The sequence below is a fragment of the Schistocerca piceifrons genome, chromosome 2 (genome assembly GCF_021461385.2).
Source record: "Schistocerca piceifrons isolate TAMUIC-IGC-003096 chromosome 2, iqSchPice1.1, whole genome shotgun sequence".
Taxonomy (NCBI): domain Eukaryota; kingdom Metazoa; phylum Arthropoda; class Insecta; order Orthoptera; family Acrididae; genus Schistocerca; species Schistocerca piceifrons.
In genome coordinates, this window is record NC_060139.1 from 853,882,073 (window position 1) to 854,026,251 (window position 144,179).

Genomic DNA, 144,179 nt, shown 5'->3' on the forward strand with positions numbered 1-144,179 from the left:
CGTTGAATTGTCATTTTGTACTAAGAACAGAATCCAAGATTTGCACTTGGTTTTCCCCTGACGTCGCTCACTCACCTGTGACAAAGAATATCTGTTTCCCCTACGTGTCCAAGCCTACCTGTTAGACAAAAGATTATTTTATCTTGCTAGTCTGAAACTGTGGATATGTAAATATGCTTTTCAAGCTACAGGTAGTAGTCAGTATGGACTTGCCTGCTGACCTACTTAACATGTATTCTCCAAGCCATTATTCGCTTCCTGCAATCACTCACCTGAAACAAATGATGTTAATCTCCCCTATAGGTCCAAGCTGTCCTACATATAAATTGGCCGGAAATTAAAAATCCAATATGGAGCATTACCCTATTGGTGGAAGTAGGTCACTTGTGTTAAGTGTACAATAAAGATGTCCACTGGGTTTTTGTCCTCAGTTGAATTCAGTTCCTTGGCATCAGAATCAATTTTTCGTCAGCTATTTTCATTCCAACCTGTATGGGTCTCTTATAAAATTCAAGATGTGACGTCACACATGCTGCTCTTCCTAAAATGAAGTTCAGTTCCCCACTGACTTCACTCCAAGTATGAAGCCATCAAAAATTCATAAGTGCTGTATTTAAAAATGGCAAGAAATTCAAACTCCACTTACCCTAAATTTAAAATGATGTGAAACCTGCTGGCTGTTATAGCTAGAGCACCTGGCGTTACTTTACAACTGAACAGCCCACTGATGCAGCCTGTTTGGTGGTGAAATAGATTACACTTTTGTATATGAGAGGAGAGCAATAGGAGGGATATACACATGGCCTTTATTTAAACATGCCATGCCACACCATGGTGTAGGCGCGCCAACTCTGGCCACTACTGCTGCCACCCTATCGCGTGGCGTGACTTGCGATTCTGTAACCTGTGCCACCCTTCACGAGCCAAAGGCTCATAGCTCACTGTACACGCCACAAGCAACAACTTCAAGTTCCAGGAAGTCAGTCTTGGTAGCTGCATGGTCAGCACAGCTGGTTACTAACCTAAGGGACCTGGATTAGATTCCCGACTGGGTTAGAGGTTTTTTCCGCTTGGGGAGTGGGTGTTGTGTTGCCTTTACTTTCACATGTTCGTAATTGACAGCACACTATTAACATGAATGTATGTGCATGTCCCGAAAGACAGCAATTAAAAAAAGTTCTAAGACAGACTTGTCTTCCTACACTGCATAGTGCAACTTCATCACCTCGGAATGGAGGCAGATGTACGTCTGTCTGCTATTGTTTCATGTGAGTTGGATACTTCAGCACACCTTTATATATATATATATATATATATATATATATATATATATATATATATATATATATATATATATATATATGGTGGTCCATTGATCGTGACAGGGCCAAATATCTCACGAAATAAGCGTCAACCGAAAAAACTACAAACACCGAAACTCGTCTAGCTTGAAGAGGAAACCAGATGGCGCTATGGTTGGCCCACTAGATGGCGCTGCCATAGATCAAACGGATATCAACAACGTTCTTTTAAAAATAGGAACCCCCATTTCTATTACATATTCGTGTAGTACGTAAATAAATATGAATGTTTTAGTTGGCCCACTTTTTTCGCTTTGTGATAGATGGCGCTGTAATAGTCACAAACATATGGCTCACAATTTTAGCGTTAATAACAACATGCTATTTCCTAGGAACTCTTCATCTGTATCTACATGTACATGACTAATCTGCCATTCACACTGAAGTGCCTCACAGAGGGTGCCTCGAACAACTTTCACACTGTTTATCTACCGTACCATTGCTGACAGAAGCGCAGCAAAAACGAAAACTTATTTCTATCTGTGTGAACAGTGATTGTTCTTATTTTATTACAATGATCATTTCGCCCAACGTGGGTGAGGGTCAACAAAATATTTTCGCCTTCGGAGGAGAAAGTTGAAGATTGAAATTTCATGAAGCGGTCTCGCTTCAACGAAAAGCATCTTTGTCTTAATGATTGCCACCCCAACTCCCGTATCATATCAGTGACTCTGTGTCCCCTGTTGCATGATAATGCAAACCGATATACCCTTCTTGGCACTTTTTCGATGATCTCCGTCAGTTATATTTGGTAAGGAGCCATACTGCACAGCAATACTTTAGTACAGGACAGACAGGTGTAGTGTGTCTTTTGTAGATTTATAGCATCTTCTGAGTGTCCATCCAATAAAATGAAATACTTGCTTCGCCTTTCACACAACCTTATCTAATAGACCAATAGATGCCAAGAGGTATAAGTGACAAACTTTTAATTTTTGAGGGAAGTGCAGATTTCAGTAGTTAAAGCAGACACAAATCCGCATGGCCAATAGATGCAAGTAACTGGCAGTGTAGTGCTGACAGCTACTGGCTAAAACGAAAAATGCTAAGACAATTTAATTTTTTTTTTGGAAGTCAAATGGTATACATGCAGTTATATCCCTTGGCTACCAAGTGACTGCAAACAGCAAACAGCTCATTGTCTTCCTAGCTGAGTCTTTAACAGAATCTATTTATAAGTAATTTCAAATTATTTTATTTATTATTTCTGACTTATTGCTATTATTTTACTTCATACACAATTCACTGACGTTTTTAAACCATAAAAAACAAGTAGACATATATGGAAAATGATATGGGTTTTATCGTGTCTATTAAATACATTATCATGAATAAATTTATAAATAATTTATTATTGTATAAGTAAGGTACATACATTAACATCCAACACTCACTATTTTATAACTAAGTGATTGTGCTAGGATTACAGTGTACTGTCTGTACTGTACATATACGTCTTATGGCGTCAGAAAATTTTAGAGAAAGAGGATGCATAACACTGTTTACTTCAATTGCATTCACTGCTGTAGAATCTACTGTATCTATTGAAAGGGGTATGAGAAGGGGAATGAAGAGATTAAAAAGACAAGAGAATTAGAAAAGAAATAAATGGTCTAGATGTTCGAAATGAAGGAAAATATTATTCAGATCTGCAGGGGAAAGTTCATGAACATCAGTTGGTAAGGCCGTTTGTTCACAACTGCAAATTTAAATGTATTGAAAATATTAATGAAGATGAGAGACAACACGAATTTGATGAATACTGGAACCCAGAAAGCTGAGATCTCCGAACATCATACATTAATCCCTCAGTTTCAAGACACAAGAGGCAATGTGCCAAAAAAGGTGCCACGAATACAAAAAAAGTAAGCTGCACTTAACAATCTGGAAGGATTCAGAGTACGTAAACAGTTTTTCTTGCTGATGTTGGATGTAAGTAACAAACGTGTTACCAATGTCTTGTCTGAGAAATCTTCCAATGAAGTTGCCCCCAAAAGACTGTAGAGCACATAAAAAACAGGAAAAAAGATAATTGAAGAACATGTTCAGTTTGTTAAAGAGCACGTAAACTCATTTCCAAAACATAGGAATCATTCTAGTAGAAAGAAATTTCCTAACATGAAGTATTTGGATCCTATCCTAGATATAACCTAAATATATCAGCTCTACATAGAGTTTTATGCAGAAAATAATTTGCGGCCTTATAAAGAGAGATACTATAGATCGTGGTTCAATAAGGAATTCAATCTGGGTTTCCATACACCTTGTACTGGTACGTCTGTGATGTGTGGCAGGAAGTAGAATTGGATAGTTAATGGAAACACAAAAACTGATCAGACACTGGTTCTTGAAAAGAAATTACATTTGTGTAAGGCATAAGCAGCCAGAGAAGCAAAAGGCATGGGAAAATAATGTAAAAAATATGAAAGTTAACAAATAGCAATAGGTCTTGACTTACAGACGATATTCCGTACACCTGTGCTTCCTTGCAGCAGAGCATATTGTGCAAGACGGCTATGCACCTGCGACTTTTGTAGGCTATACAATGTACGTTTTGCACGAGAGTCAAACTGCTCGTAGATGCCAATGAATTGCCTCTTGTCTCTTACACTATGTAAGTAGATTACCCGCACCAGTTAAACACATTGCTGGTGTTAAAGAACGTGAAAGTAAATACACTGTAAAGCTCTGGCATTAAATTACCAAGAATTACAATGAAACTGCAAATCACAAATTCATAATTTTTGGTCATTCCTATATGGAAAGTGATCATGATTTTGGAATTACTGAGAAGGTTGGCAAAAAAATCCTTTCATTTTTGTACCTGATGAGTAGGAATTGCTCATTTCCAAGACAAGCAAAAAATTTAAGGTCCAGACGACCGACAGTGATTTCATCACACTAAGTGACTCAATTATTGTCTGAAGGACTCAATGAAAGGTTTGAGCAAAATGCTGTGGTTGCATTTTAAAAGAAGTCACCGTTGATCTCGTTTTACAAAGAATCTCTCAGTGAAGAGCTGGAACATTTTCAAAATGTTAATAACATCGTTGCTTCAGAAATTTCAGTGTTTTTTGTGCTACAGAAATAGATAATGAAAAACCGAGGTTAACCCTTAACCCAAAACAACGGTCTCTCAGACCTACAATTAATTGCAGTCATTCGGTGTGAAAGCACCGCAGAAAACCACCCTCTGTCTTTTTTCATTATCTTCCCTTTAATGCTTGCCGTGTGTAAAGCAACATTCAACAATCAGCTGGAGTTGATCAGTCTAACGATAAAGTATATTATTTAGAACTGAGCGCAAAATTGGGTGCCAGTTCGACCTCATGATTCGCATTACATGTAATAAGTAGGTAAGTCGAATGGTCCACACGTTTATAATTACTGCATATAAAATCACAAATCGAATTTTGGTGCAAACGTGTACCAAATCTCGAATATAGGAGAGTTATTTGATGAGGCAGTTTTAGAGGTACACCAACTGATAGGTTGGTGAAGAGGAAGACGTCTACGAAGTGTCCTGCGTCAAAGAAACCGAAAAGGGTTTATAAGCAGTGGTACAAGCGTTCCAAATGTGATTAGCTAATTTGCCTGAAATGTGATAGAAACATGTGCATCTAGTATGCAAAAATGCTGCGAATTAATATTTTAGTCCATTATATTTTTACCTTCCTTTACATTTTATGCAATCTTTTTAATTTACACTCATAAATGTCGTGACTGGTATAATAGTACTAACAGTAATTTCAAGATTCTTACTACATGACTACACATACTCACGATTTTTCGCGTTCGTTTTAAATAACGTAATTAACGAAGTCTGTAGAAGCGCTGGATAGTATTTCATCTGCTCGTAGTATGAGCTAATGGGAGTTACGTAAAAAAAAATATTAATAAGTCTATGGGAGAGCACGCTTCTAGTTACACATATTGAAGAAATGTTTCGGATTAAAAGCTAAAATATATGAAGCACAGAAACTTACAGACTCTACTTCCCTTTGTGCCATCAGTGCAACTGAATTGAACCAGAATCTTCCTCACTATAAAGGTGCAAGAACTCTGAATCCAGTTAAACAAAATCATGAAGAAGTTGATAGTTAGTCAGAAAATGAACAGGAGAAGATGTTAGAGATAGGCTGTGAGTAGACTCATAATCATGTGCAGCTCAAGTATTATGTTATTTTCTGCCATTAAAATGTTCCTATTAATAACACTGTGATCAATGATATGTATTATTAATAAAGAGTTACTAACTGACAAAATTCAGCATTGAATGTTCTGGAGAAAGTAGGCAATAAAGTTTCAAAAAAGTGCAAATAATTATTTTTTCTGTAAGTTGTTCATGGAATTTTCTGGAGTGTTTCAACTTTGAACATCATTCACCCAAAACTAACATTTTGTTATTTGTAACCTTTGGCTCCTAAGGGTTACGTTCCAGTTTAAGAAGTTCTTCAATTTAGTTATATATACGGCGTGATATTCCGATTTTGCTCATGTATCTGTCACTTTCCATTTTTTTTTCAATTCTGTTGACGTTTGTTTCTGTAGAGTCAAAGACTGTAATTATAAGTCATTGCTGAACACCATCATCTTATGCGAGAGGGCGGCTTTGTGCTGGGGGTCTAGGCTGACGTTAGGGACGACAGCATCACCGTAGCAAAGACCTCCACTTTGGGTGGAACGCATATGACCACATTTTAGAAAGCGACACCATTTCAGGCACTCTAAATTCAGATCTAAGTGAACGTTTCCCATTACAATGGAGACACATCTATAAAACTAACGGTTTTACACTTACTCATGCTTCACTTTTAGAACTGGATAGCAGCCTAATGTGTTGGAAGGAATGTGGTTTAACAGTAGTGAGAGCTATTTTCAGCAATGCATACACTGTTTGCTGTGTACAAACATTCCACTACCATTACTGCCTGAGCTCCTCTCGCGTTTGGAATACTTTCCGCTAGGAACGGTGGACGACGTTCCAGTAGAATAGAAGCACGAGCGGGTAAGCTCTATACAAGGCTGAAAAAATCTTAAGTTACACCCAAAAGCAAATGTCCTCCTCTGCACTGCGCGGAAGGAATTTCAGACATTTTACTTAAATCACATACCGAACCTTTGTGCTATCACTTTTGGTGTATTGTTCCAGTGTTTGGAGACTTATCAAGAAGGTTTGACAAACATCGAATCCAGAGACATGCTGCTACTGTATTAACTTCCGGAAGAATAGCGACATGGTTCTTGCGAACTCATGTTGGGTAAAAGGATGCAAACATCAAAACTTAAGAAAGATACCACCGGTAAGAATTACTGCAACATCCGCAAAAGAAATGCTTGTACATAGTATGGTGTATTCATACAACAAATTTTAAGATAAATAATTAAATTTAATAGTTTCGATTGTGTAACTGCAATGCTATCACACAGCGAAACGCAGAGGACTCGCAAAACTGGCTACTATGAATACGTACACTTACACGAAAAGTTAACCACACCGCGAAGAAGATGTTGTGACACACAAATGAATGTTGGTAGGTGTGTTTCTATATCTGAAAGATGATATCTACTCAAATTTCGAGACAGTCTTATAACAGTGGCGCTAATTACCTTTGAGATTGAACGTGGTGAGTTGATGTTAAGTAAGAATGCCTTTAATGCGACATTGTAAAAACCTCACTCAGTTTGAATGAAGTCGTGTAATATGATTCCTTCTGCGATACTGCAGAAAGACTTGGCAAGAATATAGCTACTGTACATGATTGCTGGCAGCGGTGGTCACGAAAATGTGGCTGTCGCAAGAAGACCAGACTCCAGACGCCCATGTGGTAGTGCGTAGGAGAAAGACCATCGTATTCGGAATAGGCTCTGCCGCATGGTACTGCATCTTCAGCAGCAATTTGAGCAGCAGTCGGCACCACAGTGACACAACGAACTGCTACAAATATGTTACTCCAAGAACGGCTCCTTGACAGAGACGCTGTAGCGTGCTTTCCACCGACCTCCATCTACGTGCTTCTGCATCTACTTGCTCACTCTGCTATTCTCAATAAAGTGTCTGGCAGAGGGTTCAATGAACCACCTTCAAGCTGTCTGTCTACCGTTCCACTCTCGAACGGCTCGCGGGAAAAACGAGCACTTAAATTTTTTTGTGCGAGCCCTAATTTCTCATATTTCTCCCTATATAGATGGGTGCCAACAGAATGTGTTCGCTATCGGAGGAGAAAACTGGTGATTGAAATTTCATGAGAAGATCCCGTCGCAACGAAAAACGCCTTTGTTTTAATGATTGCCTCTCCAATTCACGTATCATGTCTGTGGCACTATTTCCCCTATTTCGCGATAATACAAAACAAGCTGCCCTTCTTTGTACTTTATCGATGTCACCCGTCAGTACCACCTGATGCGGATCCCACACCGCACAGCAATACTCCAGAATAGGGCGGACAAGGGTGGTGTAAGCAGTCTCTTTAATAGACTTGTTGCATCTTCTAAGTGTTCTGCAAATGAATGACAGTCTTTGGTTTGTTCTACCCACAATATTACCTATGTGATAGTTCCAATTTAGGTTATTTGTGATTGTAATCCCTAAGTATTTAGTAGAAATTACAGCCCTCAGATTTGTGAGACTTATCACGTAATCGAAATTTAGCTGATTTCTTTTAGTAGTCATGTAAATAACTTCACACTTTTCCTTATTCAGGGTCAATTGCCACTTTTCGCACCATACAGATATCTTATCTAAATAATTTTGTAAGGCGTTTTGATCATCTGATGACTTTACAAGACGGTAAATGACAGCATCATCTGCAAACAGTCTAAGACGGTTACTCAGATTGTCTCTTATGTCGTTAATATAAATCAGGAACAATAGAGGGCCTATAACACTTCCCTGGGGAGCGCCGGATATTACTTCTGTTTTACCTCAAACCACCACCGACTGCGGCTTCATGGTGTCAAGAGAAAGCTCACTGGAGAGCAGGTTGTGTTTTCTGATGAAAGCTGGTTCTGTCTCGGAGTTAGTGACGGCCACGTGTTTATCAGAAGGAGACCAGTTGAGGGGCCACAGTGAACCTGCCTGTGTGCTGGACACATTTGATCTACAGCTGGAATGATGGTCTGGGCTGTGATTTCGTACGTTAGCAGGAGCACTCTCATGGTTATCCCACGCATCTTGACTACAAAATTACACGTCAGTCTGTTGATTCGACCTGTTGTGCTGTCGTCATGAACAGCATTCCAAGGCGTAAACGGTATGACAAGATTGCACTCCTACTACAGTAATGTTGAACCTAATCAAAGATGAACCAAGAGCTACTGCGAAATTCCAGACAATCCACCAGAACACATATTTTAACGTCAATCAGTTTCCCCTTTTATGGTACAGTCGTAGGGTTTCTAGAAGCTTCCTTGCCAATTTTTACCCTGTACTCCATCGGCTATCACACTGTTGTTCCCACGTAAGTGAAACTGTTTTGCCACTTTAACTCTTGCTCTCACAGAGATGAACTTGGAGAACTTACATAGATAGCTGTTAAATACATCACACACAGGTCCTTAGTTAACACGACAGACAACTCTCAATCCTTAGCCAAAATTAAATACTTGAGACAATATATGGAGTTACAAACCTGTACGGCAATTGGAAAAAGTTTTCCACTCTCTAAAAGGTTTTCCATCCACGTGCTGAAGGTCGCTCAACGGCGAGTGGCTCTGGAAACTGGATATTGGACGAACCAGTAGAAAAACGCGATTAACGGCAACAGGCACTCTAAGGAAATCTCAACGTTAACAGCGAATCACCAGTAATATCACTGTTCTCGTAACACATCAACAGCTACGTGTACACAAATTTGAACTTCAAATGACATGACCAACGTCGTCGTTCTGGACCCGGATTCAAACCCAGCTCCTATAGCCATTCCTAACCAAGCTAAGCTTTGTTTGTGCCTTATTGAGACTCGATCACTAGGCATATAGAGACGTGAAGTATAGACGTTTGCACCAGTAACAGTTATCAATTCAGATCCTGAAAATAAATGACGAAAATGTTTGTACTGAACTGGGAATCCTGTCATAACAGTTACCGTCCTGGGAACTACCCCCAACGACGTTTAATATGGTGTCATTCACAAGGAACAAGGTATGCTCATGTTTAAAATTGAAATGCCGTCATATTAAGCTTGCGACAGGGATGCGAACCCAGCACCTAATCGGATTGTTAACGAAGAACAGTCATGCTCAAAAGTATCCAAACGACCTGGATTGCATTTCGCCTCATTCCTATGCAACGCAGCTGTCTAGCAGGTCCTCTAATCGCTCCTTGATACAGTCGTTTGACTATTGAAAATGGTTCCAACAAGTCATCACTAGAAAACACTGCTCTGTATCGCAATAACTCAAGATGTAAAGTAATACCACGATACTACAAATATCAGGGAACACCTCATCACAGATACGACTGTCCTTAAGGCTTGTAAACTCGCATTTATTGCAATAACTTACATACCTGAAATGTAAGCACTCTCATTATTACGTCAGATAGGTAATGCACGTAGTAAGTTCGTCGTATTCATGATTTCCTCTTCAAAATAACATACCATGCTTATTATTTAACACAAAAGGACATTAAAAACTTACGTTATTCATAAGCAGCTAGTTGAAAATATGTATGAACTTCAAATGACACGACAAACCGACTCGTTCTACGTATGGATTCAAACCCAGGTCATGCATACTAAGATTTCGTGACTGACGGAAATTAACAGCCATTCCCGACTAGGCATAAAGAGAGTGATATACCTCGATTTTAGACAGTATTAGTTAACAAATATCAACTCCAACCCGGCACGTATCGCTGTTATATTCTAGAGAAGGGGAACGTTAAGTATGAGTTTGTTACACCAGCACCGACATGTGAGCATGTTTGAACTAGAAATAATATGACGAAGAGTTCAGTGCTGACTGGGAATCGAACCCCACACATATCGGTGTTGACTACACACAAAGAGACGTCAGCTATCGAATTTTTCTCCACCAGCTGCTCGGAATAACATCCTTGAACTTACAGTGATCTCGCAAATAGTTCTGTGTCTCACTGGGAGTCAAAAACGTCAGATATCGTTAGTGTTGACAACGAATGAAAATGCATTAGAAATAAAAATTATTATCCACCAGCAGATAGGTGTTCTCATGCTAGACCTTGGTAATACATAGTGAAAAGTGTAGTGCTGGGCCAGGATTCCAACCCATTCACGCGCAATATGTGAAGATGTTGAGGAATCTGCAGTTTTGAACAAACAACAAGTTGTAGTCGAGCTGTATTGTCACGAAGGGATCAAATTCCGCGTTAAGGGCGGTCTGAGTTGCATTACCAGTTCAGAACCAATTTTATCGACATACAGAAGCTAAAATAAAAGATGGAATAAGTGTCCTGTGACCATAAACAGGGTTTGTTTCGTCATTAGCAATAAATAACTAGTATAAGAAAGGTCACTGGCGATAGAGTTTCTACATGTCGCCACTCCTTACTTTATTGTCGTTCCATCTAACGTCTACTTGGTAGAGAAGGAATATCAAGTTTAATATGATTTTCAGACCACAATGCCATTATACCTCCTTCATTTGGCGTAGCCAGAAGAAAATAGAATCTGCCTCTCCCTATCCAAAAAAAAAAAAAAAAAATAAAAAATAAAAATCTGCAGAAGTTGGAATCGAACCAAGACCAGCATCATACGAAACGATCATCAGTCCAACAGACCACCAAACCCTCTTCGCTACGACTCATTTCTCTATCACAGCACCGTTGCGGCACACGAGATGAGAATTCTGACACACAGGCTCCCTGTAGTGGTTTGCAGGATGTTCAGTACATTCATTTACTTGGTTGACCGAATCGCCATGAACTAGCTGCCTTGGCAACCCAGTGCATACATTCGACTCTATTTTGTAGTCACCGAAATAAAATAACGCAACTGCCACCTACACAGAACTGCCAACAGTGTAGGATGCAGAAATTTAAATAGGAAGTGTTCCTTTCCATTTGAGCTACTCTATTGCGCTATCTGTTTGTTGAAACCATCGTGCAGTGCAAAAGAAATGCTGTAACAGTCTGTCTCTCAGAAGTCTAGATCCGGCCATATGCATTATCTCACACCACTGTGGAATGCCGAAGTTCTGGAGGAACTGTTGTTCACTTCCAGAGGAGCTGTAGGTACGTCACAGCTAGTAGCGTAACGGTAAGCGTCGCGCACTGTTGATAAGACGTCGCGTGTTCTGTTACATTCGCTATTACATTTTTAAACGCAATTCGGCTGTCTGCTGAAGTTATCAATTTAATGGAACTTTGAACATAATCCTCTTCACTACTCAACCCAAATAGTCGCATGTGGAAAAAAAGCTAACTTCTGTGTCATTTTGTTCTTTTCATGTTTAATGGACGGCCAGGCAGCAGATGCGTCTCGAAACTTTTGTATTATGTATGGGGAGAGCGCATCGTGCCAAAATAGTCAGAAAAGTATTTTCTGCATTATCTGTCGTCTGGTTGTGGCATTTTATTCTTCTTCAAACCTTGTTTGACAGCTTTAACTCAGAACAAGTTTTCTACATGCATGTAATCAATAAACTGCATGTGCATTGTCAGGCTGTTATAGATAACATCAGAGAATTCGCATATATCGTTGATGATTAATTTCTCTCTCATGTTTAGCATTGTTCTAACAACACTAAAAGAAACCTTACGAAAACTGTGCACCGTATTATAAGAAACGAAAAAAAATTACCCACGGTAGCCTTACGAAGAAAGTCTGTTTTAACAAAACTGAGCATCTGTACACAAGCGTGCCTCTATCTGCACGAATTAGTAAAATACTTCTCACTTAAATTTCGATTGGGTCAGTGTTTAAATGGTATGCTGTGTCATACTCAACAGGTATGCAAACGTGGCATTTCATAAATAAAGTTACTTATTCCTAGAAACCCAAAATTTGCTTGTCAGCAGCGGAAAGAGGCGTTACCTGTTGTGCAGCATTGTAAGGTTTTCACCATTGCACTATGAGCTGAAAGTATTTTCTTACGATTTGCTTATCGATGTTTGATCTGACTGCTTGCAGCTCTTACACAGAAGGGATAAAAAAGTTACACTCTGCGAGACTGGAACCGCGAACCGTAACAGTCGCGTTTCCAGAGGTCAGCACGCCAACACACAGCGAGCGGATAGATATGGTTTGCGCTTTCCTCTTACGAGGCCAATAGTGGCTAGAACTCGTAAACCGCTATTTACAGGACGAGATTAGTTGTGATTGCCAAGTTCAATGACTTTGCTGGGCTGAAAACAGTAAATTTACAATCTTTTGTTACACCTCAAGCGATAATAACTCAGATTATTCAATAGAAAAGACAGGTAAAATCAAGTGAACTTTGAGGCTTAATTCCGTTCACACCAGGAAGTAACTCGTCGATAACAGAGTTGCCAAACATACCTTGCGTTGCTGCCAAATCTCAGTTACATTACCAGCACGAAGAAGACGAACCGACGTGATCCTACAGCGGCCTGGGGAGTGACCATAGCTGGCGCCTCAAAGACGCGGCTGCTACGGCCTGGAATACGTAATGCGTCTGATTCGCATTTCTGTAACTAGGTTTAGGGACTGGAGCTTAGTTACTAGTAATACTCAGAACTGACTGCTACCAAGCATCATAAATCAGTTGTTTTTATATTTCTTTCGTAACTGTACTCAAAACTAAGAAACTCATTCACGGACGTTTTCGTGCCTCGCCGATAGTCGAGCACAATAAACAAATAAAAATAAAAAGAGAATGTGGTTGTGTGTCTGTGTGTGTGGGAGAGAGAGAGAGAGAGAGAGAGAGAGAGAGAGAGAGAGAGAGAGAGAGAGTGAGAGAGAGGGGGGTGTAAAAAATTGTTGTAACGAAATTGAATACTGGTATGTAAAGAAATCTTTCATTAAAATGACTCGTTCCACATCATTACGAAATGTCGTATTCATGATCTATGGAACAAGTATTAATCTAATATAATCTAATCATATCATATTGATGACTATCCATGAAGAGTCATGACGTACCGAAATTTTCGCCTATATCAGTAACCAAATCTAAACTTGAAAATAAAAGACGACAATTTTTGTAATAAACCGGGACTCCTATCAAGACCTTTTCATCCCTGTTAACTAACCATGAAAGATGTCTGATGTACCTCAATTCAGAAGTAACGAAGTGTGTATGCATTTAAAGATGAAGCGCATGATGTGAAGTTCTGCGACGGAGATACGAACCCAAGACGTAATCGGATTGTTAACTAAGTAAAATCAAATGTTACGTATCGGTTTTTCTTGCCAGCTGCTAGGTGTTTGAATCTACAATAAGGACACAAATTTTTGTGCCTGAGCGACAATCGAACCGCACTCCTATCGTTTATCTTTATTGTTCACGAATATTGCTTAAGTATCAATTGCTTACGTACCAACAGTAAGATGTGTTTGCTTTTGTCCAGAAATTGTTGGCAACATGATCAGACATTAAAAATGCACATTAATTTTCACTAGCAGGCCGGTGTGCACGTGATAGGGCTTGAAATGAAATTATGAATATTTTTGTACTGGATCAGGATTCGGAACTACATATTTACCTGTGGAGGAGACCTAGAGAAAACTGCAGTCTTGCGAAAAGGAATGAAATGATTGAACTATACTGTTCCGAGAGATTCAGATCCTCGAAAGAGGAGATACGAATTCGAATTACAGTCCAGCAACAAATTTTTCAACGTCTCTAGTTCAATCAAGTACAAGTAAAATAAGAGCCCTGTTCCTTTAGATGGCTATCAGTTCATCAAATAAAATAAAATTTTCTAATGTAAGTAAGTTTACTGGTGACAGTATTTCTGTTTACCCTGACCTCCACCTATGTCATTTTCCAACGTAAACCGGCTCTGCCCAGTTTGGAATGAAGGAACGTGATGTTTAATGCGGATTCTGGATTATAACAGCTTTATCTTGAGGTTACCAGAGGTGAAGTAAATCTGTTTGTGCCTCTTAAAAGTAAATGCGTGAACCCACGCATTGCACTTGTGATAGTTCGTTCCACCAGACCATTGTGGCCACATTTCCCAGCCCCAGGAGTGTGCTATAATGGATGATGTGCTTAGCTTACTAAACTAGTCACGGTGGGAAAAAACGCGAGTCTATTAAATGGTTAAGTAGAAGCAAGCTTCTGACGTGGAGATTATGCTATTCTCATGTCAGCAGGATGTAAAGAGTCTTATAGGCGTCATAGCCTCGATTTGAAGCCATTTTGAAATTTACACTAATTCAGGAAATTTCTTAGTTCGAGAAAATCCACTGTGAAGTGTGAAGTTACCGGATAATTCGATTATCACCGTCATTATTACTATCATTTTCTTCATACCGCTGCTGGAACACATGAGCTTGAAGATCATTTAAGTCCTTTTGGTCAGTATAGAAGTAGTTGTCCAAGAACAGGTTCTTTCCCTGTCTACGGACTTCTTTTCATGTTAATATCAAACATCAACAATTACTCGTAGATTACATTAAAACTGAAGTAATTGATGAAGATGTCACTGGAACACAAAAACGCACTGTCTTTCTTCATTTACCTGCGCCTAGAAATGGCTGTCGAATACTGCCAAACCAAAAGCCAAGGGATCTTACTGCCTTCCGATATACGTCGCTGTCAGTTCTTCCATATGATTTGGTCGACGTGACCTGTTTCAAGTTGTGCATGACAGAGAATGTTTTAGAAAACTAATTGTTTTCCTTTGCTATAAACAGAAAGATCTTCATTCGAAGGTAACCAAGTTCAAAATTTTCGCAGTATTAGTTCACATTTAATACCCGACCCATTGACAGTACGCTGACCATAAATTCTAGCTCAGAGTGACACCAGTTTAAGTAACCTAATGTAGCGAATATTGTTTGCCAGTTCTCTTTCTCACCGGAAAATACGCTATTAACCCATTGGGCTCCACAAGTACACTGTAACAGTTATTTCTGTGTGTGTGCAATGCATACGGATTGTTGAATATCGTGATGCTCTCTCTTTCATTTCTGTATACATTTTGCCTGATTTAAGCGGGCCACATATCATTATAGACCCTGGGGAGTGCAACATCATACTGACAACAGTAATGTGCTTTTACTGACAACCTCACTGTTCGTTTTACCTGGTTTTGTAATCATTTAAACAAAGTAACACGATCTTCCATTGGGTGACATTTCGTCCCCATTTTCCTTCTGTGAAATTTGTCAGTAAGCTTTTTGCCTTCGAACCAGCGAAATGCGGCAGAGTACGGCTGGTAAACGATTTACAAACCACGATTTAGTGCCGTTAACACGATTTCTTTAAACATTGGCGCAGCTGAAGGAATTTAGTTTCTTCTTAAATCGTCTTATGCAGCAACGTTTCACAGATATCTCAAATAGGAAAAGCTCTTTATCCAGGTACGAAGGTTGTAAAACAAACTTCCCAGAGTTTGTGTCAGGTTGATCTTTTCGTCTGATAGCACTGCGTAAGTATTTTGTGTAAGAGGTATTAAAGTAGTGTTCCTGTAGCTGTGGGAATCATTGGTAGAAAACGAGTTTCACACCAATGGGTACAGTACTGATAAATATTCAAAATGATTATCAACCTGTCTGCGTTCATCCACAAACTGAGGCGTATTTGTAATATTGAAGCTAGAGTAGGTATCCTTGTCTTCCTTGACTGGGCATTGGAAGGCGTTTACACACGCTTATACGAGGGTAATCCCAAAGTTAAGGTCTCCTAAGGCACACGCAACTGCCAACGTAGGCACAAACGAGAGGTCCTTAATTTTAACGGCAAGCAGAATCCACAGTGTTGGCTACATGGTGGCAAGGTGATAGAGAGCAAGACTATGAATACGAAGGTCTCAGGTTCGATCCCTCACCAGTACCACGATTTTTATGTGCCATTTTACACATATTTCCACTGCGGCAGTGTTTGTTGATGTGAAAAATGCCGAGTTGCACTGTGGTACGAAAGCCACGTAAAACTGTAGGTTCCCCTATTAACTGGCTAGGTAAGTCAACTCAAAGGACGGTTGAAAGCAACAGCATACCACCTCCAACAAGACTGTGCCTATTAAAGCACTGTGGTATTCAAACCACTCTTGCGACTGATGACTGCTTTACTTTCTATGGGTTCCAAAACTAATGATCTTCGGGTTAGTAACAATTTTGTGTTTACATGCTGTAGCTTTGATACCAGTAAACGTAAGTAACCGGCCAAGCACTGTCACCGTTCGAGTTGTCAAGGTGGTAGACGACGATGCTGTCGACCTCAGTTACAATTTTGGTCATGGCTATGTTTCAGTCGAATACCTCTATGGGCCTTTTTGTGTATTTCAAGATATACTTTTATACACTTGGTACGCTTCCAAATTAATATCTGATAGAGCTGTATTTAGCAACATGAATCAGATATGTTTTCCGTGCAATATATCCGACAACACGTCAGTGCAGCGAGATTTCGTTTATGCGTTGCGCATGTTGCGAGAAATATTTGTGTTTTGCTTGCTTCTGTGATAGGTTTCACCCCACTGAATGCGAGCAAGCTCACGAATAGACTGTCAATAACTGGAATTACGCAATAACATACTTAAAGTTGTATTTTTGCATTATGTATCCCGATGAAAATAACTGTAAACAGGTTATATGCCTACTTGCTTATTATCGCGCTTCTCGATGCTTTCCTCAAAAAATTAAAATAAAAATAAAGAGAGAGAGAGAGAGAGAGAGACAGTGAGAGAAAGCAGAAATGTATTTCAAATATCAGCTCAGTGACGCCATGTTCGTCTCGTGATGTAAAGCAAGGATAATTGATAGGTAATATCTCGTTGTACTAGCGAAATGTATGGCTTCGGGGTTCTTTGTTTTCTCTCTGCAAACAACTAGAACAGAATTCAGTAACAAAGTTGTAAGAACACCTACTCAGTGCGCCAATTAAACACTCAGCCATTCTTGGTTATTTTGTTAATCGTCTGTAAAGCAGTAAACATCCTTGAGTATTGATTTGTAATTACTACCATTGTTATAGTTATTCGTCATCCCAAACAGCTTTCCTATCACTCATTGCCGCCGATGCACGTAACGAATGGATCAGGATGAATGGAATGTGGGATGTTTCGTCACGGAGAATATACACATTTATCTCGGCGTCTTGTGTCAGCGTAATATGAAAATCTCAATAAGAAAAGACGACAATAACACCAAACTATTTCTGTCCACTTAACACCATGGCTACAGACAAATTGGCGTCTCACTGTATTTTGATTATAATTCGTTAGCCTTTTTGCGACCTCATTTTAATACCTCGTGGGAGCAGGCATAATATTTTGCTTTTTGAACACCGAACAATAACACACAAACGTAGTAGATGGAAGGGTACAAAGAAAAAATCAGACTCATGGGTGTGGATCCAGTTCATCATAAGAAGACTAAACAAGAGGGAAACATTACGAAAGCAATGAATACACTGGTTAGTATACACTATTTGTATAGATCGAAGATGAAAAAGCGCAGATCTGCACAGTGCCCGCATCTGCACTTTAGTTTCTGTCTTAATGGGCATAATTTTTAGTTTCTTCTCTTCTGAATTAGCAAACTAACTGATTATTACGTGGTACAGAATAATTAGGTAACTGTGTTTCTTACAGCTTCCATTCGCACCAACATTTTTCTACATTCTCGTGCAATTCATGAAATTCTACTTGTATGATCACAAGACTGCACATAGATGCAATCGATTTCGAGGTGCAAAGTGTTTGTTATCTTACTTTTCGTGACAGGTTGGCAAAGCTGATTTCCAAAGCCTTTTTATTGTACTGAAATAATCTTTTGTAACAAAGTAACAAGGTAAGTGTTTTATTCGTATATATTTTGTGGGAAACTGTAATGGTGATGGAAGATTACACACCTGAATGTTTGACACAGCTGGTAGGAGAAAACGCTGCATATTAACCAAACCCCGCGCCTCCTCTCCGTATCCTCCAATGACCCGAGCACAGGATTCTCCTCCTATAACGTTAGAGAGCTATTCCTAGCACAGCTGAGAATTGGCAACATCGTCACAAACATTTGGCAACACTGTGACAGTGCAATCACTTCCGTGTATGGTACTGAACTGACTCGCTAAATTCACTTGATATTCCCTTTCCATTTGAATGACTCGTGGTATATAATCCTTCCGTAAACTAAGGCACTGAGATAGAAATTTCAATTTTTTGGCTAAAGAAATGCTATTCTTCACATAAGTGAAAACTTTTAATATCTTTCACGACGTGTTATGAGGCTGAGCGGCCAATACCAAGACGAGAGTGGCGTGCTGGCAGCAGTGTATCCGTAGCCCCGTGGTACCGCCCGCGTCTCGTGTTCCAATGGTTAAGAGAATCGTCAGTTCTAATCGTGGTACGGGCAGCGCGTGGGAGTTTTCTTTGTGTATTATTTCACGGAGCTGCGAATTCCCAGAAAAAATTCTGTAACAAAATCAGAAGAAAACCTTTACACATCAAATCCTCTTGGCAGCTCGACTCAGTAATTTGTGTTAATGGTCGTAGATCTCGGCTTTCTGACTGCCAAGCTGCTATACAATACAAGCGTCTCTGAAGAAATTCGAATCGGCCGTCAACGATAAGAAATTCATTAATGTTCTTCACTTACGACTCCCATGCCAGGGTGATAAGTATGAAGGAAATAAATTGATTAGCAAATCGCAAGAAAATTCTTCCAGCTCAAAGTGCAATGGTGGAAAATTTACAATGCTGCACAACAGGTAACGCATTTTTCGGCTGCTGACAAGCAAATTTTGGGTTTCTAGGAATACGTAACTTTATTTATGAAATGCCACGTTTGCATACCTGTTGAGTATGACACAGTACACCATTTAAGCACAGACCCAATCGAAATCTAAGTGAGTAGTATTTTACTAACTCATGCAGATAGAGTCACGCTTGTGTACAGATACTCAGTTTTGTTAAAACAGACTTTCGTCGTAAGATTATCGTGGGTAGTTTTATTTCATTTCTTACAATACAGTGCACAGTTTTAGTAAGGTTTCTATTAGTGTTGTTAGAACAATACTAAACATGAGAGAGAAATTAATCATCAACGATATATGCGAATTCTCTGATGTTATCTATAACAGCCTGACAATGCACATGCAGTTTATTGATTACATGCATGTAGAAAACTTGTTCTGAGTTAAAGCTGTCAAACAAGGTTTGAAGAAGAATAAAATGCCACTACCAGACGACAGCTAATGTAGAAAATACTTATCTAACTATTTTGGCACGATGCGCTCTGCCCATACATAATACAAAAGCTTCGAGACGCATCTACTGCTTGGCCGTCTATTAAACCTGAAAAAAAAAAACAAAATGACGCAGAAGGTAGCCTTTTTTCCACATGCGACTATTTTGGGTTGAGAAGTGAAGAGAATTATGTTCAAAGTAACATTAAATTGATAACTTCAGCAGACAGCCGAATTGCGTTAAAAAAAAAAATATAGTAGCGAATGTTATAGAACACGCGACGTCTTATCAACAGTGCGCGACGCTTACCGTTACGCTACTAGCTGTGACGTACCTACAGCTTCTCTGGAAGTGAACAACAGTTCCTCCAGAACTTCGGCATTCCACAGTGGTGTGAGACAATGCATATGGCCGGCTCTAGACTTCTGAGAGACAGACTGTTACAGCATTTCTTTTGCGCTGCACGATGGTTTCAACAAACAGATAGCGCAATAGAGTAGCTCAAATGGAAAGGAACACTTCCTATTTAAATTTCTGCATCCTACACTGTTGGCAGTTCTGTGTAGGTGGCAGTTACGTTATTTTATTTCGGTGACTACAAAATAGAGTCAAATGTATGCACTGGGTTGCCAAGGCAGCTAGTTCATGGTGATTCGGTCAACCAAGTAAATGAATATACTGAACATCCTGCAAACCACTACCAGACCGTTTTACTGGTGTCATTAGGATTTATGGGGCGCACAATCCTGGGTACAGGTTAATGGGCGTTTAGCAGGGCCCATTCAAATTCGACGATTCATTCGCCAGGGCTGCCCTCTTTCGATGCTCTGTTAATTGGGAGGCTAACAAATTTTCTTTCTGGGATGGAACTGCGGGGCTACACCTTCAAATGTCGTGCCTATGCGGACGACCTCCTGCTGCTCGTTCGTTCTGAGGAAGAGGTGAAGACGGTCCTTGAACTGTTGTTGGACCACAGTGTGACGGCGGGTAGTGCAGTGAACATGAACAAATCGGCAGAAATGCCGGTTGGAAGGGGCCTTACGCCGGAAGAAATCAGTCCGTTTCCTTATGTGCAACGATTCCGCTATCTCATCTGTAAAACATACTGCGGCAGTTAACTACCGACGTATTTTACAGACAACACGTACCATGGTCCCACAACATCTCCTACGCCGCCTTGATCCTTTGCAGCGAGTCGAATATCTGAACACTTATGTGGTTTCTCGAATGGCGCATATTTCGCAGATGCTGCCCCTACCACTCACGCTCGGACGTCGACTTCAATCAGCACTAGGCTATTTTGTGATGATTGGATCGCCCCTCAAGGTGCGATACGCAACGCTCACGCTCCCTACGGACAAGGGGGGACTCGGACTTACGAATGTTCACTGCCGAGCGACGGCGCTCCTTCTAGCGACGATGTACAAGCAATGGCGTAGCGGGCATGATTCCCTTACATCCCGCCTACTGGATCTCCTAGTTCCAGCGTCCCTTACACCTCCGGTGGCGGTGGGCAACATTACGCCACATTTTGCGCATGTATCAACATTTATCGTGGAACTTAGTTACATCAGAGACGAGCATCCGCGCACGAGACCGCCATGCGCGAAGGATTTTTATGTTTGGCTGCTACGACGGATAAGTCGTAATGTCATTGAACTCAAACACCCCAAGTTGCATTGGCCGAAGATTTGGAGACATGTGCACCAAAAGTTCCTTCCTACCTTCGTTCGGGCACTGTGGTTCTCTGTCGCCTGTGGCAAGTTCAACACCAACCAACGGCTTCATGCAATTGGACTAGTGGACACTCCAATATGCCCGAAATGTCGCCAAGTGGGTGACGACCATCACCGCTTAACTTGTATCGCGGTGGAGGACGTATGGCTCCTAGGAAGACAGATGGTGGCTTGCTACCTCCGTGTGACCCCGCAACATATTACACCTGCTTCCTTCTTACATCCGGAGAGTGACTACTTTCCGGTGACTAAATCACAGTCGATCATCAGGGTAAAAGGTTGGACGATCGCGTACCTCTATGGGGATGCTGCCAAGTCGCGACTTGACTTTTGGTATTTCTTGCAGCAAGCCCACAATGAGGTTCATAGATGGTCACACTATCGGAAAACCTTTGCCAACTATCTTCAGGCAGTCTTCCTCGACCCCCCACGCAGTTGGGATGTACCGGGTGAAGTCGGTGTGCACATTTGACAGCTGATAACGAACCTCACGCTTCTCTCACCGCTCAATATGTAATGCACATACTATACCATGAAATGATCTACGTGTTCCTTTTAACAGAGTGATCTTTATGGAAAATAAATAAATAAAAACAACATCCCTGTTCCTTTAAATTGTTTACATTGATTTTTTTTCTTTTTTCTTTTTTAATACTTTTTTATTTTTTATTTTATTTTATTTTTTTTGCAGAGGATGCATTTCATAAAAAAATAAAAAAATAGTCGTTAGCGCGACGGAATATCAACCTAACGGCCCGCTGAAATAAAAAAAATAAGTTGGTAGAGCACTTGCCCGCGAAGGCAAAGGTCCCGAGTTCGAGTTACGGTCCGGCACAAAATAAAAAAAATAAAAAAAGGGGTTTGTGGTCTGTTGGACTGATGATCGTTTCGTATGATGCTGGTCTCGGTTCGAATCCAACTTCTGCCGTTTTTTTTTTTTTTTTTTTTTTTTTTTGATAGGGAGAGGGAGATTCTATTCTCTTCTGGCTACGCCAAATGAAGAAGGTATAATGGCATTGTGGTATGAAAATCACATTAAACATGATAATCCTTCTCTACCAAGTAGACGTTAGGTGGAACGACAATAAAGTAAGGAGTGGCGGCATGTAGAAACTCTATCACCAGGAACCTTTCTTATACTAGTTATTTATTGCTAGTGACGAAACAAACCCTGTGTATGGTCACAGGACACTTATTCCATCTTTTATTTGAGCTTCTGTTCGTCGATAAAATTGGTTCTGAACTGGTAATGCAACTCAGACCGCCCTTAACGCGGAATTTGATCCCTTCGTGACAATACATCTCGACTACAACTTGTTGTTTGTTCAAAATTGCAGATTCCTCAACATCTCCACAGATTGCGCATGAATGGGTTGGAATCCTGGCCCAGCACTGAACTTTTAACTATGTATTATCAAGCTCTAGCATGAGAACACCTATCTGCTGGTGGATAATAATTTTTATTTCTAATGCATTTTCATTCGTTGTCAACACTAACGATATCTGACGTTTTTGACTCCCAGTGAGACGCAGAACTATTTGCGTGACCACTGTAAGTTCAAGACGTTATTCCGAGCCGCTGGTGGAGAAAAATTCGGTAGCTGACGTCTCTTTGTGTGTAGTCAACAACGATATGTGTGGGACTCTATTCCCAGTCAGCACTGAACTCTTCGACATATTATTTCTAGTTCAAACATGCTCACATGTCGGTGCTGGTGTAACAAACCCATACTTAACGTTCCCTTTCTCTAGAATATAACAGCGATACGTGCCAGGTTGAAGTCCTGAGAAGGAAAAATTAATGTTTCTTCTCGTCATTTCATTTAATACATCTAGCTACTGCCGAAAAAATCCGATATGTCAAAGTTGATTGTGCTTCGATAACAATCCGATTAGGTTCTGGGTTCGAATCCCTGTCCAACACAAAGCTTTACCTCACTGCATTTCAAGTAAGTTACTTGTGAAGAAGCAATATTTAACATCTCTCGTAGTTCGTTAACAGGGACAATAGATGCTGGGTAGGAATTCGCGACCGTTAAAAATGTTTACGTTATGTAATTTAAAGTTGATATTTGTTAACTGATACTGTCTAAAATCGAGGTATATCACTCTCTTTATGCCTAGTCAGGAATGACTGTTAATTTCCGTCAGCCACGAAATCTTAGCCTGCATGATTGGTTCAAATGGCTCTGAGCACTATGGGACTCAACATCTGAGGTCATCAGTCCCCTAAAACCTAGAACTACTTAAACCTAACTAACCTAAGGACATCACACACATCCATGGCCGAGGCAGGATTCGAACCTGCGACCTTAGCAGTCACGCATTTCCGGACTGAAGAGCCTAGAACCGCACGGCCACCGCGGCCTAGCCTGCATGACCTGGGTTTGAATCCATATGCAGAACGAGGCGGTTCGTCGTGTCATTTGAAGTTCATACGTATTCTCAACTAGCTACTCGTGAATAACGTAAATTTTTTATGACATTTTGTGTTAAATAACAAGTATGGCATGTTACTTTGAAGAGGAAATCATGAATACGACGAACGTACTACGTGCATTACCTATCTGATATAATAATGAGAGTGCTAACATTTCAGGTATGTCATTTATTGCAATAAATGCGAGCTTACAAGCCTTAAGGACAGTCTTATCTGTGATGAGGTGTTCCTTGATATTTGTAGTATCGTGGTATTACTTTACATCTTGAGTTATTGCGATACAGAGCTGTGTTTTCTAGTGGTAATTTGTTGGAACCATTTTCTATAGCCAAACGACTGTACCAAGGAGTGATTAGAGGACCTGCTAGACAGCTGCGTTATGCAGGTCGCATGGGAATCAGGTGAAATGCAATTCAAGTCGTTCGGATACTTTTGAGCACGACTGTACATAAAATCAGAAGTTAAATATCAAATGTTTTCATCAATAGCGAAATGCTGGAACCTTAATTGACGATAGAATTGTTTTTGCCTGACTGGGATTCGAACCCAGCATCTAGCACAGTCGTTTTCTAGCCATGAACAGCCGATAAATAGCTATTGTTGGTTCACCAGTAGCTAGATGGGCGCATGTTTAGCTAGACATCAGGCGACGAAAAGTTATGTGCTGAATGGAATTCAAACCCCGCACACGTGGTCTGACGAAACTTTAACTATCAAATTCTTTTCCAATAATAGCTAGGAATGGCATGTTTGTACTTTCAATGATGTGATGGAAAATACTCTGATGGCTAGAAGTTGAATCCACAGCATGTCGTCGTTGGTGATCACAACGAACACAACGTCAAACCCAAATCCGTTTTCACCAGTAGAATGGAGAAGAATGTTTGAACTTGAAAATATGTAAGGAAACGTTTAATCTTGTAATGTTGTTATAAATAGCTCAATATGTGGCTGTGAGTTGAAACGAACACGTTACAGCTGACAACGCATCAAGAGACGTTTAAAATGCAACTATTTTTCACCAGTAGTTCGGAGTGCACATACTAGGGCTTGAAATGAAATAATGAATACTTTCTACTGATCAGGATTCGAAACCAGATATATGACTTTCGAGGACGCTTAGAAGAGTTTGCAATCTTCGGGAACACAGTGAAATCGAATTCTAATCCCAGTCCAGCACCACAGTTTTCATCGTCTCAGTTTCAAATAAAGCAAGAGCCTTGTGAACTTACATGGCCATTGGTTCATTAAATGAAATACGTTTTCTAGTTTACGACGGCTTGCTGGTGACAGAGTCTCTGCCTTACGGGGTTTCTCCATCTGTCACTGCTCAAACGCCGGCCGGAGTGTCCGAGCGGTTAAAGGCGCTACAGTCTGGAACCGCACGACCGCTACGGTCGCAGGTTCGAATCCTGCCTCGGGCATGGATGTGTGTGATGTGCTTAGGTTAGTTAGGTTTAAGTAGTTCTAAGTTCTAGGGGACTTATGACCACAGCAGTTGAGTCCCATAGTGCTCAGAGCCATTTGAACCATTTTGAACTGCTCAAACGAATGCCACTCTGCTCCAGTCGGCAGCGAAGGGATGTTATCTTTACTGCGGATATTGAACTACGGAGCATACTGGCGTTCTGCACTTGGCGTTACTAGGGGTGAAGGAGAGCTACTTGTGTGTGTTAAAAATCTACGCCTGACGTGAGATGTGAACCCACACGTTTTACACATCAATACAAGATTAATCCATCAGACCACAGAACCCCCTGCCAAGCACATAATTATCAGTTGCAGAGTATTCATTTAGATGTAGATGCAGATGTCAAGAGACGCGTAACAGGAAGAAGGGCGGGATCTGGGAATGGATAGAAGTGCAGAAGTGCAAAATATAAGCGTGAAATGCTTGCAAAGTATTGCTTACTTATATGTGTGCCACAGTTCGTTTTATCTTAGGACCTAGAGATAAGGAAGGACTGTTCTCAGAACGAAGAATGGTTTATAGGGAAGAGGAGATCAAAGAATACGGATTCATAGGTGGTGAGAGGAACGATACAGAGTAAAGACAGCAGCAATTAAAAGAGAAAATGTAGCGTCATTGAAAACCTATAGATTTGTTCACAAAGTTTTGGGGGAGTGTAATAGAAGGGCACTTGCGGCGATAGTGTGAGAGAGAGAGAGAGAGTGTGAGAGAGAATAGAAGAGATATTAACAACGAGTAAACATAAGTGTTCAAATGTGTGTGAAATCTTATGGGACTTAACTGCTAAGGTCATCAGCCCCTAATCTTACATACTACTTAACCTAAATTATCCTAAGGACAAACATACACACCCATGCCCGATGGAGATCTCGAACCTCCGCCGGGACCAGCCTCACAGTCCATGACTGCAGCGCCTAAGACCGCTGGGCTAGTACCGCGCGGCGAGTAAACATAATATGAAATCGTTGGCGTATTGCGCGGAGGACGGAGGGTGTATTCATGGATGGAGGGGAAGAGAGATACGTATTTGAAATAACAAAAACTACTGTGACAGAGTCTATCTACGCTGATTAGTTTGTAAGTATGTAGACAGGGTATAAATGAAATCAAAATAGAATACTTAACAAACTGTATATTCAAAAGAAACCCACTTGAATTAAAAGGCCAACTCAGAGGAAAGCTGACCCATATTGTATCTTTTCTGTTGCCACGCGATCTTCCACTAGCTCTCAATGAGGAAAAATGACGAAAAAGAAGACATAACAAAACATTTTAAGAACTCTAATATTTTATCCAGAATCCTTCATTATTTTCTACTTCTATCACGCGTCTTGGCATAGAATGTATAGGCCGTCGGACGTAACAGCCTGAAGAAGCAACTTCCTCCCAGGCTTCCAGGACGCAGTCCCAAAGAGCGTCCGCAGTAGTTGGTTGGTTTCTGGCCAGTTCTCTGTTAATGTTCTGGCGACCTCAGCCCACATGTTTTCCATGGAGTTTATATCAGCCGCCCGTGGCGGCCAGTCCATGACGTTGACGCCAATCGTGGAGAGCCGCTGCTGAACAAATGCAGACTTGTGAATGGGAGAATGGTCCTCTTCCAATGTGACGTCCCCTTCTGCGTACAGCATTCGCACTGACGGAAGCATCACATTTTCCAATATGTCCAGAGTTCCTTCTATCCTGTGAAGAATTCCCGCCCCTCTCGCAGAAATCCAACCCCAGCAGGTAACAGATAGCCGGCCACTTCTTCTCGTCGTGGTTACATATTCGCGTCGATGGCGAGTCCGTTGCGGCCTGTAAACGATTCGTGGACCGTCGTTATTGGTGGAAAACACCTTCTCATCAGTGGCAATGACGTTGCCCCACGACGCCCTCAGATGGAGCTCCGCAAATGCTAGCCGGTATAAAACGTTGTCTTCGCCGAGCCCTTGTTTCACGGCGGATCGTCGTACATGCAGTCCAGCGTTCTCTTTCAAGGCAGATCCTCCACCATCTCGTTGCAGTGGTATGTGGTACGCCATACCGTCTGCCAGCTTCTCTGATGGAACATCCTCCCTCAATGAGAGCGACGACTCTACCTCGGCCAGCCGGAGTGGCCGAGCGGTTCTAGGCGCTTCAATCTGGAACCGCGTGACCGCTACGGTTGCAGGTTCTAATCCTGCCTCGGGCATGGATGTGTGTGATGTCCTTAGGTTAGTTAGGTTTAAGTAGTTCTAAGTTCTAGGGGACTGATGACCTCAGATGTTAAGTCCCATAGTGTTCAGAACTATTTGAACCATTTTTTGACTCTACCTCGAATAGACCTCTCCCAGTGAGCCATTACGGCAGACAGCCTGATGTGTATTTCTGCTTGCCGCTCTTATACTGATTCCAGGAGAGGAGCGGCAGAGCGGCAGAGACAGAGGCATGCGGCGCAGCCGTGCTGGCTCGTCCCAGGCTGTTGGCCCACCAACGCCACCGCCAGCTCGCTCACTTGCGTCTCGTCTCGGCCAGCCTGGCTGGCCCGTAGTTCGCGAGCCGCGGCTAGTACAGACCCGGGCCGCATGGCCACGATCACCGCTTGAAGGATCAAAAGTTACACCTAACCTACCTAAGTCTGTAGTACAAATTAACGCAGCTACAGCTATTATGCTATAAAATGTGCAGGCACGCCTACAGTTGACGATTTATTCAAATATTTGACGAACAATACTTCCAAAAATACATCCATTTTAAACATAGCTACCACAAAATATTTCACCCAGCTAGCAATAGCATGACGCAGGAAACTATACTTTCTTGTAAGCACTGTGCAGTAGATGTAGCCTTAAGAAAACCTGTATTCAACCACGACAACTAAGCGGAATGTAAAAGTAAACAGGTTTGGCGGCAGCTCCTCCAAATAATAGTATATACTTATTATATAATACACGTTTTGTGCACTTATAACATGTACTCAGTGTCTCTGAAACAATACGTGCTGCACGACGGAAATTACTTTCTGCTGAGGCACTTCATTTACATCTCAATGATACACGACTACTAGAGAACATTGCTCTTTACGGCAGTCAATCCACCTGTAAATTAACATCATGATATCGCAGATATTAGGCAACACGTTACTAGGGATGAGTAAGGCCTTAAGGTTTGCAGCTAAACATGCTACTCCTAGCTACTACTGAATATGAAGTTGATTATTAACGTGTCTTCATAAACATGTGTGCGGCGTTCGACTCTGTCAGCATAGACGTTTTCGTCACCTTATTTCTAGTTAAACATGTGCACATCTCGCTGATGGTGGACCAACATTGGACATTTCTCGTCTGTTCCTGGTTAGACAATGACGGCGGTAGGCGCTGGGTTCGAATCCCTGTCAGGCAATACAACTTCAGTCGTCATTTAAGGTTCCAACTTTACTACTGGTGAAAAACTGTGATGTCTACATCCTGATTTTACGTACTTATTCAACAATCCGATTAGGTGCTGGGTTCGCATCCTTGACCCCAGCATTACATGATGGCATTTCAATTTTAAACATGTGCATCCTTTATTCCTTGACAATGCAACACTATACAACGTCTTTCCAGGTTAATTACCAAGAAGGTAACTGTCATGTTAGGGTTCCTGCTTTCGTACAAAATTTATCGTCATTTACGTTCAAGTTGAGAATTGATAACTGATACTGGTGCAAACGTCAATATTTGACGTCTCTTTATGCCTAGTGATCGAGTCTCGATAAGGCACAAAGCTTTGCTTGGTTAACAATGGCTTTACGCTCTGGGTTTGCATCCGGATCTAGAACAAAGACGTTGGTCATGTCATTTAAAGTACAACTTCGTGCACAAGTAACTGTTGATGAGTAATGTGAACAATGATATTACTTGTGATTCGCTGTTAATGTTGAGATTTCCGTAGAGTGCTTGCCGCCGTTAATCACGTTTTCTTTTAACTGCTTAGTATTACATAAAGTTGATGCGAATCCACTCCCCATTGAACGTTGATCGACGTTCAGCATGTGTTGCGTAAACCTTTCAGACAGCAAAGAACTTGTTTCCAATTGCCATACAGCTTTATAAATCCATATACTGTCTCAAATATTTAATTGTGCCTAAGGATTACTGAACGATTTATGTGACAAGACTAGTTGTCCCATAACGTTTGAAATGTCACTTGTTGTAATTAAGTTTAGTTTACAAACGTTAAGGACTCTCTGATCTCCTCTGTACTATCGTGGTGTTACCTTACATCTGGACGAACTGTCATAAAGACCGGTGTTCTCTAGTAGTCTCTAGCGGTACCCATTGTGTATCTTACAACGACTGTACTGTGGACGGTTGCGACGACGTGCAACACAGATATGCAATGTTGGTTGCATACATTCAGGTGCAGCCTACACTTTGGAATTCAGGGGCGACCCACTTTTTTTTGTTGTCAAGTGTACATATGAATATTTAAATTCTCCTTACTGCTAAGGAAGACATCATTTTTGGTGTGATTTATGCTGTCATTGTCAGAGACAAGACTGACCACGTTCTTTAAGAATAATCGCAAATCAGAGAGCTCGTCAGTTGGATTCATGCTCCTACTACAAACTGTGTGCTATTAAGCACTTTAGATCAGGTATGAACAGATGGACGTACAAAGTGTCTGTCGGAGGAAGGGAGGTATAGAACTCCCAAACTCTGGCATACTCGGACATCCACTGCATAACAGCTGTAGAAGCATAACACCACATCCAGAGAAGGACTTGAAGTCGTTGCTATGTTGATAGGACTTAGGAAATTTTACATGAGATAAATCTTGCAGATGAATTGTTGCACTGTCAAAGACAGGCTTAACATTTCACGAACTTTCTGTTGTTGTCACCATGTTAGAGAGAAACATAGCAATTCACACATTTTCAGTTGTTGTCGAACATAACAATTCATCATTAGAAGATACAAAATTTGTGATGAGTATGGTTGCTCAAAAATTAGCGAATGTACAGATGAATAATGCAAGATGTCTGCTGGAGGGAGGGAGGGAGACTATCCCTTTACAGGCGCCATCCTGTTCCACACCACACAGGGTACTGCATGTGATGTGATGAATTCTAAGTTGATAATACGGCGCTGGTCCGTTCAGAGTCGTAACTAACAGGAGAAAGCGAAAGCGACTGGTCTGGGACTTGAAGTTGTTACTCATGTGGTACTATGTGTCGTTATGCGGCGAGCTGTGACTGATAATAGCGCTCAGTTGCATGTGATTAGTTAGCCTGGGCCGACGACTCTGGTTCATGAAGAGCAGTGTGGGCTAGAATTGCGAGTCATGATGTGGGATGAGGTAGTGATAGTAGCCGGGAGCCGGGAACCTGATGTGGAAACGAACATTCCTTTGTCTCAGGCGAGAGACGTCAGAGAAAAACCCAGTGCCCATCTTGGGTTCTACACTTACCGCAACTACCTACTTCTGCTAACTTGAAAATACATCTTGAGTTTTCTGCCAGTCTATTTTTATTACAATAGCCCTACTTCCACAGGGATGTCATAGCAGTGAGAAGGGAGAGGGGACCACTAGCATAACTGGGCCATTTTGGACTTCCTACTATTTTATACAGGGCAATTTTCCCTATTAGTAGAGGTCTCACAACAGTGCGTGATGTCATAGGGGAAGGGTGAATCTGATGTCATCAGTGATGTAATGGAGGAAGGGGGTGGTGGCATGCTTTGTTCCAGAACTTTCCTAGCCTACCTACTTCTTCCAAGAAGTCAAGAATTGCCATTCAATGGCCAAAGCGTTGTGTTCAGAGTTCAGGTTAACCTGGAGTATCTGTAGTAAGTTTTACTTTGCGATGAATCAGTTTCATTTCCTGTGAAGAAATGTGAGGAAGAAAGAAGGAGGCTCAAGAAAATAAAAACGATTACAGATGTAGCTCGGCTAGCTGCCAGGATCAGTGAGCTCCTCGTACAGCGTTTGTGACTCCAGCATATCGATAACAGAGAATGACTACTGTCTACATAGAATGTGCTTTCCTGTCATTAATAAATTTTCATTTGAGCATGCATATGTCATAATTTTGAATCTTATACAATACCGTAAGTATATCAGAACCTTAGACCGGAAAAATCGTTGCGACCTGAAGGAAAAGTCTGTTTTTGTAACATATAGTGATTGGTATATTACATGGCATGATTAAAATATTCCAATCAGTAGCAAACACTGAAACCATGCATGTAAATTTCCAGTGCCAGTTTCAAACTACTCAACTGTCCGTTAAGTTGGGACCATATATGGCCCTCATCTGCTGGTGAATTTCTTCTGCGTTATAGCCCTAACCTGAATAAAAAATTCGAAGTTCATACTAGCTTGCTATGAGCTTTTTCCGTAATAAAAATCTCTATGGGAGTCAGCTGGGATTTCACAGACAGAGATCTTGTGAGAATCAGGTGCCGGCTGCTGTGGCCGAGCGGTTATGGGCGCTTCAGTCCGGAATCGCGCTGCTGCTACGGTCGCAGGTTCGAATCCTGCCTCGGGCATGGATGTGTGTGATGTCCTTAGGTTAGTTAGGTTTAAGTAGTTCTAAGTCTAGGGGACTGATGACCTCAGATGTTAAGTACCATAGTGCTTAGAGCCATTTGAACCAGTTTGAGAATCAGGTAGCTATGTTTGTCCATAAGGTCAAGAGAGTTGTAAGTAACAGTGCCATGTTATCTGGCTTTGCGAAAGTGAGCTGTAAGATTCCATCCTGTTGCTTAGACAACAAAACCTTAGCGAGTACTGGCCAGCTTCGTGAATACATTAATAAATGTCCATCAGATGTAACGTGGAAACATCTTTCCAATGGGACAAAACCGTCAGATGCGACAGCTGCTCATTGTAACAGGGTTTACTGCAGGGTAGGAGTGGGCGAGTGTTTCTCCGCCGGAGGTTGGCGCTGGAATGTGTGCAGAAGGCAGCCAATCAATTGATAGAACATTTTTATTGGTGAACCCAAACAGACTGGGTTCAGCACATCTGAAACAGACTGCAGGCAGTGGGTGATGATCCTAAAACCTCAGCATTCACGTACTGGCCTGTCGATGCAGGTATCTCCCATGGACAGTAGCGGCGGCCTGGCTACCACAGTATTCTGTAGGATGGCGGCTGATGGCTATGGGGTGCCGAGGCAACGTCCGAGTGCATGGGCTGGACACTCTGACCAGCCACTCTGTCACAACACAGACGACCCAGCTGTGACGTTGACAGACTGGTCATGGTCGTTTAAATCCTTTTTCCACCTACTGATAGTCGTGGAAGGCTCCCTACAACTTGGTCAATTCAAAACATCTGAAGCGGGGTCGGTGTCCTAGTGTAGCGTAATCGATAAATCAGTCACTAATGAGGCGGAAATACGCGTGGCGTGCGTCACATGGTAGCGCCGATGCAGAATCTACACTACTGGCCTTAACGTTTGCTACACCACGAAGATGACGTGCTACAGACACGAAATTTAACCGACAGGAAGAAGATGCTGTGATATGCAAATGATTAGCTTTCCAGAGCATTCACACAAGGTTGGCGCCTGTGACGACACCTACAACGTGCTGACCTGAGGAAAGTTTCCAACGGATTTCTCATACACAAACAGCAGTTGACTGGTGTTGCCTGGTGTAATGTTGTCGTGATGCCTCGTGTAAGGGGAGAAATGCGTACCATCACGTATGCGACTTTGATACAGGCCAGATTGTAGCCTATCGCGATTGCGGTTTATCGTATCGCGACATTGCTGCTCGCGTTGGTCGAGATCCAATGACTGTTAGCAATATATGGAATCGGTGGGTTCAGGAGGGTAATACGCAACGCCGTGCTGGATCCCAGCGGCCTCGTATCACTAGCAGTCGAGATGACAGGCGTCTTATCCGCGTGGCTGTAACGGATCGTGTAGCCACGTCTCGATCCCCGATTCAATAGATTGGGACGTTTGCAAGACAACAACTATCTGCACGAACAGTGCCACAACGTTTGCAGCAACATGGACTATCAGCTCCAAGACCATGGCTGCGGTTACCCTTGGCGCTGCATCACAGACAGGAGCGCCTGCGATGGTGTACTCAATGACGACCCTGGGTGCACGAATGGCAAAACGTAATTTTTTCGTATGAATCCAGGTTCTGTTTACAGCATCATGATGGTCGCATCCGTGTTTGGTGACATCGCGGAGAACGCACGTTGGAAGCGTGTATTCGTCATCGCCATACTGGCGTATCACCTGGCGTGATGGTATGGGGTGCCATTGATTACACGTCTCGGCCACCTCTTGTTCTCATTGACGGCACTTTGAACAGTGGACGTTACATTTCAGATGTGTGGCTCTACCCTTCATTCGATCCCTGCGAAACCGTACATTTCAGCAGGATAATGCACGACCGCATGTTGTAGGTCCTGTACGGGCCTTTCTGGATACAGAAAATGTTCGACTGCTACCCTGGTCACCACATTCTTCCGGTCTCTCACCAATTGAAAACGTCTGGTCAACGGTGGGCGAGCAACTGGCTCGTCACAATACGCCACTCACTATTCTTGATGAACTGTGGTATCGTGTTTAAGCTGCATGGGCAGCTGTACCTGTACACGCCATCCAAGCTCTGTTTGACTCAATGCCCAGACGTATCAAGGCCGTTATTACGGCCAGAGGTGGTTGTTCTGGGTACTGATTTCTCAGGATCTATGCACCCAAATTGCCTGGAAATGTAATCGCATGTCAATTCTAGTATAATATATTTGTCCAATGAATACCCGTTCATTATCTGCATTTCTTCTTGGTGTAACAATTTCAATGTTCAGTAGTGTATGTTCTCCACCGACAGATTGTTCAATGTTCTTCAGAAATATGTCCTGAATTTTTGTATAGGGATGTGTGGTCTGCTGAGACCCCTGACAGAGTAATAAGGGAACTGCTATCAAAATTAACATTTTTTCTAGCAAAATAATATTCACAATAGTGTAGAAAAACTGTAATATATAATCATCAGAACCTACAACACCAAACACTCATTTATGCAGCAAATCACACATGAAACAAGAGTACAGCAATGTGGTTGTCGTTGCTATGAGAACACTCGGCATAGTGATGTGCTGTGTCAAGTGACACCTTTGTTTTGCCTGTGGCCAGAGAGTTTTGGCGTCTTTTCATGGCAGTGCGCCTTCAGAAGGCAGGCTGTTCTCTCAGATATTTATGTGAGAGCTGCTGGGGTCGAGGTGCAAAGACGGAAGAGTCAATGTATTAGCTGAGTGGGCGGCGAAGGGGCACAGAGACTGCTGCAGAACTGGTGTACCGAGAGCCTGGACTGGGAATCCAATAACGGTTGACGTGAGGTGTGTTACAGAGCTTGGACAGGAGGGCAGTTGGTGTCCTTCCAAAGTCAGTCATTCCTGAGCGTACTCGAACAAGGGCTCCCATATTACAAGAGGAGCATTAGCGATGCCATTTGGTGACTGACAGTAGAATATTGCTCGAATGAGATGATTCAAACGGTGTTTAGTGCACAATAAAGGGCACAAGCGGTGTGAACTGAGTGTAACAATTTACCAGCCATATTCCACACAGATCGACTGTGTTCTAATTGTGGTGTTGAGGTCACTGTGCTTTCATGGTGGATGTAATTTTGTTTCCTTAAATGAGAACTATGTTCATCTCGTCTGTTATTATTACACTGAGAGGGTAACCAGAGTTGTATATGCTATTGTACGGAAAATGATTTGCTAGTTTTGTGTAAGTAGTGTTTAAGCTGGTGGGCAATAGTGTTGCTAGTAGTAAGTAGCTGGTGAAGGGAGTGGTTAGTAGAGTTAGTACTTAGTTTAAATGTAAATATATAAAAGCCGAGTTGAACTTGAAAGCTGCCTTCTTGCTTTAGTATTTATATTAAGTGGTTTTGTTTGCCAACTATTTTTATTTTATTGTTATTGTATATTGTTTGTCAAGAGGCTGAATATTGTGAGTTGTTTGTATTCTTGCTGTTGTCCCATATTTAAGTGTTACTGAGGTGGTGTTAATATCGAATGGTTTTATTACTTTGTTGAAGAAATCTTAATTCACTTATTATGTTGTTCCATGCTCATATTTCAGGGCCTATATGTGGACTACATATTTAAATCGAGTTTGTCAAATTGCTTTTTTGTTGCTTGTCAAGGGCTTTTTTGGGGATAATGAATATTATTAGTCAAATTAACTCCACACTTGAGCATTTGCCAGCCCGAACACCAATCTGCCAGAATCCTACACTACGGTTTGTGGGAGAGCAGGGGTGGTCACTGTGTGGTGTGGTGCCAGAGGCTCATAGTATTAAACTGTGAACTAGAGGTAGTGACCTGTTGTCAGTAGTTGATGGATGAACTAGGTATGTGTTGAAAGATTTACAAGTGAGAAAGGCAAGCATAGTAATTATAACTAGCAATTTGTTACCGGCACGTTCTATGTACGGTAACCAGATGAATTTAAACTTAGTTGTTAGAGACTAATTTGAACCCACTGATAAGACACGGATATCAGAACAGCTGGGTAGCATGTGGAAAATGCAGTTTGGCAGGGTACTCCACTCATTCGCAGGTGTTTTGAATATCAAGGAATTTTCAGTAGATTCAACACCTGCTACAGACAATTGTTTGTTTAATATGGTATTATTGATGGAACAGAAGCAGGTTTTGCATTAAGAGATGTGTAATTCTTGCGGAGAATTTATCTTCTTGCTAGAGGTAGCTTCGAATGTGGCATGGTGACGACCATAAAGGAAGGGGATAGTTGAAAGGGATACCTTAGAAACTTTCCACTAACGTTTATATAAAAGTGGACCTCTACAAGGCCAGTTTGGGAATTGACTGATCTATATTATGGACGAGAGAAATGAATAAATGAGGCATCCAGAGAGTATGCTAGCTGGGTTCATACAACCACGTACACAATTTATCTTCACGACACTGAGAGCAAGGTGGTAACTAATATGATGGGCTGATATCACGGAAAGCTTTAGCCCAGCTGTTTTCGATCAGCCCCCATACACCTTCAACGATTCAGAAGATCTAGCATATCATACTGAAGCGTCTAGTTTGTACTTATGTGGGCCAAGACAGGGATTGTGAACAGGGTGTGAGAAGGAGATTCAAAACTTAACGACTGATTTCGATGTGGTTTGGTAGGACATATCCAAAGAGATTACCCACAGCATAAGAAGGCGTTGGGTACTAGCTGTTGACCGCATCCTAAGAGTGCAGCGAAAGGTGTCGATTCGACCGCTGTACTTGGAGAACATAAAGCATGGTTTGTGCACCAGTGACATAGGATACCATTTGTTTCCTCTGAAATTAATAATGAACCAATATGTAGTGTGCCTGACACTGGTAGATTAGTGACAGTAGTGAGAAGTAGTGTCAAACCCACCAGGGAGTGTGTGCTAGCCAAAGTTGGATACTGATATCTTGTATGTGGCAGCCAATTCTAGTGCAGTGTGGATGTTGCGGTAGGTTTTTGCGTAGTTGAGAATCTGGAAGTTCACTTATAAATTCAAGCTAAGAGTAGAGAAGGGGCTATTCACATAACTGATTCTGTTGTCTGATGTAACTCGTAGGATGGGACATTCCAAATTGTGCTCAAGATCACTTCACCTTACAGTTTTAAAACAATCTAACATTCTCATTTAGCCTTCAGTTTTAATCTCCTGTAGTGGCATTACGACAGTGGGAAGGAGGAAGTGATGTAGTGCAATTACGTCACCTATTCCTGAGTCAGACAGAACAAATGCAGCAACTGTGCAATTAATTTTATGTGCTAACTGATAAATTAGATCTTACTAATGTAATTAAATAGTGGCGTGAATTAATTGATACTTTGTTAGTGACATGGCTACCATATTACTGTGAAAGTGCGCGAAAGAATTAAAAGGTTTATTACAAGAGATGTTGCAGCAAGGAATTATTCACCCTTAAAGTTGCCATATTCTGCACCCATTTTTCTGGTGTCAAATCCATCTGGCAAATCTCAGCTGGTAGCAGATTACTGTAAACTTAAGTAGGTGTTGCTACCACACTAACATAAGAGATTTGGCTCGTTGAACAGCTCATGTGTTTTTCACTACCTTAGATCTGAACCACGTGTGTTATAAAATCTCTTTGCATGAGGAATCGAAGCACGTCACGGTGTTTTCCACTGATGGGAATTTGTTTGAGCTTAATAGGATGCCATTTGGGCTCACAACTTGTGTAGCAGTGTTAGGCAAGCTCTCGGATATGTAGATTTTAGGATATCAGGTACCGTTTTGTGTGCTTTTTAGTAAAAATTGGTGGGAACGTATGAAACAATGGACCACTTAAGGAAAGCGTTCACGCACATTAGGAAGGCAACACTGGCAGTCCGACCGGTAAAGGCACGGGTTGGCTTCCCCGACATGTCATTTCTAGGGCATAGTGTGTCGTCAGTGGAGCTAGACATTGATCTGGAATGTCCCCTGCCGAGAAATGTCAAGGAAATAGCAAGATCTCTGAGAATGGTTAATTTAAAAAAAAAAATTGTACCGAATTTCGTTCAAATGTTTATGCCTGTAAGTAAGTTATGAAAATTGGGTTGCAAGTTCGAGTGGGGTGAGTGAAACAAAGTGGGTTTTGAGGAATTGACTTAGGTCTGGTGGGTGCTCCTCTTTTAGCTATATCAGACTGATAAGAGTTCACCAAGCAAATTACTGTCTCGGTGGCCGATGTAGCAGCCGTATTGCTTTAAGAATATTCCGAGGGTAGAAGACTAGTACTGTATGCCTCCAGAGGACGAACGCTATTGGAAAAAAAATACCGTGTTTACAAGGTCGAGGCTTTGGCAGCTATGATCGCCCTGGACAAATTTAGGTTCTATCTAGAGCGTAAACCCTTCCAGTTACGCTTTGAGTTGGGTGTAGGCGCCGCTGAGGCACACAAGACGCATCACTAGGTGGACTACTGAACTTCGGATTTTAAATATGAGATAAGACACGTAAGGAGGTACATAAAATATTAATGTGGACAGGCTGAGTTGCATGTTTAAACAAGATTAAGAAGAAATGAAGTGAGTGGACCAGATCAGGATAATAAGCCACAGGGTGTGAAGCACATTTTGTGTGATTTCATAGCATTGCTGAAGGATATCACCCAGTATCAGGAAAAGGATGTGTTCTTAAGGGAAAATAAACAGAGAATAGATGAGGGGAAGTGATTAGGCCACATTCAGTCAGGAATGGTATAATGTAATGTAATACTGCGGGTTGCTAAAATGTAGACTTTCATGGCCGAAAATGTCATGTCCATTATAATTATCTGGGCTGTTATGCCATGGTCGGTTGATGAATTCTGTGTCAATTCCCAGGAGATCAGAGAAAGGTGTTGTAGGGCCTTGACACAGAATTCATCAATCGACCACGGCATAACAGCCCGGCATAATGGACAATACTGGGGGTTGTAATCATCATCACAGGATAGTGGTGCCCACAGAAGTTACACCCAGTCTATTCACCAGTTCTCAGCAGTCACCTGGGGACATACGGGGATTTGTGAAAGGTGTACCAGGATCCACAAGGGGTGCGTATTAAAGGGTATGGAAGGACATATTATGACAATAGTGTGAGTATGCAAAAAATGTTCCACTAGTCAACCCTAGAAGATACTAAGCACTGCTTCTAAAGCAGTAGAAACTCCGATGGAGCAATTCTATTCCGATTTTATGGGTCCGTTTCTCAGGTCAAGGGCAGAAGACTCGTGGATACTGGCTGAAGAGAGTTTCCGGTACCTTTTGTCGTTGCAGAGTGTTGGTTTCTGATAATGCCGCATTTACCTCCGGAGTTTTCAAGGAGTCTGTTATTGGATTGAGAATCAAGTATTCTATAGCATGGCTTATTAACTGCGCTTTTCGTTTGTGGAAAGAGTCAACTGGAGGGCTATCTTGATTGCTTATTATTATTCTGACCACACACATTGGAATAAAACTCTGCTTAATTTTTACCTTTAACAGAACCAGGCATGAGACGCAGAAGGACCACTGGCGGGATTAATGTCTCCATTTAGAATTAACTCCCCATTGTCTATGTTGTGGTCGATTGAGGATTTCTCGCTCTGTAAGGTATCACCTAAGGAGATCAGAGAAAGGTGGTGTAGGGCCTGAAGAAATATATTGGGGGCCATGAACAAGGGGCTAAGTATTACAATCGCCCTAATCCAGGGCTTAACAACTGGCCGGTTTTGAGCGCGAGTACTCGCATCTGCTCAGGCACGTGCTCGTGAGCAGGTGCAAGGTCGCGGAGTAGGGTGGGAGGGGAGGGAGGGGAAATGCGCGCGCACGTTTGAATAGGGCCGCAGCGTGCCTATTGAATTCGCGCCGACTGTGTAACGTTTAAAGTACTACGATCAGCTCTAACAGTCACTTCGCTGGTTAAGAATCATGTCAAGTCGCCGTTGTGTAACCCCAACCATGCTTTCGCAGTTCAACCCCCATTGGGAGGAATAGTATCTGTTTACAGAAAAAGATGGTGTTGCAAAATGTTTAGTATGTCACAAAACGCTGAATTCTTTTAGGAAATTTAATTTGCAGCGACATTATATGTCGTACTACGCGAAAGACTACGGAAGTGGAAAATGTGATGGACCAGATCGTGCACAGGAAGAAGATCTGGACGACGAAGAAAAATCAACTGAGGCAGCTCTCAGAGTGAGTTACAAAATTGCTTTGCTTTTAGCAAAATCCCTGCTCCCCTTCACTGATAGCGATTTAACAAAAGAATGTTTGGTAGTTGCAGCGGAACATTTGTGTCCATCTCAAGTTGAACAGTTTCGGATTGTGCCATTATCTAACATGACCATTATGCGTCGCATACAGGACATGGAAGATGACGTCCAGAGCCAGATGGCAAATATCTGTAAAGATTTTATGGAGTATTCTCTAGCTCTGGACGAAAGTGTTGATATATCTGGAACAGCGCAGCTTGGCATATTTATTACAGGTGTTAATGGAGATCTTCAGGTGAGGCACGAGCTCCTCGATGTAGTAGCCATGAAGAACACTACAACCGGAGGTGATATTTTAAGTAGCGTTGAAGAAAGTGTTGCAAATATAGGATTGTCGTGGAATTCTTTTGTTTCAGTGTCTACAGACGGTGCACCAGCGATGACAGGGAAAAAATCAGGTTTCGTTGCGCTGTTGAAGGAGAAAATGCAAAAACTGACCGTGCCGAATGAAATAAGAGGCGTTCACCGTGTGATCCACCAGGAAAACTTATGTGCAAAGTGTATCACTCTAAAAAATGTGATGAGTGTTGTTGTTCGTACAACCAATTATATAAGGAAGCATGGGCTACAACACAGGCAATTTAAAAGCTTTCTTGAGGATGTAGAAAGCCAGTATGGTAGCCTGCCTTGTTACAGCGAGGTCCGCTGGCTTAGTCGTGGCGAATTATTAAATCGATTTTTTTGCCTATTAGATGAGATAATTATGTTCATGGAAATAACTAACATGTGTGTTCGTGAATTGAAAGAGCCTTCATGGAAATGTGATCTCGCGTTCTTAGCAGATTTAACTAGCCATCTTAATGCTTTGAGCATTTCACTACAAGGTAAAGATCTGCTGATTACTCATTTCATAGATCGAATACGAGCTTTTAAAATGAAATTCACACTTTGGGTGAGTCAGCTGGAAACAGGAAATCTAGCTCATTTTCCTAAATTATCATCCATGCAAGATGTTCACAAAGACTGTGAACGTTATTCACATAGTTCAGTTGCCCTTAAGGAAGAATTTGATCAACGCTTTCAAGATCTGACAGCACTAGACAGTGATTTTGATCTGTTCTCCTCTCCATATTCAGCGAATATTGAAGAGATTCGTCCTGAGCTGCAACTAGAAATTATTGGCCTGCAGTGTGACAGAGAATACAGAGACAAATTTCAGAACAAGAAAAATATTTTGGAATTCTACAGACACTTCTCTCAGGATAGATTTCCTCGTTTGCACAAACTGGCAGCTACAATAATATCAATGTTCGGTTCCACGTACGTTTGGAACAACTGTTCTCTGCAATGAAATGTAACAAGATGCGCCTGAGAAACGCATTGTCTGATCGAAATTTAAACTGCACGCTGCGCCTACAATGCACAAGAACAATTACTCCGAACATAGACGCAATTGTAAAGGGCAAAAAGTACAAGATAACCGAGAATCCCACACTTCAGTGACACCTTTTATTGTGTAACAGTTCACAAATTAATGCGAATGTAGAGGCGTACACTAAGCTAATAAAATTTTGTGGCACGTGTACATTCTCCTTTATTTGTTTAATTTGTCGCAGTAATAGTTCGTGAGTGATATCCCTGCAGGTGGCCGCGGATTTACATTGACTGGCGGCAGCTGTGGTGTGCCCCACGTGACTCTCCCCACTCTCCGCTCTGGTCCGGTAGTGGGGGTAGCGTGCTCGCGCTGCTCCGTGCTCGCGCCTTGCTGCTCACAGCTTGCTCCACGAGCACTTATGTTGTGAAGCCCTGCCCTAATCGATTTACAGTGTGAGGAACAGGTGCATGTGAGGAAGGTACAGCTGATGAGAAAGCTCCTTTCGAAATTATTCAGTTTGTGACTCCAGTTTGTTTTAATTAAGGACATTTCTATGGGTGGTAATGTAGGGCTCAGATCTCACAACTTAAATCGACATATAATCAATAATTGACGTTGTAATTTGTGCAGCCTTGTGATATTACTGCAACTTGTTTATGCCAGAGGGTGGCATGCTTGTACAGGTACCGACACAAGAACCACATGGGCAAAACTATGAGCATGGAGAAATCAGCGTGGTCAGCCAGTGCACAACAAGTGAACACGAAGCCTACTGAGGATTTGTTGTGCCGAGGAGCTGGGTTAGGGACTCCCCTTATGGTCGACGTGGGCCGTGGCCGCAGGGTGTGGACACAGACAGGACAGGAGGGCGGTTAAAGTCTCCTGGGAGGGCGAGAGAATGACGATTCCTTGGTATACGTGGATAAGGGCTTCTGTATTACGAGGGGAGCACTAATGGCGTGCTTTAGTGGCTGTCTGTGGTATGTTGATTCAATGCTGTTCGTATGCTATTTAGTGCACGGTGAAAGGCACAAGCGATGGGCACTGAGTGTAACGACTTCTCAGACGTTTGACACACAGAAGGACAGTGTGCCCAATGTGTTGTTGAAGTTACTAAATTTACTTACAGACTGGGCGAACGTTTCTCTCGAAGGTAAAGCTATGTTAATCTCGTCTGTCATTATTATTACTGTAGCTATTGTACCGAGAGTACTATTGTAATTTTGTGCAGATAGTATTTTAGTTGGTTGGTAGTAGTGTCGCTAGTACTAAGGAGCTGGTGAAGGTAGCTGTTGGTAAATCCAGTATTTAGTTGAAATGTAAAAGTACGAAACTCTAATTAAATCTGAGAGCTGATTTTCTGATTTATGTTTGTATTGAGGGGTTCTGTTGGCAAGCTATTTTCATTTTGCAACTATTGCATATTGTGAAGTGTTTGTGTTGTTTTTCTTACCCCTCAGATTTAATGTTACTGGGTGCTGTCATTTTCAGTTTTTATTTTTGTACTGAGAAAAGTCTTAATTCATTTATTGCGTTTTTCTAATTCCCATATTTCAGGAACTATAACTGGGTCTGTCTGCCAAACTGGTATTTTGTTAATTGTTGTGGATGATGTTTTTGGTTTAATAAAAATTATTTGCCACTGTAAGCGCATGTCTGCGCAACCCCCAATCCGAATCCCACTGACCCTTACCCTCAAAACCTACGCTGCACTGGCACTGTGTCGCTCTTCCATTGCATTCAATAAATACATACACGAGGTGCTTATTGGTCAACTCCTAATCAGTAACCCTAAACACAGCGTTAAATGCGTAACTAACATTGACGGGAAAACAAAACCGAGACGGAAACGTGTTGTACTGAACGCAGGTACGGGGCGAAGAATAAAGTGGGAGTCATTGTTGTCAACAGTAAACACCGCGAGTGAACTGATTTGGTGCCTTTCGTAGTTACTCTTCCATATTACAAAAATTTGAAGTTTAAGTGCTGCACCACATTAAAGATCCTCCAAAAATTCCTCAGTCTTAGCGTGCATTGCTGTCCTAAACGTCACAAAATGTGATGTTGGCGTCTCACATCATTAGATCTTCGTATTATTCAATATTTGATTGCGATAGGGAAAGGCCATGCAGTCTGCAAACTTTTTAGAGAGCAGACCTTAGAACTACAGTTTCGATCAGTGAATGTCTCATCCTTCGTATCTCTGCATCACCAGTAACGTCACCTAAGTAGGCCTAAGATCCAAAGTAATAAAAATCTATGTTTGTCAGTCAGTAAGGTCCGTTACATAATATACAGAGGGGTCCAAAAAAATGGATCCACTGTTTAAAAGTCCTAACTTGCAAACTAATTGACGGAGTTGTCTCATTTTTGGTGAATGTGTAGCTTAAAGTCCAAAAGATATCACTGTAGGCGTTCGAAATGATCACCATTAACATCCACACAGAAACGATGCCGCCAAACTGCAGCACCAACTACTGACTGTAACAAGTTCAGTTGGATATTTGCCCATGAGTGTACGATGGATTCTCGAAGTTCATCCAATGTGCGTGGCTTTTGTCGATAAACGACGTCCTTTAATGTTCCCCACAGGTAAAAGTCCTGAGGAGTTAGGTCTGGGGAACGTGGTGGATACTCCAAAGCACCTCTACGGCCTATCCATCTTCCTCTACGGCCTATCAAGATACGCCCTAATACAATTTTGATAATGGGCTGGGGCACCATCTTGTTGAAAGTAAACTCTTCCGTCTCCATACAAGTCTCGGATGGCAGGTAAAATGGATGTCTGAAGCTTCTGAAGGTACCTCACCGGTAACTGTGCCGTCAAAGAAGAATGGCCCAATCAAGCCCCAGCAAGACAAACCACATCACACATTTAGTCCTGGCAAATTCACGGCTTTGTCTACATGGACGTTCAGGTTTTCGACGGCCCAGTAGATGCAATTGTGGTGATTTACTGTACCATTGAGTTTGAACTGTGCCTCATCAGTCCACACAGTCATCTGTGAAAACTCTTCATCGTTGCGCACCATGTTAGTAAACTACTCGCAGTACTCCATTCGCGCGACTCACTTCAGTTTCACGGGCACACTGTTTCACAGACTTCTGTCGTGAGCGAGTGAATTGCTGTAACACACGACGGGAATTAGATGGACTTGTTACTGTTACAGGTCGTCCAGATCGTTGTTTGTGTACATCTTTAACACAGCCTTTGGCTTCATATTTGTCTCGAATGCGACGAATCGTTAAACGTGTCGGTGGCTCTGTTTGATACTCATTTCGCCATTGCCGTTGAACCTCATTAATGTTTTCGTACTTAAAATACCACTTCAAAACTGACTTCCTTTAATCGAATGTAAGCCTTGCGCCAGCCATGTTTACTCGAGTAACTAGGTGCAGCTAAGAACAAAACACTGACTAGAATCTAAGCCTTGCGCCAGCCATGTTTAGTCGAGTAACTAGGTGCAACTAAGAACAAAACACTGACTATCTGGCGACTGTCATCTGACAAAACAAAACAACGCAGTACAACGCTTGTGTGGCGATTGCCGGAACTACAAACTATTACACTATCAAAGATGAAACAACTCCGTCAGTTAGTTTGGCAGTTATGGACTTTTAAACAGTGGATACATTTTTTTGGACCCGCCGAGGCTGCCGGCCGGTCTGTTTATCGTGAAACAACGCCTTATCGTACTTTCCTTCCTACGAGGGTGCAACAGAACCAAAAACATACGAGATTCTCTCCCAAGCTGCCAACCTAAACAGTTTAGGCACAGGCTACCCAAAAGAGCAACTTTTACAAAGTGTAACGTGTGGCAAGGTGACATGTCCGATTCTGCGTCCGTATCCTTTTCAGCGGTCATTATTCCTTAGGATTTGACCTCTTCTGCAACCGATTAGGATTTGCTCGGTGTTGCAAGCGAACGCGTTGAAGACATAACCATCTTTGGATCCGCGCACTATTTTTCCACCTCATTTTAAACTTCTTAGTGTCATTTTTGCAGCCTGACGGGTACAGCAGTGGATAGCCAACAAGAAACCGTACAAGAGGGCTGCTCTCAGTTTTTGTTTTCTGGTCACACAGCCTCGTTTGCACCTGGGGCACTCACATGATGCCTGATAATGGCTGCTAGCTGAAACATATTATGTGCTTAGGAGTGAATTAAAGATAAGTGTAATGATGAGCCCTTCTTATGATTGCTATTGCATCAGCCGACTAGTCCAACTTCATAATAACTGATTATTCAAATTAAACCTTTGCTTCACGTGACAGTGTACACAGATAACAACAGGATGAGTAGAAAAACAAATAAGATAGTATGTAAAAGATAAAGAAGATACTGCCTCAATCGTGTTCTAGATAAAGCCGCTTACATCAAGAAACTACAAAATATTGTGCAACGTACTGTGTGTAACACCAATGTCTCATACATTACAGTCATCGTCTTTGTAAAATGTAGTAAGCTAAACTTGACTCTGATCGCTTTTCCGGGACTGGGCCAAGTGAACAAAGTCTTGCGAAGAAAAGTGCATGAATTCACTGTTCTACTGGCCTCAAAGGATAAACTTAAAAAGGAAAATGAACATCTGGATAAAGCGAGAAGTACGCTAAATAAAAATTCGATGGAGGTTAGTGAAGTGAAACGGAAGACACTAAACGTTTCTGTTCGTGAAAGTGAATGATCACGCCATCAACTAAAGATAAAAAGGAGTGAAAAGTCGAAAGAAATACAAAGGGAGTTAGTATAAGGTACTTTGTAACACAGCCATTCTCTTGGGAGCCATCATTGCTCAATGTCGGATGTTTAAGATAATGTTGATAAAGGTAGAGAAAATGTATCGGTATGGAGGAATCGAAGAACAATTAAAATTATGTAAAACTGGTTTCTTGGGAAAGCGGGTTTGATATTGTTTTTTCGATCTACAATGGTAAGATTGGTAGAATACAGATCTCTGTAGCCATTGGTGCTCAGTTAGCTGTCTTCTTCATTTTAATATAACTGCTGAATCATCGCACGTCACCAATCTGCCTTATACTGTGTGTTTAAACAAAGGCGTCCGATTGTCATATGGAGATAGTGTGGGTCAAAATTGGAAAGAAGTATAAGCGGAGAATATATCCGGAAACAATGCTTGCTGAGATATAAGACACACTACTTGTGTCGAGAGCGCCCCGTGCTCATGACGCGCCATTCTGTTTTCTTATACGATTTGAAGGTCAGTCAGTGTCCGGATATCTACTTCACAAAGGAGTGCGAAGCAATTCTCAAAAAGCATGTAAAATTTGCGTTTGCAGTTTACAAGATATCCGACCGCTATTTGAAATTCCGTATTTACTGAAATAGTTGCTAATAGCTGAATGAGTTCGCGAGTCTCTTATAACGTAAAACCGTCGGCACGACCACACCATAAATGATAACAAATATAAATGTTAATTAATGAATACTGAGTCGCAATTTTTCACAAAAATAACATCTGTTGATTTTTAGTTAGCTACTAATCATGAAATGGTAGGGAGCTTGGATGAGGGAGTGGTACGATGCTGAGTCAAAATTAAAAATGAGTTTAATAATATATAATTGCCGCAACAGCATTTTAAAAATGACGAAAAACAAGTCACTAGAACCATTGTAACAGCCACTATAAAATCTTTAATAATTACGACAATGAAAATGGCTCCATTTACAATTATCTTTAAAGTTTGTAGACGAGATCTTCATGCAAGGGAATCAGTGTTAGCGAGCTCACAGGTTTCCAAACAATAACTCACAGAGGAGCTGAAAACAAATGGTGCGATAATATAAGGCAACAAGCTTGAGCTTGCTCAGACATAACTCCGTCCCTTCAAATTTAAAACCGCACAGAGTAACATTAAAACCAGAGAACCGCAAATTGCATCCCAGAAGATCTTCTAAGGCAGTTACAATGTTCACTAAACAATTCAAATTTGCATAACTCTTGAATTAAAGGAACTACTGTAGCATTTAAAGGAAAACGAACGTTGCAAAATGGTTGGCGGTTTTAACTCTTGAGGTGTACAACAAAAGCACTTTAATTCAAAAAATAAATTTCTTGTAAATGGATGAGTACAGAAATGACATTTCAACAGAACGATCAGTATTAAAATACAAAATTCTGTTTTTCCTTTACAAATAGGGTCATAATTTTTACGAAGAGACTCAAAATAGCTCTGGAATGAACTATTAACATGGAAGGCTGATCCACATACAAATCTATGGCAAATTTAACCCTGAACGGAGAAAGGTAAGCAGAGAGAACCCAAACTGAATTCCGTCCAAGGAACATGGCATTTCACGAATGGCAACAGCCGTTTTCGTCTTTTAGCTACACAGAAGTGCTCACCGTTACCTCGGTACGCCTTTGTTTGGCTGTAAGTTAATTCCAAGAGCACAGCATCCACAATAAAGGCAGTAAAAATAAAAAAATATAAACTTGCCGACTCGGAAGAGACAAACGCGGGTCATGTAGGCACAGGAAAGCAATGATTCTTCAGCTGTCGTATTCATGCAGTTTCCTTTGTAAGCCCATCCTTAGCTGCATGTAAATACTGGTACCACAACATCTACGAGCAAGGGAGCCAAAATGAGAAACGGGCCGTCTTCGAAGACGTGAACTCGCGATTATAGAAGCTGAAGGAGGCAATAATCCTCCAATTGTTGTATGCACTCTGTTTCCGCAGCCACCGATAACACGACGATTTGGACCTCCGTATTCGATGAGCTACCACAGTTTGTAAACAGAATGCCCGACTGACATAGAGCAGGAAGGAGTGCCCATGTTGTTAAGTGAGATCGGCGAGCGATTCCTTACCCTCTCGTGAGACACTGAACAAACTGTCGGTTGGAAACGTCCAGCAAAGAAGTTCCATGACCGGGAAGAATCGATTCCAACTTGCGCAATATATATGTAAATTAGTGAGATGAGAAAAATGAAGTAATCAAGTTACTTCAGTAACACTTAACAGTCTCTGAAAATAAGTGTTTTATTTGCCTCGTGGTACCCGTGGTCTAGGGGTAGCGTCTATGATTCATAATCAAAACGTCTTCGATCCCGGGTTCGATCCCCGCCACTGCCAAATTTGTGATAAATAATCAGCATTGGTGGCCGAAGACTTCCGGCATAAGAAGTCAGTCTCATTCTGCCAACGGCCTTGTCAAAGAGGGCCGACGAGCGGATAGTGGTTCAGGGCACTCTCTTGTCCTAGGGGTGGGAAATTGCCCCTAAAGGCGGAAGAATCAGCAATGATCAACGACATGAGGATGCAGAAGGCAATGGAAACCACTGCATTAAAGACACGTAACGTGTATCAACAGGACATGTGGCCTGTAATTGAAGAAGTCTCATGATGATCTCTCCATTGGTAAAAGATTCCGGAATAGTCCCCCATTCGGATCTCCGGGAGGGGACTGCCAAGGGGGAGGTTACCATGAGAAAAAGATTGAATAATCAAAGGAAGGATAACGTTCTACGAGTCGGGGCGTGGAATGTCAGAAGCTTGAACGTGGTAGGGAAACTAGAAAATCTGAAAAGGGAAATGCAAAGGCTCAATCTAGATATAGTAGGGGTCAGTGAAGTGAAGTGGAAGGAAGACAAGGATTTCTGGTCAGATGAGTATCGGGTAATATCAACAGCAGCAGAAAATGGTATAACAGGTGTAGGACTCGTTGTGAATAGGAAGGTAGGGCAGAGTGTGTTTTACTGTGAACAGTTCAGTGACCGGGTTGTTCTAATCAGAATCGACAGCAGACCAACACCGACAACGATAGTTAAGGTATACATGCCGACGTCGCAAGCTGAAGATGATCAGATAGAGAAAGTGTATGAGGATATTGAAAGGGTAATGCAGTATGTAAAGGTGGACGAAAATCTAATAGTCATGGGCGACTGGAATGCAGTTGTAGGGGAAGGAGTAGAAGAAAAGGTTACAGGAGAATATGGGCTTGGGACAAGGAATGAAAGAGGAGAAAGACTAATTGAGTTCTGTAACAAGCTTCAGCTAGTAATAGCGAATACCCTGTTCAAGAACCATAAGAGGAGGAGGTATACTTGGAAAAGGCCGGGAGATACGGGAAGACAAAGATTCCGAAATCAGATACTGGATTGTAAGGCGTACCCAGGAGCAGATATAGACTCAGATCACAATATAGTAGTGATGAAGAGTAGGCTGAAGTTCAAGACATTAGTCAGGAAGAATCAATACGCAATGAAGTGGGATACGGAAGTACTAAGGAATTACGAGATACGTTTGAAGTTCTCTAACGCTATAGATACAGCAATAAGGAATAGCGCAGTAGGCAGTACAGTTGAAGAAGAATGGACATCTCTAAAAAGGGCCATCACAGAAGTTGGGAAGGAAAACATAGGTACAAAGAAGGTAGCTGCGAAGAAACCACGGGTAACAGAAGAAATACTTCAGTTGATTGATGAAAGGAGGAAGTACAAACATGTTCCGGGAAAATCAGGAATACAGAAATACAAGTTGCTGAGGAATGAAATAAATAGGAGGTGCAGGGAAGCTAAGACGAAATGGCTGCAGGAACAATGTGAAGACATCGAAAAAGACATGGTTGTCGGAAGGACAGACTCAGCATACAGGAAAGTCAAAACAACCTTTGGTGACATTAAAAGCAACGGTGGTAACATTAAGAGTGCAACGGGAATTCCACTGTTAAATGCAGAGGACAGAGCAGATAGGTGGAAAGAATACATTGAAAGCCTCTATGAGGGTGAAGATTTGTCTGATGTGATAGAAGAAGAAACAGGATTCGATTTAGAAGAGATAGGGGATCCAGCATTAGAATCGGAATTTAAAAGAGGTTTGGAGGACTTACGGTCAAATAAGGCAGAAGGGATAGATAACATTCCATCAGAATTTTTAAAATCATTTGGGGAAGTGGCAACAAAACGACTATTCACGTTGGTGTGTAGAATATATGAGTCTGGCGATATACCATCTGACTTTCGGAAAAGCATCATCCACACAATTCCGAAGACGGCAAGAGCTGACAAGTGCGAGAATTAGCGCACAATCAGCTTAACAGCTCATGCATCGAAGCTGCTTACAAGAATAATATACAGAAGAATGGAAAAGAAAATTGAGAATGCGCTGGGTGACGATCAGTTTGGCTTTAGGAAAAGTAAAGGGACGAGAGAGGCAATTCTGACGTTACGCCTAATAATGGAAGCAAGGCTAAAGAAAATCAAGACACTTTCACAGGATTTGTAGACCTGGAAAAAGCGTTCGACAATATAAAATGGTGCAAGCTGTTCGAGATTCTGAAAAAAGTAGGGGTAAGCTATAGGGAGAGACGGGTCATATATAATATGTACGACAACCAAGAGGGAATAATAAGAGTGGACGATCAAGAACGAAGTGCTCGTATTAAGAAGGGTGTAAGACAAGGCTGTAGCCTTTCGCCCCTACTCTTCAATCTGTATATCAAGGAAGCAATGATGGAAATAAAAGAAAGGTTCAGGAGTGGAATTAAAATACAAGGTGAAAGGATATCAATGATACGATTCGCTGATGACATTGCTATCCTGAGTGAAAGTGAAGAAGAATTAAATGGTCTGCTGAGCGGAATGAACAGTCTAATGAGTACACAGTATGGTTTCAGAGTAAATCGGAGAAAGACGAAGGTAATGAGATGTAGTAGAAATGAGAACAGCGAGAAACTTAACATCAGGATTGATGGTCACGAAGTCAATGAAGTTAAGGAATTCTGCTACCTAGGCAGTAAAATAACCAATGACGGACGGAGCAAGGAGGACATCGAAAGCAGACTCGCTATGGCAAAAAAGGCATTTCTGGTCAAGAGAAGTCTACTAATATCAAATACCGGCCTTAATTTGAGGAAGAAATTTCTGAGGATGTTCGTCTGGAGTACAGCATTGTATGGTAGTGAGACATGGACTGTGGGAAAACCGGAACAAAAGAGAATCGAAGCATTTGAGATGTGGTGCTATAGACGAATGTTGAAAATTAGGTAGACTGATAAGGTAAGGAATGAGGAGGTTCTATGCAGAATCGGAGAGGAAAGGAATATGTGGAAAACACTGATAAGGAGAAGGGACAGGATGATAGGACATCTGCTAAGACGTGAGGGAATGACTTCCATGGTACTAGAGGGAGCTGTGGAGGGCAAAAACTGTAGAGGAAGACAGAGATTGGAATACGTCAAGCAAATAATTGAGGACGTAGGTTGCAAGTGCTACTCTGAGATGAAGAGGTTAGCACAGGAAGGGAATTCGTGGCGGGCCGCATCAAACCAGTCAGTAGACTGATGACCAAAAAAAGTCAAAAATGGTTCAAACGGTTCTGAGCACTATGGGACCCAACTTCTGAGGTCATTAGTCCCCTAGAACTTAGAACTACTTAAACCTAACTAACCTAAGCACATCACACACATCCATGCCCGAGGCAGGATTCGAACCTGCGACCGTTGCGTCCTCGCGGTTCCAGACTGCAGCGCCTAGAACCTCACGGCACTTCGGCCGGCGGCCTCGTAGTCAACAACTTTTTTGTTGTTTTCACTGTCTACCCATATTAGTGATTCCACGTACTATGAACATTAAGGAGGGGTTTTGTCCACCCTTCACCTTTATGAAGTCTTGAATCCACTGGTGCCGGCCGGGGTGGCCGAGCGATTCTAGGCGCTACAGTCTGGAACCGCGGGACCGCTACGGTCGCAGGTTCGAATCCTGCCTCGGGCGTAGATGTGTGTGATGTTCTTAGGTTAGTTAGGTTTAAGTAGTTCTAAGTTCTAGGGGACTGATGACCACAGAAGTTAAGTTCCATAGTGCTCAGAGCCATTTGAACCATTTGAACAATCCGCTGGTATCAATTTCATTAATGTGTCCGAATGACTATTTGTCGAATGGTAGCCCATTGTTCCTCAAAAGCCGAATTCAAAAAAGTAATGATGTTGGACATTGGGGTCTGGTGTGAAGTGAGTCTTCTAATTCAACCGAAACATATTCCATTACGTTCAAGTCGGGACTCTGGACACGTCACTCCATTCCAGGAATGTTATTGTCCACAATCCATTGCCTCACAGATGCAGTCTTATGATAGGGTACATCGATTGCCTCCGAACTTTTCTGTGCTTACGCAATACACAATGCTGGGACTTATGTTCACATCCATATAGCATAACCACCTCCGGACTTTGCTGTCGACACTGTTGGCATGATAGCAGGTAACGTTTTCTATGCATTCGCCAAACCCGAACCCTTCCACCGGATTACCACTGAGTAGAGCGTGATTCATCGCTCCAAATCACTAGTTTCTGGTCACTGTCCAGTGGCGTCGTTCTTTAGAATACCGCAAGTGGCACTTGACACTGATACACAAATGTGTGGCTTACGCGGAGCTTGTCTGCCACTGTGCCTCCATTCTTTATAGCTGTCTATGGACCGACATTGTGATAGCTGTGCTGATGGTAGCGTTTGAACCCACGAAAGACTTCTTCCGCTGATTTCACCCAATTTTTTTACAACCACCCTCTATAAACCTCGACGGTCCCTGTCCGTCCGAACACGAGGTTTTACCTGATATTAGTTTAGCTGTGGCTGTTCTTTCGCGTTACCATTTAACAACAACATCACCAACGGCTTACTTGGGCAGCTTTAGAAGGGTTGAACAGCCTCTGATGGGTTGTTACTAATGTGAAATCCAGTGACTAATTCACTTTAGAAGTGAATCCATTCTGCTGTCACTTCTTCACTACTGACAGCACAACACTCCCGGTCTTCTTTTATATGGCGGGTCAGCCTCTCGAGACATCTAGTGGTCAGTTTTTCGTTAATGGTGACGTCCGTATTCCTTTTATCAAGTAGTGTAGTATTCTGCTCCACGGCGTTAATCGCCTGCACGCCGGGTGACCTCCTCAGCGCCGCATTTCACATGAAAATGTGTGCAGAGGTTGAACCAGCGACTTGCTGATCTGGTACTCCTCGAATAGTTCGGAAGGCTGCGAAGCGACTGTCGCAACAGGCTGAAGATGATCTTGAAGAAGAAGAAGCGATGGACATCCGAAATCCATAGCCAACATTTTATGCATAAAGTGGGTTTCACACAGTGCGACAACACTGGGTGTAAATTTTAAGTTGACAAACAAGAATAACTCGAAAAATAAGCTTCACACGAAAAAATGTGTAGAATCCAAAGTTGATTATTTTCGAGGGGGACATCTGCTGGTGCTAAAATTATCCCGCCGTCCCAGCCCCCTGGGGGTGGGGCGAGAGGCAACTTTAAAATTTCAAATGGGAACCCTCGTTTTTTATTGCAGAATCAGATTCTACATAAAAAACTACGTACATTTTGTCTTAAACATTTGTTTTAATTCTTGTAGTTGGCACTGTAATTTAAGAAAATCCATGTTCTCATTTTTGCGTGGAAAATGGTTATGGATAAATAAAAAATACTTATTCAGTTCGTAAATTTTGATTCGCTAAAACTAAAATTCTCCCTCTCTCCCCATAGGGTGGGGTTTGAGAGAGAGGAATTAGAGTTTTACAAATGTTGACCCAAATATTAATTTCTTCCGCAGATTCGGATGTTTTGTTTGTTTCGTGGTCATGAGGCCACACTACTTTTAATTATCAAATAGATCATCTGACTAGCTAACTAACTAACCGAACATACTACTTACTAACGAGTGAACTCATTAACTAAATGAGAACATGGATTTTCTTTAATTACAGCGCCTACTACCAAGAATCAAAACAAATGTTTAAGACAAGATGTACGTAGTTTTATGTAGAATCTGATTCTGCAATAAAAATGGGGGTTTCCATCTGAAACTTTAACGTTGCCTCCCGCCGCCCCACCCCCAGGGGGCTGAGGTGGCGGGCTAATTTTAGCATCAGCAGATGTCCCCCTCAAAAATAATCAACTTTGGATTCTACACACTTTTTTCGCGTGAAGCTTATTTTTCGAGTTATCCTGGTTTGTTAACTTAAAATTTACACTCTGTATACTACCACAAAAGCTGCCTATAGGCACACGATAATCCCCTTGCGATCATGGAAGCAAGATATCAGCTTCGCTTTAGTATCAATGTGTGTACAGTAATTGTGGGCAATAGACTTATAGGGCCGTAAACTTCACAGATTAAATTAACAATTTCTGTTCGACAAATTACACATCTTGCCTTTGCAGAAAGAGAAGTTGCGAGGTATGTGCACGACTGGGTACCACCTCAATTAATACGCCTCGTAGACGGTACCCACAATAAACGTTTAGTGAATTACAGATAGGTCGATAATGTCCAGTAGCATGACTTTCCGACACATCCGACCTTAACCAGATTTAGGGCTAAGGCTTTAATATCACTGACGTATTCCATTCTCAGCGATAACTTGTACACGTTACCGGAGAGTGGTGTTCCATGTGTGTTGGAGAAAATCTGAGAGCAGCCAGGATGTAAACTTTGTATTTACTTTATGTATAATTGAAGTACTGAATATTCTTTTCCAAAAACTTTCTCCTCGGGTACCGTGTCCTTGAGATATCGTATTCAAATGCTGAGCAACAGTGACTGTTGTTTTTCCATGTTCTCCGCTTGTGAACAGGTTCGAGAAACAAAACTTTAATTGTAATGACATGCTGAATGTGAAATAATGAAAACGAATGTAATTAAATCTCAAAAGAAGCTATCTGTGTGCTCAGTGAAAACTACGCTCCTGGAAATTGAAATAAGAACACCGTGAATTCATTGTCCTAGGAAGGGGAAACTTTATTGACACATTCCTGGGGTCAGATACATCACATGATCACACTGACAGAACCACAGGCACATAGACACAGGCAACAGAGCATGCACAATGTCGGCACTAGTACAGTGTATATCCACCTTTCGCAGCAATGCAGGCTGCTATTCTCCCGTGGAGACGATCGTAGAGATGCTGGATGTAGTCCTGTGGAACGGCTTGCCATGCCATTTCCACCTGGCGCCTCAGTTGGACCAGCGTTCGTGCTGGACGTGCAGACCGCGTGAGACGACGCTTCATCCAGTCCCAAACATGCTCAATGGGGGACAGATCCGGAGATCTTGCTGGCCAGGGTAGTTGACTTACACCTTCTAGAGCACGTTGGGTGGCACGGGATGCATGCGGACGTGCATTGTCCTTTTGGAACAGCAAGTTCCCTTGCCGGTCTAGGAATGGTAGAACGATGGGTTCGATGACGGTTTGGATGTACCGTGCACTATTCAGTGTCCCCTCGACGATCACCAGTGGTGTACGGCCAGTGTAGGGGATCGCTCCCCACACCATGATGCCGGGTGTTGGCCCTGTGTGCCTCGGTCGTATGCAGTCCTGATTGTGGCGCTCACCTGCACGGCGCCAAACACGCATACGACCATCATTGGCACCAAGGCAGAAGCGACTCTCATCGCTGAAGACGACACGTCTCCATTCGTCCCTCCATTTACGCCTGTCGCGACACCACTGGAGGCGGGCTGCACGATGTTGGGGCGTGAGCGGAAGACGGCCTAACGGTGTGCGGGACCGTAGCCCAGCTTCATGGAGACGGTTGCGAATGGTCCTCGCCGATACCCCAGGAGCAACAGTGTCCCTAATTTGCTGGGAAGTGGCGGTGCGGTCCCCTACGGCACTGCGTAGGATCCTACGGTCTTGGCGTGCATCCGTGTGTCGCTGCAGTCCGGTCCCAGGTCGACGGGCACGTGCACGTTCCGCCGACCACTGGCGACAACATCGATGTACTGTGGAGACCTCACGCCCCACGTGTTGAGCAATTCGGCGGTATGTCCACCCGGCCTCCCGCATGCCCACTATACGCCCTCGCTCAAAGTCCGTCAACTGCACATACGGTTCACGTCCACGCTGTCGCGGCATGCTACCAGTGTTAAAGACTGCGATGGAGCTCCGTATGCCACGGCAAACTGGCTGACACTGACGGCGGCGGTGCACAAATGCTGCGCAGCTAGCGCCATCCGACGGCCAACACCGCGGTTCCTGATGTGTCCGCTGTGCCGTGCGTGTGATCATTGCTTGTACAGCCCTCTCGCAGTGTCCGGAGCAAGTATGGTGGGTCTGACACACCGGTGTCAATGTGTTCTTTTTTCCATTTCCAGGAATGTATTTAACTGAAACTTAATACTGAAGTACGTTATGGAAGTTACATAAAAGAAGTGCAGTGTCTAACTTGAAATATACTCAAAATAAAATACTGCTCAACTCTGAAGAAAATAACTCTTCAAGATCATCTACGTTGTTCAATGTAAATTAATCTGCTTACTTAGCACAACACCTGAAAATTCTGACTACGTACTGTTTCCTCACAAGAGTGCAAAGTGGGATCTAATAAGAAAAAAAAGTGACATGCCTCATGATCAGCTTGCTGTTTTGTGTCTGGTGTACTGACGTTCTCGAAAGCAAACTGAAATAAGCATATGCAGCAGCTAAAGAAAAATATTCTGCTCATTAGTAAACTATTCTTTGCTTGACAGATACAACCTATGCTGCGTGTAAAGCAAGGTGCAATGCACACACTACAGGATGTTGAAAGCTTTACTGAAAATGATAAGTAGGGTTTTCCTTTAAATGAAGCGTCGTGAAAAATAAAACACTGATTATTGTCAGAAATGTCTGCGAAACATAAGAAGAATAACAATTACGAAAGTAACCCATTACAAAAATTACAGACATTTAAACAGTTCATCCTTGCACGTGCATTGATTACCTTGAAATATTCCCCCAAAATCTTCTCCAAACATACTGCCAAAAAATAGCTTTACAAACACGTTTCTCCCAGATTCACAAATCTCAGATCTTTTTTTCTAAAACTCAGCTTCTCGGCACTATGCCTCTAATACGTTAGGTCTAAGGCTGTAAAACTGACTCGCGACCATGTGCACCACAGAGTACATTAAACGCAGAGACAAGGATCTTGTCCACTACCTGTGCAGCGCGCTCATGCATGTTAGTCCCAGTACCGTAAAGGGGAAATATTTATAATGACAGAAAACATATGAAAGCCTTAAAAGGTGTTTTCATGCGAATTCGAGGTTCTTTTATAAAGAGAGCTGCACGATGTCTACTCCACCAGTAGTGTCATCAATGGTTGTTACAGGACATAATGGCTCATTCATCAACGAGTACTCCTTTCGAGTCACACTTTTAGAGTACTTTTATTCTTATTTTCAACCACTATTATCTCTAGGAAGAATATGCGACTTTCTTTTCAGTAACACCTTGTACACCGGTACCAGACAAGTTAGATAAGCGGCCCGCCAAGAATTCCCCTTCATCCTAGAGTAGCACTTGCAGCCAGAGTCATCTTTTCTTTTCTTTTCTTTTCTTTTCTTTTCTTTTCTTTTCTTTTCTTTTCTTTTCTTTTCTTTTTTTTTTAATTGAGAGAAATTTCCGACATTTGACTATTAGTTGTCCAGTTATTTTACACAATCATGATTTCGGCTTTGTAACTATTCTCAAGTGCATGTTGAAAAGTTCAAATACGTCTGCTCTGTTTGTTGGATATATTCCAATTTGTATCTTCCGTTAAAGTTTTTCCACTTTACAGCCTCCTATACTGCCCTGAAAGGTATCCCATCATGTTTTAACACATGTTCTACAATACTAATGATTCAAATGGCTCTGAGCACTATGGGACTCAACTTATGAGGTCATCAGTCCCCTAGAACTTAGAACTACTTAAACCTAACTAACCTAAGGACATCACACACATCCATGCCCGAGGCAGGATTCGAACCTGCGACCGTAGCGGTCTCGCGGTTCCAGACTGTAGCGCCTAGAACCGCACAGCCACTCCGGCCGGCCTCTACAATACTGTCCCACTTTCTTATCAGTATTTACGATATGTTCCTTTTTTTACCGAATATGCGGAGAATCTCCTCATCCCATATCTCATCAGTCCACCTAATTTTCAATATTGTTGTGTAGCACCCCTTCTGAAACGCATCGGTTCTCTTCTTTTGCGGTGTTCCCGACAGGATAGTTTAGAATGTGACCATCTAAAGGGAGTTTTTTTTTTTTCAATGAAAAGAAACCAGATCAAAACATTCTCCGATTCGGAATAATACATTTGGGTGCACCCTAGTCACCATGAGAGGTCGTTAGCTCCGAGGTGGTCATAGAAAGATGTAATTTTGCTGTCGTAAACAAGTCAGCACGAACATGAGAGAGAGGAGATGGTTCACATCGTAGCCATCTGACAGCCGGAGGCAGTGAGAGCGTCCAGTCACTCTCTGACGCTCCGCCAACGGCTGGCAGACGACACGGCCTTCCTCTCCGTCGCTCCCTGTTAGCTGCTGACAGCGGTGCATAGTAGCCTGCTGGTCAGCACGTTCCACGGGAGCAGACAGCCTCTGCTGAAGCGGCACTCCTGTTCGTTATATTGGCCACAACGAATTATATTCGAACATTACGTATGGGAACTTAAGTGAGAAAACGTTTAGAAATAACAACAAAAACACGTAACACCCCCTAGATTGTTTAGGCGACCTGCACACTACCATAAAATCCTGCACTCAGATAGTAAACGCACGCTCTCAGAAATCTCTTCCTAAAATTAAAACCTGTCTTTGATATTAGTAGACTTATTTAGGCATGAATGCCTCCTTTTCCTATGCCAGTCTGATTTTATGTTCTTCTCGATTAGTCCTTCATGTGCTTCTTCCAAGGGACGAGAATATCCTCAGTCAATTTTGATGTTTATATGGTTCAAATGGCTCTGAGCACTATGGGACTCAACTGCTGAGGTCATTAGTCCCCTAGAACTTAGAACTAGTTAAACCTAACTAACCTAAGGACATCACAAACATCCATGCCCGAGGCAGGATTCGAACCTGCGACCGTAGAGGTCTTGCGGTTCCAGACTGCAGCGCCTTTAACCGCACGGCCACTTCGGCCGGCTTGATGTTTATAGCTTACCCCATTTCTGCTCCTCCTCACTACTTCCGTCTTTCTTACTTTCGTGTACCAGCTGACAAAACGTTAGAGATTGTTCAGGAATATTTATCTTGAGAAAAGGTGGCCTCTGGCGTTTCGTTACAGATAACCGCAATTCGTTTCATTTCTTGTCGTCGTCCATCTGTATTGTACAGAAAGTATGTGCGTAACTGTGGACATGTCTTATAGATATATCCAACATGTCCAACAGAACGGACACAGCTCGTATCCATATCTCTATGGGTGCGACGGCTGTTTGACGAAAAAGCTTCAGTCCGGATACACAACCAACGTTCTAACATCTACGGAAGTGATAAATCTGTTGGGGGGGGGGGGGGGGGGGGGGGGGGGGAGGGGTCGATACGGTGCAGCGAGCGGGAAACTGGGAATTTGGGTGTGACGGATGGCCGAGGCAGTTAAGACAATGATTCAAGAGAATCAGAGCGTTCGGGTACGAGTTCCGGTCTGGCACAAACGTCCATTCTCGCTTTTGCATTGCCGCGATGCGCTCTGCGGCTAGAAGTAATTATTTCTTTCCTATCTCTTTCCCAGCCCGTCAAATAAATAAATAAATAAAATAAAATAAAAAAAGGTTCAAATGGTTCTGATCACTATGGGACTTAACTTCTGAGGTCATCAGTCCACTAGAACTTAGAACTAGTTAAACCTAAGTAACTTAAGGACATCACACACATCCATGCCCGAGACAGGATTCGAACCTGCGACCGTAGCAGCAGCGCGGTTCCAGATTGTAGCACCTAGAACCGCTCGGCCAGCCCAGCCGGCTTCTTTCCATTCATTTCACCATAAATATTCAAGTGCACATGTCGACGGCATGCGCTGTGTGTCTTTCTTAGGAACATACATGTACCATTCATTCGTCGTATTTGCTCTTGATAACATCAATTCGCATTTTACTCTTCGCTCTTAAGTATGCGTTCAGTACGGTTTTGTCTCGTATTTGTTTCTCCGATATGTTAGCTACATGTTAACAGTTATGCACGGATATATGGATAGGGTTACTGATGAGGAGTTACCGGATACACACTTCGTGTAGGGATTAACTAACTGCGTTGGAAGAGTGGCACAACGGGTATAATGCTGTTAACCGCAGCGATGACAACCAAATCATATTTCTTTTGCATCTGAGAGCTGTTACAATATTCTTGTGTTGTACGTTTGGTGATGGTATTTTTCAGGCATTTTAACGCTAAATATAATTTCACACAAACGAAGGCAATTTCGCTAACGCCCGCATCTCGTGGTCGTGCGGTAGTGTTCTCGCTTCCCACGCCCGAGTTCCCGGGTTCGATTCCCGGCGGGGTCAGGGATTTTCTCTGCCTCGTGATGGCTGGGTGTTGTGTGCTGTCCTTAGGTTAGTTAGGTTTAAGTAGTTCTAAGTTCTAGGGGACTGATGACCATAGATGTTAAGTCCCATAGTGCTCAGAGCCATTTGAACCAATTTCGCTAACAATCCAAACAAATCATAACAACGTTATCTCTCTGTAATACGCCACAGGAGACCATGGAATCACATGCACCAAATTACTGAAAAATTTGGTGATTTGGAAATGAGAGGATGTTTATCTGTCGAAATACCGAAAGTTGTCTAAGACGTCACATGGTTGTACTCCTGCAAGTTGACATTTTATACGCCGGGACGAAGTCATATTTGACGGTCGGTGAGGCGTGCGCGGTTCGCGTTCATGCCGTTTATTGCTCGTCATCTTGTTTTTATGATTCTGTCGGCTCGTTCTATCTTTTAATTCGATTTACTGGCGTCACTAGGTTGCCGGTGTGCTTGACCGAGAGTGGCAGCAGCAGCGCTTATCGATAAGTGCACCGTCGTTCTATCTCTGGAGCGACCGCTAGTATTTCCGGGTCGTCGTGTGCCTGGAGTTCAGTTAGGAGTTCAGTCCGGACGCAGTGAAGTTGTCGCCGGAGCGCCAGTGAGTTGCGGACGGGGCCTCGTCACTTGGTCATCTTGTGCGGAGATGTCGGGTGCCCAATGGGCAGGTGTTTCTCCCTGCATGGTTGGGTCCGAGTCAGTGTGCCCAGGTCGCCGTGTTTCCGAATTCCGAACGGACATCGAGTTGAGTCGGTTTGGAGCTGCAGTCAGCTTCGGACAGCCAAGACTCGCCCAACAGTTGCCGACACACGTAACTTCAGTGGGAACGACCTGGGTTGGTCGGTCGGTCGGTCGTCTCATCGGACGACGTGTATTTGGTCGCCGACCGCTTGTGGAAACTCTCTGTGCGTCGAATTCATTCGTCCTTGTTGTTCCACAGTGATTGCTTTTACGATTGTTCGAGTTCTTGTGCAAGTGTGTTTACGTGGAAACGTGTGTAGCTTCTGTGATTTCCACTAAGCAGATGAATGCTGTCTGCGTTCTAGAGTAAGTCTGTCGGTTGAAATAGTGCAGCCAGCGTATCGGGTGGAAGGGAATTGATTAGGCTGTTGGTTGGTTCTTCAGGCGTCCCTAGGTCGTGTTGTCACCCGATTGTTTAGTGTTACGCTTGGCTGTCTGTCTCACCTAAACTGTGCTTGGAGTTTCCTCCCCAGGCCGACCCTTGGAACACTCCTGAGCACTACCGTTTGTTGTTTGTGATTGTCAAAATGGCTCTGAGCACTATGGGACTTAACATCTGTGGTCATCAGTCCCCTATAACTTAGAACTACTTAAACCTAACTAACCTAAGGACATCACACACATCCATGCCCGAGGCAGGATTCGAACCTGCGACCGTAGCAGTCGCGCGGTTCCGGACTGGGCGCCTGAACCGCTAGACCACCGCGGCCGGCTGTGATTGTCATTTTATGTGGTCGCAGGTACTGTGCCAGGCCTTTAGCCGTGTATTAATATTGTCTGTTTTATGTTTACTATATGGCCTTCAGCCGAACTTCATAACAACTATTTTAAGCTTAGCCCTTCAACCGCATTTTATTTAAAATTCTTGTTGCTCTGTATATAGGCTTGCAGCCGCGTTTGTTTCTGAATCTGTGGCCATAATATGTTACTCCTTGTCCATAGGTTTCTCTTTAATTATCTTGGATTCTTGAAATTGCCTTCAGTCGTGTTCGGTAAATGTTTATCTTAAGGTTGTCTTTTTAACACTCCACCCATCACTTATCTGGTTGTGGCGTGTGTTCACCCCAACCAATTGACTAACAGATCAACAGAGAGTGCAAAACTGCCGCAATATCGGATAACGCAAAGAAAGTAATAAGGCCCTGTGACTCCTGATTGAACTGTGGTGGCAGTGTTGACATTAACTGATTCAGAATTGATCCCTTTTAATTAAAAAGGGTAGCACATTGATATTATATTCAGCTATTGAACACCAGATGCAAATGTTGAACATAAAATTAATTGAAAAAGTGACTTGGGATTTCAACTACTTGACTGAAAACAGATGAAGTCGATTAGTACTAATTTATTCTAACTCACGACCTTCAATCATCACATTACATGACTCTCCTAACAGGCATTGGGAATAAATTGCGTTTACGTTGAGTAAAACGCGCTAAATCAAAATATATTCCTATCGACTGACCCAGGCATAATGCGAAGTGCGAGAAGAATTCTGCAATACACTGCTCATGAAATTCTCATGCAAACTTTGCCGGCGTGGTCCAACAAATTGATCAGTGGCCTAAATCAAGCCGGAGCGGGCGTAATATCACTGAATTCAGCGTGGCGGGGTGGCGTCTTTGTGCGGGCATCGGGCGGCCTCGTGGTGCTGCAAGGCTGCACTCATCTACTCACTCCTAGCTATTTTGCTCAGTACATGGCTGAATGAAAACTTTCTATCTCCAAGATCAATTGTTCCGTTTGCTAAGTCATAAACTGCAAGAGATGCTCACTCTCTCTCAGGCAAGCCGAGCAAAGAACGCCACATCCGTACTCTAGGCAAGCTGGGAACGGAAGACCTCAACGGAGACTTCTGCCAGTCCGCTCTTCGCCTCAGTTTCCCTCTAGCAAAATCACTAACGCCAATTGCAGAGCAAGTCGCGTTAATTATGCGTCACTTTCCAGCACCGACCAATGCCTGCTCTGGGAAGTGAACAAATTCCCACAAAATTTCCCTTCCTCTCAACTTCTGCTATTTAGCTCCTCCCAGGCCACCCGTCAAGGTTGGCATCCGCATAAAACACCAATTTTTCCGAAATTCTGACTCCCAGGAGTGTACTTCAAATTCCTTGGTCCTACGTTCCCATCGGACACTGGCGTATTTCATTCTGTCGCTCTTCACCTGATTTACTTCAGACTCTGAATACTTCCCTGGGATAAACTAGGCTCCAGTAAATCGACGCATTTCCACAAAGTTTTCATATGGCATGAATTACTTTAAAACCATCACCCAATATTAATTATTCCAATACGTCCATACTATACCCTCTACAAGATGCATTGTGCCTTGTCAGTCATTTTTGTTCAGCTCTACTGTTCGCTCAACGTGAGTTTGGTGATGTTTAATTACTTCATATAAGGGGCATAGTTCTTGCCATCTTACACTTTAATTATTCTTGAGTAATTATTTGGGCCTTCAGCCGACAAGATACTTCAAGTTTTATTAAGATGCTCCGACATCTGGTACAGCAAAACATCCTGCTACTCTCTTGAGCCCATTAGTAGTAGCTCAGCATTTACATTTTATCAGGAACTCAATGGATTTTGTACCTCAATTACAGGGCTGCGTCCTGAATCCTTTTTTGTAGTTGACAGATGGAGGGATAGTAACTGGATAGTTTAGTGGCTGATGGGTATCGTCGTCACTCGTGCCGCTGTCGTCATCCGGTGTGGTGGTTGGGGGGGGGGCTCTTCCATGCGGGTCGCGCATATTGTCAGCCATGAAAATAAAGTCATGGCGGAAAGGGGTCCCCGACTTAAACCCTATCGAGCACGTCTGGGGTGCGTAGGGGAGACGTATTTTGCAGCACGTCCACACACACAAACAACCGTTTAGCAGTTGTTCACTGCGCTCTTGGGGGAATGGAACGACCCATCACAAGAAAGGCCAGTATGGGAGACCTTGCAGAGCGTGCGTTGCCTTCCCTGGTAATCACGCATCCCTTTAAGAACCATGTTCTGCCTTTTGTAATGTCAAGGAACCATAATAAATTGATGTGGATGCAGTTAATTAGTGTCTTACTCAAAATTCCATCCTGCTATGCTAGTTGGCGGTAGCGTGTCATGGGAAAGCCACTTCCCTCCTTAAGTTTTTCACACCACTGTACTTGGAAACTAAACGTGTTGAATGTCTGACTAAAAGTAATAACTGATTGCAGAGCAATCTGTAGATACTATAAAAATGCATGCATGTATGTATGTCTATACGTGTGTTATGTTCCACATTACCTCCTAAACCACTGGACCGATTTGAATCAAATTTGGTACACGTATCACTTACTGTCAGGTAACAATTTCTGTGGAGTTGAGAACTGCCTACCTAACATGGTTCAGAAGATATGATGTCATAAAAATGAGATTCGCGAGAAACTACCGCGTTGTGCATGACGTTTAACATTATTACTTGTTTGCTGCTTTCTCTGTTCACAACATATCTGCCAGACAGTATCCACATATGCCACTGAACATTCACAGCACAGAAATATATCATCGCACGACACATACTTCAAGAGACGTGACGTCTTAAACACTGAGCTGTGCGATAGAATTGGAGCAGCATGCGTGAAGTTTTAAAACGTTTATTCTCTACTTTTAAGACACTGCTACCGTCTAGCCGACTTAACTAAATGCTAGACACATGACAGAGGTTTTGACAGCTTTCAGCTACGGAGGGCAAGGGTTGTAGGCTAAAACAATAGCCGTCTATAGAGCTATGAAGAGGTGTCGCTATAGAGACGTTTACAAAACCGCATTGAAGACACGAGAAGCAGCTGTGCTCAAGGGACAGAAAGTGTCCGGGATCATCTCACACCGAGTCTACTGCACAATTTCAAACATGTTTTCACGAATACATGGAAACGGATTTTTTTCGATACTACACTACAAACACTGTCCATTTCTTGTTTTCGTTTCTAATATAAAATTGGCTAAATGAATACTAGAGCAATGCCGGGTTTGTCAGTTTGTGTGATTCGTAGGCTTAGCACAAATTTAATTTATGAAGTAACTATTCATTCCACGCAAGTAGCTTGCTGACTTGTGCAACTAACTGAACATCGTAACACGCTCACTTTTAGAGATCAATTACTTTGTCGATAAACAGAGTGACGCATAACAGAAATCACAAAGATCAGCTCTTCTGTCAGGCAGCGGTATGAATGGACTTCGCGCTTGTCTTATCTAACGACGTTCTCACGTGACGCTGACGGCGTAGTCTGCTGTAGTGTAGCCGTAGTATTGCGTAACGTGTGCGCTCCGCCGTCGGCACTACAAATATCTGGCGAAGAGTCTCAGCAGTAGGTAGTAGCAGCAGCAGCAGCAACAGGAACAGTCATGGGAATCGAGAAGTACGCGGGACGCGTGGCCGCGATCACTGGCGCCAGTTCCGGCATAGGCGCAGGTATCGCCCAGGAACTGCTCAAGCACGGCATTAACGTGGTGGGCCTCGCCAGGAGGGTGGAACAAGTCAAGGTCAGTCTGTGGAACATTCTTTACTACATTTAGGTAGTTCCTGAAGAATACGAGCGATACTTCAGTAATTCCTTTCGGAAGGCACTCTTACATATTTCTAAGCAGGAGGGGCTATAACTATGTACATATATTTCCGTAGCCGGCCAGTCTGGCCGAGCGGTTCTAGGCGCTTCCGTCCCGAACTGCGCGGTCGCTACGGTCGCAGGTTCGACTCCTGCCTCGGGCATGGATGTGTGTGATGTCCTTAGGTTAGTTAAGTTTAATAGTTCAAATGGCTCTCAGCACTATGGAACTTAACTTCTGTGGTCATCAGTCCCCTAGAACTTAGAACTACTTAAACCTAACTAACCTAAGGACATCACACACATCCATGCCCGAGGCAGGATTCGAACCTGCGACCGTAGCGGTCGCTCGGTTCCAGACTGTAGCGCCTAGAACCGCACGGCCACTCCGGTCGGCAGTTAAGTTTAAGTAGTTCTAAGTTCCAGGGGACTGATGACCTCAGATGTTAAGTCCCATAGTGCTCAGAGCCATTTGAACCATTTTTTAAATATATTTCCGTGTATTGTCACGACAATTCCATACATAACACATTAGGTATTCAGCAAGAGGCGCAACAGTTCATCATTCCCGAAAAGTATGTACCAAACTCTTCACACAGAGTCAGCGGTAATGGACGATCATCCACCGCAAGCTTTGTTAAAGGTTTTGACATGCTGCATGTCGTAGTTTTCTAGTTCCTCCAGAGAGACCCAATTAATGTTTACCCGTGGTCTAGGGGACGCTGGCACGGTAGTTCAGCGTGTTCGGTCAGAGTGTTAGCTGCCCTGTGTTAAAAAAAAAAAAAAAAAACTGAGTGAACGGATCAACGATGAACCTGAACAGGTGTCATGGGACGTCTGCCCCGCACAGATACAACAAATATTAACGAACAAAATGAGATCAGCAAAAAAAGTGTAGCGTTTTGTATTTGATTACTAATAAAAACTTTTGTCGGTCCAGGGTTCCAATCCCGACACCTTTTAAATTTTCATTAGTAACTGGCATTGGCGGCCGTACACTTCCGACATAAAAAGTCATCCTCATTCTGCCAACGGCCTTGTGAAAGGGGGCGGAGGAGCTTACAGAGTTTCAGGGCACTCTCTCGTCCTTGGAGTGGGAAACTGCCCCTAATGGCAGAAGAATCAGCGGTGATCAACGGCATGAGGATGCAGAAGGCAATGGAAACCACTGTATTAAAGACACATAATGTGTATCCACACGACATATGGCCTGTAATTTTGAAGTGTCGTGATGATCCCTCCATTGGCAAAAGATTCCGGAATAGTCCCCCATTCGGGTCTGCGGGAGCGTACTGCCAAAGTGGGGGTGACCATGAGAAAAATATTTTTAACCAACGAAATCATAACGTTCTACGAGTCTGGGCATGGAATGTCACAAGCTTGAATGTGCTAGGGAAGCTAGAAAATCTGGAAAGGGAAATGAAAAGGCTCAATCAAGATATAGTAGCGTCCAGTAAACTGAAATGGAAAGAAGACAAGGATTTACTGTCAGATGAGTATAGAATAACATCAACGGCAGCAGAAAATGGTATGCCGAAAGTACAATTCGTTATGAATAGGAAGGTAGGGCAGGGAGTGTCTTAACATGAATAGTTCAGTGGTAGGGTTGTTCTTATCAGAATCGACAGCAAACCCACACCGACAACGATAGTTCAGTTACACATGCCGACTTGACACACTGAAGATAAAGAGATAGAGAGGTATACGAGGATGTTGAAAGGATAACACAGTACGTAAAGGGAGATCAAAATCTAATAGTCATTGGGGAATGGAATGCAGTTGTAGGGGAATGAGCAGAAGAAATTGTTGCAGGAGAATATGGGCTTGGGTCAAGAAATGAGAGAGGAGAAAGACTAATTGAGTTCTGCCAAGAATTTCAGCTAGTAATTGCAAATAATCTGTTCAAGATCCACAAGACGAGGAGGTATACTTGGAAAAGGTCGCATGATACATGAAGATTTCATTTAGATTATGTAATGGTCAGACAGAGATTCCCAAAATCAGATACAGGATTGTAAGGAGTAACCAGGGACGTATACAGACTTAGACCACAATTTAGTAGTGATGAAGAGTGGGCTGAAGTTTAAGAGATAAGTTAGGAAGAATCAATGCGCATAGAACTGGGATACGGAAATAATAAGGAACGACGAGATACGCTTGAAGTTCGCTAAGGCTGTAGATACAGCAATAAGGAATACCTCAGTACGCAGTACAGTTGAAGCAGACATCTCTGAAAAGGGAATCACAGAAGTTTGCAAGAAAAGCATAGGTGCAAAGAAGGTAACAGCGAAGAAAACATGGGTAACAGAAGAAATACTTCAGTTGATCGATGAAAGGAGGAAGTACAAAAGTGTTCAGGAAAATTCAAAAATGAAATAAATAGGAAATGCTGGAAAGGTAAGACGAAACAGCTGCATGAAAAATGTGAAGGAATCGCGAAAGAAATGGTTGTAGGAAGGACTGACTCAGCATATAGGTAAGTCAAAACAACCTTTGGTGAAATTATGAGGGGGAGGATTTGTCTGATGTGTTGAAGAAGAAACAATAATTCATTTAGAAGAGACGGAGGATCCAGAATTAGAATCAGAATTTAACAGAGCTTTGGAGGACTTAGGATCAAGTAAGGCAGAAGGGATAGATAACGTTCTTTCAGAATTTCTAAAATCACTGGGGGAAGTAGCAACAAAACGAGTATTCACGTTGGTGCATAGACTGTATGAGTCTGGTGAAATATCATCTGATGGTCGGAAAAATATCCTCGTCACAATTTCGAAGAATGCAAGAGCTGAGAAGTGTGAGAATTATTGCACTATCAGCTTAACGGCCCATGCATCAAATTGCTAACAAGGATAATATACAGAAAGCTGGAAAAGAAAACTGAGGCTGTGTTAAATGACGATCAGTTTGGCTTTAGGAAAGGTAAAGGCAGCAGAGAAGCAATTCTGACGTTGCGGTTGATAATGCAAGCAAGACTAAAGAAAAATCAAAAAACGTTTATAGGATCTGTCGACCTGGAAAAAGCGTTCGACAATGTAAAATGGTGCAAGATGTTCGAAATTCTGAGGAAAGTAATGGTGAGCAATAGGGGGAGACCGGTAATGTACAATATGTACATGAGCCAAGAGAGAATAATAAGAGTGGACGACCAAGAACGAAGCGCTCGGACTGAAAAGCGTGTAAAACAGGGATGTAGTCTTTCGCCTCTACTGTTTAATCTCTACATCGAAGAAGCAGTGATGGAAATAAAAGAAAGGTTCAGGAGTGGTATTAAAGAGGAATTACATGATCTGCTGAACGGTACGAACAGTATTCTGAATACAGAATGTGAACTGAATGTAAATCGAAGAACGACGAAAGTAGTGAGAAGTAGCGGAAATGAGAAGTAGATGAGGTTTAGGAATCCTGCTACCTAGGGAGCAAAATAACCAATGACGGACGGAGACAGAAGGACATCAAAAGCAGACTAGCAATGGCGAAAATGGTGTTCCTGGCCAAGAGAAATCTACTAGTATCAAACAAAGGCCTTAATTTGAGAAAGAAGTTTCGGAGAATGTTCGCTTGGAGCACAGCATTGTATGGTAGTTAAACATGGACTGTGGGAAAATTGGAACAGAAGAGAATCGATGCATTTGAGATTGGTGCTACAGACGAATGTTCAGAATTGGGTGGACTGATAAAGTAAGGCATGAGAAGGTTCTCCACAGAATCACATAGGAAGGAGTATGTGGATAACACTGACAGGGAGAAGGGCCAGGATGATAGGACATCTGTTAAGACGTGAGGGAATCATTTACCTTGAAATATTCCTTCGAAGATCTTCTACATCCATACAGTCAAGAAAATATCTTTACAAACGAATTTTCATCTCCATAGTAAAGTATTCCAGATAATTTCTCCCAGATTCACGAATACCAGATCTCCTTCTCCAAAACTCCACTGCTCGCTACCATGCCTCTAATATGAATGTCCTAACGCTGCACAACTGACTGGCGACCAAGTGGACCACAGATTACATTAACCACAGAGTCAACGATCTTATCCACAACTCGTTCAGTGAGCTCATGCATATTTTTCCGAGTACAGTAAATGTGAAATATTTACAATGGCAGAAAAGATACGAAAACGTTATGGGCTGAGAACTTTGTCCAGCCACAACAACCATTTCTCTGCCGCATTCTGTAATAGCTCTCTATACCACGTTACATAGCATTATATGCACCAGCAGATGCAACTAAGAAGTTGCGAAACCAGTTGTGTGAGTGTCTAATCGAATGCGGACTGTTGATTTTTCCTTTGAGTTTTATATTTTAATAGCTTCAACCTCTGCTGCACTATGAATTGCCAATCAATTATGAATAATTACTTTAACTGTGACTGCCCCAGTTTTAAAAATCATCTGTAAACAAAACCTTTGCATATTACCATATTCGAGGAGTAACATTAGCGAATTTTCTTCTCACGTATCTGTCTACTGGGATTTCCTATCAGGCACTAGCATCATCATTCCGAATATGGCTGGCCATTGTATCATTGGTGATGAAAGAACTTTGAACAATCAGATGGGAATCACTTGGTCCAGTTGTCTCGATTTAAAGAGCTTTCCGACAAATGATAGCTCGTGAAGGAGGAAGTATTTTCCTACACAGCCAATAATTGTAATTTTCTGTGATTGAAATTTTAAAAAACGTCTCCTTTGTTTTAAAAATGCAAGCACGAAGTGTTTTCCACGCTTCTCGAAAGCTTTTGATGAAGTGGTTGCAATGATGGAAGTTGATTAACATTTTCTGTGACACTTCTCATGAAAACAGATCTGAGACGTCTGTTATGTTTACTGCACAAACTGAAGTGCACGTCCTCCGGCTTGCACCATACGCCGTCTTGCGACGGAAACGTCAAACATTCTGAACTTCGAAGCTTCCTGGCAGATTAAAACTGTGTGCCGGACAGAGACTCGAACTCGGGACCTTGCCTTTCGCGGGCAAGTACTCTAACCACTTGCCCGCGAAAGGCAAGGGCCCGAGTTCGAGTTTCGGTCCGGCACACAGCTTTAATTTGCCAGGAAGTTTCATATCAGCGCACACTCCGCTGCAGAGTGAAAAATCTCATTTTGGATTCTGAACTTCGCCGGCGCAGTCCAGCCGGGCTCTCGCTCTCCAGTAGCGGTTGAGCCCTCGGTGGGAACACCGAAATGAGGAACAATGACTTCTATATCATCGCGTGTCACGGCACGGCCAGTCCCAACAATGCTGCAGTTGTTAGCGTTGTTTGCAGGTGTGTTGTGGATCGTCATTTCAAATCCGACTACAAACAGTTGTTTGTAAATTATAATTTCTTAAAGTTGTGTATCCTGGAATATTCCCTGATTGTATAAGTAACTGAACTCTCGGTTCAGAAATTCAGTTCTGTATTGGCTGTAAGTTGGTGTTGATCGTACAAGCGTTTCCAGTAATAAGTAGTGTATTTCATTGTAACCATGCTTTCGGTATTGGACTTGATTCTGGTTACGATGTGAAAATACACTCTAAGCAGACAAACAAATGATTACAATTTCAGAAAAAATGAGTGATTTACTCAAACGGAAGACCTTCGCAAACCGAGAAAGTCAATAATCCGTTGGTACACCTCTTGTCCTTATGCAAGCAGTTATTCGGCTCGACATTGATTTAGTTGTTGGGTGTCCTCCTGAGGGATATCGCGTCAAATTCTGTCCATCTGAGACGTTAGATCGTCAAAATCCTAAGCAGACCTTAACTCGTGTTTGCCGGGCCGTATGGCGCGACAGTCTGGTTGGTATCCCACCACTGTCCGAGGCGTCTCCAGAAACGTCCTCGGGATGGAATCTCATTGGCTGAAGTAGAACTGTCTTCAATAATCAGTCCAGCTTAGAACTGAGCCCAGGTCTTGGATGCCATTTCTTTTCATAGCAGAACTCCTATGGTTGTCATCCGCGCCATCCTTACAGCACATCGGGACGTTGGTGATATTTTATGACCCGTTTTGTTGGCCTTAATGGGAAGCCACCTTGGGCTTACATTTCAGCAAGATAGTCCCCGCTTGCACACTGTGAGAGGTTCTGCTACTTGCGTTCGTGGTTGCCAAACTCTACCTTGTCCAGCAGGGTCGCCGGATGTCTCACCAGTTTAGAACATTACGGACAGGGCCCTCAAACTAGCTCGGGAGTTTGTCGATATAACGTACCAGTTGGACAGAATTCGGCACTTTATCTCTCAGGACGATATCCAGTAACTGAGTCAACGCCAAGCCGAATAACTGTTTGCATAAGGGCCAGAGCTGGACCGACGCGGTTATTGACTTGCTCAATTTTTGAAGCACTTTCACTTGAGTAAATCATACAATTTTTCCGAAATTGTAATCATTCGCTTGTCTGTACACTTGCATCACATCTACAGATAACCGGCGCGTTTGGATAATTCCTTGGTGGTCCGGCGTTTCTTTCTTTTGTGCCTGCGTCTAACTCACATAAATCTTCAACAACTTAAACGTATTTGACCTAAACACAGGTAGGCCTTGCAGCGGCCCTACTGACAGTAGTGAATAGGAAATCGCTGAAGCCTCCAACGGCTAGCTCAGACTGAAGGTGAATCACAACCAGAATATAAGTGACTGTATAGTTTATGTTTTCTTCAAATACCACAGGTGCGACACTTTTGTTGTGTACTGCTCCACAGCACACACCACGGAGATTGTCCACTTGTGTATAATAATACAGCCTGACCTGGAGCCAAGATGCCAATCACCGTTCTCCTGCTGTGAACAGGAAATCATTTCCACGCGTCGATAATAAGATTCGTTGGCCGCTAGCTCTGGCCCGGACTCCACAACCCCTCTCCATTGCTGACCACGCGAACTTGCAGCTCCACCCTTACAGCTCACGCCCATCTCAGTTGCTCCCTTGCTGTCCTTCCTCGGTAGCTCCTCACAGATTGCCTTCCTCTCCGGCCCAGGCTTCTAGCAGCTCCAGCGTGGCGGCGACATGTCGCTGACCACATGACCGGAAGACGCATCGCAACGGACGGGAATTCAGCCTGCCGTAACTCACAGCACACTTGTACTAAACGACACGTCCATTTTGTGTATTCAAACAAATTCTACATTAAAAAAAGTGTCTTTCGCTCCTACTGTTCAATATACACATTGAAGAAGCAGTGACAGAAATAAAAGGAAGGTTCAGAATGGAATTAAAACTCGAGGTCTAAAGACATGAATGATAAGATTCGCTGATGACATTGCTATCCTCAATGAAAGTTAAGAAGAATTACATGGTCTGTTGAGTGAAATGAACGATCTAATGAGTATCGAATATGGGACTGAGAGTAAATGGGAAGAAAGACAAAATTATTGAGAACTCTCGGGAATGAGAATAGCGAGAAACTTAACATCAGGACAGATAGTCTCGAAGTAAATGAAGTTAAGGCACTCTTCTACCTAGGCAGCAAAACAAGCCAAGAGGAAGGACGACAAAAAAGCCGCCGTCCAGGGAGTTCACATTGATCGGCGCAAGGGGAAAGAACACTTCTCTGATTTCCACGATGTAAAAACACTTACAGGTATATAGCACTATGCCTTATCGTTTTATGAACTTATTTTTTCATAATTCCTTTCATTTTCTTGTGAAAGAAGAAACTGGCTAATTTTCATTTCACGTATCGTTTTAGTTCTGTAACGTATCTAACTCGATTTTGAAGATAGTAAGCAGTTAAAGAAACATGATTCTTGTCTACGTGGCAGTGTAGCATACTACCTTTTAACAAACTATTTCTTTTCTTCTTCTTCTTCTTCTTCTTCTTCTGTCTATTTATTAATGGATGTTCGCGTCCACACGATGCATCTTTATTCAGTGAACCGCAACACATAAGTTACTTTGCACTTTGTAATCCCCTCCACTGCTTTATGTTACCTAATCAAGATAGCCTTCTTCTATGTTTTTCCTCTTTTACTCAGTCTTCTCTTCTGTTATCAACTCTAGGAGAATATATTTGCATTTCCTTGAAATACGTCCGAAGTATCATTGTGAAGTGACTCGATTTGACAAGCGTGTTCACTTGACTTAAAAATCTTGTACTGAAAAAGTGTAGTGGCTTTTAGCTTCCCGTTAACTACCTTTTCAGACGAAACATTTCGAGTGAAATGTGATTAAAAGTACAAAAGACTTTTTCAAATGGTAGTGATACTGATATTGCCATCAATTACAAGTGAATGCGGGTTATTAAATAACGTCATGGCCGCGATCATAAGCCGACGGAGTCCGCAAGGCTGGCCAATAGCGTCAAACGCTAAACGAAAGAAAAAACGAATTACTAGCGATCATTGCTGGTCTACTGTTGGAACTTCCTAAGTTTTATTCACCCATTTAGCGAAAACTCTAAATATGTACTTTGCGGCAACTGTTTAAACTGCACAATCACCTGCTATTTTTCCTACTGTACCTCACATTTTACACTATAAAAGGCAAGCAATTTATACTTCTTTATATTCTACAATTAAGTGTAGCGCATATTTTTTAAAATTTAAAACCAGAAGTAGAGCATACTCCGTGAATAAATTAATGTAAGATGATACTTCTCTACGGACGGGACATCATAAAACTTTATGACGTTCTGTTTAATTGCTTTCGAATTGAAGTTGAAAAACAGCTAACATACAAGGTCGAGATAACACAGTTGCCGCCAAAACGTGTTTACCGCCTACTAGTCTGAACCTCCTTACTGGACAGTGACTTCATTGCTTTATTGGTACTATTTTGACAGTGTAGTTACTTGGCGAGTTTTGAAACGCAGAAGAAACAGGTTGTTACGTACCCAACCTATGAAGATCGACTGAAATGAACTCTCATAGAGTTCTTATCTTTTCATGAACAGTTACTAAATTTCACTGAAAACTTTTATGTGGACGACAGAATGAAGGATAATATATTTCAGTATCTATTAAGGAACACTAAATAACAAATTTCAAAACAAAACGTTTTCGATGTGTGTTGTCTTTAATGATTAGATAACGAATTAGTGTATAACCGTTGTTGTGAATGAGACCTTTATACGAAACTCGTCGTCCAAATTCATGAAAGACTGAGATGTATAGTGAGAATCTTATGAAAATGTAGCTCATCCTCGAAGGAAGTCGCTTATAAGGCACTTCTTCGAACGAATATTGAATATTGTTCATCCATATAGGGTCCTTACCAGGAAGGACTGTTAGAAAAGACACAGATGACCCTGTAGGGAAGAAGCCTACTCACGCGTTATAAAATGCACATTAGTCTTTCCATTGTGTGCCAGCCAGTCCGCTGTAACTAGCTGTGACGTCATAAATGTTGCGCAATACTTTAAAAATGAAGTAAATAACCTGAAACTTTCCTATAATGTCAGGAGTAATACAAAATCAATATGTGTTGGATATCAGTTCAATAACTTTAACCATTTTCGAAATTTGGATGTTTTTCTGTAAAAATCATTGGCGCAACAGAAAAGAGCTAGAAACTTAAAAATTTATATTTAGATTCCTTTTGTATAATAATTTAGTAGAAACAGTATTCTGGATCTCACAAATTAAAATTTTAGTTGAAATTCATGATTTTCTGGTTTTTGTCTTAGAAATTAAGCAAGCAAGATAGATTAAGTAGGCGAATAAATAAAGCTAGGATGTTTAAATTTAAGTAGAATGGAGATCCGCTATAATCATAAAAAAGTGAGAAGTTTCAACAGAATAACTACAAAAGTATAGCTATAGCGTATCTCCAAAGAGCAAGTTCAGAGCTCGGCTACTGCGTGTAGTGTAATCAAATTAATTCTCTCACCCAAAATATTTGACTTAGCCACGTTAGACTTTTATTATGATTACTTACTTGTGTGCTGATTGCACAATTAAATTGAAAGCTTCATCGGCCATCAGCAAAGGAAGCAATGATTTATTCGATAACTTAAAGTGGTGCATTACTAGCCCAGCGGCTAGTCGGGAGAGCAGATTTGATCAGGCATTCCCTTAGCCATCCACACCGCGGCTTTATATGTAAGAACGCTGTGTGAGAGAAAGGTAGGCCCCAGTTCTCTCCAGACGCTGATTAGCGCACCACCTGTGCCGGGAGTCGCGTCGGTATCGTTGATATAAACAGCCTCGGATGCAGTAATAAGTTACTCGGGATACGCGTAACCATGAAATCGTTTTCGAGTGAAGTGTTAATTTTGGGATGACGTTAATGATCTATCTTTAGTTTGCGTATGTCGTATTTTCACGTGCCGCCGCAGGACAGACATTCTGCCATTATTAGCGTGGCGTTTGATGAACATTATCATCAAATTATGGCGAGCATTCACTTAAACATTTAATTTGAACAGTTATAGTTGCATCAGCGCATTAGACTCTGAACTGCTCTGGTAGTTGGATTGTGTGGATTCTTTTTGGTCTGTGACTTTCAGAATATAGTGAGCATTTTAGAGAGAATGGTTTTTGATTATGAATCCCAGACAATCTCCTAATTCCTCAGAGCTATAAGCTGTAGCCATAAACGTATTTCTCAGATGAAGTGGGTACTAGGAATTCTAATTACAGGCTTCACGTTTTGCTAATCACTTTCTGGTTGCCAATATTGTAGTTAGAGAGCCAGTGTTGAGAATGGCAAACAACAGCATTAAATAAATAATAGGAACATTAACAATTATTCCACCCGCCGCCCCACATATGGTGCATCGGCCGGGAAAGAAACTGAGTAAAAGTGAAAGTGATTTTTAAATATTCGGATTCGGGAGTGAAATGCAACACGCAACTGAGTAATAGAACAGTGATAGTGTTACGTGTGCATGTGGACGACGCAACTGGATTAACAACGCATCTAGATTGACGGAGCTGGCACTGAGTGTAGCGGCGCAGCCGGCATCGCGAGAAGCCAGTTTTGCCTCACCGCAGCAACCGGAGCCGCGCCTGCAGTTGCGGGCCACGCAAACACACAGCAGCCGTCGAAGTGCCGTCTGCAGTTCAACGCGCCGCGTCGCATCAGTAATCCTGGTACGCCGCGCCGGCAACGCCATACGTCGTGCAGAAGGAACTAAGTTAAGTGAAAAGCTGCACTAAAAGACTGTCAATGATGGAACCGCCAGAAGAAACTGAGGTTAAACTTAAATCAGAACCTATGTCTGTTGAGGGAACTGTAAATCCAGACAACAGTTCAAGTGTAAATATGCATGAAAATAGTAATGTTAAAGTGAAATATGAAGTATCGTCTCCTGACAGTAGTGTGAAAAGGGCAATGATTCAATAATAGAGACCCCTGTAGTAAAGCAGAAATCAGAAATTGTTAATTTATTGGATGATAGTTTATCTGATGAGTTAAAAACGAAACAGTCATCAGAGGTGGTAGAGTTTAAAAAGGATAAGTTAGATATGACTGATCAATCAGATGTTTCATTTCGTTTTAATGATTCTGGTATTGGAGCTAGTTTTTCGTCACCTGAGTTTGATAAAAAACCAGCTAGTGAGCAACCCAAAGATACTGGGGCTATTGATTTAGATGTTATATTACAAGCAATAGCTACCAGTAATGCTAAAATGACAGCTGAATTAAAGTCTGAAATAACTGAGGTCAAAACCAGTAATGCTGAATTAAAGTATGAGATTGTGGCCAGCCAAACTAATTTTAATAAACGATTGGAGGTAATGGATAATACCTTCAAGGCTGGTTGGAATAAGTTGAAAGAGGATCTGGACTGTTTGAATTACGAAATTGATTACAATCATGAGGATATTAAGAAAAAGTTGCTCAACAATTTTCCAAAATGTATAAAACAGTAAAATCCGAAGTTTCTGAGGTTCGCAGAGACTTCCAAATGGAAGATGCGAAGCTGGAGCAAAAGTTAACAGAAAAGATTGAGGTGGAACCTGAACTGTGCTCAGATAGCTTTAACGATGTTAGTATAAAAGTAAACATATGTCAATCAGAAGTAGATGCAATCAAAACTGATACTACTCATATTGTGCAAAGAGTAGATAATGTTGAAATGAGAGTAGAAGATATTGGTACTAACATTGCTAACATTGAGAGTAAAGTAGCTTCAGTAACTTCTGGTAATGGTGGTATACAACAAGTTGTAGCTGCAAACGCCGCATTTATCGGATGTCGGCAGTTCTTGCGGTTCGATCCAGATAAAAATATCCACCCGCTAGATTTCTGGAACGATTTTGAAGATGTGATTCCAACAACTTGGTCTGAACGAGAGAAAATCTCATTTATTAGAAGCTATTTAGCAGGTGACGCCATGCGTTGGTCAGCTGATGTTATGTTGAAGTGTAAAACATTAGCGGAATTTAAAACAGCTTTCATTAATGAGTATTGGTCTAGCAATAAGAAAAATGAAGTGTTGAGAGAATTTTGGAGTGGAAAACGCTTCAATGCAGGCAAGGAATCTATTAAAGAGTTTGCTAGGTCATGGATTTCACGTTAGTCACATTTGGCGGAAAAACTGAAACCTGAAATGATAATACTAGGTCTTGAAGCCAAACTGCCATGGTATTGGCAAACTAGAATTATATCTGCCCCTAGAGACAATCTTGATCGTTTCATTGAGTATTTGGAACGTGTAGAGCGCGTTGCTGCCAATGAGGGACAAGCACGTATAACAGAAATGGTAATAACACTAGTAGTAATTTTAAGAACGAGCAGAATGGCAATGTAATCATCAGAACAGTAGGTGTTCGCCATCCTAAGAGAGGTAGGAATTGGAGAAATAATTATCAGAACCAACAATGGCATGCAAATGATAGTAATTTTGTTCTGAACAAAATTATACAGGTAAACAACAGTGCGGAAAGCAATGCTGTGCCAGTTAACTATAATGGAAATAAAGGAAACAGTAGTAGGCCGAGGCAGGAAAACTAGTTCCCGTCTATGAGGACACTGGCGCTCACCAGGTGGTTACTTTTCCTAACCCAGTAATTTCAGTAATTGGTAAGACAGATCAGAATACTCAGACTGAACATGTGGATGAGGGGTCGGTAGCATCTAAGGATACAGCAGAAATATTAGATCACTCATAGTATTTAATAGATACCATGTTAGAGACACTTTCTAAGTGGGAAGAGAAAGAGAAGGCGCAGCAGTGTAACGGTAGGGAAGAGCTACAAAATACTGAATTGCCAGGTGAAGAAGCAGAAGAAATTCATGTTTATATTTACGATAAAGATGATGTGCTCTTATCTAAAGTGCCTGTGCAGGATGTCGATACTGTACTAATAGATTTAGGACAGGAGGTAAGTGAGAATGTAGAGGATAGCCTGTTGGGGGTCGATGAACCCACTAGCTGTGACCAGTTGTCACTGGAGAAGGAACCCGACGATAATAGTGAAAGTGGTTTAGCTGTAACTAGTGTTATGCCCGGTCTGGAGGCGAAGAATCGCTCAGACTACAGTAATTTTGGTCATGTTCAGCAAACTAAATGTAATGAAGTCGTGCGGTGTTCGGATTTGAAATTAATAGACCGACTGGAAAAGGCAGCTGAAAATGTAGTTCAGGAAACCCCTACACACTTTGACCTAAATGTAATGAAGACAGATGTCGGTCACTTTAGTTGGAGACAAATCCAAAAGGAACTATTGGATGAGTTTGAGGAACCACCTTTACAACCTACAATAAGCCACGCTATGATAATAGTGAATATGTTGGGTATCAATGTACGTTGTCTCTTAGACAGTGGAAGTGAGGTGAGAGCAATATCTCAGTCCTTCTTTGATGCATTACCTGGTAAAGACAAGCTTACAGTAATGAGGGTATCAGGACTAAGAATAATTGGTGCTACTGGCAAGGTGTCAAAAACGGTAAAGCAAGAAGCTTTCTGCCCTTTGATATTAATGATAATTTAATTGATCATCCGTGCTTAATTGTAAACAATCTCAGTATTGATGTTTTAATTGGCATAGATTTCTTGTCGAAATATCAGAGTGTTGTTGACTTTGAAAGAAGCCAGTTAAAATTGGTCTTTCCGATAACCGGAGTAATTACGGTACCTTTTATTGATAAACATGTAGTAACTAATGATGAAACTTGGGAGCTGCCTATACGAGTTCTGAAAAATAGGAGATATTGGGGCGAAGGTGTTAATCTTAGTAAAAGTAAGCTAAAGACAGAAGAAGAAGAAGAAATTATTTTGGACAAAATAGATGCTAAATTGCAGGAAATCGTTAAAATTTCAGCTAATCAGAAGGAAGAACTGAGACAGGTTTTAAAAAGGCATCATAAGGTATTTTCAAATCGACCTGGCGTGGTCAAAGGTTATGAATGTCAATTAAAGGTGAAACCTGGCCAAGTGTTTTTCAGGAAACCACATGCCAATGCATATAGGCTAGAGTACCGTAAGAGTAAAAAGCTATTCGGTCTCAGGAACGTGATCGACCTAAAGAAGTTCATAGGTAGTGAATGAATTCTGTAGGGAGGAGGTTGTTCAGTAACCTCTACACAGTGTGGCAACTGTGCAGTCCCAGCTCTGTCAGATCTTCTTTCCCATTTCAAATTTCACTCTCTCTTCATCTTTTCTATTCACCTAAAATTTCGACCTCTTCTTTCTGACACATTAAATTTTCCGTTATGGTTATCAAGCCAATAATAAACTAATGAATTCTGTAGGGAGGAGGTTGTTCAGTAACCTCTACACAGTGTGGCAGCTGTGCAGTCCCAGCTGTGTGAGATCTTCTTTCCCTTTTCAGGTCTCACTCATTCTTCATCTTTCCTATCCACCAAACTTTCGACCCCTTCTTTGCAATACAAAAATTTTCCGTCATGGCTATCGAGCCATGAGTTCTATAACTATTCTATCCACCGATTAGTGAAGAAAATACCTAATGTGATAAACCTAACAGTGACATAAACAACAGAGAAGCATGATGTAATTAAGATACAAAGGTATTTGAGTAACAAGTATGTATAGAACCCTGGTAGTATTATAAGTACAAAGTTGTTGTTTTATTGGAAATGGTCCACCAACAGTAATTTAAAAAGATATACAAATTCGTGTACAAGCAGGATCTGAAGTGGCAGTGAAACCTATTGTATGCTGTAGAGCTAACTAATTAATAGTAAAAGAGTTTTCTTAGTGTTATGAAAAATATGCAAATAAGTTGTAAGAATGAACTCACCTTGTGTAGCAAGGAATGGCAGTGTAATAGAATTGAACAGTGTTTGTGGTTGAGACGTGAAGGACACGTCCTTGATATATTTATCAGGTTGGAGCTGGCCGTTATTTGGTGTAGTGTGTGACAGCACACACCTACACGTATTGAGGTTATGAGTTGGAGGCGTGAATGCGACCACAGGTACCCTTATGTTAGATGAGACAGAGCAGCTCATGGTGTCCTATAGGTTTAAGGAATTCAGCATTACGCTCGTCCATAATTACTTAATGCACTTTAGTGGTAGGTCGAGAGAGACTACCTGTGGTTTCAGCGTCCGATCGAGTGGAAATGGGTTGGCACGTGAGCAAACTGATCAGCTGCAATACACTATAGATATGAAATAAATGTGCTATCCTATGCGTTAAATGTTAATAGAGTAAGTGTTAAATAAGTCCAGACTTAACATAATTGAGTAACATAATGGCAGATGTGAAACATTATTTATAGCTCAGCATAAATACACTTCGATGAAGTAAATACATAATTGCAGATGTGGAACTGACACAGCAGCAGAGGACCAATAAGTGGATTTAGTAGTCAACTAAACGTAGTGTGTTTTGAACTCTCAGAACTGTACTATTACCACAAGTTACTCACATGTACAAAGAGGCTGAGAAGACAACTGCTAATCAAATATACTCATATTATCTCTAAGAATAAGGTAATCGAAGATGAGTCAGTTAAGTAAATAAAATACAGATTTGTCAGGAATGTACCGAGCATTGGTTCAGTGTTCCAGCCCAGAAATAATAAATTGAGATTAAATAGGATTTATGATTGTATGCCTTGAGCATAAATTTTTTTTGGTACGTGACTAACGGTGTTATGAGCCATTTGTTTACCGATTTTATGACACTTGCGTAACCGCGAGAGTAAAATTGAAAATGTTTTGTTAACTTTGTTCCAGCAACATATTGAAAGATAAAATGTATATATATCCCCATTTCATTGTGACCCACCATTAGATTTTAAATGAACAGAGTCTGAGGCACTCTTTTTGTTTGTTCTACAGGACAAACCAGTTAATGGCAGCCTGGTAGTTGCGTGAAAACGTGGAGAGACTTGGATACCACTCACAGAGACCCCTCACCTTTCCCCATGTAAGTTAGAGTGGACGTGAAGGACGCACACCATAGCAACTTCCCCCCCCCCCCCCCCTCTACCCTTGTGAATGGAAGTGTAGAACGCCAGCCAAAGTGGCTACAACCACATGTGGAAAAATGAAATTGTCACGATTTGTGAAATTTCCTTTTAGGTTTAGAAAAGACTGCTAAGATATTATTATCTGTTTATATATCTTGAATAACCGTGTTATTTTCTTTGAATTTATGTATGAAAAAAAATATTTACAGACAATTTAATGAATTTAAGATTTTCATAATTTTACATATTTTTATGTGTTTGTCTGTCTAAGGCAATATGTATGCCAAAGTGTTTCATTGATTTTTGCTCAAATTGTGAGTGATAATGTTGCTTAAGAGGCAGTGAACATCCCAGCAATTTAAATAATTGAAGCAGGTAATAAATTTTCTTTTAATATTTCTATATGTTTAAATTTCAATTTTAATTTTTCATAGCGAGTTAAGCTGTACTCTTGCTTTCCTTTTTGTAATTAATTTTTTTATTTACATTCAAAAAAATTAAGTAGAGGGTGATGTAGGGAAGCAGCCTACTCACGCCTTATAAAATTCACATCAGTCTTTCCATTGTGTGCCAACCAGTCCGCTGTAACTAGCTGTGACGTCATAAATGTTGCGCAATACTTTAAAAATGAAGTAAATAACCTGAAACTTTCCTAGAATGTCAGGAGTAATACAAAATCAATATGTGTTGGATATCAGTTCAATAACTTTAACCATTTTCGAAATTTGGATGTTTTCTGTAAAAATCATTGGCGCAACAGAAAAGAGCTAGAAACTTAAAAATTTATATTTAGATTCCTTTTGCATAATAATTTAGTAGAAACAGTATTCTGGATCTCACAAATTAAAATTTTAGTTGAAATTCATGATTTTCTGGTTTTTGTCTTAGAAATCAAGAAAGCAAGATAGATTAAGTAGGCGAATAAATAAAGCTAAGATGTTTAAATTTAAGTAGAATGGAGATCCGCTATAATCATAAAAATGTGAGAAGTTTCAACAGAATAACTACAAAAGTATAGCTATAGCGTATCTCCAAAGGGCAAGTTCAGAGCTCGTCTACTGCGTGTAGTGTAATTAAATTAATTCTCTCACCCAAAATATTTGACTTAGCCACATCAGACTTTTATTATGATTACTTACTTGTGTGCTGATTGCACAATTAAATTGAAAGCTTCATCGGCCATCAGCAAAGGAAGCAATGATTTATTCGATAACTTAAAGTGGTGCATTACTAGCCTAGCGGCTAGTCGGAAGAGCAGATTTGATCAGGCGTTCCCTTAGCAGTCCGCACCGCGGCTTTATATGTAAGAACGCTGTGTGAGAGAAAGGTAGGCCCCAGTTCTCTCCAGACGCTGATTAGCGCACCACCTGTGCCGGGAGTCGCGTCGGTATCGTTGATATAAACAGCCTCGGATGCAGTAATAAGTTACTCGGGATACGCGTAACCATGAAATCGTTTTCGAGTGAAGTGTTAATTTTGGGATGACGTTAATGATCTATCTTTAGTTTGCGTATGTCGTATTTTCACGTGCCGCCGCAGGACAGACATTCTACCATTATTAGCGTGGCGTTTGATGAACATTATCATCAAATTATGGCGAGCATTCACTTAAACATTTAATTTGAACAGTTATAGCTGCATCAGCGCATTAGACTCTGAACTGCTCTGGTAGTTGGATTGTGTGGATTCTTTTTGGTCTGTGACTTTCAGAATATAGTGAGCATTTTAGAGAGAATGGTTTTTGATTATGAATCCCAGACAATCTCCTAATTCCTCAGAGCTATAAGCTGTAGCCATAAACGTATTTCTCAGATGAAGTGGGCACTAGGAATTCTAATTAGAGGCTTCACGTTTTGCTAATCACTTTCTGGTTGCCAATATTGTAGTTAGAGAGCCAGTGTTGAGAACGGCAAACAACAGCATTAAATAAATAATAGGAACATTAACAATTATTCCACCTGCCGCCCACAACCCGAGGAACTGCGTGTTTCGTCTTGGGATCGTTTAGTCGGCGTGAGAGCGTTACCGGGATGCTCAATAATTTTAATTACGACTAAGCCTATTTGTGGCACATCATGATCAGCATGTAAGTCGTAAAAAGTCTTCTGAAGACTTCTGAAATCTAGGTCAAGAGCTTTTGATTGCTACCTTCAGCAACAGGTGGCTGTTTTTGTTCCCTACATTACGTGGGCACAGTTGCTGCTGCAGCCACGCTTGAGATTCCATTGGAAACCGTTACAAGAGGGGCGTTGTGCATCACGGAGAGGTTTACGATCGAAATTTTGAGAAAGCACCTTCCGGGAAGAGTCGGACGACGAATGTATCTCGCTTGATGACCACGACGGGAAAATTCGAGAAATTAGAGCCAATGCAAAGGCGTACCTATAACCATTCTTCCCTCTCGCGGTAGCAGTATGTGAATTGGTCAATGGACACACTACCGTTACTTTGTCAGGTTTCTGTTTGAATTCGCGAACAGCGATGTTTGTAGCAGAGGTCACTGTCACAACAATATGACGAGTTGAACAACCCAACGAGTTTCCCTTTCTTCTTTCCGAGGCCGCTCGTACCTCATCTACTTGATTCTCAGGTACAATCGGTAGGCCACCTGCCAAAGTGTCTGTACAGAGGGTCGAAGCTGCAGACTGCACCACTGTAGGTGCTCATTCCCACACAACAGCGTGCGTGAAACAACCTGTCAAACCATTCCATGGTAGAGGAACATACCAGTGACGTGTTTCACATAGCTGTTGACTTCATTATCCTATGAAGGACTTAAAAGCATTCTTTCTGTTTTTCCTTAGGCTCTTGAAGTGAAGGGGTCGCCAGGCAAACTGTACGCTCTTCAGTGTGACGTGGGAAAAGAAGAAAGCATCCTCTCAGCTTTCAAATGGATTAGGGAGAATCTCAAAGGAGTCGACATCCTGATCAACAGCGCCGGTGTGGATCACGAAACTGATTTTATATGTAAGTATGCAAACGGAAAATCAGAGATTTCAAATTTTAATTCATTTACGTTGAATTAATGTATATTTGACCAGAAATGTGAAGGAATGCATTATCAAACTTCCTGGCAGATTAAAATCGTGTGCTGGACCGACACTCGAACTCGAGGCCTTTGCCTTTTGTGGGCAAGTACGCTACCACCTGAGCTACCGAAGTGCGACCAGCAACCCGCGACTCGTTGGGTAGCGCAGTTGGTAGAGATCTTGCTCACGCGAGGCAAAGGTCTGGATTTCGAGTCTCGCTCTGTCATACAGTTTTAATTCGCTAGGATGTTTCATATCAGCGCACACACCGCTGAAAATTCATTCTGAATGCATTATCACCTAGAGTAAAAATTTACTAATATTACAGCATATCCATACGTTTTAATGTCAACTAAGAAATACAACGATACACGTCAAGACAAGGAGACGAATCAGACGTGTGTCAGTACTGCGAACAGAATTAACGCCTACTGTTCCGGCACTCTGGCAACCTCAAGGTCTCTCGTCCACACTCGTGTGGCAAATGGCGGGCTGGCTTCCTGGTCTGTTGTTCCACAGAAACACGATAAATGTTTAAAACAATTTACACGATTCACAGAAAGATTATGGCTTGTGAAAACTGTGGTGATTAACGAATTCAGATATTGCCTGCCGAAAGAAGCAAAAAAAAAAAAAAAAAAAAAAAAATAGAGGAAAAGATAGCACTTAAAAGTGTGTTAGTGTGTTGATTGAAGTAGAGTTAATAATTGCAGCACATACAGTATTTTATCATGTTTTTTGAAAAGAGATACTAGCGTTGGCGATTTTATAAAAACTTTTCCCATATTCAAATCATGACCAGCTTTGGAAACCATTATGTAGTCCTATTCTCATGTCGTTATCGAAAACTGTTTTTTCGTCTTTACATATTCCATCGAGAACCAACATAAATCAGTGTTTTGGTAGCTGTATTCGGCTCCTGATATCAGCGTCCTCTATGCTTCGTTTAGTTCTATGCTTCTTCTCACAAACCTCTATCAAAGTTTTTCTATACAAAGAAAGAAAATGTGTTATGTGGACACGTGTCCGGAAACGCTTACTTTCCATGTTAGAGCTCATTTTATTACTTCTCTTCAAATCACATTAATCATGGAATGGAAACACACAGCAACAGAACGTACCAGCGTGACTTCAAACACTTTGTTACAGGAAATGTTCAAAATGTCGTCCGTTAGCGAGGATACATGCATCCACCCTCCGTCGCATGGAATCCCTGATGCGCTGATGCAACCCTGGAGAATGGCGTATTGTATCACAGCCGTCCACAATACGAGCACGAATAGTCTCTTCATTTGGTACCGGGATTGCGTAGACAAGAGCTTTCAAATGCCCCCATAAATGAAAGTCAAGAGGGTTGAGGTCAGGAGAGCGTGGAGGCCACAGAATTCGTCCGCCTCTACCAATCCATCGGTCACCGAATCTGTTGTTGAGAAGCGTACGAACACTTCGACTGAAATGTGCAGGAGCTGCATCGTGCAAGAACCACATGTTGTGTCGTACTTGTAAAGGCACATGCTCTAGCAGCAAAGGTAGAGTATCCCGTATGAAATCATGATAACGTGCTCCATTGAGCGTAGGTGGAAGAAACTAAAATGAGCTGTAACATGGAAATTAAGCGTTTCCGGACACATGTCCACATAACATCTTTTCTTTATTTGTGTGTGAGGAACGTTTCCTGAAAGTTTGGCCGTACCTTTTTGTAACACCCTGTATACGCTCTACTGCCAGTGGTGCTACAGGTCGTCTGTGAGCGGTTACTCCACGTTGACATCCAACATAGAAGGTAATCACATTAATGTGACGGGACCGTGTATATACGTTAAGTGTTTACCTTGTTTACAGTGTCATTTATTTTATGAATTCGTCATAAAAGAAAAATGTCGTAAGCTGTTAAATATCCTTGGCTAAAGCCATTTATTCTTCAATAACGATTATTCATCTATAGAGTCTCTTGTCTACAGCCGTGGTGTACAATATTTGGGGTGAATCAATTAGCATTTCCCCATGTAGTTTTCTTATAAATGAATATTACGTTTGCTTTCTTCCAGTTTTGAGCATATTCGGTGCGTCCAGCACAGCTTCAAACTGTGTGCCGGACCGAGACTCGAATTCGGGACCTTTGCCTTTCACGGGCAAGTGCTCTACCATCTGAGCTACGCAAAACGACTCACGACCCGTCCTCACAGCTTCAACTCTGCCAGTACCTCGTCCCCTACCTTCCAAACTTCACAGCTCTTCTGCGAACCTTGCAGAACTTCTACTAGGAAGTTTCATATCAGCGCACACTCCACTGCAGAGTGAAAATCTCGTTCTGGAAACGTTCCCCAGGCTGTGTCTCTTCAATATCCTTTCTTCCTTAAGCGCTAGTTCTGCAAGGTTTGCAGAAGAGCTTCTGTGAAGTCTGGAAGGTAGAAGACGAGGTACTAGTAGAATTAAAGCTGTGAGGACGGGTCGTGAGTCGTGCTTGGGTATCTCAGATGGTAGAGGACTTGTCCGCGAAAGGAAAAGGTCCCGAGTTCGAGTCTCGGTCCAGCACACAGTTTTAATCTGCCAGGAAGTTTCATGCTACAGTGGTTCGAGGAGCATAAGAATCAACTCACGTTGATGTCTTGGCCACCAAATTATGCTGATCTAAGCCCACTTTGGGGCACTCTGGGGTGCAAGCTGCCGGCCAAGAAACCAATGGCCTGTAATTTAAGTGATCTGTGCGACCTGTGTGTAGGTATCTGGTGCTTCGTTCTTCCAGATACGTATCGAGGACTTGCAGAATGCATTATATGTGGAATAGCTGCGATATTGTGTGCAAGACGTGGATCGACATGATATTAAGTCGATCGTCATAACATTTGGACTCATCTGTGTATAACATGTGAGCCAGTAGGCCGGCTGGGGCGGCCGATCGGTTCTAGGCGCTACAGTCTGGAACTGCACGACCGCTACGATCGCAGTTTCGAATCCTGCCTCGGGCATGGATGTGTGTGACGTCCTTAGGTTAGTTAGGTTTAAGTAGTTCTAAGTTCTTGGGGACTGATGACCTTAGCAGTTAAGTCCCATAGTGCTCAGAGCCATCTGAACCATTTTTTTGAGCCAGAAGTCTTCTGTGGTATTGCTTTACTGGAGTGTTCCCTTTTCTGCTTCTCTAGTGTATTAAGAGATGCTATTTGGCATCCGTTTTCTATGTTATTAATACCACCAAGCGTCCTTATAGACTCTTCTAAGGCGAGACACTGAGCAGAAAATAAACTTAGGAGCAATTCATTTGTTTCACCTTACTTACTAAGTTGGCCACACATGCCGCAGTCGGTCTTTGGCCTCGTCTGTCAGGCACCTCCATCTTCCCCATTCCATGTATTCTTCTCCAGCTAGACCCATCATACTTATGTCCCCTCTGATTCCGTTAGTCCACCTCAGCCGCGGTCTTTCCCTCGGTCTGCTGTCCTCTTCCACCACCTGCCTTGTGATCTGTCCTTCTTAAAGCATTACGTGCCAGTAACACTTCAGTCTCCACTCTGTAATCACAGCCACAATGTCCCACGATTTGTGCAGCCCCTGCAATTCGCGATTTATCCTTATCCTCCTGTCGTCTCCATCTTTCACTGGTACAAAAATCTGTCTCAGAATAGTGTTTTTAAACATCAGTTTTATCTCTATCTTTTAGGTCAGAGTCCAGTTCCCTGTTTCGTGTAAGAAGACCGGTTGTATTACCGTTCTGTGGATCCGAATGTTCGTGGACGTTGACAGAAGCCTAGGCTCCCAAGTGCAAACCTTGACCTGCTTCCTGCTTGAATTCTTGTCTTTATTTCCTGCTCTGTCTTATTCATTTTCCTGAGTAGTGTCCCAAGATATTTCAGTTCTCTTCAGAGACATTACTTCCACATCTAAAGGTCTGTCATCGTTCTCACTGCTCACTGCGAGGTATATGATCTTATCCATATTCATCTTAAAACCTAGTCTCATTGCCTCTGCCATTAACACTCTTGTCACCTGAACCAGATCGTGTTCATTCTGTGCAATTAAAACATCATCTTCAAGGCCAAGGTGTTGACCCTTCTGCCCAGTGCGGTGGTAAGGGGGGTGAGGGGAGGGAGGGAGAGGCAATCTCCCTGTCGCATTCCATTTCTCACCTTGAGTGTCTCTGACATCTTTCCATTCACTTTCACCATACTTGTTCTTACTTGTATACATGCTTTTATAAATTTTATTAGGTTTCTAGGAACCATTTCCCTTCCCAGTTCTTGCCAAACACTGAAGTGATAAAAGTCATGGAGACTTTCTAATATCATGTCGGACCACATTTTGCTCAGAGTAGTGCGGCAACTCGACGTGACATGGACTCACAAGTTGGAAGTCCCCTGCAGAAATATTGAGTCATGCTCCCTCTATACCCATCCATAATTGCGGAAGTGTTTCCGATGCAGGATTTTGTGTAGAACTGTCCTGTCGATTATGTCCCATAAATACTCGATGGGATTCATGTCGGGCGATCTGGGTGCCCAGATTATTCGCTCGAAGTGTCCAAAATGTTCTTGAAACCAGTCGCTAACAGCTGCGGTCCGGCGACATAATAGCCCATTACTGTTTGGGAAAATAAAGTCCATGAAAGGGTGCAAATGGTCTGCAAGAATCCGAACATAACAATTTCCAATTAATAATCGTTACAGTTGGACCAGAGGACCAAGTCTGTTCCATGTAAATACAGTCCACACCTTTGGGAAGCTAGGGAAGATTTTCGCTATTAGTACTGTCATCTGACTGCACGATGAATGTCGGGCTATCATGAAGACTTGGTAGCAATTAATTTTTTATGTAGGAGGCGACCACGGTATCATCTGAGAGTGGTACCGACTTCAGACTCTCACCAAACCTTTCTCCATGTATTTTGACGGCTGCGGGAAGAAGTAATTCCTCAGTCATAATGCGTGGTGATTTGAATTTTTCAATCAAGTATGCTACACCTTAAAAGTTCGTAGGGCCTACTTAGGAACAGATACCTGTTTCTTGAGGAACCAGGCGTTTCCTTTTAGTTTCCTTTTAGTTTTTGCTCTCGGTGCTAAAAAAATTCAGTGAATTTACTCGCATGTTCTGGATATTTTTTCTCAGGCGTCTCCCTATTTTGTACTCGTGAAGCCGTCGTTGGCTGAAATCAAGAACTTATTGTGGCCTTCCTTATTATTCAAAAGAATGCTGGTAAAGCCTAATGTCAGATAACTGCTGTTTACGCACTCTGGTTTTGCGTTTAGAACTCACGGTGATGATAAGAACGCCGCGCGGGATCAGCCTCGGGCATGGGCGTGTGTGTTCGTCCTTAGGATAATTTAGGTTAAGTAGTGTGTAAACTTAGGAACGGATGACCTTAGCAGTTAAGTCCCATAAGATATCACACACTATTGAGCTGTTAAGAACAGAGGAAGACACGCAAGAAGAATCTACTTTGATTTAACTCGAATCTTTTACTTATTAGAAATGCATATATTCGGAGGAGACGAACACTCAGTGAATCACTACCGTGGGCTCCCTTGTTACCACTGCGATTCTGCCACTCATCCATTAGTGTCATTGATTGTGGTTTAATGCTTGGTAAGTAGCTAATCCTGGGGGTGATCGTTGACTGTTTCTCATCTTTCCTACTGACAGGACCTACTGGTCAGTTCTTGAGAGATAAGACAGCATATTAACGGTGGAGAAGCAGCCTAACTTGGTTCATGGGAATGAGAAACAGACGCTAGCTACCACCAACTTGCACAGTGCCTTGTTGGCAACTTGGGTCCATGGCGTCTTGGGGTTTGGGCCACAGTCGTACTTTACCATTAGCTGTTACCGTCTGAAATCGGGACGCATCTAATCAGCCAACTGTTTTCCAATCGTCTAGTGCAGCCTTCCTCGAAGTTGGTAGCACATGTCACTGGGGGAAGGTAGGGGGGGGGGGGGCGCAGAATAATAGAGGGAGGCGCCGGCTTTCGTTGGAATATTTGCATTTTATATTGTGCAGTAAGAAGATTTCCGGTGAACGAATACTGCTAGCCGGAGGATTATTTAAGAAGCATGCAAATAAAGGTAACAACAGGTTTTACCAAAAAATGTATATTTGATATTGAGAAACACGTTCTGGAATGTAACGCAAGAAACTGTGGATCATAACTGTGGAAAGACAAGTGCAGTGAGAACACTATCTAGTGCTTTGTTTAAGAGTTTTTGAGAAATGAATACAGAAAGTGAAATGTATCACAGCATAATAGAGGGTTTCGGCATTTTGCCTCGAGCTGTGATTGTGCAGGAACACTGAAGATGTATCAGCATGGAAAGGAGTTCCTTGACAGCTACATGTTGTATTTTCATCTGTTGGGATGAGCGCAGCTAAATTAGGGATCTATGATGTTGTAGCTACATTTAATAGTAGGAGTGATGAACTGGGAATGCTTGTGGAACTAGAAGTGAGTTTGGGGAACTGTACGGCGAAAGAACTTCATGAGACGGATACACAAGGTGTAAAGGAAGCTGCGGCTTCATTTTTTAAAAAAAAGGAAAAAAAGAAAAAGTCTAGTGTAATGAAGAGAAGGCAGTTACTCCATAACAGGGTTGTTAACGATGACTCGCAATGTGGTCACTGTTGCTTCTGTTTCACACTGTGTAACAATAAAGATAAAAATCTCGTATGCAATTTTAAAATTTGCCTGAGTTTTTCAACCTGTTGGTTTTAAAACATTCGAAAAGCCATGGACCAGCAATTGTGCATATAAGTTTATTTGGTTTAACCCCTAACTCACAAGGCGAGGTCACTCAGATCGCGTGAGATTTTTTAACTCTTTCTCTACGGTCATTTCTGTCAGAATGCTTATACACGCTCCCTACCCTCTCGAAATCGCTAAGCCTACAAAGTTTCTCCGTTGGTTGCATTATCGATACCTGTATTTGTTGTTGACACGTGTTGCTGGAACGTGTCGACGTCTCCTAGACCGCGACTCGTGAACTTCCTCCCTGTTTTCTTCAACATAGTACAAAATGTGTTCGCAGGAATGCGTAAATTTTAACGACCCTAAATGTAATGAATTTATTTTTCGGTGGATGGAGGAAGATGTCAGGGACTTAGATGAAGAAATAGGCGAAAAAGACGACCATTTTTCAAGAGGCGCTGATCATAGTTCTACTAGCGGAGAACCATTCAATGGAAGAACTTCAGGACAAATGTGATGTTGACCTTTCCATTTCTCCAATAAAACACATAACATGTAAGTTAGAATAAAATGTGTCCTGAGTGACGATAAAGAAAAACGTAGATCCCAGTAGTGAATGTCAATTTTGTAAACTTTCTTTTTGTATCTATAGAGCGTAATTTTCATGTGAAAGTTTAAACTCTCGAATTTAGTTTTATGTGAAAATTTGCTCTGTACGAAGACATATGATTTTTTGGAATGTAAAAGTCACTTCTCTAACTGTTCGTTTATGTGTACTAGTTTAAAAAAATGCAAAAAGCTAAGTGGTTTTGTGTGACAAAATTTAAAATACTACAGGAGCTTTTTAGTGTTATTAAATTTGAATGAGTATTTAAACAACACTTAAATAATTGTAAAAATAGATGTTACTTGACTTAAGTGAACAATTTCAGAAGAACTACTTCTTAGATATCGATTTAAACGTAGGGACCCCAGAGCCACCACCTTGTGACATACGTTAGCAAAAGTCACGTAGTGAGTTAAAGGTTAATTTTATTACATTTACGTTGTTGAAAAGTCTATCAACAGTACAGATATCGAGTAAAAACTGTGGAAGCATTCGTATTAACGAAAACATCTTTGTTGTTCAAAGCTACAAAACGAAACTACAGTTAATGTAAGGTAGAAATTGCATATCTCTGTTCTAAATAGCCTTTCAGGTAACGACTATTGATCAATGTAACTTCAACGCGAGCACAACACGTACCAGGTCTCCTTTTAACTTATTTTTTTGATAGGTTTATTTTTAACCATAAATCCCCATGTTGTCATCTGTGAAAGGTGAAATGTATTTTTATTACCTGTCTCTTTCTCTGAAACTGCTGCGTCAAAATTGCACTTTAAGTTATCTGACTATATTGACTGATGCTCAACTTTGTTGACTTGTACAGCCGGTAAAACAGAACATTGGAGACAGATGATGGAGGTGAACGAGCTTGGCCTGGCCATCTGCAGCAGGGAGGCGGTCCAGGACATGATGAGGAGGGGCGTCGACGACGGCTTCATCATCCACATCAGCAGGTAAGAGCCAGCGCTTACGTGGCGACGCTCGTAACACACACACACACACACACACACACACACACACACACACACAAACATACAAATCAGTACATACGAGGTGGCGCTTAGATAATTACGCTCCTATAGGCGGCCACACATACACACCACACACACACACACACACACACACACACACACACACACACACACGTGTACAAATAGTTCCGTAAGTAGATACTGCACTAGTGACTGTAGTGGAGTTAACTCTAATAGTGATACATCTGTCACTCCATCAGTCCTTTACGTCCTTCTTGACATTTAGAAATATACTATTTCTCTTCTTTACGTTTCCCAAAATTCTTGGTAGTCACAAATCAAATGTTTACTGACGTAATGAGTTCGCAGTCTCGGTAACGATTATGAACGTTGCTACACTCTTTGTTCTCAGATGACTTTCGAATGCGTGACATTATACATTCGGACATAGCGTTTGGTTGTCAATTATATAGTATGATATTTCATACAAGAAAAAATTTCTGTTTTCGACTTAGCTCTATTTATTGATGCCAAATTTAATTGCTTTCGATTTCACTCCCAAGTGGTTAGAATTTCAGACTTCTTACTCAGATGCAAGAACTGTTCTAAAACTTCAAAATATGTCGTCTCTTAATAATGAGCATGAAAAAAATTTATTAACGTGTCAACAGGGAGTCCGAAGACTCCTTAACCACACCCATCGAGACACCCAAACCGTTGTGGATTTAGGCCGAGAATTTCATCCTTGTCAAGTGCTTGAAATGCGCAACATGTAAGTCTAACAAATATATATACAGTTGAGTGCAAAAACAGAAACAAAACATGGGAACATGCTTCTTGGTTTTTAAAACGTAGCCATTTGCAAAAAACGATGTTTTTCCTTTTCTATCCTTGAAATAAAGATTTTTGACACCTATTCGTTATCTTGATTTTTTTTCTGTAAAATGTTATTAAACGCTGTTATTTGGTCTTCTCTGCCAGAGCTAAAAACTACAGCAGGGGAAATTTTTATCTTCTTGTGAATACTCACGTGAACTGCATTAATTTTACAAACAGACTGCACAGCTCATCCTGATTCTATGGGTTTTATGGCTTGACACCTTGTCATCTCCAAAGCAATCGTAGGAAATCTTTGACTGAAGAGTAATTATTTTTGTACATTTTTTCCGAGGTTAACGGTAGTAGATATGTCGTTCTAATGCTGCACGTCACACACCAAGGATGCACAGTACAGTGGAAGACATAGTTATAAATACATTACGTGGAAAAACGTATGCAGAAGCCCGATAATTAGTTTCAAATAGTGTTAGTCGATCTAATCAATGCTAACTTTTAAATATTTTTGAATATTGCTGTTGATTAGTGTCTGAGCTGTCTCAGTGGTCGTGGGAATTTTCCATTCTGTAGTGGAAACTCTAGTGACAACATGTGGTCTCCATTATTTTGGAACCAGAAAAGATACCTGACATCAGGAATTTTATTCCGTAATTCTCTTGAACGCCTGCTGAATGATGCTAACACTAATAAAAAAAAGTCTCAAAATATCTACTAGCAAGAGTATGATTCCGAACATTAACTTTTGATCCATGGGTATAGAATGTTACAGTCAACGATTAACCCTCTAAAACTATTAATTGATGAAATTAATAACGCAGTTTAAACATAATGCATCGGTATCTTCAACAAAACTTACAGGCAATGTGACTTGCAAAATTAAACCATGGTTGCTAAAAATTTACCCCTGAACAGTGTTTTACGACATTTCTCGACAATGCTGAGTTTGTATGGGAACGATCTAGTAAAGGCCGGGAACGTACGAGAGCTGCAGAGAGAATAATGTGGAAGTGTTCGTAACTATTTTGTCAATAACCAGCTTATCGCCCGCTGTTTCGCTCGCGTATACTGTATGGTCTGCACATATGGCTTTTGTGTTCTTTTATCGTGGTTTTATTTTGCTGACAGACTGCAAAACGTTCGACACTTTTCACACTAATTAAGGTCATAGAACCATGGTCTTTTCCGAATGTACTTTCGGTCAAAAAACGATTCTGGCAGCTTTAAGCCCTAGGTTTTTGTTGATCATGATTTTTACGTTATTGCGTTCATATTTCAATAGAAACATTCATCCTCTAACACATATTTCTTTATATCTAACCGATAAGTGAAATACGAGTTTTCATAGAATCAGCTTTAAAAAATTTTTAATGTGACGAAATAGTTTCTGAAAAATTTTCATCTCCTGTCACACACTAAGTGGTCATATGTGCAAAAGCGGTGACACATATATTTTTTATTTGTAACACAGAACCCAAATACAATTTTTCATAGGTTTAGCTAAAAAATACTTTCATGTTGGATTATTTTCATAAGACATTCCACCCCCTGTTTCACCCTCTTAGGGACTGAATTTCTAAAAACATTGAAACACATATGTTTTTATTGTAACCGAGAGGTCAAACAACAATTTTCGTAGAAGTAGCTTTAAAAATACTTCAGTAGTTCTTTAATAATGATTTATTTTCAAAAAATAGGGGCTAACTATCCAAAAATGTTTAAACACGTATTTCTTTTTTCTGACCGAGAAACCAAATAGCAATTTTAGTAAGTCTAACTTCAAGCTTTCCTTAATAGCACCATGTTTTCAATAAAATCTTTCATCGTCTGTTTCACCTCCTTAGGGGTAAGATTTCGAAAAATCCCTTCTTAAACGACGCCTTAAGTACAAGTTTAACACCGTCTGCAAATTTCTAGTTTCTATCCTTAGTGGTTTGGGCTGGGTGATGATCAGTCACTGAGTCAGTGAGTCGAGACATTGCCTTGCATATACTGTAGAGGTGTAGTCTGTCAAAATGACGCCGGCCGGTGTGGCTGAGCGGTTCTAGGCGCGTCAGTCTGGAACCGCGCGACCGCTACGGTCGCAGGTTCGAGTCCTGCCTCGGGCATGGATGTGTGTGATGTCCTTAGGTTACTTAGGTTTAATTAGTTCTAAGTTCTAGGGGACTGATGACCTCAGATGTTAAGTCCCATAGTGCTCAGAGCCATTTGAACCATTTTTCCAAATGACACATGTAGTGGCGATGCAGTTTCCACTGTTCAGAGTTGCTCTCCTCGAATCTTCCTTGTGGAACGATTAATGCCCAATGTCGTATCGCCCTGTGTTAAATGTGTAGATGTCGGAGGCGCAAGATGTGGGCTGTACAGTGAGTGGCGTGGGGGTGGGGGGGAGGGGGTTGCAAAGTAGTACGTTTCCTTTACGCCAGATTGTTCTGCCGCAGTCATGTGCATTCGTGTAGTATAAAGACGAATCTGCATCAGTGCATGCGCCCTTTCATCCTGATGGTGCCTCCAAGCTTCTTAAGTGTCTCATTATGTCACTGAATGGCGGCGATATAGCGGATTCCACAATATCTTCGAGAATGACGACGATTACATTAGGAAAGTTAGTTATCACCACTTTGTGTGCTGATCGCTAGAATAATATTTCAAGTCGAGTAGATCTGTTGTTTTTTTCTGGATATATTCTTAGTTTCCAGGAAATAAAAATATGCTGTTTGACAGTTGCTAAGGAACAACTGACAGCTGCTACGGAACAACCGACCAATGATAGCAACAGGAAATGTGGACGTGTTAATTCCAGAGAAGAGTGTGTACGAACGCTCTGAATGCATTCGACAGTTCGTGCAGTACGGTGTGTGGCGAAGGTTTTTGTGGAAACGATTAGTGCGACATTCCGTGGTACGGCAATACATCTGAATGACATCATCTGAGTGCTTATGATCGTGAACGAACAGTTGGAGGGCTTCAGGCAGGTCAAAGTTTCGCTACTGTAGACACAGTAATAGGTGTTTCCAAATGTGTCACCTCGCGGTTAAACAACTGGCCAAGTGCGATAAGGTTTCGCATTCTGAGGGTTCCGTACAAACTTAATTATATAGACAGTCCATCAATTCCGTGAATCCAGAATCTCGACCATTTCTGCCTGTTATCGACACTGATGTCGGCTAGGTATCGGTCGCAAGAATTCCAAGATTTTCGATAATATTTTAATTTCAGTAATACAAATAGTCACGCAGCAGGCAGGCGACCATCCATTCAGGATGACGGTGTCGCTATGCTAAAAGTCAGACATCAGGCAAGGAATGCCTTTCTTGCTCGTATGAAGCCTTTCGGAGTTTATCCGTCATCAGATATCCAGGAGCGATTACTGTTTCTAGATATAGTGTTTTAAGTTGCGTGTGAAAGAAATATTCGCAGACTAGTCAAAAATCGTCAGACTAGTCAAAAATCGTCAAAACTGGACAAGGCCCCAGGGACCGATAGGATCCTAGTCAGTTTATATACATATTTTGCAGCTGTGTCAGGCCCTTTTTTAAGCATGATATATGGTAAATCTCTCGAACCAATAATTCTGACCCGTGACTGGCCAAAGCAGAGGTGACTCACAAAACTAGCGTCCAATATTAGTGATATCCATGTGTTGTAGAATCTGAGAATATATTTAACACATCTTTGTGTTTCAACGACAGTATTTATATTTCAGAGTATGAACTTTATTCCGATATCTCAATTATCTATGAAATTTTCGATCATTTTTTCTTGTAAAAATAAGAGATGTGACAGTCAGTTTTCCTTTTCCTTCTTCTTCTTCTTCTTCTTCTTCTTCGAGACTCACGGTTAAATTGTATCATTCCGGTTTCATTAATTCTGTTGTGAAATAACATCTTTTAAGTAATTTACGACTTTATTTTGGTAACTGATTGCATTACCCTATCGTTCCCGTAAGGTGAAATACTTAGTGGATTTTTTTGGCCTTTTAAACTGCTTGAGAGTAGTCAGTTTTGTGACGTAGTGATAGATCGTCATAACCGCGCTATCGTTTTCACATTTCGACATTTATAAGACGAACATGCAGTATACACTTTTACCGATGTCTGGTTGTAATTATTATTATTATTATTATTATTATTATTACTGTGCAGACTGTTTCTTTACATTAACAACAATGACACGTTCTTGTAATACCAACGAAGGCTAATGGGCCTGAAGCAAAACTCACATCAATGAAGAAATAATCTCTTACAAATTCATTTCATACCATAAAATATGATTAAGGTTCAATACCTTCTTCCAAATTTTCGTAAGTGTATGTTTTCTTTCCTTGCTGGCAATGTGATTTGTCTTTGCTTCGTTAACATTTTACTTCCTTACTTAAATATAAAATCACAGAAATCCACACTGGAGGGAAAGAATACATTACAGTTCTCAGATCAAATGTTGCGAGGTGTCTAGAACGGAATGGAGAAACCAATTCACGACTTGTCACGTGACATCGTGAAAACCATGGATGGAAGTAACGAGACAGATGCTATTTTTACTGCTGGAAAGCATTTTACTTTGTACCACACCAACACTTATGACGGTCGTTAATATGGTGTATAAAACGATGCCTGTGAATGGATTAAGGATTTTTTTGTATGGAGGTTCCAACATGTTGCGTAGAGAGTCATCGACAGATGCAGAAGTATCTTCAGGTCTGTCCAGAGAAGTGTATTAGGAGCCTTGCCATTCGTGTTATTTATTTATGATATGGCAGACATTATCATAAATTCAGATTTTCTACAGATGAGGCAGTTATCCGCAGTGAAGTATTGCCTGAAAACAAACTGCAGAAATGTCCATACAGATATTGATAAGGTTTCAAAGACGTGCCAAGATCGGTTACTTGCTTTAAACATTCAAAAATCTAAAACTGTGCACTTCACAAAGCGCACAAACAAAGTGTCCTAAGAGCACAATTACTATGAGTCACAACTGGAAATAATCAATTCTTCAAAATGCTTTGACATAGCAATTTATCGCTATATGAAAAGGAATCATCGCATAGGTTCAGCATCAGATAAAGCATGTGGCAGACCTCGGTTTCTCGGTGGGACGATGAAACAGCTGAATTGTCGGGCACGTGAAAACAGACGCAAACTGTCCCACGAAAGCCTAGCTACAAATTTTCAAGAGCCAATGTTGAAGAGTCTAGGAATACACTAGCACCTCTGACGTATCGTTCTCTTAGGTACTGCGAAGACAAGGTTCGATTAATTACAGCTCACGTAGGGACAGATTGGTAGTCAATCTTGCCGCCCTCCTTTGCTCTGCCATTAATTTCACAGCAGTTTATAGAATGGGAACTTGATACGGAGCAACCTGAGCTTGGATAAAGCTTTATGAGTGACTTTCCTTTGCAGTACTGCGGCCCATATACCGATTTTCAATGATGGCCTCGGGATGCACTCAGCCAACAAAACAGCTGTGAGGATTATGGCTGAAGGACTCAGGAAGGACCTCGTCGCCAAAAAGAGCAAGATTCGTGTTGGGGTAAGACAACATTTCTCGTCCTGTCAGTAACATATACTTATGAAGAAATCCTTTGATTAATGTGTTGTTATTGCGGTTTTCAGTCCGAAGACTGGTTCTGTGCAGTTATCCAAGCTAAGCTACATGAGCACCTCTCTGAATAACTACTGTAACCAACATCCTTTTGAGGACTATTGTTGCAGTCAAACTTTTTTCTCCCTCTGCAATTTTTACCAACACACACTTTCCTCCATAATGTATCCCAGGATGTTTCCGATCAATCATTCCGTTCTTTTAGTCAACCTATGTCATACATTACGTATTTCCCCAAGTAGACCGACTTGTTCTTCCTTATAAATTATCCGATCCACCCATCTTCAACATTCTACTGTATCACCACATTTAAAAAGCGTCTGTTGTTACTGTTTAATATACATGTATCGCTTTCATAAAGAGCCATAACCCAGCTTAGCACCCTCAGAAAATACTTATCTGCTTTTCAGAAATGCCTTCCTTACTTTTGGCAATCCTCATTTTGCATTCTCTCTACTATGGCAATCGTCAGTCATTTTGGTGCTCAAATAACAAAACTCATCTACTGCTCATCCGTACTGTTTCTGACAGAATTACGATGTCATCGCCAAACATCAATGTTTTTATTCTTTCACTTTGAAGTTTGGCTTCATTTCTTTCACAGGCCCTTTTTAACTTCTCTTTCATGTCATTCGATTCTTATAACTGCAACCTGGCTTCTGCATGAGTTGTAAATAATCTTTTGCCACTTTTATTTTATCCCCATTACTCTCAGAGTCTCAGGTAGTGGATTCTAGTAAATGTTGTCAAAATATTTATCTAATTCTATGAATACTATATGAGTACACTTGTCTTTCTTCAGGCCGTCTTGTAGGATATGTCGCTACGTCGGTACTGCCACGCGTGTTACTCCACCTTCCCGAAACACAAACTGACCTTCCACGAGAGTGGCGTCTACCAGGTTTTCCATTCTCCCGTAAATAATTTGGACTCGCATTTTTAAAAGATGACTTATTGAAATGATGGTTCGGTAATATTTGCTACTGTCAGTTACTGCCTTCTTTGGCATTGGAATCATTGCATTCTTTTGGAAGGCTGAGAGTATTCCACCTTCCTCATATGTCTACATTACTAGGTGGAACAGTTTTGTTATATTCTCCAGAAGATCTCATTAATTATTATGAGAGAGTGTCGTCTTCTCGAGGTGCCTTGTTTGGACTTCGGTTTTTCAGTGCTCTGTTAAATTATTCTCACAATGTGGCATTCCCCGCGTCATCTTCACCTACTTCCATTTCCTTTTCTAAAATATTGTCTTCAAGTTCTTTTCCCTTAGACAACCCAGCTATATATTACGAGGCCTGTTCAGAAAGTAAGCTCCGATTGATTGCCAAATTGAAACCACAGTGAACATCAGAAATGTTTTACTTGTAACAATTAGCTACACCTTTCAGCTACTTCTCTACGTAGTCGCCGTTCTGACTTAGACTTTTGTCATAGCGTTGTACCAACTTTTCAATAGCCTCATCATAGAAGGCAGCCGCCAGTGCTTTCCGCCAATTCTCCACGCTGGCCTACACCTCGTTGTCTGTGTCAAAATGTTGTCTTCAAAGACAGCGGTTCATGTGACCAGAGATGAAACTCAGGGGGAGACAATTGCGGACTGTATTGTGGGTAATCTAACATTTCCATTTGAAAACGATGCAGGAGCATCTTCATTGCCCCTGCAGAATGCGGCTGAGAATTGTCGTGAAGACGAAACAGCACGACAGTTATGTAATGTTGGCTGCATAGCTTCAGGCGAAATTTCTCACCAGGCCCTCGTACTTGGCGGCAGACACTATTTTCTAGACATCTTTACGCACTCACTGCGAGCTCAGAAATGAGAAGAGCGACGTGATGCTAACTGGGGTTATACTAGAGACACTACCCAACACATCTGTGCAAAGCTTTATCGGATTTTCATAGTCGTTTCCATTTCGCGACCGATCGGAGCTTACTTTCTGAACGCCCCTCGTACTTCCATCCTCCAGCCTTCCCTTCTTTGCTTAGTAAGGGCTTGCCATCTTAATTCTTGATACTTATACAGCTGCTTCTCTTTGCTCCAAAGGTCTCTGATTTTCCAACAAGCGACATCTATAGTTCCCATAGTCATGCATGATACTACAGCATTGCATTTCTCCTCCAGCCATTCTTGCTTTGGCATATTGCATTTTCTTTCGCATTTTTTATTTTTTTAAGACTTCTGTATTCCCTTTGTCTGCTACAATTGCTTCATTTTGATATTTTCTCCTCTAAGTTAAATCCCGTGTCTCGTGTGTTATACAAGAACTTCACACTGAGGCTTACCATTTGGCTCTATAATTCTCTGCTGCCGTAGCTATTTCATTTCGCAATGATGCTAATCCATCTTCCTTTCGCCTGTTTCAGTCTATTGTTGCCGAATGCTACCTTTGAAATTTTCAACAACCTCTGGTTCTTTTCATTATGAAGATCCCTTATCCTTATATTCCTAACTTTGTATAATTTATTAAGTTTTATTCTAGATTTCATAAACAATAAATTAAGGTTGTAATCCACATACGCGCCTAGTTCCGAAACCTCGGTCTTATCACTACATAGACTGTAATCTATAATTAAGTAATATATCGGGTGTAAAATAAGTTTCACCTTCACAATAAACAAACAACGTAGTTTTTTTAATTGTAATTTTTACAAACGATGTTGCATAGGAACGGGGAAAAAATATTTTTACAGTAGCAGAGAAGTAGTAGAGAAGTATGTATGTAACAAAACTGTCTGCCATATTGTGATTCTAAATCACATATTTGGCTTTCCCTTGGGAAAGGCGGCTTCGAGTCTCCGTCTCAGACATAATTTTGTCAATATCACTAAGTGTCGATGTTACTCTGGTTTAGAAGGTAAAGATTTCAGCTCAAATATAGGTTTGGTAAGAAGGTATGTTTCCAATGGTAGCTATAATAAGAAACCATACTGTTGTTCTGTGACTGAAATAGGTTGGCTTTAATTTAAAAAGAATCAAGAATACCGTTTATCGAAAAATTGCAATGTTTGTGACAATACATTACAAAATTCCTTCATTTCCAAGACAGAATTACAGACATCATCTTGTACCACTGTACATGTATTAAACACTAACAATTAATGTCTCTCTTTGCAGCAAATTTCTCCAGGGGTCGTAAAAACCCCTGTGCTTACCCAGTCTGAAAAGTTTTCAAAGACCTTCGCGAATATGCCCTGCTTGGAAGTGGAAGATTTAACAAACGCTGTTGTCTACATGCTTTCCCAACCCCCAAGGGTTCAGGTGAGTTTTCTTCTGATTTTGCAAGTTACCTTATTCCAGAAATGTGCGAAATTTCCATTTAAATTTTATTAATAATCAAGTAAGCGTAGTAATTACCTCTAAATCAGGTAATTACGGAGATGTTAATCGTCCACACCTGCATAAATATGTACCTAAGCAGGAAACGAATTCCACTGACAGCCAAGGGAAATCAATAGCAATTCACTGACAACAGTTTGAGAAGGCGGAACCCATTCTGATGGTTGTCATTCGCTATTGCAGTAGGGATATGGCTGCGTACCCTGGTCACTGATTTGTGAGCGCATAGTTTTGAGGCACGTGAAAGAAAATAATAAGGGCAGAAGGAAGAGGGACGGGGGAAGATGACATTGAAAGGGGAATAAGGTAATGTCACGGGTTCAGAAGAAGAAGAAGAATGGAAAGGAATGGGTTTGAAGGCACTAAAATGGAGATGGAACAAAAATGTATGAAAGGGAATAATCGAGAAATTTGGATAGGATTGTGTTGGACAATAGTTGCCTAAGACCTAACTTTCTACGTTATGTAGACGCCTGTATACAGATTTGCTTTGATCAATAATGAAGCAAAGAAAAATGAATCAAGCTATTGTTGCAAACATTGCGACGGGCTGCGTTTTGTTCTATGCTTTGAACACTTCTGCGCAAAAGATGAATGTGTACCTCTTGTTTCACTGAAAAATTCTGTTGATCTCAATAAACAAATTTACAGGTGGAGCAGCGATGAGATTTAAACAAAGAACGGGATAAGGTCGATAGGTTGATGGAGTGGGAATAACGTCGAAGTTTGCTCTGGGTGCTAGTTACATCAATGGTCCTAGTCGGGAAGTTCATAATGAGATATGAAAGATACAGTTCGCTTGCTCAACCATGTCGACACAACCCCTTGTGCTAGCAAAAAAATGAAAACAAGTGAAGTTCAGACAAACATGTTATAAACCTCTTTCCGAAATTCAAGGAGGGAGTATAGTTTCAGAACTCAATGATCATTTAAAAGTGGTAATAACTTGTGAGGTTGCGTAGTGGCAATTCAAATTGAATGCCTACTGAGTATAAACTCAGTTGTGCGACTGGATTCGTGATTTCCTGTCACAAAGGTAAAAGTACATAACGACGGAAAATCAACGAGTAAACAGATGTGATAATCCGACGATCTCCAAGATAGTGTTATACGCCCTTTACTGTTCCTAATATATTTATACGATTTAGGAAACAATCTGTGTAGCCCGCTTAGATTATTTGCAGATGGTGCTGTGATTTACCGTCTAGTAAAATCATCAGAAGATCAAAACCAATTGCAAAATGACTTAGAGACATTATGCGTATGGTATGAAAAGTGTCTCTGAACAATGAAACGTGTGAGGTCATTCACATGAGCACAAAAAGGAATCCGTTGAATTTAGGTAAAAAAAATATATCACAAAAAATCACAATATATAAAGGGTGTCAGGTCGACTAAATAGCCAGGGTATTACTGATCCGAACACCGTAAAGTGGAACGATCACTTAGATGATATTGTGGAGAAGGCGAACCAAAGACGGCATTTTAATGGCAGAACACTTAGAAGATGCAACAGGTCTACTAAAGAGACAGCCAACAGCCACGTGTTCATCCACTGCTAGAATAGTCCTGTGCGATTACAGAACCTTACTAGGTCGGGTTGACGGAGGAAGTCGAAAAAATTCAATGACGGGCAGATCGTTTTGTATCGTCGCAAAAGAGGAGAGAGAATGTCTCGCGCATGATACGCGAATTGAGGTGACAATAACTAAAATAGAGGAATTTTCGTTGCGGCAGGATCATCTCATCAAATCTCAGTCACCAGCTTTCTCATCGGAGTGCGACAAGAGAAATGAGAGCTCCCACAGAAAGATTTTAGCATTAATTTTTTCCAAGCTGTTTTAGAGAGTAGACTGGAAGAGAGATAATCCGAAGGTGGTTCGAAGAACTGTCTGCCAGGCACTTAACTGTGAATTGCAGAGCAGACATGACGAGGCACCACGAAAGAATTATCAGAATGGGACGGAAATCGGTAGCTGTGGTTACATGTACGGGTAAATAGAAGATTACAATTGGATGATTTATTCAAGAGAACGAGGTTCACAAATTGAGCAAGTCAATAACGCGTTGGTCCATCCCTAGCCCTTATGAAAACAGTCATTCGGCTTACGTTGACTGAAAGAGTTGTTGGATGTACTTCTGAAGGATATCGTGCCAAATTCTGTCCAACTGGCGCGTTGGATCGTGAAAATCCCGATGTAGTTGTAAGGCCCACCCGTAGCGTTCTAAACGTTCAAAATGGCTCTGAGCACTATGGGACTTACGTCATCAGTCCCCTAGAACGTAGAACTACTTAAACCTAACTAACCTAAGGACATCACACACATCCGTGCCCGAGGCAGGATTCGAACCTGCGACCGTAGCGGTCGCGCGGTTCCAGACTGTAGTGCCTAGAACCGCTCGGCCACCCGGCCGGCTCTATACGGTCTCAATTGGGGAGAGATCCGGTGACCTTACTGGCCCTGTGCGGGCTGCCATTATCTTTCTGAAATTTAATTCCAGGATGGCTTGACAGGAAGAGCAACAAAATGAGGCTTAGAATCGAGTAGACGTGCTGCCGTGCTGTAAAGATACAGCAGATGACAATCAGAAGGGTCATGCTATGATGTGAAATGGGACCCGAGACAATCAGTCCTGGTTGTCAAGCTGTGTGGTGGGTGATAGCCAGGTTGGTATCCCATTGTTGTCCGAGTCGTCTCCATGTATGTCTTTGCTGGTAGTCGGGGATCATATCGTAGCGGCACTCTTCACGGAAGGTGATTCTACTTCAGTCAATGAGAGATCAGGCCGAAGATGTGTCCAGTGACGCCCCAGGAGCGATCGTGTTGGGGCGCCGTTTTTCTTTTTTTTTTTTCATAGTAGGACCCCTCTAGTGTCATCCGCGGTAACCTTACAGCACAGTGATACGTCGACGATTTTCTATGGTCCGTTTTGTTACCATCAATGGCAAGCCATCGTGGGCTTACATTTCAGCAAGATAATGCCCAGCCACATACAGCGAGAGTCTCCACTGCTTGTCTTCGTGCTCGTCAAACCTTACCACCGCCAAGATCGGCGGATAACTCGCCAGTTGGAACGTTGGAGAGTTATTGGTAGGACCCTCCAACCATCTCGGCTTTTTCACGATCTAATGCGCCGTTTGGACAGGAGGAAACCCAACAGCTCTATCAATCAGTACCAAGCTGATTAACTGCTTTCATAATCTCCAGAGGTGGACCAACGCGTTATTGACTTGCTTAATTTGTGAAGTTTCTTAGGTTCTTCTCTTCAATAAGTCATCGAATTTTTCTGAAATTTTAATGGTTTGATTGTCCCATTCGGATAATTCCTTTGTGAAGGTATACGTACTAGGGCAGTTTGTGAATAATGTAGCGCTTGTTTGCTACTTGAGAAGCAAAAAGTGCTGATGTCTCACTGGTTGCTTTTCTCGTAGTTTAATTATTTTGCTCTACTTTCTGCACGTGTATCTACGTATGGATCTACACTCCATATGGCGGAGTGTACACGTACGTTGCCATCATTACAAGTGCACAGTTCACGTTTGGCGCCTGCTTCGCTCACTACCAGCACAACCACCGCCGACATTCCAGGAACGCGACCCGCTCTCTGTTGAATCGTTCGCACTTCGTGAAAGTTGTTGTCGCCTATTACGCCTGTTAAGTGACGTGCCATGACGAACATGCTTGGTATCGGACTTGACCTGTACTGTTTTTACGCACCGTTCCAGTCCACACGTGGGCGTTGTCTCTGGTGCTCAGTCACTGCAATTCTACTTACTGTGTACTTTGTTGTTTCCAATACAATAGTAGATACTACTCTACGCAAATCACCTTTTGGTGCGTAATTGAGGGCAATTTTGGAACCAATGTCCATACTCCCATTCGCGAATGCTTTGTTGGGACAACGACCGTCGATAAAATCTCCTCATCAGCTCTATTTTCTCAGATTTTTTCGTCCTGGTGAGTTGGGAGAAGTACAGAGATGTAATCTGCTCCCCGACGCACCTTGGAACGTACGGTCTCGGAATCTGAACAGTGATATACAAATCCTCTCTCTTAGTGACTGCCTCTGGAGTTCGTTCAGTATTTGTAACACTTACTAAGCGATCCCTTGCCAAAACGAACACTTGTTTCTTGTTTTTTCTCTATCTGCTCCATTAATCTAACATGGTAAGGCTCTCAGACTCATGAAAAATACAAATGAATCGGTCTTAGGACTGTTTTGTAATTCATCTTCGTGGACAGATCTTATTCTCTTTAGCTACTAAAGAACTTCCAAATCTTTAGATTCTATTCATCATATAGAAGTACACAAAAGACATTTCTGGGTAATTAATAAAGATAAAACTGCAGTACTTCTATCCATCATATAGAAATACTTAAAAAACACTTCTGTATAATTACTAAAGAGAAAACTGCAGGGTTACATTCCACAGATGTCTAGCACGTCTTGCGTAGCACCAACCTACGAAGAATTCACGGCGCTTCGTGCAATGTTTCTGCTTTGGCACTCGATCACTGTACAGATCAAACAAGCGCCGAGCTACCATAGTACTGTCCAGGCTCGCCTTTGGGACACATTCGCACATGATACCCCACATGAAGCCACGACACATTGGTATTTCGTGGTTCGCAACTGAGAAATATTGTGATGTTTTACTTGCTTTACGGACCACAGTAACCGCGCGGGATTAGCCGAGCGGTCTTAGGCGCTGCAGTCATGGACTGTGCGGCTCGTCCCGGCGGAGGTTCGAGTCCTCCCTCGGACATGGGTGTATGTGTTTGTCCTTAGGACAATTTAGGTTCAGTAGTGTGTAAGCTGAGGGACTGATGACCTTAGCAGTTAAGTCCCATACGATTTCACACACATTTGACCATTTTTTGAACCACAGTAGAATAAAATTTATGAGTGATAACAATCTTTTGCACAAGCTGACGTAATTTGGATTAGAATACCGGTACTGTGTAGCTATTTTCAAGTGTATAGCATACCCCATCACTTGGACATGATAACGTTAAAGTCAGAGCTTACGCTGGTCACACATTGTTACAACAGAGCTCGATGTCTTAGTTTTAAAATAAACAAGACACAAACTGTCACGAGTTTATGTCCTACAACAAATGTTCCCAAATTATAACTTTCAAGTGAAAAATGTTTTGTATGTAAAAACGTATGACGGTTTTCCATACAAATCTTTCCAAATCAAGAGTAGAAACTTTGCTCCGTACTTCGCCAGTGAAAATGTTATCAGTGTCGCAGATTATATGTAAAGAAGTTGTGTTGCTCCTATTATGGACAGAAAAAAACAACACAATTATATTTAATATTCTTTCACATGTACTCACGTGAGGCCGATATATAACTAAATACTAAAAAATTCCTTGTAGTTACAAAGAAATAATTTATTCTTACGAAGTAAAAAATTTGCATCTTATTGTTATACAAGGTGAGTTACTAACTATTGCCACCTAGAATAACTCAGAAAGTATGATAGTAGCTGAAAAGTTTGCGGAACAAACATTGCATGGGACAACGGGGGCCATAATATGTCGTTGGTTTTTTGTTACTAGCTGGGGTCTCATCACAGATATGAAGTTACACTTTTTTTTTAGTGGGATGCTATAGTTTGGTACTTATTTTCAGATAGCGGCTATCGAGGCGAATCCAACGATGTGTAACAGTAAGATCTTTGAAGGTCAGCGTAGGTCAAAGAGGTGGCATGAACGTCCATTTACAGAAGGTGTTCGAAGTGATGACCATTGGCATCAGTGCAGTGCTGCAATCTTCTTATCATGGATTGAGTGGTATTCCTTACCACATCGGCACTTATCGAAGGACATAATCTGACAATTCTCTCTCGTATATCGTGCAAATAGTAAATATTCGCCGAATATAGCGTATCCATCTAACGTGCCATTGACATGTAAACATCATTCGACTGTTTCGCATTACAACACTAATAGGAACAGTAAGACTAGTATCGTCGAATCAAGTGAATGTGAATGATATACTCCTTCGAAGAACAAGTCGATATGCTTCTCATTTACGGAGAATGCCAACGAAATTCAGTGAGACCTAGGGACTTATACAATGAAACGTACTCACCCTACACGTCGTACATTTAAATATATGAATGATAAATTGAGAACAACTGCATCTTTAACGCATCGGAAACATATCCGGCAATGGAAAGTTACTAACGAGGAAACGGAAATTGGTACTGTTGCCACTGTGGTTCGATATCCATGTATTAGTTCGCGTCAAATCGCAAGGAAATCTGGCATGAGCCAGAGTAGTGTTGTTCGTGTTCTGCATCGCCATAAATATCATGATATCAAGATATCATAAATAACAGTCTCCACCACGAATTAACTGGTACGGATTGTACGTGTCGCATTGAATTTTGCAGATGGGCTCAACTTCAGATTCAGAGGGCTGACACGTTTATTAATTTGATTTTATTTACTGATGAGACTACATTCACGAACGATGGAAACGTTAATTTGCATATCATGCATTATTGGGCAATTGAAAATCCATGTTGGATGCCGTAAGTTGCACACCAAAAATCGTTGTCGGCGAATGTATGGTGTGGGATTCTGGAGGACAGAATTATAGGCCCCTATTGCATCGAAGGAACTGTTAGTGGTAGGAAATACACCACATTCCTGCAAGAAACATTAGGTCTCTTATTGGAAAAAATACCTTTAGGAACAAGGAACAGAATGTGGTATCAACAAGATGGGTGTCAGGCATATTTTTCTCTGATGGCTAGAAATGAGTTTCAGAGACAGTCCCCAAATCGTTGGATTGGACGCGGAGGAGATGTGTCGTGGCCAGTTCGTTCGCCAGACTTGACGCCTCTGGATTTTTTCTTGTGGGGATTCGTAAAATACATTGTTTGTAAAGTCGTTCCGACTACACCTGAAGATATGCGAGATAGAATTGTCAGAGTAGGTGCTTCTATAAGTGCCGATGTGGTAAGGAATACCACTAAATCCATGATAAGAAGATTGCAGCACTGCATTGATACCAATGGTCATCACTTTGAACATCTTCTGTAAATGGACATTCATGCCACCTTTGTGCCCTTCGTTGACCTTCAAAGACCTTACTGTTACACATCATTGGACTCGTCTCGATAACCGCTATCAGAAAATGAGTACCGAACTACAGTATCCCACTTAAAAAACGAAGTTGACCCTCCTAGCAACCAAAAACCACCATCATGTTATGGCCTCCGTTGTCCCATGCAAAATTTGTCCCACAAACTTTTCAGGTCCTATCATACTTTCGGAGTTATTCTCGGTGGCAAAGCTAGTGACTCACCCTGTAGCCGGCTGCTGTGGCCGAGCGATTCTAGGCGTATCAGTCCGGAACCGCGTTGCTGCTCCGGTCGCAGGTTCGAATCCTGCCTCGGACATGGATGTGTGTGATGTCCTAGGTTAGTTAGGTTTAAGTAGTTCTAAGTCTAGGGGACTGATGACCTCAGATGTTAAGTCTCATAGCGCTTAGAGACATTTTTCACCCTGTAGATATCATTTTGTGACAGTAGCGGCTCCCCATTGCCTATTCTGGCGATGACATTAAGCGTTCAGCTAATTATTGCATGCATTTTAAATAAAATAAACTAATAAATTCACCACCAAGGTCTTAATCACTGAGACAAATTACTGATAGTTTTGTTGTGTCTGTCTTGGTACAAAACAGTAAGGAGAGGTGGGTTGCAGGGTGGTGTGGTAACTGCCATTGTAGGGAAAACGGACAGGAGCAGAAATGGTTGTGAACAAATTAACAGTAAACAGTGGGTTGACTTAAACTGTATTTCTCCAAGCATAGGAGGACTCATTACAAATACTGCAGCAAGAAATAGAGTTCAGCTTATACAAGAGCAACAAGGGTGAGGTTCTCTGAACTAAAGCACAAATGATGGTGTTGGAGCAGTGACTAGGAGGTATCTGTGTATTGTCATGATGAAAAGGGGCTCCAAGTGCAAAAAAACTGTGCGGCTGCCGCCGGGGTCCTTCATCTCGGTGGCAGAGGGCGCCCGTAGTACGGCGCTGCTGCAGGTGTGGTTCAATGGGCGTGCTCCATTAGCCCGCCAGATGCTGCGCGACCAGTATCGGCGTCTGACGGAAACAAGCAGTTCCGTTGCCAACTTTATGCCGCCTGTGGGGCCGTATTCATACATGACACAAGGTAGAACGGAGGTGCAACGAACATTAAATAATGTACCTCCACTGCAATGATTACATTTCGCCTAATAAACTTTATTGTCTGTAAAATTCATACATGAATTCATAGGCTGGCAAAAGTGTCTAAATACTTGATTTCTAAAAAGCTCGAGCTCCAATACAGTGGTTGGTGAACACATTGTACAAAAATAAGAAAGAGAGTAGTTGAAAAAGTAAAACCAATAACCACAGCTAGAAATTAACAGAAACTAAACACACTACCTCGCATATAATAAGAATCTAACTGACATACAATGCACTGAATATAAGTGTTGATCAGTTGAAGAAATTATTCGGGTCTCACAGTGGCAAACTGAGTTCCAGACTCAGTGCACAAATTTAGAGTCCAAATCAATTTCAGACGCAAAAATAAAACTTCTGCTGAACTACAGGCAAAAATAAATTAGAACCTTGGCTATTTTAGCCAATTGCTAAGCCCCAACAAACTTGTGCGAAATATTACGAAGTGTCGCGACTGACGATACAGAAGATCTCTTGTCACCGAAAATGTCTGCAGCTGCTCTACCACTCAGCCCGAGATAGCTTTTGCCTCTTCAGTTTTATACCAAACTGTGATCGACTGCGAGATGGTCGTCACCCTTTTAACACCCCTTAATGTGTTGTACATTCAGCAGCCTGATTCACAACTTTTAACACATGTATGATATCCAAAATCTAATTGCGGCGTTAGCTGTGCGCTAAAATCCTAAGCAAAACTGAAACCTCACACTTAATTTTATGTGCATTAGTTCGTCCAAAATATAAGATGAAATAAATGCAAAGTTTGATAGCAGTGCTGAAAATCACTTCATAACCTCTGTGGTGTAACTTATTACAGTAAATATGTATATGACGCCATCTTATTATGAGATTTATCGTCCTCTTTTCATTACACTTCTCAGAATTAGGCTAAGTGTAGTACTATTTAACCTACAGGCGAAACTACGCAAATGAATAAAGAATAAATTTAAAAAATTAATATCTTGTGGACAAAATGTTAAACGCGGTTTACCATTATGTTCGGCAACGCATGCTGCGTTGTTAATGGTGTGTGTATTGAATTCCAGATTTTAACTAAAGTTCAGTTAAAAAGTGTCTCACAACTTAATCAATTATGATATGTTACATGTGAGTAGTTCAATCGAGACTCATTACTAAGAACCACCATAGTGCTTGATCTCCTTTGTAAACAAGTATTAGAAAAGTTATTGATGATGTGTTCAAGTTCAGGTATATACATCTTCTCGGACTTGTATTTTCTCATATAGATTAATCACAAATCTCGGCTGCCTGCTGGCAGAATCATTTTGATCTCTTCTTTAATTTAACGTATCGTCCTTGTCTGCCCCTGTCGTGGTTTGCAACATAAAGTGAGCAATCTTGAACGATATAAATGAACCCTTTGTGCACGATAGCGGCGGGAATGACGTCATGCCCTGTGGTTTCAGTCTGACAGGTCCACGTGGCACGGCCGACCACTTTCGGTGGTCAGCAACGTGGCGCAGGGAGCCGCCGTGCGGAAGCAGCCGACACGCCCACCACGGCCCTGCCTGGTGCCTACAATAAAGCAAACTTAACGTTTACTCCATAAGCATCCTGTAGCATATACCCACCCACCAGCAGAACGAGCTTCTGGTGTCATCCTCTGTCACCGTTCCAACGCTGTGTCATAGAATAAGTCAGTGGTAGTTAGCTTGTCTCCTGCTGCCCACTAGTGGGCGTTCCAGCATTCAAGGTGGGCAATAGGTGATTTGTGTGTTAGAAGCATTTTCATTAGATTTTCATAAAAATTTGACATAAAGTAATATGTTAGTAGTAATAAATATACTCTGTAACTTTCTGTAAGTATGATATATAATTTTTACCAAGTAACGTTACTTCCCTACTTTATAAATCACCATTACTGTGCGGCCGGTGGGAAGTTAAAAAGTTTTGCTGTTACCAGAGATAACTAAAAAAAGGTTTACTACTCCTTCTGTAAGCCAGTGAAAAAAAGGGCAGCTATGGAAACCGAATGTACTAGCATATCCTATCAGTATTTTCTTCCCTACTTCTCCTCCTAATTAATGTGTTTAATCTGTTTTAGGTTCACGAAATGATTATCCGGCCAACAGGCGAATACTACGAATGAACTTGCACTAAATGTTTCTTTCAGTGTACCGTAATTTCTGATTTTAAGATTAATAAAACATCTGTTTTTAAACTGCATGTATGTTAATTGCTTAGTGCATATAAGCCGTTAAATTAGCTAAAGATGACCTGCACACTGCCAAGCCTGATACACAATACGAAATCGTTTCCTAGTTTTATGTGATAAAATGTCTTCCCCGTGCAATAAGTACTACAGTCATGCTGATGGACAATGTGTAGTGCTTTAATAATTTATGGTGGGGCACGAAGGTCGTCTCTCCACGAAAGCTGGCCATGTGTGTCCCAGTGCCTTTCCTACGCAGTGTCCAACACCACGACAAGCTACAGTCTGAGAAATGTAAGCATGAGATACCTGATAGCTGATGAATGTCACTCGAAGGAAATAAAGGAACTAACGTGTAATGGGCTGAACCTCTCAAACGGCATCCCCTACTGAAATGATAGCCCCATAAATATTTTAAGTATAATTTGAGCTAATGAAACGTCTAACCACCATCGACACATTATCAGGCAAACATATTCAATCATGAACATCCACCTCAGTGCCTTAACAAACAACCTTAGCAAAGTGAAACACGTAGAGAGTAAGTTCAGTATATATTTTCTGATGTAGATAAGATTGGTAATACATAGACAAAATAACGAACGAAACAGGACTCAATAGAATATTTGACTACATTACGTTAAATAAATACGTGAAATGTACAGAATCCTCAGTTTCAGCTCATGGTTGCAGACGGCTGCGAGAAGTAATTCTGAGTACTTGGCACTTCAAAAACTTCTGCAACTGATCACTCATGATTTTCTTTTATTGCATGTTTTATTACAAGTGATACATTCCCTCAAACTTTTACGTTTTTACCCCTTGATTCTGCTTCTACTTAAGTAGTTGAAAAGTTCATAAATTTTAATGTATCCGGTTAGCATCACATTCACCACTAAGTTTCACAAATAATGACCTAGCTTGGTATTACATTGCCTCCCTGACACTCCAATAAAATCTGTGATGCCAACAGAAAACAGACGATCTACCACCAAAGTGTTGACAATCGATAAAATTCGGCGTGTTGGCGTTTTATGCTGCCAATACACCATTCAGCGTTCTGAAAGTCTTAACAATTTAGTGCACATGTAAATAATTATGCGCTATAAGCAACTGCATCACAGCACTCGCACGTGGAGACTATCTTTGACTGATTACTAAGCGACAATATCTCTGGCCTTTGACTCAAGGAAGTGAAGCTTTTAACTTCGCTGATGAAATGTTTGTCAGATGAAAGATAGTGTTAAACGACTTCATTTTGCGTTATTAAGGAGATATCATTTTTCAATATTACGACGGAGACATCCAGGATAACTGAACACACTGCCAGCGCAATTTGTGATTGTCTTGTCATGGTAACATTATGTTAGCATGATGGAGACGCCTGCAAGGGAAAGGTAGCTCTTGACGGGATAGCGAAACTGACTGTGACGTGTGTCCCTACACACATCACTTTGTATGGAAGGGATTGCTACCATATGCTAATGAAATGTTTTAACAAAGAAAAATAAAGTTAGCTGACGAAATTAGTTGCCACTCTTATACTGACCATGACGTGGGCTACCTGAAAATGGTATTCTGTTTCGTGAAACCAGATAATGAGCTGTTGCATTTCGTAATGATCTGATTGTTGACGGTATTTCCAGCAGCGTAAAAATATTCCGATCGCAGATTACTTGAATAATTATTAGTGTTTCACAGCAGGTTCTGGTTATTGGTTGTTGACTGGGCCTGGATGAATCTGTTTCACGCTTTTCCCGTTTTTCCCCTATACAGCATCTTCAAGTACCATGGAAGTTTTTTCATGATGCCTTAAAAGATGTCCTATCATGCTGTCCCTTCTTCTTGTCAGGGTTTTCAACATATTCCTTTCCTCTCCGATTCCGCGCAGAACCTCCTTATTCCTTACCTCAACTATCTACCTACTTTTCAACATTCGTCTGTAAAACCATATCTCCAATGCTACGATAGTTTTCTGTTCTAGTTTTCCCAGAGTCCATGTTTCACTACTATACAGTGCTGTGCTCCAAGCGTACATTCTCAGAAAATTCTTCCTCAAATTAATGCCTACGTTTGATATTAGTAGACTTCTCTTGGCCAGGAATGCCCTTTTGGCCAGCGCTATTCTTCTTTGATGTCCGTCATTGATTATTTTGCTGCCTAGGAAGTAGAATTCCTTAACTTCATGAACATCTTGACCATCAATTCTGATGTTAAGGTTCTCTTTGTTCTCATTTCTGCTACTTCTCATTACTTTTGTCTTTCTTTGATTTACTCTCAGTGCATATTCTGTACTCATTAGACATTTCATACCCTTCAGAAGATCCTGTTCTTCTTCTTCGTTTTCATTCAGGATAGCGATGTCATCAGCGAATCGTATCGTTGATATCCGTTGACGTTCAATTTTAATCCCACTCCCGAACCTTTCTTTTATTTCTGTCGTTGCTTCTTCGATTTACAGATTGAACAGTAGGGGCAAAAGACTACATCCCTGTCTCACACCATTTTTATTCCGAGCACTGCGTTCTTGGTCGTCCACTTTTATTATTCTCTCTTAGCTGTTGCACATATTGTGCATTACCCGTCTCTCGCTATTGCTTAACCTTACTTTCCTCAGAAATTCTAACATCTTGCACCATTTTACATTGTCGAACGCTTTTTCCAGGTCGACAGATCCTATAAACATTTCTTGATTTTTCTTTAGTTTTGCATACATTATCAACCGCAACGTCAGAATTACCTCTCTGGTGAATATACATTTCCTAAAACCAAACTGGACGTCGTCAAACACAGCCTCAATTTTCTTTTCCAGCCTTCTGTATATTATTCTTGTTAGCAATTTGATGGATGAGCCGTTTATCTGATAGTAAAATAATTCTCACAATTGTCATCTCCTGCATTCTGCGAAATTGTGTGGATGATACTTTTCGACTGTTAAATGATATGTCGCCAGACTCATACATTGTATGCACCAACGTGAATAGTCGTTTTGTAGCTACTTCCACCAGTGATTTTAGAAATTCTGATGGAATGTTATCTATTCCTTCTGCCTTATTTGATCTTAAGACCTCCAAAGCTCTACTAAATTCTGATTCTAATTCTGGATCCCCTGTATCTCCTAAATTGATTGTTTCTTCTTCTATCACATCAGACAAATGTACCCCCTCATGAAAACCTTCAGTGTACTCTTTCGACCTGTCCGCTCTCTCCTCTGCATTTAACAGTAGAATATCTGTTGCACTCTTAATGTTAACACCCTTGCCTTTAATTTCACCGAAGATTGTTTTTACTTTCCTATATGCTGAGTCAGTCCTTCCAACAACCATTTTTTTCGATATCTTCACATTTTTCGCACAGCCTTTCGTCTTAGTTTCCCAGCATTTCCTATTTATTTCATTCTTCAGTGGCTTGTGTTTCTGTATTCCTGAATTTCCCTGATCAGTTTTGTACTTCCTCCTTTCATCGATCAACTGAAGTATTTCTTCTGTTACCCATGGTTCCTTCGCAGTTACCTTCCTTGTACCTACGTTTTTATTTCCAACTTCTGTGATTTACCTTTTTAGATATGTCCATTCCTCTTCAACTGTACTGCCTACGAACCTATTCTCAAGAGTATCTTGTCAATCCTTAGTAATCCTGTATCCACCTCTTTGCAAATTGATTCTTCCTGATTAATCTCTCAACGCCTACTGTTCATCACTACTACTTGTGATCTGAGTCTATATCTTCTCTATATCTGACCCTGGGTACGTCTTACAATCCAGTATCTGATTTCAGAATCTCAGTCTGAGCATGATGTAATCTAACTGAAATATTCCCGTATCAACCGGTCTTTTCCAGGCATACTTCCTCCTCTTTATTACAGAATTCAATTAATCTTTATGCTTTCTCATTCCTTGTCCAAGCCCATATTCTCCTGTAATCATTTCTTCTGCTCCTTTCCCTACAACTGCATTCCAGTCCCCCATGACTATCAGATTTGCATCTCCCTTTACGTACTGTATTACTCTTTCAATATCTTCATTTACTTTTTCTATCTCTTCATCTTCAGCTAGCGACGGTGGCACGTATACCTGGACTATCTTTGTGGTGTCAGCTATATATATATACTACCTGAGTACTTGGCATTACCTGTCTACGTATTTATTCCAATCTCGCATTAATCCATCTCCTCCTTCTCCCTCCTCTTCCTGTCCATCTCCTCTTTCTTTTCCGACTCTCTTCTCTCATCTCTGTCCATTTGGCTCTTCCCCTTTCTGTGACATCTTCTCCCCACGTTTCCTGTCCGCCTTCTCTCTCCACGTTAACACCCTCACCGTACAGGGAGCTGGTTGTCGTAACAATCAAAGTATTTCTTTCCAGATGGTAAATAATATGTGTACCTAATCTGGCTGAAATCGTTCCAGGAGTTTAGGACGAACTTTTTACGAGTGACTTTGTCGGAGTACGTTCTTGTCAATATATTTCACATATATTTAACGTATTTCTCACGTATCTGTACATACATTTCACCTGTATCTCTAGTGAATTTACCTTGCAGTTTCACTTTTACGCAGCTCAGTGTTTATGACGTCGTATCTCCTGAGCCATGTTAGTACAATGATATAATAATAAGCGTACCACATCCAAACTACAAATACACCGCCTATCATGAAATCATTTCTTCCGTACTTCACTGTTGGTACTACACGAGATGACCTGTAACGTTCCCCAGACTGGTGCCAAGCCCAAATCCTTGCATCGCTTTGCCGCGGGTTACAGCGTGATCCACCACACCACATCTTTGTTTCCGGTCATTCTCTGCCCAATGGCGTCGCCTCCGACACTGCCACAAGCGTCGCTTAGCACTGAACACAGAGATGTGTGGCTTAGGAGGAGCTGTTCGACCATTGCATCCCACTGCTTTTAGTTGCCTATTGACGAGCATTGAGATACATGGACTTCTGGTACCACTTTGGAATTCTCGAGTACTCCTACCGCTGATTCCACGCGAATTTTTGCAATAACCATTTGCAATCGTCGACATTTCCTGTACGTCAGTACATGAGTTCTGTCAGGTCTTGTTTTAAATGGTGGTTGTGTCTTTGTGTTTCCACTTCACAATCACAATATTCGACTTTGGTAACTCTGCAAGGTTGAAATGCCCCTGATGGACTTATTACCCGAGTGATATCGAATAATTAGTCTACTTTCGAAGTCACTGACCTCTGCCTGAACCATTCTGCTGTCGCTGCTTCTCTGCTGACAACACAACACTCCCCGCCTCGTTTTATGCTGGTAAATCCGCCCCTCGTGACATCTAGCGGCGAATTCCGCAATTACATTGGAGTATTTTGTTACTACTCAGATAGTGTATATACACAGTAAACGGTGGCACTTACATCACTATACATTATGCATAAATTCTCACGCATGCCACATATTCTCACGGAATACTTGTGTGTAAGTCTGTGCACAATTTGAAATGATCATGCAAGTCTCAGGGATATGAATGCTCAAGGAAAAACACGTGCTGGAGAAGTTAACACAAAATTCAAAACGAGCATTCAACAGATTAACACGAAATTTGAGTTATTGGATGGGGTTAATATGCCAACTACGTGGGTTAATACTCTAACACATATTGCTAGGAAACTGTAAACATACATGAAGAAAAAGAAACTAGCCTGAGAGTACAGAGTTGCACTCTACCTAAAGCTCTATTTAGTATGCAAAAAGTAAAGCACATTAGCAAAATGTAAAGTCTTCGATGCACGTACTTCAGTTCGGACGAAATTACAACTACTAAGATAAGAACAGCTGCACAAGTACTATTCTTTCACAGAAATGTTTAAACCTAGAATGAAGACGTCAAAGGAATTCAGAGATGGACTGCTAGATTTGTTACTAAAAATGTCGAACAACACTTAGATACTACTGAAGTGCTTCGGGAACTCAAATGGGAATCCCTGGAGGGAAGGCGACGTTGTTTTGGGGCAACGCTATTGAGAAACTGTAGAGAACTGGCATTTGAAGCTGACTGCAGAAGGAATCTACTGCCGCCAACGAACATTTCGCGTAAGGACCACGAAGATAAGAGAACTTAGGACTCCTACGGGCTCATTTAGGCAGACGTTTTCTCTCGCTCTGCTTGCGAGTGGAACTGGAAAGGAAATATCTAGGAATGGGACCGCATGGTGGCTTGGAGAATATGTGTATAGATGTAGATGTACTGGATCTCCGGGAGGACTCCTGCGGACTAGAAATATAAATGGTGAAAAATAAGAGTTTTATGTCAGCAGGGTGAAACGTGAAACGTGATACGTATTTAGAGTAAAACTTAAAAATGTACGCGGAAATATTGCGCGTGACGTATCTATATAAGAAAAACAGTACACCAAGTACGAACAGAAAGCCCTCAGAGTAATAAGTAAAGAACATTATGAAACTAGCTTTTGAGCAACATGGTGACTTTGATATTGACATTCAGGGTAAAAGAGGACAAAGATCTCAGCAGTATATACACTACTGGCCTTTAAAATTGATACACCACGAAGATGACGTGCTGCAGACGCGAAATTTAACCGACAGGAAGAAGATGCTGTGATATGCAAATTATTAGCTTTTCAGAGCATTCACACAAGGTTGGCGTCGGTGGCGACACCTACAACGCGCTGACATGAGGAAAGTTTCCAACCGATTTCTCATACACAAACAACAGTTGTCCGGCGTTTTCTGGTGAAACGTTGTTGTGATGCCTCGTGTAAGGAGGAGAAATGTATACCATCATGTTTCCGACTTTGATAAAGGTCGGATTGTAGCCTATCGCGATTGCGGTTTATCGTATCGCGACATTCCTACTCCCGTTGGTCGAGATCCAATGACTGTTAGCACAACATGGAATCTGTGGGTTCAGGAGGGTACTATGGAACGCCGTGCTGGATCCCAATGGCCTCGTATCACTAACAGTCGAGATGACAGGCATCTTATCCGCATGGCTGTACCGGATCGTGCAGCCACGTCTCGATCCCTGAGTCAACAGATGGGGACGTTTGCAAGACAACAACCATCTGCACGAACAGTTCGACTATGTTTGCAGCAGCATGGACTATTTCAGCTCGGAGACCATGGCTGCGGTTACCCTTGACGCTGCATCACAGACAGGAGCGCCTGCGATGGTGTACTCAACGACGAACCTGGGTGCACGAATGGCAAAACGATGAATCCAGGTTCTGTTTACAGCATCATGATGGTCGCATCCGTGTTTGGCGACATCGCGGTGAATGCACATTGGAAGCGTATTGACGGCACTTTGAACAGTGGACGTTACATTTCAGATGTGTTAAGACCCGTGGCTCTACCCTTCATTCGATCCATGCGTAACCCTACATTTCAGCAGGATTATGCACGACCGCATGTTGCAGGTCCTGTACGGGCCTTTCTGGATACAGAAAATGTTCGACTGCTGCCCTTGCCAGCACATTCTCCAGATCTCTCACCAATTGAAAACGTCTGGTCAATGGTGGCCGAGCAACTTGCTCGTCACATCACGTCAGTCACTATTCTTGATGAACTACTGTGGTATCGTGTTGAAGCTGCATGGGCAGCTGTGCCCGTACACGCCATCCAAGCTCTGTTTGACTCAATGCCCAGGCGTATCAAGGCCGTTATTATGGCCAGAGGTGGTTGTTCTGAGTAGTGATTTCTCAGGATCTATGCACCGTAATTGCGTGAAAATGTAATCACATGTCAGTTCTAGTATAATATATTTGTCCATTGAATACCCGTTCATCATCTGTATTTCTTCTTGGTGTAGCAATTTTAGTGGTCAGTAGTGTATGTTACTATAACCACAACAAATTGTAGAATAATGTAATCGTCTCACAGTATCGACCACTACCGGACATATCCTTCATGCGAACGAAATCATGTCAATCATTTTGCAGAACGTACAGTGACGTTTTATTGAATTACACTGACGAGCCAAATCAGTACGATCACCTGCTTAAAAGCGTGTTGGTCCATCTTTGGAACGCAAAACAATAGTGATTCTATATGCCATGGATTCGACATGTACCTGGTAGGTTCACAGAGTTTTTAGAAGCAGATGCGTACGCACAGGTCACACAGTTACCGTAATTCAAAAAATGGTTCAAATGGGTCTGAGCACTATGGGACTTAACAGCTGTGGTCATCAGTCCCCTAGAACTTAGAACTACTTAAACCTAACTAACCTAAGGACATCACACATATCCGTGCCCGAGGCAGGATTCGAACCTGTGACCGTAGCAGTCGGGCGGTTCCGGACTGCGCGCCTAGAACCACGAGACCACCGCGGCCGGCCGTTACCGTAATTTACGGGCGGGTTGTTTGTGGACGAGAAGCTGGCGCCCGATAGCGTCCCAGTTGTTTTTCATCGGATTTTGATAAGCCAAATTTGATGGTTAAGACATCTCGTGAGTTCACAATCGTGCTCCGCACACTAGGACTATTCTGATCTTTTCACACAGACAGTTGTTCTTTTGGAAGATGCCACCGATGTTGAGGAAGACATCAAACATAAGGAGTGACGGGTGATCCCTAATAGTCCACAGCTGTCATCTTACCTTCGATTACTACCGCAGGTGCCATGGAAATCCAGGTAAATGTCCCCCAGGACATACTACTGCTCCCACCAGTCTGCGTCCGTGGCGCGATGCAGGTTTGGATGACGACGTATCTAAACACTGCCATCGACCTGGTTTAACAAGAAACGTGATTCATCCGACTAGGAGACACGATTCCATTCATCCACGGCCCTAAACACTTTTGCCTGCGCCAGCACTGTTCTGTGTTGTCAGATCTGCCACAGATCTGGTGCTTTAGAGAATGGGCAAGCCTCCAATCCCTATGTACTGTGTTGAGCTATGGACTTCCAATTTCTTGTCGCCTACTCGTGGTTCCACCATTCTTCAACCTCTTTCCATAGATGTTCACGACAGTAGCACACGGACAACCGACCAGCTTCGGGGTTTCCTAGATGCTCGCTCCGAAGCACCGGACCACAACGATCTGGCTTTTGTCAAAGTCGCTTAAGTAGGTGGATTTCCGCGTTTGCATCACTTAGCAGCGTACAAAACATACCAGTGTAAACATGTCATAATACGAAACTTGGTTGCCTTATGGCAGGCAGGTGCTGTACTCAAGGATATGAAGCAATATCCACAGGAGAACAATGGCTTTAAATGTATTTTAGGAGTTGTAGATGCATACACAAAATCTGTATGGACTTCAACAAAGATGAAGCAGGCAGATGAACAGACGATGAATCATTTACTACAGATAGGGACGAATCGCTGTCCAGTAAACCCGGAAATCAATGGTGGTGATGACTTTTACAACAAATATTTGAGGACGGTACTGGTTTTGTATGGCATATACCACAACTCAACACTTAAAGTTCATACAAGTGAAGAGGCTCAGACAAACAACTCAGCAGTATAACAGGACTGTATTTTGGAGAATAAAGATGAGACCAGTTGACATTCATCATAATGGACTTCTAAACTTGATATGCAGCCATATTGGAATACTGGGATATCGCAAACAGAAAATTAATGTAGGTGATTGCCTCCACATTTACAACTGCGTGACTGCATTCGAGAAATACCAAGGAAACTGGTTCGCTGAGTTCTCTTGGTATCCGAGGTGCAGTAGACGAATCAGAAAACACACGTTTTAAAGAATACCAAGTACTGATGATTAGCGAATGCAAGGTAGGGCTGCCTTATACAAGGAGCTGATATTGTAAGTTTAATAAAAAGTAAGAAAAGAGGCTATCCTCGGCATGGTCTTACGATGGATACTGCATGAATGATTATAAAGAATTTGGGATGAAGATCAATTCGTAGAAGACAGAGTGGAAGGCAGCAAAAGGGATGGATAGACGAGGTGAAAGAAGATGTAAAATCTCTCAGAGAGTTTCAGAAACCGTTCTCCAGAGGGCAGAATAGAGGTAACTTGTTGAAGAGACTAAAGCCCACGTTACAGCTGTAATGCAGGGAGAAGAAGAAGATGTAACGAGATAGCTGGCAGTTTCTACACTTAACTTACAGACGCGCTATATATTAGGTGCATTTCTCGTAGTGAGTGGCATGAGACATCAAGGTAATAAGGCAACTGTTAGATGGTTTGGATTTCCATTCCCACGCATCACTTAGCTGGATACAGAAGACTTGCTATATGACAATGCTTGTAAGTAATCAGACTTTGCAGTATCATAGCATGCCTTGTGGGAAGCGCATCATGCATGGTGGTGGTAGTCTTCTAGACAGTCTGTCAGTAGAACTGCACGGTATGGGAATATCATTAGCAAGTGGTGATTACAGATGAAGCTTGGAAGGGACACAGAATTACATAAGCGATAAGTAAAGATGAAACTGAACGGTGCACTATAAATCGAATTTTAGCTGATGAAACTGTGTGTATACGTGGAAGAAGAGACATTGGTACAGGACAGTTCATTCCAACATTCATCGTTGATTGAACAGTGCATTCCAAACTTGTGTGCTAGGATAAAGCTTTTGTGATTACTTATGAAAGCCACTCATCAAATGATTTAAACTAGATTCTGTATGGTGCGAAAAGTGGCAGTTGATTCTGAATAATGAAACGTCCCAAATCTTCTACATGAATACTAAAAAGAATATGTTAAATTTCAGTTGCACTATAACCCACAAATTTAAAGGCTGTCAATTCAGTTAAATGATTAGGAATTGCAACTACGTATGAATCACTTAAATTGGAAAGATCACGTAGATAACGGTGTAGGGAAAGCTAACCAAAGACTGCGTTTTGTTGTCAGAATAATTAGAGAATGCAACAGGTCTATTCAAGAGCTGCCTACACTATGCTTGTCCGTCGTCTTGTGGAGTAATACTGACCGGTATGGGATCCACATCAGATAGAATTGACAGACGACGTGAAAAAGTTCTAAGAAAGACAGCTCGTTTATCGTGAAGTAGGGGAGATAATGTTTGTGGGGGGGGGGGGGGGGGGCAGGAGGATGTGGTATGCTAGTTAGGGAGGTAAAGAAAGGGCGTTTTTCGCTGCAGCAAGATGTATTCACGAAATTTCAGTCACAATCACCCTCTTCGAAGCCGGAAAATATTTTGTTGGTGCCAAACTACATCGGTAGAACTGGTCATCAGAATAAAATAAGAGCACGCACGGGAGGATTTAAGTGTTCGCTTTTCCCGGACGCTGCTCGAGAGTGGAACGGTAGGGAAATAGCATGAAGAGGGCTGCAATGAATGTTCTGCAGGGCACATAATGTTGAGCTGAAGAGTAGCCATGTAGATGTAGAACAATGAAAAATGCTGAATAATGACACCAATAATCTCATGAAGTGAACAGACACAATCATAAAGCTTGCAATTATTGAGAAAGAACTATATCTAATGCCATACAGATTCGAAATATATCTGCCTCTGTAGCCGACTTAACTAACTCATAGCTATGCAGTGGTGCTTGAACAGACGTAAGCAGGTTCGAATCCTCGTGGTGGAAAATTGTTACTGCCACTGTGTGAAGTTGTAAGGTGTCAGGCAAATCCAACACCTTCCATGAAAACTCTGACATGATAAGCAAATCCAGCAGTATGTCACATAGCTCCGAATAAATCGTGACGTTAAATTAACCAAAGTAATACGATTAACGAGTGAGCAAATGGAATACCACAGACTAACACAAGAATGCCTAAATGCATGTCATACCTTCCCACCGTGAAACAGGCGCAGCTCCGAGGGGAGGAACGAGAACAGAAGCCGGGAGCAGAACCGTGTTAAGCTAGAAGGCCCTACGATAAGGGACGGACACCCATGTCGCCAGCCAACCGCCAGGACCACCCCCCCAGCCCATGTTAAAAGATAGAGCCCTCCAGAAGAACTGCATAGATCTTACGATAACACTAAAAGGACCACACCAGATGCAAGTTTTAGCGTGAGACGTTTTCGCGTCTCTGTTGCGTTGCAAACGTTAAAAACATTGCCCCACCACGAAAAGTAAAACGTTTCTCATTGGATAGACAGAATTTTTGTAGGAGGAGCTTAAGGTTAACATTGAGACCCTGATTGGTCAGATGAAAACACAGCCAGATAGTTTTTTTTAAACCAACTTCGGTAAATTGTAGTAAGGAGAAGTTAGGAGGGAGTTGCTTCCGAGACGGCGAGGTGCGTGGATCTGTGCTGCCCGCTTCCCCCTGACGCTGCCTAACCAACGACAAGGTAATGAACGCACGCGATGCCGCATAACAGCCCATAAAGCTTCACTCAGATCTGCAGAAGTCTCATGTGTTACACCCCTTTTTTACGTAATACTAGTGTCGATCGTCAATTAAATCTCATGGTGTCCACATTTGCTACTTGAAGTAAAAATCTGAAACGCGATGATTTTTCTGTTATATAATTATTGAAAAGCCACATCAGCCAGTGTAATTTACGACAAGTTAGGTAAGTAATGAAAGATAATTGAGGGTCACTGTAGACCATTTTGATAGTTTTCTCTTTTGTGAAACTTAATTTAAACCTAGATTTTAGATGCGATATGGCATAGGTCATCCTTCGATCCATTGTAGAACTTGGAAACCCATTCAGGGAATATTCGTTCACATTTTTGTTGAACGCAGTTGGTTTTTATCATCCTGTATTAAAACATTTCCTTTTATCAATAGTGCAATTTATAAACAATGTTTTGTGAGTAGAATAAAATTTCCAGTTGTAAACTTAACTGCTTTCTCGACGTTGTTTTACCAGCTAAGTAAAAATAGGAAAGCCTTGAACACCTTCCACTATATTTAGTTAGTATTAAGATTCTTTTACAGGGAGTGCAGTGGAGCTGACGCTGAAATCATTAAATATTTGGTTATATCATCGCTAGTCTCACTGAACTCTTCTGAACTCTACATGTCATGTGTGGTCTGGCGTCACCTTACCAGCAACAGGTCCCAGGTTCAAACTAGTCAATTCCCTAAAAAACACGCTCAGAGCGTCGTTGCGGGAAAGTGGTAGGGAGACACGACGTAGAACAAACAGACACCACGCAGAATGTTAGAAAGTTCCTGATTACCAGTACTTGCGCAATTGTCCTGGATTAAATTCCAAATCTCTCCACAGTGTGCCATGGACTGAGGGCGTGTGACACTGTTGATGATGATCCATCCGCTGCATGGGGACGTTAGGGTGGTGGGGACTTTAAGCTGAGCGGTCCTCTTGGTGCTGTTTAGGCTGCAGATTCCTCGACTTGTGCCAAAGCGTGGTTAGGTTTCGGGTTCCGCTGAACAGGTCAGGTGTCCACTACACGCAGGAGGAGGCTACACGGGCAGCAGGGGCTGTATGACGTGGACTGGGCGGTTTTTTACGTTAGAGGGTCTCGGGAAAACACAAGAAGCGCTTCAGTCACAAAGGGGCAGGCTGAACACAGGAAGAACGTAGATACAGGAACCATTGGTATAACAGTTGTAAATTGTCGTAGCTGTGTTGCGAAAGTACCAGAGCTCAAAGCGCTAATAGAAAGCACTGATGCTCAAATCGTTATAGACACTGAAAGCTGGCTAAAGTCGGATATAAGCTCTACCGAAATTTTCCGAAGAACCTAACGGTGTTTCGAAATGATAGTCTAAACACGGTTGGCGGTGGCGTGTTTTTTGCTGCCAGAAGTAGTTTAAGTTGTCGCGAAACTGAAGTAGATACTTCCTGTGAGTTAGTATGGGTAGAGGTCATTGTTGGCCACCGGAAAAAAATAGGACCCTTTTACCGACGTCCCATTTCAGATGACACAGTTGCTGAAAGGTTCAAAGACAATTTGAGTTTCATTACAAACACGTGTCCGACTTACACGACAATAGTTGGTGGTGACTTTAATTGATCCTCGATATGTTGGTGAAAATACATGTTTAATTCCAGAGGTACGCATAAAATATCATCCGAAATTGTGCTAAACGTATTCTCTGAAAATTATTTCGAGCAGTTAGTTCATCAGCCCGTGCGAATAGTAAACGGTTGTGAAAACACACTTGACCTCTCAGCAACATCCTGAGTTAATAACGAGCATCAAAACCGATTCAGGGATTAGTGAGCACAGAGTTGTCGTAGCGAGATTGAATATTGTAATCCCCAAATTCTCGAAAAATAAGCGAAAAATATACTTATTCAGACAAGCAGATAAAAATTCACTTGACGTCTTCCTGTGAGACAATCTCCACTCATTCCAAATTAATAATATAAGTGTGATGTGGCTTAAATTCAAAGAAATGGTATCGGCAGCAATTGACAGATTTGTACCAAATAAATTAACAAACGATGGAGCTGATCCGCCTTGCTACACAAAACGGGTTAGAACACTGTGGCAGAAACAACGAAACAAACATGCTAAATTTAAACAAACGCAAGATCCCCAAGATTGGTGATCTTTTACAGAAGCTCGAAATTTAGTGCGGACTTCAATGCGAGATGCTTATAACAGTTTCCACAACGAAACTTTGTCTCGAAACCTGACAGAAAATCCAAAGAGATTCTTCTCGTATGTGAAGTACGTTAGCGGCAAGAAACAATCAATGCCTTCTCTGAGCGATAGTAATGGATATACTATCGAAGACAGTGCTGCCAAAGCAGAGTTACTAAACACAACCTTCCGAAATGCCACCACAAAAGAAGACGAATTAAATATTCCAGAATTAGAATCGAGAACAGCTGCCAACATGAGTAACGTAGAAGTAAATATCCTCGGAGTAGTGAAGCAACTTAAATCACTTAACAAAAGTAAGTCTTCTGGTCCAGACTGTATACCAATTAGGTTCCTTCCGGAGTATGCTGATGCATTAGCTCCATACCTGACAATGATATACAACCGTTCGCTCGACGAAAGATCCGTACCCAAAGACTGGAAAGTTGCACAGGTCACACCAATATTCAAGAAAAGTAGTAGGAGTAATCCACTAAATTACAGGGCCATATCGTTAACGTCGATATGCAGCAGGATTTTGGAGCATATATTGTGTTCGAACATAATGAATTATCTCGAATAAAACGGTCTATTGACACACAGTCAACATGGGTTTAGAAAACATTGTTCTTGTGAAACACAAATAGCTATTTATTCACATGAAGTGCTGAGTGCTATTGACAAGGGATTTCAGATCGATTCCGTATTTCTGGATTTCCGGAAGGCTTTTGACATTGTACCACACAAGTGGCTTTTAGTGAAATTGCGTGCTTATGGAATATCATCTCAGTTATGTGACTAGATTTGTGATTTCCTGTCAGAAAGGTCACAGTTCGTAGAAATTGACGGTAAGTCATCGAGTAAAACAGAAGTGATTTCTGGCGTTCCCCAAGGTAGTGTTATAGGCCCTTTGCTGTTCCTTATCTATATAAACGATATGGGAGACAATATGAGCAGCCGTCTTCGGTTGTTTGCAGATGACGCTGTCGTTTATCGACTAATAAAGTTATCATAACATGAAAACAAACTGCAAAACGATTTAGAAAAGATATCTGAATGGTACGAAAAGTGGAAGTTGACCCTACATAACGAAAAGTGTGAGGTCATCCACATGTGTGCTAAAAGGAACTCAAACTTCGGTTACACGATAAACCAGTCTAATCTAAAAGCCGTAAATTCAACTAAATACTTAGGTATTACGATTACGAACAACCTAAATTGGAAGGAGCACATAGAAAATGTTGTGGGGAAGGTTAACCAAAGACTGCGTTTTATTAGCAGGACACTTAGAAAATGTAACAGACCTGCTAAGGAGACTGCCTACACTGCGCTTGTCCGTCCTCTTTTAGAATACTGCTGCGCGGTGTGGGATCCTTACCAGACAGGACTGACGGAGTACATCGAAAAAGTTCAAAGAAGGGCAACCCGTTTGGTATTATCACGCAATATGGGAGAGAGTGTCACTGAAATGATACAGGATTTGGGCTGGACATCATTGAAAGAAAGGCATTTTTCGTTGCGACGGAATTTTCTCAAAAATTGTGAAAGTGGTTCGATGAACCCTCTGCCAGGCACTTAAATGTGATTTTCAGAGTATCCATGTAGATGTAGTAGATGTAGATGTTCGAAATGTGTAATCTATGTAGTGCCATCTGGTTTCACCTTCATCCTTCCCTTCAGCCACAACAACACAAACTCAACACTCCATTGTGCAAGCTGTCATCATAGCCATTCAGGCGACACAGATACAACCTTGACACTTCATAACAGGTTAGCGGAAGGCGAAGGTAAAGCCGCTCCACAAGGACCTTGCCTTGAATAGCTTCTGCTCCCTTCTGCTGTGGAACTACTTTGACTTGACGTGAGACATCAAGTGGGAATGTTCATTAGTGAACAAAAAAGTCTTCCAGCCCAGTTACTTGATTGACCACTTACAAACGTCAATCTGCTTAAAATCGTCAAAAAGGACGGATCACAAGATTTCGTGTTCATGAGACATTCATTAAACAACGCCGTGTCCACGGTCATTTGCCGACCACTTCTGCTGACAGATATACGAGTACAGCTGCATCTGGCGGGTTGCCATGCTACAGTCGCCCGCCGGAACCTTCCCACATACTGTATCTTCTGAAAGCGCACTTGAGGCACAGCCTTGCTGACAGGAGAGCAAACATAAATGTCTGTGGTATGGCCAGCGAGCAGTGTGGATATCCATCCGTCTGCCTATTTCAACGTTGATCGACGACTGGCAGCCAGCATTTACTGACACTCTGGGCTTTATGCCGGTCGCACCCAGCGTTCCTTCCACCAGAGCACAGGCAGTCATCCAAAATTCGCTGCAGGCTTAACGGCGGCAGTGCCCAGCGATTTATCAGTCGGAGCACATACTCACCCAGCAAGCTATGCGCACATTATTTGATTAGCTGCACTCATTTTTCATAAAAACTGTGTTACCGTATTCTCCCTTCCTACATTATCAACGTGACTGTTGTCTATTCCTGAAGCTCTGGATTGAATGTCCCCATTCAAATTCGAATTTTCATTTTCAGCTACATCTAGTTTCATTTCTGCTAATTAGTCCCGATGCATTACTGAAATCTATACGAACACTGTTCTAATTAACACTGTTCCCATTAATTACATCAGCATTCTTTGTCTGACTCGCCGTTGTTATTCAATTAAGTGGACTGCAAACGCAATTTATAACTAACAGTTCACTGTCTATATTTTCTTCCTGTCCAAAGTTGCTTGAAAAATTGAGGCACCGCTAAAAATTAGAAATTTACTCCCCATACGTTGACGTTGGCCCCGGATGCGAACACTATTGCAGGATGCGACGTCCTTGTCACCGGTCTCCTTGTATAACAGGAGCTGCTAATGTTCTTTTTTAAACGACGGTGCTGATCCTCTCCACTCCATAGAAGTAGTGATATATTTATTCTGTTCACTGCTTAAGCTGAGGAAGCGAACAATGACTAACTAGATTGGGAACAGCTGTTACGGAATCGTGAAGCCATCGGTTTGTTAGCGAACTTATTGTTCATTTCAAACGCTTTAATTACATTACGCTTTATCAACGCATCGCATGGCACCACATAACATTCGTATTTCACTTTCAGACTTTAAGACGGTCAAAAGGCAGCTCGAACAATTATACCGAAAACAAGCCGGCTCACTCACACAGTCCGTACTAAACTCAACTCCAGGCTGCCACGCCAAGCTGTCGCGCCAAACGGCTGCAATCGCTACCTTACAATGCGTTGTCAGCAGGCAAACGCTGGGCTCCACTAGACCAGCGGTAGTCGCAGTAGCATCTGTATAAATAAAAATGTAAATATTCAACTGCTCAAAATCTTAAATCTCGCCTATTGCTTAAAAACACAAAGTTGCATTCGAATACGTGCGTGTTTTTGTATAGCTACTGGAACACCATCTGTTACCGTCGGCGGGTAAATGTGCTACACTATCTATAGATATTATCCTGAAGTTAGCTATTGGTGATAATGTCAGTCCCCCTCCCTCCTGAAATCTTCATTCTGGTGATGTGTAGAGTAGTCTGCGGTCTAGGTTAGTTCGGACCGGTAACTATTGCGGTTTTCCCAATTGTGGAAACCATAAGCCACGTCTGCTGTTGATTTTCACTGCTTTTATTTGGCTCTTAGGAAGTTGACGGGTGTACGAGGACGGGAGGCAAGGAAGGATTCAGTTCCCGCAGTTTCTGGCTCCCTGAAAAACTCTTTGAGCTGCTTGTCATTTTCCAGCAGGACCACCGCACTTAAAAACAGCTTTTAAGTGGTACTGTTGGAGGTGATTAAACTCTGCCATTACGCCGAATACGTATTTCGTGGGCTCTGCATTGTCTGAAACACGATTCAGTAACAGATCGCTTCTGACGCCCACTATACTTTCAAAACATCGTGAATAATCAGATGTGCTAGTAATTTAAAGAACAGTTTTCTACTTTCTACAAGTGTCGACTAACATGCGGTTATATCGACATTAAAGCTCTAGTGCAGTCATGAGGACGGTACATGCAGTCATGTACAAACATGCAAAGCACTAACATTACACTAGAAATGAAGCAGTTGTTGAACATAATAAACGAGTCTTTACAGCCAGGACAAGTGGCGCGCCTTGCATTTGACGCTGCGCTGCGTACACTCGGAAACTAGAGCGGCTGAGGTGGGCAACGGTCGGCCGTGATGTGGCGGACAGGTCTTTAGTTTTACACGCTCATTTCGCGCTAACAACTTCATGAGTGTTCCTGAACGGAAAATTACCTTCTTTATTAACAAACTCTAGAAACTGAATTGCAAAATTAAGCTCTCTGCACAGAAGAGGTCCGGTGGTCCCGTGTGCAGGCTTCAAACCTCGAGCTGTTTAATGGCAGAGTGTTTCGATTCCAGGTGCTGGTTTTATTTATTTTTTATTCGCATAACATCGAGTGGTTTTATTCTATTTGGTATGCAAAGTGAAAGGGTAAAATTCAGTCCCTGTGTGACATTTTTTTTAACGTTACCTTTATTACGTACCATAAAGGGACCACGATCAGGTCAGAATAAAAAGGTAATACAGCTCAAATAAAATTAATTAAATCAAATTGTTACCAAACTCTACTCAGATATAATGGTGTCATGGCCTTCAATTTGGAGACTGGTTTGAGGTAGCTTTTCATGTCATCCTATAAAGCCTCCATCTCCGAATAACTACTGCAACCTACATCCTTCCGAATCTGCTTACCATATTCATCTCTTGGTCTTCCTCTATGCCTTGTATCTCTCACACTTCCTTCCAACACTAAACTGGTGATCCGTTGGTGTCTCAGAATGTGTGCGATCAACCGATCCCTAGTTTTAATCAAGTCTTAGATGCATGGAACAGTTAAATGAGACATAGATATCAGACATTCTGTACACAGTTTTGAAAGTGCCTTTTGCATTACCTTTCCTCTAGCTGTAATCATCTCTACTGATATATCGTCGTCTTTTCTTTCTTAATAACTCAAGTGGCTTATTATATTCGTATGTCATTTGTCATTACTTCCTTACTCTCATTATTTTAATGAACGTTTTTGAGAGATGCTTGTCACGGACATGGTCAGTTAAAATATTAAACTTTGTGCACTTCACACAGCAGTATAGGGAAGTAGCAACAAACTAAAATTTTGGCAATTTCTTTTCAGACCTTTGCAAGATATCAGTCTGTGGTAAGGTCTGGAGGTTAATTCTTGGTGAGAAATATTAGGTTTTGTACTTTGAAGCTTTCAACAGATTTAGTTCAGAATTTGCATGTTACTCTAATAATCATTTAGGTAATTTAGACAGACATAGACAACACATTTTAATATACAGTGTGATTATAATTAAACTTTCATACCACTGTATAAATATCAAAACTGGTCAGAATGACCTTAAATTGCAACGGAATATTATCGGAGAAGGAACAAAACATATGGCAAAAGAAAAATACATAGTTAGAAAATGTAGCAATAGATGGCGCTGTAAGCACCAAATTTAATAGTGGTCGACTTTTTTTTTCTTTTTTTTTTTGTCATCAGTCTACTGACTGGTTTGATGCGGCCCGCCACGAATTCCTTTCCTGTGCTAACCTCTTCATCTCAGAGTAGCACTTGCAACCTACGTCCTCAACTATTTGCTTGACGTATTCCAATCTCTGTCTTCCTCTACAGTTTTTGCCCTCCACAGCTCCCTCTAGTACCATGGAAGTCATTCAATCATGTCTTAGCAGATGTCCTATCATCCTGTCCCTTCTCCTTATCAGTGTTTTCCACATATTCCTTTCCTCTCCGATTCTGCGTAGAACCTCCTCATTCCTTACCTTATCAGTCCACCTAATTTTCAACATTCGTCTGTAGCACCACATCTCAAATGCTTCGATTCTCTTCTGTTCCGGTTTTTCCACAGTCCATGTTTCACTACCATACAATGCTGTACTCCAGACGTACATCCTCAGAAATTCATTCCTCAAATTAAGGCCGGTATTTGATATTAGTAGACTTCTCTTGGCCAGAAATGCCTTTTTTGCCATAGCGAGTCTGCTTTTGATGTCCTCCTTGCTCCGTCCGTCATTGGTTATTTTACTGCCTAGGTAGCAGAATTCCTTAACTTCATTGACTTCGTGACCATCAATCCTGATGTTAAGTTTCTCGCTGTTCTCATTTCTACTACATCTCATTACCTTCGTCTTTCTCCGATTTACTCTCAAACCATACTGTGTACTCATTAGACTGTTCATTCCGTTCAGCAGATCATTTAATTCTTCTTCACTTTCACTCAGGATAGCAATGTCATCAGCGAATCGTATCAATGATATCCTTTCACCTTGTATTTTAATTCCACTCCTGAACCTTTCTTTTATTTCCATCATTGCTTCCTCGATGTACAGATTGAAGAGTAGGGGCGAAAGGCTACAGCCTTGTCTTACAGCCTTCTTAATACGAGCACTTCGTTCTTGATCGTCCACTCTTATTATTCCCTCTTGGTTGTTGTACATATTGTATATGACCCGTCTCTCCCTATAGCTTACCCCTACATTTTTAAGAATCTCGAACAGCTTGCACCATTTTATATTGTCGAACGCTTTTTCCAGGTCGACAATTCCTATGAAAGCGTCTTGATTTTTCTTTAGCCTTGCTTCCATTATTAGCCGTAACGTCAGAATTGCCTCTCTCGTCCCTTTACTTTTCCTAAAGCCAAACTGATCGTCACCTAGCGCATTCTCAATTTTCTTTTCCATTCTTCTGTATATTATTCTTGTAAGCAGCTTCGATGCTTTTTCGATATCTTCACATTTTTCCTGCAGCCATTTTGTCTTAGCTTCCCTGCACTTGCTATTTATTTCATTCCTCAGCGACTTGTATTTCTGTATTCCTGATTTTCCCGGAACATGTTTGTACTTCCTCCTTTCATCAATCAACTGAAGTATTTCTTCTGTTACTCATGGTTTCTTCGCAGCTACCTTCTTTGTACCTATGTTTTCCTTCCCAACTTCTGTGATGGCCCTTTTTAGAGATGTCCATTCTTCTTCAACTGTACTGCCTACTGCGCTATTCCTTATTGCTGTATCTATAGCGTTAGAGAACTTCAAACGTATCTCGTCATTCCTTAGTACTTCCGTATCCCACTTCATTGCGTATTGATTCTTCCTGACTAATGTCTTGAACTTCAGCCTACTCTTCATCACTACTATATTGTGATCTGAGTCTATATCTGCTCCTGGGTACGCCTTACAATCCAGTATCTGATTTCGGAATCTCTGTCTGACCATGATGTAATCTAATTGAAATCTTCCCGTATCTCCCGGCCTTTTCCAAGTATACCTCCTCCTCTTGTGATTCTTGAACAGGGTATTCGCTATTACTAGCTGAAACTTGTTACAGAACTCAATTAGTCTTTCTCCTCTTTCATTCCTTGTCCCAAGCCCATATTCTCCTGTAACCTTTTCTTCTACTCCTTCCCCTACAATTGCATTCCAGTCGCCCATGACTATTAGATTTTCGTGCCCCTTTACATACTGCATTACTCTTTCAATATCCTCATACACTTTCACTATCTGCTCATCTTCAGCTTGCGACGTCGGCATGTATACCTGAACTATCGTTGTCGGTGTTGGTCTGCTGTCGATTCTGATTAGAACAACCCGGTCACTGAACTGTTCACAGTAACACACCCTCTGCCCTACCTTCCTATTCATAACGAATCCTACACCTATTATACCATTTTCTGCTGCTGTTGATATTACCCGATACTCATCTGACCAGAAATCCTTGTCTTCCTTCCACTTCACTTCACTGACCCCTACTATATCTAGATTGAGCCTTTGCATTTCCCTTTTCAGATTTTCTAGAATCCCTACCACGTTCAAGCTTCTGACATTCCACGCCCCGACTCGGAGAACGTTATCCTTTCGTTGATTATTCAATCTTTTTCTCATGGTCACCTCCCCCTTGGCAGTCTCCTCCCAGAGATCCGAATGGGGGACTATTCCGGATTCTTTTGCCAATGGAGAGATCATCATGACACTTCTTCAATTACAGGCCACATGTCCTGTGGATACATGTTACGCGTCTTTAATGTACTGGTTTCCATTGCCTTCTGCATCCTCATGTCGTTGATCATTGCTGATTCTTCCGCCTTTAGGGGCAATTTCCCACCCCTAGGACAAGAGAGTGCCCTGAACCTCTATCCGCTCCTCCGCCCTCTTTGACAAGGCCGTTGGAAGAATGAGGCTGACTTCTTATGCCGGAAGTCTTCGGCCGCCAATGCTGATTATTTATCATAATTTAGGCAGTGGCGGGGATCGAACCCGGGACCGAAGACGTTTTGATTATGAATCAAAGACGCTACCCCTAGACCACGGGTACTATATAGTGGTCGACTACAAATGACAAATAAATTGAGAGGAGACAAGTTACTTTCTTACATATTTTTCGTATATCGAAACTTATTAAAGATTTTATTACAGTCTGACACACCTTAAGTGAGACTCTAGAAAGTTAATAGCCTAAGCAGACATTGATGGAGCACTAAAAGCATGAGGTATTTTTATGGTTCTTAGCTCATAGGAACGGCATTTTGGAAATTGAAAGCAATTGGCAGCAAGCCCATACCTCACTAAATCTTGGCGGACAGGCCCCCAACTGTACAGTGCAGTCAGAGCAGCCCCTCGTCAAGACAGGTCTCCAGCAGAACATTGCCGTGATACTTGCATTTGCGCCAACTGAAGTCTAGGCTGGGGGCGACAGATTGAAGGGACACATCTACACAGTGGAGTTGTAAACAGGTCATTCTCTGCAGAGCCACACATAATAAAAATTGACAAGTTTTTGTGTTCGCTGATACTGCAAACAGGCCTGTGACCCTCCTCCATCGGCTGCCTCAGTTGTATAAGAAACTCCAGCCTCTGAGAAACGTTTAGAGATAGAATCTTTATTACACCTCATAGCTAGGACTAACAAGCTTCAAGGCACAGGCGATTTAGATAAAGATCTATAAGATTGTATCTGTTCTCTTGTTGCTGTGGGAAGTGATGTGACTTTGGAGAAAAACATCTTCCCCCTCCGCAAAAACTTTAAAAAGCCAGTAATTGGCAGCTTCCTTTTCTTCCAGAGACGCATGTTTCTGAACTCTTGCCCTGGTTCGACATGAGTTTGTGCTGTCATGTGGGAGGGGAGATATAGTGCCTCTAGAGCCCTTTGATTGGCCCAAGCCAGAGTGAAGGCGGTGTCGTTTGTGCACTTTGCGGGAAAACGAATTTTTTTCCGAAGAGATGCGAGGCACTCAGGTGCTGGACTTCGGTCTGGTGGGAGACTTCTGGTTGAAGCTCTGGCATGTGTGGTTGGTACTTGAGACCTGTTCTAAGACCGACTTCACTTGTGAGTAGTTTAGACTGTGGGGTCTGTGGTGAAGTTCTTACTGTACCGACAGTGTACTACTCGCTTGCTGAGGGCAGACTTATTCATTTTTGGTTTACCAGTCTTGACGTATGGTATCCTTGTTCCCTCTGTCGTATAAGTGAGTCAAATTGGTACTTGGTACAACCACCGAACGGGTGTGTCACACACTGAAATCTACGATGATTTCAGGGTTGTGGCAGACAGTAAATTGCGATCTGTCTGCCTGACCGCTAGGCAATAAAATTTCTTTTGTTGCCGCGATCGATTAACAGGTGCCGCCCTACGTCTCGCCTCCGTCGCACGCATCTCACCAGTTGCAAGTTACACCTCTCCACGAAGCAAACAGGGGCACGTACTGCCGCTCCGGCCTTGTCAGAGTGTACAGATCTCAACCGCCACTTGCTCTCAGCTCCACCTATATTGAGAAACTTCTGTAGATTATCAATAAAAGTCTGCTCAGCGTCAGATGAATTCAGATTGCGTTATCCACATTTTTAGGGCCAGAGTACTTGACTCACTTCTGTCACCCAGGATCCTTGTCCACCGCGGTTTTAAACCAGCTGTTAGTTGTTTAGGGAATACAATCAAAACTTGTTTAGCATAATTTATGCCTGTCTTTGTTTTGGGTAAATAAATGCTGTTAGTGAACTAGATTTTACATACATTCTCAATCAGCTTTTATGTACAGCCCCACAGGTTAACTTTCAAAATCATACAACAATGCCTAAGGTGTATGTTTGACGTTGAGCAAACTGTACTACTCAGTGTGCGTGGGTGTACATGTGTGATACTGTTAGTTACGTAAGCCCATCCACCACGGCAAGGTATTATCACATCGGATTGGATAAACTGGTTTTTAATTTCCTGAGGCCAAAAACCACATATAAGGCGTCAGTCACATGGGTTTTTAATTGTCATGAGACCGAAAAACCGCATAAAAAGCATCAATCAAAATCGAATCGGGCTGTTAATTTCCGTGTGACTGGCGCAAAACATGTTCAGTATGCTGTCCACCGTTTTCTTCAACAAGCTGAAATCGAGAAACAACACGTTCCACCACTGATCGAAGTGTTTCTAGGGTGACGTTCAGTATTTGTTGCGCAATGTGTGCCTTCAATGCAGCTAAGTTTGCAATCGGAACACTGAACACAAAATCTTCCAGATGGCCAGCCCCACAGCCAGAAGTCACACGGATTAAGATAAGGTGATCGGGACGGCCAGGCTGTAGGGAAATGGCGGCTGATAATTATAGAGTTTCCGAAATGGCGCTTCAGCAGCTGCTTAACTTAACTGGATTTGCAATATGCGGAGGTGCGCCATCTTGCATAAACATGATCTCAACCACACATTCACGTTGTTGGAGAGCTGAAATGACGTGATCGCTCAAAAGACACTCATAGCACCTATTAGTGACGGTACAGACAACAAGACCGGAAGCATCTGTCTCTTCGAAAAAATATGGCCCTATGATAAATGATGCCGTAAAACCGCCCCACACAGTGACCTTTCCAGGATGAAGTGGTACTGGTTGATTTGCGTGTAGATTTTCCGTTGCCCATGTTCAACAATTCTGTGTATTGACATATCCTGTGACATGGGAGTGGGCTTCGTCTGTCCACAAAATCGTCCACGGCCAGTCATTGTCCACTTCCATGTGAGCAAGGAATCCTAAAGCAAAGGTCTCTCTTGCTGGCTACTCAACAGGGGGCGACTCGTGCACATGGGTAATTTTGAATGGATAGCAAAGAAGGATGTTTCGTAGAATTTTAAGCACCGTGTTCACGGGTATGTCCAATCTTCGGGCAATTCTCGGTGCACTACACGTCTGCACACCACGACTGGTCTCCTCCTGCAATGCTGTGGCCACTGCTTCCACTTACCTCGAAACAATTCGTTTCCACCCTCTACCGGGTTGTACACCAAAAGAAACTGTCTTTTCGAATTTATGAATCGTTTTCTGCAGGTCGACGGCAGTCATCGGACTAACGTCTTTTTTCAACCCCTTCAGTGTCCGGAACTTCTGCAAAGCGATGTGTGCACAGTCATCATTGTTGTAATACAGCTTTACAAGCAGAGCGCGATCCTGCATTGAGATACTCATGCCGAAAGTCGCTGACGCGAAAGGAGGAAAAGCCGTGAACCCGGCGTGTTTGTATCAACTTCAATGGGTCGTGCGAATGACAAGGGTAATCATTTATTTATTCTGACACATACAGCGCCATCTATTGATCAATTTTCACACTTTTTTTTTCTTCTGCCATACTTTGCCCCCTTCTACGATAATATTCTGTTGCAATTTGACGTCATTCTGACCAGTGGTGCTATTTCTACAGAGTTTTGAAATTTTAACATTAATTGCAATCACCCTGTATACATAGGGGAAATACTGTTAGCAGAAACCTCGAATAGTTCTTGACAGATTTATTATTAATGTTTACACGATACTAAAATAAGCTTTTGGATATGCATCCACACAAACACATACACACTCAAATATAGGGTGCCAGTTATTGAGCTATGTGACTTAAATCGTTATCACTTCTGTACGGTTTTCGTTGTTAGTATGCGAATTGTGTTTTGTTTAGTGACGAAGCCCACTTTCATTTGGATGGGTTTGCCAATAACCAAAATTGGCGCATTTGGTCGACTGAGAAACTGTATTTCACATTCGAAAAGTCTCTTCACCCTGAACAGGTGACTGGTGTGAAATGTTCAGTCACAGAATAATCGGTGCGATATTCCTTGATTACACGGTGGCTACCGAACGGTACGTGAAGGTTTTGGAAGATGATTTCATCCCCCTTATTCAAAGTGACCGTGATTTCGACAGGATGTAGTTCACCCAAGACGAAGCTAGAGCCCATCGAAGCAGGAGAGTATTTGATGTCCTGGAGGAGCACTTTGGGGATCGCATTCTAGTTCCGGGGTACCCAGAGGCCACTTGGATGGGCGTCAATTAGCCGCCATATTTTCCGGATCTGAACACATGCGACTCCTTTTTGTGGGGCTTATTAATGTATTAAAGACAAGGTATACAGCAATAACCCCAAAACCATTGCTGAGCTGATAACAGCCATTCAGGAGGTCATCAACGGTATCGATGTTTCGAGACTTCAGCGGGTCATGCACAATTTCACTACTAGTCTGCGCCTCATCATCGCCAATGATGGCAGGCATAGCGAATATGTCATAACCTAAATCCGAATATCTGGAGTGTCGTTTAGACATTTGAATAAAGTGTGCGCGTCGTAGTTTGTAACTAATTTATGTTTTTTTCATATAGTTCAGTAACTGTCACCCTGTACATATAATATGTGTTAGCACAAACCTCGAAAAGTTCTTGATTGGTTTACCTCCATTTTTGCGCGACTCTCTAACAAACGACAACCGAGCGAAGTGTCACAGCGGTTAACACACTGGACTCACATTTGGGAGGACGATGGTTCAAGACCAAGTCCGGCGATCCTGATTTAGGTTTTCCCTGATTTCCCTAAATCGCTTGAGGCAAATTCTGGGATGGTTCCTTTGAAACGGCACGACCGGTTTCCTTCCCCATCCTTCACGCTATCCGAGATTGTTCTCCACCTCTAATAACCTTGATGTAATCGGGACGTTAAATCCACCTTTCGTTCCTTCTAAAAACAGTCACACCGGCTTCGGCTAGATATTTTTTTAAGCAACAATGTACATGTTTCTGTTAAAGTGATCCACGAGAAAGAAAATGCTGTGGTGTGCTGTCAAAATGTCCGGCTTCGTTTTAACTACGAAACAGGGTATTTAAACCATCTAAGAAATTGTTTCTCCCATATACAAGGTGAATCACCTAAGACTTGCACACCAAACATTGCTGAACTGGAAAATGCTAGCAATGGGCGCTTTTCACAGGCGCTGGGGCTCGCATTGTCAGCCAATCAACAGATTGTAACAGTACTTAGAAATTGTATGTTTTTCACAAACATACACCTCTTTAAATGGAACAATGTCTATTGACATTAACAAACTAAAAGAAGGGTAAATTAGAATGTCTGTGGCGTTTGTTGCAGGTTTCAAGTGCGAGTCGTTTATGACATATCGTGTTTCGAAGAAGTTCCCACATCGACACTTGTACAATACCTGTGGCAGCACACACTAAAGAACGACGGAAGTCCATACAATAGTTCCATGGATTCTGGCCAGTAGCGAGACAATTGACCATCACAAAAAAAATGGCTCTGAGCACTATGGGACTTAACATCTGAGGTCATCAGTCCTCTAGAAATTAGAATTACTTAAACCTAACTAACCTAAGGACATCACACACATCCATGCCCTAGGCAGGATTCGAACCTGCGACCGTAGCAGTCGCGCGGTTCCGGACTGAAGCGCCTAGAACCGCTCAGCCACCAGCGGCCGGCTTGACCATCACAGTTTGTGTTCAAAATGACCACCGAGAGCCTCAACATACGCTTTAAGTCTGCTACGAAACGACTGTTGCGCACGTCAGCGTAAATGTCCGAGCAGGCTGTAGTAACACGTCCTTTCTTCATGGTCCATCTGTGAAAGTATGTCAGAGGCAGTAGAATCTTTCTGCAGTCAGCTTCAAATAACGGTTCTCAATAGCGTTCCTTGAAAAGAGCATCGCAATTCCCCTCCACGATTCCCATCTGAGTTCTCAAAGTATCCGCCGACTAATTTGACGGGAGGCAATAGGAATGCTTCTATAGGGCTATCTTCCGAAGGGAACATAGGTCTCCAGACTCGTACATATTTGGAATGTGGTGGTCAGTAGACACATATTTTGTTATTGATCCTGGTGTTTACCCCAGCGACATTTAAGTGCCCAGTCCTTCTGAGAAGTATGGGACAACTTTTGCGAGTGTGGAATCATTAACAGCTGTCCATCATGGCGAGTTGTGGGTTGTGAGTCGGGAGCGGTACAGGCCTGACATGTTGGCGGAGTTTCATGGCCCGGTGGCAGCAGTGGCAGCTCTTCACATGCAATCCAGTGATGGACGCATCATAGGAGTAGAGAAGAAAGTGTAACATCCTACTGCCCCATAGATCAACAAGTCTCAGCAGGATTAGTTTGCGAGCAGTACACCAGAATTCCAAATGACTTACTTCCAACACCATTGCAAGGCAACCAAGAGGCGGAACACAACTAACCTTGGATGTCTTCAGCCATTTGATGATGGTTACCACCCAATTTGGTATTGGAGAAAGTGACTACCTAGCCTGAGGGAAGCCTCCACGGACGTCACAAAAGCGTCTTTAATAGTTACCTGACAAGTGTAACACGACTGCAGGAAAAAATTACTTGCCATGCAAACGTATTCTCATAATCAGTTTACTCAATTATCCTGGCAATGTGATATTAATGACGTGCCGCCAGGCAGATGGAAGCGAGGGTGATGGTAAAATGGATATGAATCGAGAGTTGGAGCTACAGCTAGGCGTTTTTTCGTTGCGGCGAGATGTTTTAGCAAAATTTCAACCTCCCATGCACACAAGCAGAGATGACCATCGTAATAACATCAGCTATATTACTGAATTTGTAAAATGGTAGTTTAAACCTGATATTTAAATCCGATATTTACAACTTCCCTGTGTTGTTACCTTGAGAGGCCTTCGTATGTGATGAGGCATTTGGTTACTTCGAAAGTGAGGAGGCATCCTGTGACAGAGGGAGAGAGCATGCTCTTAGCGCTCTGTCATGAGCCAAAAATGGGTTTAATATTCTAGCCCTGTGATGTGAAGGATTTTGACAACAAGTAACGATATCTAAGCAATGTGAAAACGTGCATATGATACGATTTCTTCTATCTTTTTTCCCTTTATTGTTATTTCCATTTCCCATCAGGGGCAGGCTGGCAAGCATAAGCGCTGCTCTTCAGCCGAGAGACAAAAATAGACAGGAAGACATTTAAAACAATATACGGAAGAAAACATCGCGGAATATAAAAAACAAAAAAGGCGGCACAGAAGAAAAGAAAGCATTTGAAGTGGTGACTGTAAATCGGAGATAAAAATATAAAAAAAGTAATTCACACAACAAAATACACACTTGATTAAAAGGCAGCAGGCAAAGTATGGCTGGAGCAGAAAAGTCATAAAACTAAATAAAAGAGAGACATGACGGACGGCGTAGCACGGAACAGTCATGAACGATAAGCAGGTAGAGCACGTAATTAAAACCACCGCTCATGAAGCACAGCAGATCAGCACCAAACAAAACACTGACGTAGCACACTAATGACGATGAGAAAAACACAGGATCTGCCAGGGGCATGGAGATAAAATGTAAATGTCGTGTGACTGGGGCCTCCCGTCGGGTAGACAGTTCGCCGGGTGTAAGTCTTTCGGTTTGACGCCACTTCAGCGACTTGCGCGTCGATGGGGAAGAAATGATGATAATTAGGACAACACAGCACCCATCCCCTGAGCGGAGAAAATCTCCGACCCAGGCGCTTAGGATTGACATTCTGTCGCACTGGCCACTCAACTACCAGGGGTGGACGGCATCGAGATGAGGGAGAAGGGAAGAAGGGAGTG

General features: G+C 41.9%; 1 protein-coding gene across 1 annotated transcript; it reads left to right on the top strand.

Annotated features, from left to right (window-relative positions):
• Window positions 1-65,729: 65,729 nt before the first annotated feature.
• LOC124777863 (dehydrogenase/reductase SDR family member 11-like) lies at window positions 65,730-113,790 on the top strand. Its single transcript, XM_047253398.1, has 6 exons — window positions 65,730-65,913; window positions 85,094-85,256; window positions 93,420-93,549; window positions 99,807-99,936; window positions 103,127-103,270; window positions 113,669-113,790. Exons 1-6 carry the CDS (start codon window positions 65,776-65,778, stop codon window positions 113,711-113,713), a joined length of 750 nt encoding a protein of 249 aa, XP_047109354.1. The 5' UTR covers window positions 65,730-65,775; the 3' UTR covers window positions 113,714-113,790.
• Window positions 113,791-144,179: the final 30,389 nt, after the last annotated feature.

Excerpts from the sequence above, each read along its gene's own strand:
- LOC124777863 (XM_047253398.1), top strand. The coding sequence starts at position 65,776 with ATGGGAATCGAGAAGTACGCGGGACGCGTGGCCGCGATCACTGGCGCC. Across the intron at positions 65,914-85,093 it reads GGAGGGTGGAACAAGTCAAG|GCTCTTGAAGTGAAGGGGTC; the intron begins GTCAGTCTGTGG and ends GTTTTTCCTTAG. Across the intron at positions 93,550-99,806 it reads TTCATCATCCACATCAGCAG|TACTGCGGCCCATATACCGA; the intron begins GTAAGAGCCAGC and ends TTTCCTTTGCAG.